We start from the raw sequence: 129,938 nt of genomic DNA on the forward strand, positions 1-129,938 counted from the left end.
CTGCAGGAGAGCTCATTAACTCGCAGCGCCTCGGACTCACAACGCTGCCTGCCAGGTTTTTTGTTTTCTTGTACAAATGAAAAGCTCTGCAGACAGTTTGCAGCAAAGCCAGACAAGTTTAACTACTATAGATTTTGCCTATTCTATTAAGTTCAGCATACCAGCTCCTTACTCAGCACTCAGTTCTGGGGGTGTCCTTGCCAGCTCTACTTTTGATTGTCTGAAGAGGAGAAAAACACACAGAAAAGTATTGAAACTCAGTGCATACACAAGCAACCCAAGAATAACTCAGCACTTTACAGCTGCCCACAAACCAGTCTCTATTTTATCGAGCCCCACCACCTGTCAAGCAGGACTATTTCTGTTGTCCTCATTTCCCCAGTGCTCTCTCCCAGCCACACAAACACGGTGTATTCCCAAGCTAGGACCTGCAGCCCCAGACACCAGTTGCAGGTAGCAGCAGGTTCTGCCCCAAAACAGGACGGGCACACAGCTCTGGAGCATTTTCCCCTGCTGTAAAAACCCCAGGAGCCGCACTCCCACTGCCCCTGCCAGGAGGCTGAGGGGATGCAACACCAGAACACCCCCTCCCCAGCACCCATCCCAAGCTGGGCTCCCCTCAGGAAGCCCCTGTGCCTCTCACCTGCTACTCTAGGGGATCACCCACCCCTCCAGAGCCACAGACACCACCAGAAAGGTCTTCCTCACCCCCCCCTCCCCCCACTGCCCCTTCACGGAGAGGAGAAAGAGGATAGATTTATGCTTTTAATACATTTTATTTATAACCAAAATTTCCAGAAGCCAAATTTGGCAAATTTTTTTTTTCATTTTCCGTAAAGGTTTTCATGCATAACTTGAAACTTGTCAACTGCAACAGTCAAGTGGCAACTTTAGAAGAGACAAACATCCAGAATACAAACAGCTGTATCTGAATTAACAACATTTGTCTATTACTAACCTTATAAAGCAGGACGTGCCTTCCCTCTTATCAAAACCAAGCTGACAGATCTGCCTTTATACACACCCAACAGAATAAACTCTGTTATCGGCAAGGACGTTTTCTTTAAACGTTACGAAAAAAAATAAAACAAAGACAATGGAGTGACTGTCCATAAACCAGTCTGTATTTCAGTTCTCTTTAATCTACTTCTTCGATGGTGGGGCCGCCGGAGCCGCCCGCCCCAGCCCCTCCATCTCCCCGGTACAATTTTGTGACGATCGGATTGCAGAGTTTCTCCAGCTCTTTCTGCTTGTGCTCGTACTCTTCCTTCTCAGCCATCTGGTTGCGGTCGAGCCAAGAGACCACCTCCTTGCACTTGTCGAGCACTTTCTGCTTGTCCTGGTCACTGATCTTTCCCTTCAGTTTATCGTCCTCCACTGTCTGCTTCATGTTGTAAGTGTAGGACTCGAGGGAGTTCTTGGCTGCCACCCGATCGCGGTTAGCTTCATCCTCTGCTTTGTACTTCTCTGCTTCTTGCACCATACGGTCAATGTCGTCCTTGCTGAGGCGACCCTTGTCATTGGTGATGGTGATCTTGTTCTCCTTACCCGTGCTCTTGTCCACGGCACTGACGTTCAGGATACCATTGGCATCGATGTCAAAAGTGACCTCGATCTGGGGGACTCCCCTGGGTGCTGGGGGGATGCCTGTTAGGTCAAACTTGCCCAGCAAGTTGTTATCCCTTGTCATAGCTCTCTCGCCCTCATACACCTGGACCAGGACGCTGCTCTGGTTGTCTGAGTAGGTGGTAAAGGTCTGAGTTTGTTTGGTGGGGATGGTGGTGTTGCGCTTGATGAGAGCAGTCATCACTCCTCCAGCTGTCTCAATGCCGAGGGACAGAGGGGTGACATCCAACAGCAGCAGATCCTGCACGTTCTCAGACTTGTCTCCCATGAGGATAGCAGCTTGTACGGCAGCACCATAAGCCACAGCCTCATCGGGGTTGATGCTCTTGTTAAGCTCTTTGCCATTGAAGAAATCCTGTAGCAGCTTCTGGATCTTGGGGATGCGTGTAGAGCCCCCCACCAGCACAATCTCCTGGATCTGGCCCTTGTCGAGCTTGGCATCACGCAGAGCTTTCTCCACCGGCTCCAGGGTGCCACGGAAGAGGTCGGCATTGAGCTCCTCAAAACGGGCACGGGTAATGGAGGTGTAGAAGTCAATGCCCTCAAAGAGAGAGTCAATCTCAATGCTGGCCTGCGTGGAGGAGCTGAGGGTGCGCTTCGCCCTCTCACAAGCCGTGCGCAGCCGCCTCACCGCTCGCTTGTTGCCACCGATGTCACGCTTGTGCTTGCGCTTGAATTCTTCCACAAAGTGGTTTACCATGCGGTTGTCAAAGTCCTCCCCACCCAAATGGGTGTCACCAGCCGTGGACTTTACCTCAAAAATCCCATCCTCGATGGTAAGGATGGAGACATCAAAAGTGCCCCCTCCCAGGTCGAAGATGAGCACATTCTTCTCTCCAGCCCGGGTTCCCTTCTTGTCCAGGCCGTAGGCGATAGCGGCTGCAGTGGGCTCGTTGATGATACGCATCACATTGAGGCCGGTGATGGTGCCGGCGTCCTTGGTGGCCTGGCGCTGGGAGTCATTGAAGTATGCTGGCACCGTGATGACAGCGTTCTGCACCTTGCACCCTAGATAGGCCTCGGCAATCTCCTTCATCTTGGTGAGCACCATGGAGCTGATCTCCTCTGGGAAGAAGGTCTTCATCTCCCCCTTGTACTCCACCTGCACCTTGGGCTTGCCACCCTCATTCACCACACGGAAAGGCCAATGCTTCATGTCTGACTGCACCGTGGGGTCATCATACTTGCGGCCGATGAGGCGCTTGGCGTCAAAGATGGTGTTGGTGGGGTTCATTGCTACCTGGTTCTTGGCAGCATCCCCGATGAGCCGCTCCGTGTCGGTGAAGGCCACATAGCTGGGTGTGGTGCGGTTACCCTGGTCGTTGGCGATGATCTCTACCTTGCCGTGCTGGAAGACACCCACGCAGGAGTATGTGGTGCCCAGGTCAATGCCGATGGCCGGCCCTTTAGCAGACATGGTGTCGGCTGTCTGTGGTGCTGTTGGCCCGCGTCCACCCCACCCGCTCCCGCTGCCGCCGCGGCGCGATATGCCCAGCTCGCGCCTCCGCCGCCCGTTTTATACCCGCCGCTGCCGCTTCTGGAACCTGCCAGAACCCTGACGGCCAATCCTGGCGCCCCTCGAACAGCCGTTCGGCCAATCGCCCCCGCGAGCCGCCGGAGCGTGCCCGCCCCCAACGCTCCGGCCAATCAGAAGCGCGAGCGCCTACCCGCCAGCCCGCCCCGCGGAGGCCGCGATTCTTCCGGGTTTTTCTCGTGCGCCATCAGGCTCAGCCAATCCGCGCTCGTGCTGTCCGCTAGCCCCGCCCCCGTCGCGAGCCTCAGCGAGAAACTTCCAGCTGACATGACGTTATGCCGGGGATTGACAGCAGCCTTGTCCAATGGCGAGCGGGGACGGACCGGTGGGGTGGGGCTACGGGCCGCCCCCGCGCTCCGCCCGCTCGGACCCGCGGGCTGTGGGGGGTTGCGGGTTCGCAGCCGCTCGCGCTGTGTGCTGTTTGTAATTCCTGAGCGCTCGGCCCGGCACTGGGGAATTTGCCCTTATTTGGTCGCAGGGCGGCAGAAATTTCTTCCTCCTTTCTTGACACAAACACACACACCTCCCTTCAGCCTCCCCCCGACTGTCAGGGCATAACGGCCGCCACTCCTCCCCCGCCGCGGCGACCCCCGAACTGTCATGGCGGAACGGCTCCCCTCACGGAGCTGCGCGCCCTCCCGCTGAGGGAAAGTGCCTGAGGGAAACCCCCGCCGAGCCCGTGTTTAGCTTTATTTCGCCCGAACTCAGCCACCTCCGCCCCGTGTCTGTCCCAGTACCCAAACTCAGGGAGTGGCATCGGGCTGTGCCCTCCTGTCCCCACACCAGAACTCAGGGAATGGCCCCGCTGCAGCTTTGGGGCCCTGTTGCTGCGTGTTGCTGCGTGGTGACCATTCTTGAACCGCCTCCAAATTCTTGTCTGTTGTGCTAATGTGAGATGTCGTCACGCCTACGTTTAGCAAAAGCTATGGAGCTATTAACTCGGAGCTAGGAAAGTGCTTTGATGAAAATATATTAAACATGAAAATCCGCTGTGGTTTCTCCAAATTATGCCTCCTTAGTCTGAGACAAACACTTCAAAATACTCCAGTTCTAGTAGTAAGGAGGACAAAACACCAGCCTGAGATTTTTTTTATATACAGTGAGTCTTAGTGAGTAGCTCCTTTTCAGCTCCTTTAAAAGTGTTGCTAAAAGTTTGCTGTCCAGACTTTAGGGATTATGTGAGAGAAGGATTAATGTCGCTGTATACTCAAATCCTTTCATTAGTTTTGGCCCCAGCCTTCAGCAGTTTGCTATACCTGGCCTCATAGAAAACGTGTTACAGATTTTCCCAGTGATTTGTATTCACACAATTATTACAGGCACTGTAACTCCTGTTCAAAAACATCCTTGTTTCTATTAGTGTGTTTTCAAAGCCTTTTTTACAAGACATGAGAGCTCCACCTCTTCTGTGCATGATGTGTGTAGTTTTGTGATGGAAGTGCCTGGATTTCTGACCATACGTATTGTACAAGTTTAAATAACTACCATTCTTCCACAGATCCTGGTCCTTTTTTTTTTTTTTTCACACGAGTTCTGACCTTGGAGCAATCCAAAAGAAGTCACTGGAAAATAGGAACCATCAGCTGTCCCTGCCTACAGGAGCTGCTCTGTATATCCTGTGTGCATATTTCTTTGATGGGAAGGGTGTCGGTTTCTCTTGTAGTTAGACCAGTGACTGACTCATCACTGAACCATCTCTTCCTGTAATTCACTGCCACTTCATTCAGTTGATTGTATTATGTGGAACAGGGAGAAATGCCAGGGCAATACAAAGAGAGGTGGATAATAAATTCTGTTTCAGCTGAAAAGTTAATGTTGTTTATTATTTGTCTCCTTGTGAGGACTGTCCCTAAGGAACACCAATAATGCACAAGAACCCTGTTTTAATAGCTGCAGTACAAACTCTGACCCTGCTATTCTAGAGTAAAAAGACTCCTGCCTCCTGCCTCAAAACATATATATAGAAACAGTAGATGGAAAGAACAAGTGGAGTAGGAAATAACACAATATCGATTAACACAATAAACAGTCTTGGCAGCAAAATTAATCTGATGTCTCATTTCACTATAGCTGTAATTGAGTAAGGTTAATCCAGTTTAGAAGTGACATTTCATTTATTTGGCCCAAAGCTTTTAACTATTTTTTATCAGTCCAGACACAAAATATATACAACAGCTCCAGACAAAACTTGTTTGGGGTTTCCTTGGCCCAATAACTAGTGTGGCCCTGATATGGTTGTGCTGATACCTACATCTGCTGGTAACCTGCTGAAGAGGTGTTTGCATTGACTGGATTACTGCTCACCCTGAGTCCTATTTATTTCATCATTTGAGATGTTTTGCTGTAGTAAATCTGAGGAAAAGATCTTGGAGGAACACATGAGCACACAATTTTAATGCTGCTGGTGTAAAGAGACATCCTAAGGAGAAATCCAAAGCTCTCTGCACTGAGGCTGTTTAGCTTGTAGCAGAAGGTCATTTAGCCTGTTGCAGAAATATTTCATTACAGCTGGGCACACAGGTGCTGTTTTCTTCTGTACAAAGATATGTCTAGGTCCCAGCTGCTTTTTAAGCTTTCAGTCAGAAGTTCATGTGATATTCTTGCATTCACCTCTTACTGATGTCCTTGGAGAAAGTCCAGTCTAACGAGAGGAAGCAACCTCTAAAACCTCATTAGAGTTTTCTCTCTTCTCAGCAGAGCTATTACCAGCCTGCTTTTTGTCAGCAGTTTGTGAACCAACTCATCCATGCAGTCATCCGCTCATATGGGAAGAGCCACATGATTCCCTTTTATGTTGCTTCATATGCAATCATGGTACAGGTGAGCCAAACCAACTGGTTCAGAAATTAAAGAGCGAGCTTTATGGGGAGGGCTTCAGCACAAGTCTGATTTTCCTTTTAACAAAACATTTGCTGTTATTCCCTCATCCTGAATCTGTAAGCCATATTTTCACAGCAACTTCCAGAGCAGCCATTTGGCACCTCTGGCAGTGGCAGGCCTCTTTCTGATCCGTTTATTTGTGTTTAGGATCAATTATGCACCCATGCCTCCTGTTTGGCAGCATTATGTAATATGCTGTAGGCTATTCTCCATTACACCACCCAGCCAGAAATGAAGATGATATTTAGATTTCTTCAGTGAAGCAAGAGCTCAGTATCTGGATCAGAACTGAGAACTCAACCCTTATCTTTATCTTGATAAAAGGAAGATTTTTCCCCACGTGTTTCATAAGGCAACGTAGTATAAAAATAGGACTGAGCCCAAGCTACAGTCCAATCAGACATCAGGCACTTGGATCATTAAGATAAAGCTGAAATGCAATGAATGATTTTTTTTCAGGTTTGGCAGTCAGAAGACCTTAGACTTAAATTCTGGTATTCATTTCCCTCGTATCCATTTCCCTAATACCCATTTCCCTTGTAAAATTATCCCAAAAATTGCATACATCAGATCGTATCATGAGAATGGATTATTTTATAATACAGCAATCAGCTCAGAAAAGTCTAAGCAACTGTTATTCTAAGATCAAGTAATACTTTATAACAATACTTTTTCATCACTGAAGTTTTTAATCTTGTTTATATTTGTGAACCTATGTCTGGTACTTGGAATTCAGACAAGAACTACCAGTGTATAAAATGACAAGATTCTTCTAACAAGGTTGCATTAAAAATCATAGTGTATGTGGGGGGAACTACTTTGTATTTATATATCTCCAGGTTTTGTGCACAGCTGCTCCTTGTTAATTTAAAGGGCAGCCATAATACATCATCTTACTTAAATAAGTGCTCCTTTGTTTTTGTGAATAACAAATACAGTTCTGCAAATCTGTATAACGTGGTTTTTGGCAAATGACACAAATGCATGATCAGTACTATGGAAATACTCAGAACAGCAGAATATAGGGCACTGTAATTTCATACTGCCAAACCAGAAGTTCAAAACTCATGAGTCAGATCTCCTAAAATTATAAACCTAGTGGCTTTATTCACCTTCTGGCTTTTTCATCTTTACCATATGTTCAGATTACACTTTTAGGATATTCCATGTAATTTGCAGGTCTAATTTTTTTAAATAAATAAATAGCTCATTACACCATCTCACAACTGAAAGCAGGCTGCCTCAGATTGATTAGACTCAATAAAACCATGGAAATTGTCAGCACTGATTAAACTAATGCTTGATGCTTCAAAGAATAATTATTTTAAAATTAAGTGGTTTTTAAGCACGTTTATTTACATAGACTTCTGACAGTTTGCTGAGGCATGATTAAAAGCTGGAGTTAGTATCACTAGTGCTAACTAGATAAACTGGTGTGCTGTGCATTTTAGGCAGTGAGTTCTTTATTCCTTTAACTGCAGCCTCCTTTTCTTGCAGCCAGTACCAGCTCTACTGACAGTCCTAAGCAAGTGACTTTAAAGCAAAACGTTTTCCAGTAATGACAGAACCAGAAAAGGTCATTTAGTCCCATTTTGTGTTCAAACAAGATTTCCTGTTGTGCAAATCTAAGGCAATTATTTTTATTCATATTGACTGTGGATATGAGAAACAGTTGTGTCATTTTTCTTTGCAACCAGATTTTATATATGAAAGTCATTGTATTTTCCCTCTACCATCTCTTCTTGTAAAATGACTTAAAATCACTCAACTTGTGTTCAGAAGCAAAATCTTCTTGGTTTCCAGACATTTACTGCTATCTCCTGGATTCTCTGCATGCACCTTGTATCTTAGTTTTCAAGTGCTATGCTCAAAACTGGAGATGTTACCAGCTCTTGCCTTAATGGTTCTGAAGGAGCAGATGATACTCCAGTTTCTACATTTCAGTTTTTACCTTTCTTTGCAACACCATGATGTTGCAGATTAATTTTCTGAATATGATCCAAAATATTGCATCAATTATTTTCTTTTTGCTTTTTCAAATTTCAACTTTTCAGTTCAAATTGAAAGGGTAGATTTAGTTTAGATATAAGGAAAAAATCCTTTACTGTGAGTGTGGTGAGGCGTGGCACAGGTTGCTCAGAGCAGCTGTGGCTGCCCCATCCCTGGAAATGTTCAAGGCCAGGCTGGATGGGGCTTTGAGCAGCCTGGTCTGGTGGAAGGTGTCCCTGCCCATGACAGGGGGCTGGAACTGGATGATCTTTAAGGTCTCTTCCAACCCAAACCATTCTAGGATTCCATGAAATTAAGTAGCTGTTCCTTCACTTGCACAGCTAATGGTTCCAGCTTGCACTTTTTCCTATTAAATAATGTTTTCAGGTCCCATCTGCACCTTGCCAGGATTATTCTGAATTCTAATCTTATCTGTTAATGTAGCTGAACTCTGCTTGGTCTTGTTTGAAGATATTAAAAGGATATTCTATATGGTCCAGGGAATAAATATATGAAAACAGACAATTTTATCTAGAACTGCTGTGATGGTGTTAAACAATATACTGCAATTATTGGCAGTAACTGTAAAGCTGTAAAATTATGCTAAGTCTTAAACAAGATAAATGGTGTACTGTAAACACAGGCAAAGACCAATACTTCTTACTCAGAGATCAGTATGTGATTAATCTCTCAGATTTACTGATATGCCTAGTGTGAACAATTTTTATACTAATTGAATGGTAGCATACTATGAATTTCTCTTGTTTTCTCATTTCTATGAATATTGCATATTTATTCATCTCTGCTTTCCCTCTTGCCATTAGCAGATGAATGGGAAAAACACAGGAGCTGATGAAGCAGGTGGTAACTTCACCCTGTTGCCAGGACTGTTATCAAGTCAGGTATAAAATGGAATTAAATGAGAATAATAAGCAGATTTTTAAGAGTATTTTATTAAAGATACTGTTGCAAAGCACAGAATAAGCTTTAAAGATAATGATAACTAACCTGGAATGTCTTTACTGATACTCTACATAGACTAGAAGTAATTGCTAAGTTACAGAACAGTCACAGCCTGTTCAAGATGTCCTACACTTTATATACTGTCGAAGGCAATGCTAGAAATGTATTCCCTTCTCTCCTCTGCTTTGTGATGGTCCTGCTCTTAAGGTCCTTCATGTTTTCTATAGAAAGGACATCCCATTTGCTCTTGGATATCTTGTGCCTTCTCCCTGCAGAGTCCCCAGTGGTATCTGGCTTTGCCCAGATATTCACCATCCTCCCCTTGGCTCCATACAGCCACAGGGACTGAAGTGTCAGCACTCCAGTGCTGCACTGGAGGCTTTTAAAATACCTACATTAATGTTTAAGGGTTATGTGTTAATAGAGCTGATACCTTCAACATGTATCTGCTGAAACATTGGGGGGCTACGTAATTAGATTAAGCAACCACATTCAAAGATATCTGAACATCTTTTCTTGCATTTGTATAGTAACTTTATAAACTCAAAAAAGAGTAAAGCAAGCACAGACAACATGCCCTATACAAGCTGCAATACAGACAATATTGTACACACTTTGTAACAACAGTAATGAAAATGATGCCAATTATAAATAAAATTGTAGACAGACTCTTCTTGGGATAACAGTTATAGTGAACAATGAAACATCCTTTTATAAAAATGAGTAGAATTAGTAAGATACGTAACTACAGCAGAATATAATCAGTATGTTAGGTCTGCTTACATGTCTTAATTTTATCCACTGTTGTCTGAGAGAAGCAAAAGAAATTAATATTTTTATAATTCATGCTTTCCCTAATTTAGAGCATTTACTGCCTTATTGCTTTTTTTGGTAAGGGTTCCCCCCTCCCCCTCATTAATTTAGCTGGAAACATTAGCACTCCTAAAATGTTCAAATCTGAACATGAACGCCTGATTCTCTTCTTTGAGCCAGCTTTTGCAAGGCTTAGCTCCAGCACAAGGTGCACTCTGTGCCCTGTGAAGATTATTTCACATTTACTCATCTCCTTGATGGTAAGAAATTTTCAGCATTCTTTTTAAAAGACCAGAGCACCATTTCTTTACTCTCCACATAGAAGCACTGTGCTCCATGGAAGGTCCTCTTCAGCTTGCAAATGATGATCATGGCAGCAGGGGAAATCAAGTCAGCTGGATCTCTCTCACCATCCTGTCCTTCCTCAGGGACCCTCTGTCCTCAGTTTTAAGGGGTTTTTTTTCCACCTCTTACTCTTTTTTTTTTTTTTTTCTTTTTTAACACTTGATAGTTTAGCATTGTGCATGAGTATACTTGTAATGTTTGAACTAAAAAATCTACACAGTTTTTGACAGCAACTCTAAGAAGCCTCATTTCAGAAAAGGAGCACTCCAGCGTGTGAATAGAAATTTTGCAAATTCATTTCAGTGCAGCCCTTAACACCTGGCATCTGCCTCTTTTGGCTGTCTGCTGCATGAAAGACTTCAAATTTGTTTTTTGCAGCTGTAAGAAATAGTCACAAGGAAGTAAGATTTATGATACATAGAAGAGTCCAAAACAACTTTTACTGCATGTTCTAATTTGACTGCTTTGGTGCCTTTTGCGACTGCTGCAGTATGTCAAAAAAGCAAAGGTGGTGCCAATTCAGATCTGGCACACGAGGTTCTGAGTTTTTATGAAATCTTTTGCCGACCAGTTCTTCCTCATGTCTTCTCCAAATCTGGTTCTCTCAGTTGTTCAGAAGCTTAGAAGTCCCTATTTCACTACTGCCATGCAGAAAAGAAATGCAAGAAAAATATTAAAAGTCAGAAGCCCACACTGCAGTACTGTATTTGCTAGCATGATGTGGTCCCTCCCACCTCACCATGTGTGGTTTTGCTCTAAATACCCATCCTTCAGTTATATTCAGAGCACCCACCACAGTCAGGAACTCTTTAAAAAAAGCCATACATTTCCTTCAACCCCTACCCCACCAGAACACGACCTTAAACAATGTTGTCATCTTGTTTCAGAAACTCTTGCTTCTTTTTCTTTGCCTTCCATTTTCAAAACAGCTACAGATTTGCTGAAGAAAAACTTCACTTCCCAAACCTCCCAGAAGTAATTTTTCATACTGTATGTGTTATTTTTCAGCAGTGGTTTATGGCTTGGCTTAGTGGATGCTCAAAAAATTGTATGAGTATTATTTCCCCTCAGCCACCCATGGCTTGGAACGCCCCCACTCTGGAATACTTCTTACTGCTTCATATTTGACTGTATTTTTGGTTGTGGGTTTTTTGATCTTGCCTAACTCAGAGGTAACTGTTATGAATTTACTTGACACACACACCCCCCACACACCCCCCAAAATCTTATTTCAGGCTAAATGCAGATAAATTGTATAAATATCTACAATTTCTGTAAGTCTCTTTCAGCCACACTAGTTCATGACAAATACGAGCAGCTTTGTGTCTGATAGGAACAATCAAGAAACAGGAAACGCATGGAGGACAAAACTGTAACTTGAGGACAATCCTCAGGGTTGTTGGTTTTGGGGTTTTTTTTTCTTTTTTGCACACTGACTTCTTTCTCTGGATCTACGAATCACATTGTATAAAGTGTATGAGTGTGCCACTTCTGGACAACTTACACCTGGTGTTTCTATGAGACTGTGGCAGCCCTGGCTCAGGTGGTTGTGTCTACTCTGCAGAGGCTGCACATGAAGCCAGGTTTGGCAGCTCTTTGCATTACTTACCTGCCAAAGCATCCTCAAGGCCAGCTCAGGGCTGAATTTCCTGGCTCACCTTGGAGAGGAAAGCCTCAAGTGATGCTCCACACCTCAGTGTGCACCGTGGCCAGGCTCTCACTCACTGTATGTGCCAGGCCCAGGTTTGTCTGGTATTTTATCTGCCCTCTGTGCCATGTCAAATACTTAAGGTGGGCAAAAAGGCCAGCTGGGACAAAGGGCTTTTGTTTTGTGCCACAAGGGCGATGTGAATGGTGGAAACAGGTCTTGGGCAAACTGCTACCTTCAAAGTACTGCTGGTTCTGGCAGCAAGGCTGTGTGTCTGCCTGCCACATTCTTAAAATCTTGGAGGGGAATTCACTGGAGTGGTGCTGTTATTGCAAAGTAACTCTTACATGACTAGCTCAGAAGTTTGTTTGTTGTTTTTTTTTTTGTAAACTAACAAAGGAGGAAAAAAAGATGTTCTAACTACAGTATGCATGTGAGCACTGTTTTTCCCCAGGCAACATCAGTGTTTACCATTGCTGTTCATTACCATGCCAGCCTGCACTTTGCAGTCCAAAATCTCTGTCGTTTGCAAATCGCACACAACTCACACACACAGCTCAGCTGCATTCCACCTCCTCCCTCAAACACATGCGGGATCACCTCTGAGCGCGGGAAGGTGGGCTGCCCGTGAATATTAAAAGCCATTTTTCCGATGAGGCAGCAGAACCGCCGCTGCTCAGCGCCAGCTGCGGTGGGGTGGGTGCAGCCCGCAGGAAGGGAGATGAGCGATAAACGCCGCGCCCTCCTCGCAGGCTCTAAACCCGCCCTGAGCGAGTTTCTGTGCGGGGATGCAGAGCCGGGAGGATCCGCTTCACCTCCTCCCCCCGATCCCGAGCGCCGCAGCCCCGGGAACGGGGACGGGCCACGAGATGGCGCCGGAACGCGCATCCTGCATCCCGAGCATCTGCGGCGCTCCAGCCCCGCCAGAGCTCACAGGGGATGCGGCTCCTGCCACTTCATCAAAGTCAGAGGAAGTCTGTGATTAGCTGCATGTTTACAAATAAAAGGAGGATCTGGAGGCAGATCAAAGACGACTCTCCAGATTTGGCCCGAGATCAGGTTCCTGTGCTAACAGCATCTGCATGGATTCCTTTCTTATGTTCAGTGGCTGAACTTGATGCATCTCATCATGCATTAATAATGCTTTTTCAAGGCTTAGTGCATTTATTAGAACTCTGAAGATTCAGCCAGCTAAGGACATGAAGAAACAAACAAAACAACAACAACAAAAAAAAAAACAACACTACTCAGCCAACAAAATCTTCCAGGCTCCATCTAAGAGAAGCACCCACTGGGCTCTTCCTCACCCTGCTTCCTGCAATGTAAAGGGAACAAGAAGCAGAGAAAAGCACTGTTCCAAAATCCAAAGGATGGAGTACTTCAGACTCAGCAAACAGGAGCAGTAACTCCTCTAACAGCCCAAGTAGCTTGGATGGTTCAGTCACTCCAGACATGCTTTTCACTGAGCAGGTCTGTAGTTCACCCAGGATCTCTGACTTTGTCACAGCCCAAGGACCAGGGACAGAAGCAGATGGGGGATAAAAGATGTGGTGTGTGAAATACACTGAGTTAATGTATATCTGCTCTAAGGGACATCTTTGTTTTGACTCTGTGTAACAAGCCAACATAGCTTGTGAGGTCTGGAAGGCCACAGACTATTCCTTCTCTCATAGTAGTGCTCTGTTTGAAGTTGGTATTTCTATTTGGGGTCTAAGCCACACTGAACTTGATCAAATAAACATTCCCCAAAGGAAACTGCCTTTGAACTATTTAACTCTTTGCACAACAAACTAAAGCTGAAAGAACTGTAACCATTACTGTAAAATCTCGTGTCTTGACTGAGTTATTTTCTGGTTTTTAAGTTATTGTACATCGGGACCTCTTGTCTTTTTTGGCAGAACTGACCATGTCAGCAATGGCCAGTAAAATCTAAGTGAAACACAATCCACTGAAAGCAGACTAGGTGGGGCTAACCCTGAGACTTCCAGGCATGCAGAGTATTAAGTGTCATATTTTACAGCATATGTAAGTGTACACAACTTCTATTTAATTCACCTGATAACAATGTTGCTCAGACATCTGAGCTCTCTCCTGGGCTGTGAGAGGTACTAAGACAATTTCTTGATCAGCTCCAAGGGATCCTACCCTGTATTTCCTCTTCCTACAATATTACTGTATCTATCCTTTTCCCAAAGGAGGGATACTTTAGATTTTGTCTCTTAAAACGTTTCTGATTTGTCTTAAGCAATTCAATAACCAATGGCTAGAAACCAGAACCTCAGTAGTTTGGAAGCTGTTACTCTGTACCAATAGGTACCAGTAAGAAACCCAGAGGCAGGGAAGAAACCAGGCTGCCATCTTTAGCATCCTAAATAAAAGCCCTAACTAGGACTTGTGTAAGAAGAGCGTAACCGATACCAGAAGTCTGGTGTGTCTGCTGCCAAAACCAAAAGCAATTTATGGTATTCAGCAAAACTCTATTTTTAGGCAGCTTATCTGCATTTCCACAAACTTTAATGGTCTTTGGGGCTTTTGCCATGGAGAGAAGGACAGTGTGTTATTTTTCCCTTTCATTTTCTGGGGAGTCAGAAGCAGAAGTCGCTCTGGTGACCATCCGCAATGTAGTGGGATGGTTACCTAAAAAGGAGAGAACAGGTATTACTGAGTTGTGTAGGTTCAACTGAACATGGGAGAATTATTAAAAAAGGCAACTTCTCAGCCCTAGTCATTGCTGTAAAACAGGAAGAAAGCAAATCTTCCTTTTCAAAAAACAGAAGGCAAATAAAAGAGCCAAAAGGATGTGTTTTTAAAATAGCAACTCTGTCATCAGAGGAGATGGGGGAAAAGAGAGGGGGAAAGACTGATTTTTGCATTTTTGTGTTGACAGTGCAGCTGCTACAGAGACCTTGGCAACTGCTGATATTAGTAGAACTTTGCCTGACAGACAAGTTGAGAAACTAAGGATATACAACAGTCCTGACTTCCAGTGGATTTCCTACAATCTACACAGCTTCCAGAATTTAGAGATCTGTAAGGGATGCATTCAATCCCTGTGAGGAGTCTTGGGATATCTACAGAATTACAAGACATATTTATCTGAAATCACATCTTACTTGAAGATGAAAAAAAGTACACCCCAAAATCTCATTGATGCAAATGACACCTCAGTTTGAGTGAAAACAATAAATGCAGCAGAACACTCTCAGAGGGAAGTTCTTGAACCATTTCTTTTTTTTTTTCCTCCCACCGGAAATTCTAGATGCAGCATTGTTTTTGTGGTTGTAGCTGCAAGAAGATTTAGTATGGTTTTTAGTATGCCAGAAGGCACAGGAAAGGATTAAACCTTTTCATTTTCTTGCAAGAGAATCAAAGATCCTGACCATGTCTGAAGCTCAGGGCTGCTGGGGTGAGGTATGCCACGCTGGCTACACAAAAGAGACAAAGCCTGGCCTTGGACCATCTGAGGATTCCTCATCTCATAGTTCTGTTATGTTCCCTTTAATATATTAATGTAAAACTTTAAAAATCTATTTCCAACCACTCTTACACAGGGAATCTGCATGAATTACTGGAAACCATTTCTCTAAAAGCATGATGAATGATGTTGTTTTCTTATGTCTTAAATTAATTTTAAAATCCCCACCCTACAAGATATTTGAGGGCAAAAATAACCCAAATAAAGATCTGATAGCATTTCTCCTATGAAGCTGGCACAGGCCATTCAAGTACACGGAAAGAAACATGGGCTGTTTGTTTCAGAGCTGAATATTTATAGTCATGATGAAGTGATTCCTGAGTCATGAGCTATACTGCCCTGTTACAAATTAAGATTTGTCTTTCTGCATTAAAAAATAAAATCACAATTAATTCCAGAATTGTGGAAGTGACTGTAAATCAGCAGAAGATACTTAATTTATAAAACATGTCCTGATTCTGGCATCTTTCCCCTATAAAATCTCAGCCTACTCACACATCTCAAGAATACACTGCACAACAGTATTTTAGGAGTTTTTGGAAGTTGGAAGAAAATACAGAAAAGTGGTTTACAGCTGAGAACTACAGAAATGTCAGCTTTTGAAAACATGTTCCTAATTTCTAGCCTTCAGTAGACTTTATAAAGTCAAATTAGTCATGCTTCATCTTGTAGGTCTGTAAGTCTGCAACAAGCATCAAAGCAGCTGAGAATTAGGGAAGTCAGAAGATTTGATTTTTAACCCTCTGAGATTGAGCAGAACTTAAAAGTCAGAAGCACACAGGGATAGTAACAGATACTGCCAGCATCAGCTTAACTTACACATGGAATTACCCCCAGCTTTCAGCATTAGACCAAAAATGAGGGGACTGTCTCCCCTTGCTGGGAAAAGCACAGGGCAACAGAGCAGCCCCACAGCTGCATCTGGGCCCACAGCTGGAGGGCAGGAAGGCCAGAGGAAGGTGGGAGCCATTCCTGGTGTTTGGCCAGACAAGGGGCCCAGCTCATTCCTGGCCTCGGGCCAGGCCAAGCACACAAACCCAGTGGTGTGGAGCAGGACCCAGTCTGCTGCAAGAAACACCAAGAAAGCTCCAGAGCATATTTGTGGGATGAGCTGAATGCAGGAAGGTTTCCAGTTCTCACGAAGAGGGCAGATAGCAGAGATGTGTCTCACTTGGAAGAGGTTGGGCTGCCTTTTTCCTTATCAGGAAATAGGAGATGAATGTAAGAGCTCAGCTTCCCCGAGGATGCTTGGGGGAGACAGAGACCGAGTTAAATTCAGGATATGTCTGAGTTCTGTACAGCATGTTTAAGCAACCCAGCCACTCATTCCTCCTCTCGTGCCACCCCTTCTATTGTGCTTGCACAAGATCTGACACAGAGATGGAGAGGGAAGCACAGCAGGGAACTGATCCAGCCAAAAACCAGCCCCACAGGGAATAGAAAAACGCCCGTTGTTTGATTCAGTTCATTGTGAAGCTACATAGGTCTGTGCTTTTTGACAATGCAGAGGGTGGCACACGGGGGAGAGGAGAGCTGAAACTCATGGGGAGAAGTAAAGGGCTGCTAGGGCTCAAGGTGGCACAGCCTCCAGGAGCAAAGTCAAATCCTCACCAATAGCTCTGAGATTCTTGATTGTTTACCACTAGAGTATTCAAATACAATCGTGAAGTCAAATTATTCACTTTTATAACAATATATTTTTAATACATTCTCCAGGGCAATATACTTTCTGTCTTCAGCTTTGAATAAAAAATAAGCTGAATTATGTTTTACACCAATTGATAATATTACATAGAGAAGTCCCTAATTAAAGCATAAATTCCTAGAATTCCATTATACTCTATTTATTGAAATCAAGATATCTCCACAGACCTGTTGGCTACAAATACCATTATACACAAATATAAATACTTGAACTAACAAGTCAGCAGGAAGCATTTACGAGTATATATATATATATGTATATAAACATTTTAAACATCTCCTCTGAAACTGTAAAAGAAGCTCAATAGCTATTGTGATATTTTAAAGCTCATATCAAGTCTTCATGAATTCCCTCTTTTTAACTTTCAGTAAATCTTGAAAGCTAAGAGCTAGGCTGGCCACTTATAAATTCTCAGGATCGCAGCCCATAGCACTGCCAAGATGAGAAAAACAACAGAGCAGAGAGAGGTCCTCCAAAAATAAGAATAGCAAATCACTTAAAAATATAACTGATGGCATCCAGCAAATCTATTTCTTTCTGGCTACGCCTTGTGCAATGCTTACACCTCCAGTTTTAAAGATCCTTAAGTGCTTTTACACGCCAATATTCACTAAGAAGATGCAAAGGAACAATGTTATGGCAACAGAAAAGTACAAATTAGAGGAAAAGAATTCTTAAATATATTTGCTTCTCCTTCACAATCTTTCAAGTAACAGCAAAACTTCTAGGATAACTGCTGTGGATTTTTTTCATGTCAGCTTTTGTTCTGTCTCCACACTAAATCATTTTTGTCATGGTAGGAGCACTGAAACACCATCATTTCACCCTCCTGGAGATGTTGTCCCATTCTGGGGAGAGCATTCAGGAGTGGCCAGCCCCAGGCTGCCTCAGCACCCAGAGCTTCTCCCCTTTCACAGCAGCCAAATTCCTCCTGTCACTCCAGGCCTTTTCTCTAACAGTCCCATGCTGCTCCCCTGCACGCTTTTACATGTCATCTGAAATACTCATCTATTTAAACACCCATCTACTTGCAAGCCAGGCTGACTTGTTTATGTTCTCCTATACTCCCCTTGATCACTTCCCAGGCTACTTCAGTCCTTCTGATTTTTTCTGCCTACATGTAAGTAGATCCACTTTTAAGCTTCCCTGCAGTGCAATTCATGCTCTTCGTGAGCCTTAGCATAAACTATCATATATGTGAACTCCAGGGCACTGAGTTTTGTCTCACTAGAACAGGAAAAAACATCAATTCAAGTTCAGTTGGAAAGGTTTAACAAACTTTACTTTGAAAGGCTACTACAACACAGCTTATAATTGAAAAACAGAGCTACTCAGGGTGTTTATGAAGTTAGATAGTACACGTAAATACCATCATTCCCAGTTTCTCCACTTAGCTTCTGTAGTTGGCAGGTCTACTTACACTAGGAATTCGCATTCTTTAAGAAACATTTTTGGGTCAAGTTCAGACCAGCAGGCTGTAAACAAGGGCTCCTGATCCTGAGCAGGAGGCTCTATAAATCACCCTGAGCCCTTCACCGAATGCAGGGCTGATCCCTTACATGGCAGAGGTCACTCCTGCTCCTCAGCAAGGTCTGTTTGGGGCTGAGCCCGCCCGGGCTGCGGGCAGGGCCGGCCGTGCTTGGTACGCGCCCGCGTCTGTCCCTGAGCTCATGGCTCAGCCAGGCTCCCCTGCCAAGCTGAGTCATCCTCGCTCCTCTCCCACAGCCGGGACATTTTATCCACTCCTCCACCACCCCCTCCATGCCACCTTGGGGACTCGCTTCCCACTGCACAGCTCTAATCCTGCTGCCTGCCTCTGCTGCTCCCTCCCACTCAGGATCTCTTTTCCCACTCAGGATCTCTTTTCCCACTCCCCATTGTCACCAGACCCTCCTGCCAGCTCTCTCCAGTTCTCCTTCACTTCCCTTGACTGCTTTTCCCAATCCATCTGATACTGAAGGATAATCTGCATGTCAGGGAATCTCTGTGTGCAGTGTATGAACCCCCAGCTCTGGAGTGCTGGAGTGTATTTATGCCTGTGCTCTTTTGGCCCCAGTGCTATCGAGGACTTGGCTGACTTCAGCATCATACAAGAAAACAAAGGACTGAGCAGTTAAAGCAAAACACTAAAAGCCCACTAAACTGCACCCAAAGCAGCTGTGCCTTGGAGCAGCTGCTGGCTCAGGACCAAGGGCGGGTGGGGAGCCTTCTCCATCACTGCAGCAATGCACACGTGTGCCAACCAAGAGAAATCCTAATGCACATTTAAAACTGAATAAATGCAAGGCGACTCACACTACTTTTCACAGTTAAAGTGGAGATTCTGAATTGTATCCACTCCTCTCAATTGTCTAAAATTAAAACTTGATATCCCTCATAATCCCCAAGAAACCAGGAATGAAATTAACTCTGACAGAAACAAGCACATGAAAGCCCTGGACGAGACCGTCGGCTCCTGGCTCCTGTTCTCAACCCCACCACTGGCACATGAGGTGATAGAACATTTCACTTGGAAGGGACCTGCAATGATCATCTACTCCAACTGCCTTAATTGCTGATCTAAATTACTCCATAGCTCAGTGGGAAATAGCATTACCACCGTCTTTGATAAAGTGAGATCTGCTGGGAGAAAGTACAACTAGGTTTTATTTCTAAATTGTTTTCTCCACAATTACATATTAGGATCCTTTCCTCCACCCCATCACAAATCACACACTTAACAAACGTTTAGACAGCTGGTGCCTAAGAGTCAAAGCCAGTTGCTCTGTCAAAGGCCAAAGTACCTCACTGAATTGATGTCAGCTGGTACTTAGTAGGATTTTTAAAGTCAATTAAATTAAGAGACAAGCTGCATAGACTCTGCTAGAATCAGAAAGGAATCTTAAAAGGCATAAAATATATATACATTTATTAAGCAAACTCTGCAGTCTTGTTATATTCTTGTTGAGAAACAGAACATTCATAAAGTATCATGAAAACAAGAAGCAAAAAAAACCTTAAGGTCCCAAGCAATGGGACTATCTCCACACCCACCCTGCTTTTAACTTTCCAACACAAGCAGCAAGGCACGGTTCACAGCTAGGCTGAAAATGCAGTCTTCAGTACACATGGCCACACTGCATTCCTAGCAACCCACCACAGCCACTCCTCCCTTGTATGTTAGGATAAGCAGGTTAAATATACCCACGGAGGTACAGACAGTCAAAGAAAGGCCAATATTAGTTGAACAGTTCTGCTAGGAATTTCATCTGGAAAATGATCATTGTGCTGGCACCCCTTGGTTATCCCGACAATCATTAACTCCCTTCCCCCTGGTGCACAGCACTGAGCCTGCAAGGGTTAACTGAGCCTGGGAAGCACCTTCCAACAAAACCAAGAAGCAGGAGCCAGGACAGCCAGCTCTGCCCCTGTAGCAGTCAGAGCCCAAAGGATTATTTCTTGGCATTGTTGGTTTGGGTCTGTTTTTCTTTTTTTTTTTTTTTTTTTTTTTTTTCATTTTGAAAATTAATTTGGGGATTATGAACAATTATGCTCTTGCACATTAATCGCTGGGATCTAAAATTTTCACATGAAGAAACAACACATGGAAATATTAAAGCACTCGTCTTACGGAAGATCCGAGAACTGTTTAATAGCAGTCAGTGAAGGGGTAACATTGTGCTTTTAATCTACAGTTTAAAAATAATGATTTGTATATCTACGTAGTAAAACAATAAAATTAAGAACAGAAACTGGTATTAGGAAACAGTGAAAATGTAATAATTAAACACATGATGCTTTTCAAAGCTTTATACTTAATGAGCCTAAACAGACACCTATGGTTAGGAGGGTCTTAAAAAAATAATAAAAAAGAGACTTATTTTCAAATTTTTTTTTCCTTTTCAAATTTTTATACTATACTTATGCTTTGCTTTGGTGTTCTCTCTGCTGCCAACTTAATGCTTTAACAGTATGTTTATGCTTATGTTCTTTTCAAATGCTTGGCATTATAGTGAGATCTCATATCTTTCCTCAAATTAAATTTTGCTCCACATACTCCACATGTATACAGATGAACATCCCTGTGCTGCTCCAGTTGCTCATTATTTGGGAATATCTGAAAGCAGACCTGGCATATAGTCTCTCCAGCTGATAAGTGAGATATCATATGCCGTACATGGTCATGTTTTCGGAAGTTTCCTTGATCACAAATGGAACAGACATACCTGGCCATGCCTTTGTGCATATCATTGTGGAGCCGCAACTGGCGCTCTCTTAAGAACTGCTTCCCACATGTCTGACAAACAAACTGTTTTTCCTTGGTATGAACGGTATAGTGTTCCCGCAAGTGGCAACGCTGATAGAATCCTTTCCCGCAAAGGTTGCAGAAATGCTTACGCCTGTGATCCCTCTCGTTCTCTTCCAGCATGGAGTTCTTGAACAGATCTTGCTCCAGGCAGTTTGTCATATGTTCAACCACTAGGTTTTCAGTATCAAAACGCTGGCCGCAATTAGGGCATCGGAAAGGGCAGGCAGAATGCTTGTACAACTGGTTTTTTTGAAGGCTGTTCATTTGGAAGTGACTGTCCCTGAAGTCCTCTAGCATCTCTGCAAACATCATGTCCCTTATTTCTGACTGCTCCTCGGTGTTTTCTTCCAAGTCCATTTTCTCCTCAGAATTTCTGATCCCGTTCATGGTCAGATCCTGGGGTTCTCCACAGGTCTGTGCATGATCCTGTAGCTGCTTGCCTTTGACCAGTATTTGACCACACTTGCCACAAGCACATATATTTTCTATGTGTTTGGATAAATAATGAGAGGACAAATCTTCCTCAGTGATTGTTAGCCCACAAAGTTCACAGGGAGCATTCTCCACATCTTCCTGCACTGAAGAAGCCTTGCTGTTAAGGTGCCGTGGACTTTTCAAACACTTTCTTTCATCCTCATCCATGGATAAGCGAGGCTTCAGAGTCTTCCGAGCATTTCTCTTCTCTCTCATCTCCTCCTCCACGTAGTATCTGTAAAGTGGCTCTTCCTGTTCATCGTCTAGGTCGTCATTGTCAGAAGACTCATTGCAGTCTTTATCTGCTACCTTGATAATATTAAAATCCTTCAGCTCATCTGTAGGATTGTCCTCTGGCTCCACCTTGATGATAATCCTCTTCCTCTCAGAGGCTCTACTTCCTTCTTCACCTGATGTTTCAGAGGCAACCGTGCTGCTTTTTCTGCTCGTGACATTTGACACAGGAGATGATGAATCATCCACAGCATGGTTCGAGTCCCCCTTGTATTTCTCTGTTTGCGTGGAGATCATTTTAGAAGTAGAGTTCTTTTCACTAAAGTCCATTTTCTCAGCACTGTAGTACCTGGCACTTTGGTAGGAATGCCTGTTGGTGCATGTTAACACGTGCTCATCCAGTAGCTTTTCGCAGCTGAAACTAAACCCGCAGCTGTCGCAGGTGAAGCTCCTTCCAAACCGGCGCGAGTGCGACACGCGCTCCTTCGTGTGAGAGAATTTGGACGTGGTGCTTTTTTTGCAGACATCAAACAGTTGCTCAGGGAAGCTGTTGAGCTGCAAAGTTTCTTCCTCAGGCTCTTTGTTATGGGATGTATTTACCGTTGAACTCGGTGGCTCCATGCCCCACCTGTTTGCTTCGCTGCCATTTCTAGCAAGTGCGTCTTCATACATTCTCACCCCAAATATCATTTTACCAGTCTGGGTGCTAGAAGCAGGAGATGAACATTTTAAACTAGATGAGTCTGTATCCTGTATATCTTCTAGACACTCAGGTACATTATATAGCTGTAAATAGTTCATGGCCACTTTAAATTGCTCAAAATTGGCAGGGGCTGTCATTATTTTTCCTAAATACATGAACTGTAAAATAAGATCAAAGCATTCAGCGCTAATCTTCATGTTGCTTAGATTCAGCTGGGCTGTAGTGTTTTGATGGTTCATAAAAAACATCCTAAAATAGGCGCTGCAGGCAGCAAGGACTGCTTTATGTGCTTGAAAATAAATATCATCGATAGCGATGCAGCAGTCGCACAGAAAGCCCCACTCTCTTTGCTTGTTTAGCTGCTGAAGGACATAGTTGCTATGGCTGGTTTTTGCCATCTTGTACTTCGATTACAGCCCTGCATAAAGAAAAAGGTATCTGTTAAATCATGAGCACAAAACCCAAAGCCTACTTAAACGCAGGGAGGAACTGCCATCTCTTTTCTCTCTAGATCTTCCTATTCTGCCAGTCTGCGGTACAGCTTCCTGTCTGGAGATCTCTGCTGGTAACTACTTATGAATATTGATGCCAGTGAAAACATCCATAATTCCATGTGCTCACCACTAGACTTACAAGACTAGTAAACTAATAAACATAACCAGCACACACGTCAATCAGAGCTGCTAGAATATAAATTAGCAAATCTATCTCAAAGTCCTACAGCCAAGGTTTTCAGATATTAATTCTGAATGCAGAACTTCAAAAAACTTCACAGGGTAGACTTCTGTAAGATGGCCCCAGGACAACACCTATACAAGGTGAGCTGGCTGTCAGAAACCACTCTTCAGTCTCAACTTGCCTTTTTACCTGCCAGTCCAACGGGCACATGATGCAACGCACACTGGAAACCACGCCAGGCTCAAACTGGTCTTTCCCTCCCCATTAAAGGAAATTAAGAGACAACAGAGCACCCACACAAGCTACTCCACACATTTCACTCTTCGTGGCAGCTGAGGGACCATCTCAACCTTCTCTGCAAGGCGTCCTGCAGACCAGGAACTGCAAACTGAAACGCATTCTGAGAAGCAGAGGGCAGCCGGGCTGCGGTGGCACGTCCCACGTTCGAGCCCGCTGCAGATGGTGACCAGGCGAGCTGCGTGACAGCCACAGGGACTGCAGAGGCAGGAAGTGGTGCACGCCGTGCCTCCAACTGCTCTCAAAACCACTCGTTCAGAGAGATGAAATGTAACCAAAACACGTAGATGGGAAACCGGACAAAGAGAAACTCGGCAATGGAGAACTGAGAGAGCCAGAGGTGGAGCCATGTGAAATGAAGCCTCGGCAAAGAGTGGAGAGAAAGGTCTGCCAGTGCTGGGGGCTGCTCTGTGTGAAAGGACTAAGTTGTTCTCAAGAGAAAAAGAGGAAGAAAACATCACGGTTTATGTTAACAAAAAATATCCAGAAGAAATGCGCTGTGTATAGGAGGTGTGTGTTTGATTAAAGACAAACTTCACCGAGTGTGGCCAACGCCTAATCACGACTCACTCTGGAAAACCTTTACTGATACACAAAAGCTGTTCCAACTGCACAGGCTGAGGGGGTGAGGAGGCAGAAAAGGGTATAGAGAACATCCTAATTGAAATGAAAAACATAAAGATGTAATGAGGATTCTTAACATTTTGAAAGGTTATTGCAAACAATGCAAATAACTGTAAGAGGTTTGTACAAATAAAGTACAGGCTAGCAAATAACATATACCAAAGGGCATTTTATGACTCAATGAAATGCATGGTTTGATTTGCAACCACTCTTTCAAGTGTCCAAAATTTAAACACAATACACACACAAATGCTCCATTTTTCTTCTTATTTTCCTAACAGCTTACATCTCCTAGGGGGAAAAAATGGGTAGAGAAATTAAATTCCACAATTAGTGTTGAATTCGCAAGTCCTAGGCGTTGCCTGGCTTGTTAAGCAGCAAACCTAGCATTAAGTCCCCGTTCTTCATTCCACAAAGGACTGCCAGGGCAGCAAGGCTCCCAAGCTCTCCAGAAAAGAACGTGCTCACCCCACCCAGCAATATTCCCTGCTGCCAACTCACACAGCAGCTCCTATGGATCACCACCAGCACAAGATCTTGTCTGGCAACAAGAAGCTTTGGGTTGAACAAGAAGATTTGGGTTGAACTACACTGATGATGAGCATCTGAATGGCAGCTGCTCCTCTCCTCTCAATACAACCCTCCACATCCAGAACTCCAGGCTGGCACCCTGCCATAATAATCTCAGATTGGTTTGGCCCAGTGATGCCCACTGCAGAAATGCAACTCGTTGCATGGAATTCACTTCTCTTTTTCACTGACTTGCAAGGCAGTGGCTTTGAAAGCAGGAGAACCTCTGAAACAACTTCACACCTTTTGTACAAAAACTGATTATTGTCTGTGTCACTGGGTGATTTCAGATGTTTCTGTGAAGAGCAGCAAAGCTCTTCACATCAAGTAATAATAAAAGGGCACTTCATATTCTTCCAAGTGGTAAAGTGTTTTGGATTTGAGGCAATTCATTAGATGCTTAAATGCAACTCAATCTATTGTATTAAGAATGGCAGCTGCATCATGATAAAGAATTAACTTCAGCTTCCACATTCTAAGAGTGAAAACCAATGAGAAAATGAGATTTTGCTGTCTAAGGCATTATTGGCCTCTTGGTGTGAGCTGCCAACTGAGAAAAAGCTCAGGACAGCTCATGTCAACTTCCCCATCCTCATAAAGTGGCAAGTTCTAAATGTTTCATTTAATTGTGGTTTTTTTACATAGATATACTCCACTGTGTCCTCCAATAGAAAAACAGCAATACAAGCAGCAAGCCACTAGAACAGGTGGCCACAAACTATCTGCAGGCACCTGCAGATGGGGTCATTTCCAGATGGTGGGAACAATGAGTGACAGCACACAAAGTCACCTTTTTTCAAATCTTCTTCTTTAAAAATGGTAAAAGGTATTTCTCCTTTTGACACATGAATTCCTGCAAAGCTTTCAGCACATGGATCCTGACATGCAACAATGACCCCCTGGCAGTGTCACCACTCAGGGAAAAGGGTGGAGCACGAGGCTGCTTGAGCAGGATGGCAAAGTTTTGGGTTTGACATGTACTTGGTCTCTACCACAGGTGTTAAAACAGAGTGTATCAGGTTATTTGTGTTAATGAAGTCCTGGCATCCTCCCTCTGGATGCTGTATTAACCTGCTGGATGTCACTTCCCACCACTAGAGCCTGTGTTGGGCTATTTAAAACTTCAGCACATTTCAACCAGCAATGGCAAAACTTTCCTTCTGAAACCTTGGACTGATTACTTTTCCCTCCTCCACAGAAAAGCTCAGCCAAAATGGTTCCAAAAATGAGGCTGAGAAAAATCATTCATGTATGCAGATTATTACTTTTTCATTTAGAAATTAGAAGTTTCTCTTCCAAAATCTTTGAGGAGAGACGTTATGTGGGAGAAAGCATTATGGTTTAGATGCATTGTCACAATATAAAAATCTGCCCAAATTTGGCCAAGCTATATGCTTGAGAGGGAGAAGATACAAATTATCAGTTTATTCACACTGAAGATTCTTATTAGTTGTTAAAACTTCGGATTGCAGCCTCGCTGAGAACATTTTATCCTCTTGCAGCTGCTTAGTACACAGGGGCCTACCTGAGCCATCCACAATGAAATCCCCTTTTGCACAGAGCTCTGCCATGGTTTTAAACTACATTGATTCAGATAGAGGGAAGAAATTTTTTATTATGAGGGTGTTAAGACCCTGGCACAGGTTGCCCAGAGAGGTGGTGGATGCAACATCCCTGGAAACACTCAAGGCCAGGCTGGATTGGGTTCTGAGCAGCCTGATTTTATTGATACCCCTGCTCATTGCAGGGGGGGTGGACTAGGTGGCATTTAAAGATCCCTTCCAACCCAAACCATTCCATGATTCCATGTGCCACCTCCACAATAGCACAGCTGATAGCAAAGCCTCCTGGAGGCTGCTCCACAGCACAGCTCACCACGGGGTCTCAGCTTCCCTGTGCTGATGGAGAAGATGCCCAGTTCTGGCTGAGGGAGAAGAGGGAATGCAGGGAGAACACAGGGAGAATGCCAGAAGGATGTGATGGAAACCCTCTGGAAATCTGGAGAGAAGAAAAGGGCAGATTGGGAATGCAGTGCTGAGCCAAGAGCAGAGCACTGGGAATTAGGAAGCAGCAGTGGGAATTAAAAAGGGGTGCAATGAAGGGTCTAAAGAGTGAAGAAGCCACTTGAGCAAGGGGCTGGGAAGAACCAGGCTGCAGAGCCTAGGGCAGAAGGGGAAAAAATACAGACCAGCTCTTTCTGGGGAATGGGTGGAAAACAATTACAGCATTCACACCCCCAGAGCAGGAACTGCACCCCAAATTCCCAATCCTGCCATCCCTTTGCCATCAACAAGCATGACAGCCTTGCTGACAAACTCCTTCCCAACAAGAACAGGCTCTCAGAAAATGCTAATTTTTCATTATTTTGTTAATTGCTAAAATGGCAGCAATCTGCATTTATCACTCATGTGGGTGGATCAAGTACTGCAAACTATTTTTGAAGTTTGCTTTAGAAAAAAAAGCAGGACTTTTTACAGAAAATTCAAGGTATACACATATATTATGTATATATTATAGTGTATTCTTCCACCCTTCTTACCAAAACCTCCCTTACTCAGCACATCCTCTGGATCAGTCCAGGATCTGAGCAGTACAAGACAAGATCCCAGCTCATCTGGCCAAGCATTTGGTGGACGTGAAGTGAATGAAAGGTGAGGGACTAAAAGGAGCTCTCAGTGCCAGGACAAGTAATTTCAATCTTTCTGTTTTGGTTCTTTTAATAAATCTGGCCTGCATTTTTTGGATGTCCAATTTATTCACACAGGTAAACACTACTGGTGGCAAGTGAGGCCAGTGGGAGCCATCCTCTGTATGTATTAAACAACGATTATCTTGGAAAATTAAAGCTCTATGCAGTTTGTCAATCCAAAGCTTTTAATTATTTCTGATCCTCTTTTTCAAAGAGAGGAGAATCACAAGCCACTTGCCCAATGGACTAGCACACTTGGTGAAGCATCCAAATCCTGGAGGCACCAACCTCACAAGTCCATGTGGAACCCAAGTAACTCCATCTTCAGCAGTGATTGATTTGTGCAGTAAATGCAGCACAGGCCATGTTGTCAGCAATTCTGAATGATGCAGAGGTGTTCTGAGAAATTGTGCTAGAAAAGCATCTGATATGAAAATGAAAACTGAAGGTATCTGACTTGGGTGTTTTCACTCAGATTTTCAAACTCCAAATCTCCATATGCATTTTATTTCCCTAGAAAATATTTATTTTTACACAGCCAAGCTTTGATTCAAGCTACTTGTCTGCCATGAGGCTTTTCTTTTGAAGCACCACTTAGATATTATTCAGATGTGGCCATGAACAAGGTTAAGTTGCACTACTACACTCACCAGTTACGTTGTTTGTAAGTCGGGTAACAAGAAAAAACAGATATTTGCTACAGCTCCATGCCATAATTTCCTCACACTCAAAGTTTTCTGAAATGTTTTAAAACAAAAGAAGTAAAACAAGTCCTCAAGCAAAGAAGTAGTGAAGTTCTTTTGCTAACTTCTCTGTCTTTAAAACAGACATACCACAAGGTTCAGAATTCAGGAGCCTTTCGGCTCCTAAAATTAGTAGGTGGTTTTCAAAACCCAGCATTTCCACTGCTGAGCAGGCAAAAACATAGCACTTACATGCTTAGTTACTGGCTGCTTTTCTTTGGAAACCAAGAACAGGCTGGACAAAAGTGTAATAAATGAGTGGGGAATTTGGTGCTAATAGAAAATGAGACGGGAAAACCTCAAAGCAAACAACGCCCAGTTAGCCAAAAAACAAGCACAGGAGAATCAGAAAGCAAATCCCCCATCACTGTCTGCCTCCATACCCCACCCTGCTGTGGGTTCCCAAGAACTCTTCCCCCTAATTTTGCCATTGTGGGTCAGATCTACAAAAAAAAAAATGGATTCCTAAATGATAGCATTGATATGCTGCAGAAAATCCTACAGAACACGTAGAAATTCTCCACACAATGCCCAAGAATTTAATGTGTTTGGCTACTGCTCTGACCACAGAGCTGTTAAAAGGCTACAACTTCTACCTAGATATACTCAATAAGAAGCCACAGAGATTGCTCTGGGTATCTCAGTTTACACAAACATTGAAAAAACAGCAAAGAACTTGGGGCCAGGTGGTAATTGTTCACCCCAACAGTGAGTAGGGATCAGTTTGCATTGCAAGCATAGTCTTGATCATAAATTAAAACAGCTATGGGAATTCCATGTAGTGGCAGGGAAAATGTAATTAAGTTCCATTATTCAGGCTATGAAGGACTAAAGGTATAATTTATCCTCCTCTCCCAGCCCTTGCAATCACCTGCCTTTCAGGCATGCCAGTTGGGAAGATGATTCCAATGGGGCAGATACTCATCTTCAGACACATCCCAATGGCTGAACCAACTCAAAACAGACTCCTGGACAAAGAGCAAAACCAAGTTTCATGGCATTTGGGCTAGATTTGAACCAGGGGAAGGGAAGATGCTCCAAAGCTTCCAGCAAGAGCTGTCAGAGCTCCTGGATGCCCTTTTCTCCACTGCTCAGCCAGCAGCTCTCTGCTGATTCAGCATCCGTGCCCACAAATGAGAAACAGACGTCAAATTTTAGCAAGTTATGCTTTTCAACTGCTAACTGGAAGTTAGTTATGATACATTACATGGTCTTAAGTCAGAACACTTCTCAAAAGACAAGGAATACAGCTTGACAGGAAAAAATAACTGAATTTGTGCTAAAGCCCCATATCAACTTCAGACAACTTTAGATCAGATTTAGGGAGTAGAAGTCCTAGAGAGACCTTATGCACTCCTTTAAAGTAACTTGCTAGCCACAAAGGTTGACTCTAGAAAGTCACAGTTATCTTTTATCTGGCACCTTTACAGCTGTCAGGCAACATGGTAATGATATGTTTAAAAGAAACAATTAGTGGGGGAAAAAACTATGACACCCAATTTATGTTTTGCAGCAGAAAGATGAGCCTTTTCATCTTGGCTCTCTTGAGTTACACCAACTTTCAACTTCTGGAGGCATCTTGGTGGTTTAACCACGTCTTGAGACCCTCAAATGAAGTCACAGGTGCCTTCCAGGAAAGGATCCTTGGATAAATACAGGTTGCACTTCAGTGTAACAAGTTGCTGGATGCACATGAATGAAGAACAGTAACTTGTGACACACTGATCAGACTAAAAGTTTTCTTGACTCTTCCTGATCTTAAATGTTTCACATTTTACTTTCAGCATACTAAAAATAAAAATAAGGATACTAAGGTCTCCATCCAATGAAATAATTCTTATATGGGGAAGAAAAGGCAACAGCCAGTGAATTCTGGAGTTTTGCAGTGACACTGTGTGCACAAATTCAAAATTACCAGACCAGTGTGAGGATATAAACGGTCCTCATGCAAATTATGTCAGCTGTTGTGCCCACACACTGTGTCCACAGCAGAACTCTTTGGGTGAGGGTGTTAACCATTCCCAAGCAAAGGCAGGGCAGAATAACCCAACTGCTGGAGAACCACTGCCCAAACTGAAAAATTAACACATGGCTTCTCACTCTACATGTGTGTGAGGTCCAGAACAACTCTAGTAAGAGGCCCAGCTGTAACAATTAAGAGAAAAGACACCGGGCTTGCATCAGGAAACTTTCACTATCTCAGTTCTGAGCAGCTATTCTCTTCCCATCCAGAAGGTAAATAGCTACTGTGGCTTTGTCCATCCTGGTTTTTCACAGCTCTCCACTGTCAGCAAGACCAGAATCCTGTGAAAGAAGCAGCCACTCACATTCAAGTAAGAAAGCATCTAAAAACCCAAATCCCTGGTTGGCATGAGCACTCTCAACGTAATCACTGCTAATTCCTGTGCCAGTGACAACAGTGGTTGAGTCTGATGAAGGGAAAGACTTGTGCAAGCAGAGCTGAAGCATCTGTTAAGTCTGTGATCTTATTCCACACAAAACTTTCTGGCTACTAGGAAGAAGTGGCTTCTATTATTTCTCAGAGCTTCCCACGCAGCACCAACCCACATTTTCATTACCTTCATCCGACCCCCCCAGTGGGTGCCTGTTGGTTCCCTGCAACCTCAGACATCAGCAGAGTGCAACTAATACTACTTGTTACTCCTCTAGGTTTTCTGGCCAGTTATCCAAAAATCTCTCCACCATCATATCAACTCACTGTGCTGCTGCTGCTGCTGCTTAGGAAAATCTCTGCAAGCGCTCGCGTTTGGCCGGTTTTCCCCACGGCCATATGGTCCCAACGCCTCTCCCCCGCTCGCCATGAAAGCTTAACTTGTAATTCGGCAAAAACGAGAAGCCCGCATCACCCCGTTCACGGCTGCTCTGTGGGTTTTTCCAAGAGATGTAATGAGGAATGTTAAACAAACACCTTTAATTAAAGGAATGTTTGTTTAGTGTAATTAAATGCCTAAGGAACACCGCACTGTTGCAACCCCGGATAGTTTTGCAGTGCGTGTTGTACCTTGCGATACTCGAGTGCGAGGGAAATAATGCAAGCAAATGACAACCTGGCAGTAAACACCCAAATATTAAGCAGCATCCAAGCCATGCTACCCGTTCACCAACGCCTACACGTCAAGAGGAACCGGCACTCCTGTATCAGCTGAAACAGGGTAAACTTGAGAAACTGAGTTACAAAAAATCCTGAAAAATAGAGAGGAATAAAACCCCAGCCTCAAACTCACAGCGTTTTCACTCCCATTTCCTCTACTCTCTTCAACTACCTTTCTATCCGAGCAGAAAAGAGGCGTCCTTTAAAGAACGAGACTTTCGACACCGCTCCCGGAGCGGCAGAGAGCTTGTTTTTTATGTGACAAAAGTATTCCCCTTCCTCTCCAGCCGCCCCCACGGCGATCCAGCGCACTGCCAGCCCCGAGTGAAACCCAAGTCTCCCGCCTGGCAGGGTGGAGCATTCCCTCCGGGCTGCAGCTCCGCTCCGTTTTTCGCTAAACTACCGCAACTCGCTCGAAGTTTTGGGGCGTTTATTTTGTGCAGACAAAAGGAAGAGAAGCGGCGGGACCCACGGCGGGGGCCGGGGCCAGGCGCGATAGCGGCACTCGAGATGTTTACCGCGACTTCGAGCCACGCGGGCGGCGCGGTGCCCTTCCCTTCCCCGCCTGTCGCCCCTGCACCTCCCTAGGCCGCTTCTCCCTCTCCAGCGCCGCATCCCCCGACCCCCGCCCCGCAGGTGGGGCGCGCCCGCCGCGACCCCCGGAGAGAAGGAGGGAGGGCAGCAGGGGAGGGAAAAGAGCGATCCGGAGCCGGAGCCGCCGCCGCGGCGCCGCCGCTCAGCCCCCGCGCGGTTCCCGCTCCGCTCCGCGCCGTGCCCTGCCCGGCCGCCGGGAGCAAGGTCACCGCGCCGGCCGCCGGCCAGGCACCGGCCGCGGCTGGAAAGCCCCTACCTGGCAGCGCCGCCGCCACTATGGCGGGCCGCGCCGGGCCACGCCGCCGCTCGGCACTTCCCACCTCCCGCCGCCGGCGGAGCTGCGGCCGCCTCCCGCCTCCTCCTCCCCGGGTCCCGGCGGCGGCCCCCGGGCCCCGCTTACCGCGGCGCGGGGAGAGAGGCGGCGGCCGCCGACGGGGAGCTGTGCCCGCGCCGCTCCCGCCGCTGCTGCTGCTGCCGCTGCCGCCGCGGCTGCAACAAAGGACTTCCGCCCCGCCGCGCTGCCGCTGCCGCAGCGCCGGCTCCGCCGCGACCGCACGGAGCCGGACCCCTCCCCTCGGCGGCCGCGGCTCCCGGCGCCGCCGCTGCCAGCGCTGCTGCGCCGCCGCCAATGCCGGGGCCCGGCGGGCGGCTCCCTGCCGCGCTCCGCTCTCCTCCCATGCCGCCGGGGACGCGGCGCGGCGCGGGCTGGCGCTGCCGGAGCCCCCCTGTGCCCGGCTCCTCCCCGTCCTCCGGCGGAGCCCCCCGGCCCCGCGGCGGGGCAGCGCCCACCGGGACCCCGCGGCCGGGCTGTGCCGCTCGCTGCTCTCCCGGGCCCCCCAGTCCGCCCCTTCCCCGCGCACCCCGGCTCGCCGCAGCCAACGGGAAGTCCCTGCTCTACCCCCGAACCAGCCGCGGCCGGTGCTGGCGGGGAGGCTCCGGTCACCCGTGTGGGTGTCCGGCGATGGAGTGCTGCAGCCGCAGCCCCACGGCCCCCGCCTGGGGCAGCTCGGCTGCGAGAAAACCACTGCAAGCTGCGTGAGAAAATATTTCCTTCTCGCTGCTATTTCACACGTTAATACCTCCGCCCTCCCGCCTGGAGCTTCACGGTGATGCAGGAGCACAGGGCTGGCAGCCACCGCCACGCTCTGTCACAGATCCCGAGGACAGCGCTTTTTTTCATCCTTCCAGGAGCTGTCCCAGGCCTTCTTCCCACCAGTGTCTGGACCTCTCCTGTCTGACAGCATCCAGCTTTCTCCGGAACTATCCCATGTGAGTAAGTGGGATTTCCGGCCCCCCTGCTATCTGCCACAGATCTAAGGGAAAACATAAGCCAGGTCAGGCTTTCCTCCAGGTCTTGCCACTTGACTTTTCCACCCCCAAAATGGCATTTGTCCTTCAGCACAAGCATTGTAAGTGTTTAATCCGCACAACTCCATCATTCAGTTTATGGAGATCCCATTGTTTTTATGGTGCTGCAACTGACATCTCTCCAAGTATCTGACAAGCCAAAGGGGAAAATGTAATCATAGCAAAACTGAGAGGTTTTATTACATATTGGAAAATGGCAAAACTAACAAAAAAGGGCAACAAAATAAAATGCCACAATGTTAAAAAATGTACCGGCACCTATCCCTGCTTCAGTGACCCCGAAGGTTTTCGTGAAGCATCCCTCCACTGTGTAAGCAAACAGGACAAACCCAAGTAACACAATCCAAGTTTCCAAATGGAGGATCAGGCTTTCCTTCTGGGTCTGCTGGGGATTTTCTAACCACTACAGAATAAAAGCGGAGCCTTCAAAATAGATCTTTCAGAATGTGTCTAAAAAATCCCCATTTTTCTTCTCACTCTGCTTCAGCCTTGCCTCAGGAGAGCGTAGCAGTGCCAAGGGGAAAAAAAAAAAACCTGTGGCTGTAAGACACCAGCTCCCACAAGGTGGAGGGACCCCCATACTACAGCTACTTTGTAGGTTTTCCTGTTTTATAGGAAGTTAAATAAGTGGCCTCCATAAGCCATCAGTCGTGGTTTTCAAATCACACTGAAAAGCTGCTTCTCTTATGGTTCAAGAGTCTTTTTCTCCCCACCTCAGGAGACACCTCAGGGCAGCACAAGCCAAGAGTGCCCATGAGGGGCTTGTGCAGCCCCTTGCTCTGTCCCTTGCGTGTCACAGCGGCAGCTCCTGCCACCTCCGGTAAGGTGGGGCACGAGGCAGTCCCCCTTTCTCACCACCCCCGTTCCTACTGCCCTCCCACCACACTTACCTTTCCAATTTACTCTTAAAAAAATTATTATTTTCTGACCAAAGAGAAGGAGGGAGCAGAAACACCCATGAAGAGAGTTGTGGCTTATGTCCCGATGAACTCCTGACCCACCAGCATAGACTGTGTCACTTTGTATTGGCTGAGATGAGTGATATCTCCTGTGTTTTACAGCAAAACGCCAAATTTCATTCCTCACCACTGCTTTCATCAGTTTGGCTCTGGTTTCTCTGAAGCTCTTCAAAGTTCTCTTTGGACCAGAGTCAACCTAAATAACGTGTAAATAATTAATCATTTAAATAAATAACATGCCATCTGCAAATAGCGACTCACTCTGTATGCAGGTTAATAAATATGTTAAATAACCCAAAACAGAGTACAAAACCTTGAGCCACCTACTGCCAACCTTCTTTGAGGAAGAAAAGTGGCTACTGATATTTATAGGAGCAGCAGGATTATAGCTCCATGATCTCTCAATTCTGCTGCTGTGCAAACACAGGAGGGAAAGATGGTCCCTGAGTCCTGTGAGCTTTATATTTAAAATAGAAGAAATAAAACGTAAGGCAATGGAAAAGATAAAGCTATGTTGGTCAGTGGGATAAGCAGCAAGCAACACATGGATGAAAATGCTTTGGAGCCTACGCTTTGTCATCTCAGCCCATCTTCATCATCCAGCCAGGCTCAGGCTGCCTGGAAACAGCCCCATAAGCTGATGCATTCTGGTGGCCACAGGCATTACTTGTCTTAAATATTCAAGAATTGCAGTTATGGGGATGCAATAAGAAAATGGACTACAAACTATCAAATGCTGAGAGGAAACCAAGAGGGATGATCTCAGGCACTGAATTTCTTCTGCAGAGGCCCTGAGTCAGTAGAGATGCCACGGAAGAGGTGGGAGTGATACATCTTGGAAACTGCACCAAAATCATGACAAAACCACTCAAATAGTGATTTTCACCGCCTTTTCCAGCTGGAAAAACAACGTGTGAACATCAAACCAAGCCCGTGGCAGCAGGACACTGTACGGACTGGGGGTTTGAACAAGTTCAGGGTGCAGTTTGGTAAGATTCACGGAAGGACCGCTCGGATGCACTGAGCGCCAGGGCGGAGGGTGGGGCTCAGGGACCCCCGGGAGGGGCTGCTGGCGGCCCGGCAATCGCGGCGGGGATGGGAGTGCCGCCAGTGCATCCTCCTCTGCCCGGCACAGCTGCTCTCACCTAAAACAACCCCGGTTCAACATCCCTGCGCGCCTGGAGGAGGCCTGGCACAGCCACGGTGCGTCCTGAGGAGCCGCGGTGCTTAAAGCAGCACAGAGGCCGCAGACACTGGTGAGGAAGCCAGATCCTATCTTCTCATCCATTCTCATGAGCGGCCAGACCGGGGAAGCTCCTTCTAATTTTTTTTTTTTTTTTCCCTGTTTCTGTTTTAAAAAACCCAAAACCCAACCCAGCCCAACAAACACCCCTCACCCACTTTATGCCGAGATCTGAGGCGCTCAGCAGACCACACTCCGCCACTGGGCTATGAAGAAGCCAAGCCCCCAGCCCAGCGCGATGCCTTTGGAAACACGCACCCTCCCCAGAAAATCCCCACAGCGCTGCACCCGCTCTTTCCCTGCCTCCCACAGGCGGGCAGGGGCCGCGCCCACCGCAGCGCAGGGGCCGCGCCGGCGTTTCCCGGGAGAAGCCCATCCCTGCCCATCCCTGCCCATCCCTGCCCATCCCTGCCCACCGCTGCCCGGCCCGGCAGGAAGCGCGGGGGGGCAGCGCCCACCCCATCCGCCGGGCGGGCGGCGGCGGCGCTTCCGCGCGGGTAAGCGGCTGCGCGGGCGCGGGGAGCGCGGGCCGGGAGGGAGCGCAGGGCCCGCGCCTCGGGGAGGCCGCGTTCACCGCCTCCCGCTGCGCGCCGTGTCTCCGTCCCACCCACCCCCCGCAATAATTTTGTGCGGAAACAATAGCAAATATCAGCGTTTATTTGCGCAGGGGCCGCTGGCGGGGCGGGGCGGGGCGAGGGCGGCTCGGCCCTCACAATGGGGGCTTTGTTGGGCGCACAGCGCTGCTCTGTGCCGGGGCCGCCGCGCTCGGCCCCGCTCCCCTGTGCCCCCGGGGCAGCAGAAAGCACCGACAGGTCACAGGGAAAACGCCAGCCAGGTTTAAAGTTAGTGCTGACACCCCACGGAGCATACTAAATCAGCGGGAGAAGCATCTCGGAGTGTAGCTGGCAGATGGAAAAGTCCCCCGGAGGTCTTGGGCTCGTTGATCGTGGGTTTGAGCTCCAGCGGTGTTATCGGAAGGAGAAACTGTTAAATTGGGGTGCAGGCACTATCTGGAGCAGGGAGGAGGCTCCATGCCCGGCGTCCATCCCGTTTCGGTGGTGAGCAGTGAACATTTGGGCCTTTGGGAGCTCTCAGATTTCTTAATGAGATGAACGTCTTGTTCCCTTGCTCCCAGGCACACCATGGATACCACCGGCCACAGCGTCCTCCTCCTCCAGCAGCTGAACATGCAGCGCGAGTTTGGCTTTCTGTGTGACTGCACAGTTGCCATTGGAGATGTTTACTTCAAAGCCCACAGAGCGGTGCTCGCTGCTTTTTCAAACTATTTTAAGATGATATTTATTCATCAGACGAGGTAAGAACACACAGCTCGTGTCCTGCCCTTTTACCACTCTCAAGATTCTGCTTTTTCTTCTTTCTAAAGGTATGAAGTCTGAAAGAGTACAAGTGGGGATGTTAGATGGCCTGAGATTATTTTCCTAATCCAGCACAGGCCTTGGCTCTTTTAACAATCCCAGTCCAGAACATTCTACCCTTTAAAACCACTTTCTTAATCAGCACATGGCGACATCAGACCCTGCATTTTGGAGATGAGACATTTGTGTGACCTGATAAATAAAGCATGTAACTACCACCATCTTCCTGCAGTGACAACCTTGCAGATTTGGAATCCAGGGATATCCTGGTACCTCCTGCCCGTGTGCAATATGTCCAGTACTTTGCCTTAGGCTGTAGTCAAGCTTGCTGGGTGAGACTGTCCTTTCTGGCAGGATCCACAGGCTTGAAACAATCAAGAAGCTGTGGCCTTATCACAGTTCTTTGCTTCAGGCTTTTGCAGATAAGAACTGAGACAGACATCATCAATTCATTTCAGCCTGTTGTTCACATGCTTCGCCTGGCCAGGTCAGGAGTGGTTCTGCAGGTATAACAACAGCAGTGCCAAGGTCTGGCCTCTGACCTGGGGTTGGCTGCTTAAACCCTTCTTCATTCCCCTTCCTTTCTGAGGGTCGTGGCCTCCCAGCAGCTGTGTAAGATAATCTTTAGGATCAGCTGCATTGCCCCCTTGGCTGGAAGTGAGAGGAATTGACTGCTTTTCCCTGTGGATGTTGTTTGTTGACACTCAAGTGCAATGCTCATAAAGATTACACAGTGCTGACAGCTGAATTTATTACTTCAATAAGTGGAGTGGCACACACTGGTGATGCACGGCTTGCATGGCATCGCTGCAGTGCCGTGTGGGTGCAGCTGGCTCTGCATCGGAGGGACAGGGTGGCCAGGGCTGGTCACTTGCACCAGCCTCAGCTGCAGTTGTGCACGTGGTCTTCAGAATCACAGGGATAAACGCAGACTCAGGCACTTGGCTTTGCAAACGGAGCTTCTGCACTTCTGCAGGACTTGGCAGGGAGTGCTGCTTGTAAAAGCGCTCTCACAGCAAATGGGCAGGTAATGGATCAGGATTTGGATGCCTTTATGTACTTAATCATCTGTTTTGTTTCAGCGAGTGCATAAAAATTCAGCCTACAGACATCCAGCCTGACATATTTAGTTACTTGTTACATATCATGTACACTGGGAAAGGGCCAAAGCAGACTGTCAGCCAGAGCCGACTGGAGGAGGGCATCCGCTTTCTGCACGCAGACCACCTGTCCCACATCGCCATCGAGATGAACCAGGCCTTCTCCCCAGAGCCCGTGCAGTCCTCCAACCTGTACGGGATCCAGATCTCTACGGCACACAAGCTGGCAAAGGAGCGCCTGGGGGCGAAGGAGAGCGTGCCCAAGGCGGGGAGCAGGGCGGCGGCGCAGGGCGATCACCCCCAGCTGCAGCTGTCGCTGGCCATCGGCCTGGACGACGGGCCCCTGGAGCAGCAGGCCGCGCGCCCCGCGGCCCAGCCCGCGGCTCTGGCCAAGCCGGCGGAGGAGCGCCCCAAGCTCTCGGTCTCCATCAAGCAGGAGAGGTGCGACTCGGAGCCCGTGGTGTCCCAGAGCTGCACGCCGCCCTCCCCGGAGGTGGCCAGCCCCGTCTTTGCCAAGGGCAGCCTCAGGGCGCACCTGTGCCACTACTGCGGGGAGCGCTTCGAGTTGCGCGAGGGGCTGCGGCAGCACCTGCACACGCACGTCTCGGGCTCGCTGCCCTTCGGCGTGCCCGCCTCCATCCTGGAGAGCGGCGACCTGGGGGAGGTGCAGCCTCTGGCTGAGGACAGGGAGCCTGCCGACGGCCGTCGCCTCGGGGCCTTCCTCCTCAAGGAGGATGAGCATCAGCTGGAGCACCCGAGCTGCAGCGACCTGGAGCCTCTGCAGATCGGGCAGCTCTCCCTCATCTCCAAGGACCACGAGCCGGTGGAGTTGAACTGTAACTTTTCTTTCTCAAGAAAGAGAAAGGTCAGCTGCACCGTGTGCGGCCGCGCGTTTTTCCGGAAGAGCCAGCTGCTGGAGCACATGTACACGCACAGAGGGAAGCAGCACAAGTACGGCCGCTGCCAGCGGCTGGAGAGCCCCGCCAGGTTCCACCCCTACTGCGACAGCGAGAGCCTGCCTAAGAGCTCCAGCCTGTCCCAAGACCACTTAGATGAATGCATACTGGAGTCAGATCTCATCCAAGAAAGCGTTGATACCATCCTGGTAGAGTAATTCTGCCCCTTCAGGTGCTGAAACTGGATGTCTTGGCATTCTCCACCCAGGGAGCTCTGTGCATCTGATTTCTGGAGTCACCATTCCCCTCACCGCTGAGATAACTGTGAAGGACTGTGTACTTTGATTTGTGTACTTGCTTTTTTTTACTTCTCTAACTTTTAAACTTGAGCTAATTCCCGTCTAAGTCCTTCTTGGAAACCTCCGTGTAACTCAGTTATGTTTTTCCTGAATGTGAACTTAGTCCTACTCTGCTTTACTGGAGTTAAGGCTGTATTGCTGGGTGTGAGGTTTAAACATTGTCTAGTACTCTGTATGGTGCCTAGGACTGTTTGTATCCCATAGAATTGCTCTTCTGAAACCAAATGGATGGAAGTGTAGAGGGAAATACGTATTGTGTTTCCCAAACAGTTTGTTTTTAATGAAAATAAGTATCTCAAGGAGATGAATCCTGAAGTTCATGTTGTTCATGTAACTGCAGTTAATAAATCTCTGCATAAATATTTGCAGGAGCCATAAGGCTGCTCTTTTCAAGGGAATTGGCAGTGTTGATGTAGGGGTGGCAACCTTCATTTTGACAAGCCCTGGAGTCCTCATCTGTCTTCTAAATTTACTTTTAAACTCTAGGGATTTGCATGTGTTTTTCCTCCTTCCTACTCCTCCCTCGTTCACCACTACAGCATAAGCAAGGACAGATTTTGATGCCTCTCTAGGACCATGTTGCATTATTGGACTGTTTTCTCTGCAGGGAAGAAGGAAACCTGCAAAGGAGTGTCCTCTCTTCTTTGAGAGGAGACATACCCTAACTTAAGTCTTTACAGGACCAAATTCCACACACGTATTTTCTGAGTGAGAGTGATTTCTGACTTTATAAACAGCTTGGAGTAAACACATTCTTTAATATTACAATCTGTATATTTGCTCAGAGCAAATACACAGCGTGTTATTTTTTCTCTGTTTGCACAGCCACTGTGAAATGGTAGTGTGCAAGTTTTTTTTGCCTTTCATATAATCTTAGAATGGTTTGGGCTAGAAGGGATGTTAAAGATTATCTAATTGCAGCCCCCCTACCATGGGCAGGCACACCTTCCACTAGACCAGGTTGCTCAAAGCCCCATCCAGCTTTTCATTTATGATTTGTAATCTGAAGGGTAATATCCAAGAAGAGGTTGAAACGATGCATATGCCTCTTGAATTCATCGTTTGTCCCTCTCTAGTTTTTCAACTGAAATATGCCAGGCTTCCCACCAGAGGGGCTGCAGATCACCCCTCAGAGATGCTGTTAATCAGAAGGTCCTGAGGAGGCACACTGAGTTCTTGGAGAGCAGAGGTCTCTTCCACACCACAGAGCAAAAGCCTCGTGAGCTGCTCCCACAATCTCAGTTTTTGAGAAACTGGAGGCTTTCTGCCAGTCCTGGTGGAGCCTTTGGAAAGGGGGAGCCTGAACAATGGTGAAACAGTTTGCTGTCAGAACTCCTGCTCCAAAGCTCTTTGAGGTCAGGACTCTTGAACTATCTTTGATATTGTCCTGGAGCAAGAGCTGCAATTAAATCACTGCTGAATTAAAGGACCATCTGAGGTCTTTGTAAGGGCGGCTGCTGCTTCCCCTGGGCAGGGAGCTGCACACTCCAGGGGATGGATTGGCCACTGAGGGCTGCCAAATTGTGTTTCAAGACAAAGGGGCAAAACAACCAGTCCCTGAGCCTGCTGAGAGGGTGTTGCAAAATGCAGGCTGTGGTTTGGGGTGTGCTTCCCCGCAAAGCCCAGTGCTCCTTCTGCTGCGTGTACCCATTAAAGCTGCTCTGGTGTGAGCACATTTGAACTCTGCTTAAAAAGCAGAGTTCTTTAAAACAAGCAAACCAACAGAACCCAGCTGAGACTGGGCCTGTGAATGCTGCATCTGAGCATGGAGCCATTCACACTGAGCATTTCCTAGAAGAGCCTTCTTCCTCTCTCCCAGCCTAGTTGCATCAGCTAAATCACATCCAGCACAGGCTGCTCATAACTGGGCAAATGCCCTCTGGCTTCCATTGACCTCTATTTCTGCATGACAGGTTAAAAAAAAGGGAAAAAAGAGGTATTTTATGGTCATTCCCCATTTGCATGTGACACTTTACTGAGTGGGCTGGCTTCTCCGGGTGCTGCTTGCTTCCCTCAGCTTCCTACATTTAATTTAAAAACAGAGAGAAGCGTTTGCAGGGGTGGCTAGAGCTGTAGAGATGAGCTGTAGAGGGACTGAATATCTGCTATTCAGTCGGTAGATAAGCACCTCAGATCGTCAAATAGGTGCCTAAATTGCCTGAAGTAATTGATATTGAAAATCAAAGGGCTCTTGATGTGCCTGCAGAGGTAACAGGGTAGTGGTAATAGAGCTCAGTATTGGGGACAGCAAGCAGCAGTGCCCAAGGCATCTCTGGGACACGCTGCTCATCCTCAGGTGCGTGGGCTGGACTGTTTTGTTTGCTTCTGGCCCATTAAAAAGGAAGCTTTTATAAAAGCTATGATCTCGGGTAAAAGCCAAATCACTCAGCTGTATGTGCTGTAGGAGTGACTCCATGGCACTGACTGCAAACACACCAGCAAAGCCGAAGTGAGACATAAACCAGGGCTGTGTTCATGACCGGTGTATCCTTGAAAAGATACAACTTAAATGATTGTTTTCTGTTATCCTCAAACCCTGTTTCAAAGGTGCACTTTTGTTAACCTTTGTGGGACTGAACATCTGTGACATCAAACATCTGCCAAAGGCTTCTTTTTTTGCATCATTTGCAATACAAGAAATGCATTTTCAGCAGTTTTCCAGTGCAAGTGTTAAAGCTCTGTTATAATTAAAGCAGCAGGAAAAGCTGGAGACAGAAGTCATCAGCTCCGAGTTATGTTAACATAAAAACATCATTCTCTCCAAGTCTTCTGAATAGAAAATAATTTTACAGGGCAGTTACATTTGCTAAGCAAGGGCAGCAGCTGCTCCTGGATAAATAATGAGAAGTTTTATTACTGCTTGTGGAAGACACTTGAATTACTGAGTGCTTAACCTTTATGCCGGTGCATGCTTGGGAATCTGCCTGACTTGCACAGCTGGATTTGACAAATACTAATTTCTTGTTGAGGTTTGATTTTTTCTTTATAATAAAAACCTAAAAAATTTTGTCACAGTGTACAGAATAATTATACTAGTGATTCCTTATAGATATCTATGATTGGTTAATAGATGCACATGGGCTTAGGCTAATAAAGCCCCAGGGTGGGAATACTGTAAGTCCCAAAGTTTCAGGGGATCCTTGGGGATTTGCATTGTGCTCTGGAGGGGTCCCATCATTAGGGGTACTGTGCTGATGAACCACAGTCATTGAAGTGCCTTGTCTGTGGGCTCTGCAGCTCTTATTTTATGTAAAAATGGGAAGATCTGGGCTCAGACCCCCCCCTGCCAAAGCCCCTGAGCATGAGAAGAGTCCTCAGCCAGCTCAAGTGAACCTCTGAAATGCCACTAGGTGCAGCAGAGGCTGTCATCATGTATCTGGGTGCTGGCCCCAAAATGCTGACTGTACACTAGCTGGCTCAACCAGCAGAGCATGAGGAACAATTTCAAGATAGGTAATTTGAAATATTTTGAAATATATCTAGTGCTCTGATGCTGCTGTGTCCAACAGGGTCTATGTTTCTCAGGCTTCTTAGAGCGCAGTAAAGTGTGTGGAGAAAAGTATATTTATGCCCCTCTGCAGTGTGGGGTCTGTTTTTTTTACTGAGAATCTTGCTTTTGTACACACTGAGAAGGTTGAATAGGGAAATAAAATTTGCTGTTGGAATATAAACCTGAAACAGTGAGCATTATAGTGAAAAATAAGGCCATGAAATACTGCTATCATGACATTTCATTTCTTCAGTGTAATGCTGATACTAAATAGTTTTCTGTATTTTGGAGGCAGAAGGTATTTATCCTGTGTAAGTGAAGCTTTCAGAACTGCAGTGAAAAGCCACCTCAGCATATGGAATTCAGCATCATTGAATGGGACCATGAGCTATCAGTGGCCAAATTTAATGGCTTATGGAAGCCCTCCCACAGCAATCAGCCAAGCAGGTTGTGCCATTCCTCTGCCATGATCTTCAGGGTCTCTATTTAATAAAACTCAGGCTCTTCCTGTCTTGTCCAGGATTGCCAAAAAATACTCCAACAGAGTGGGCTTCCCAGCAGTCCAGCACTAGGAAAATATATTCTGAGCAATAAGAAATCATGAGGGAAAAGATAATGAGGATGGATGTGCCCTAAATTACATGCCAGTTAAATATTTACAACCAGAGCTGTGTCAAGACTCAGTTCCCTGAGATGTAATCTCAGCATCTACAGGATTTGCATGTTTCATTAAGAAAAAGTAATGACACAACTTCAAAAGCAGCCTACGAGAGGAAATGTTCTCCACCAACTATTCTAAACCAGAGGCTGCAACCTCGGAATAAAGGTGTGGCAAAGCTCTCAGCCTTCTCTGCTGCACTGGGTTTCACCCGAGTGAAGATGGGAAGCTTTGGGGATTCCAGGCAGCCCGTGCCTGTGAGGTACCTCCCTGCAGGGCAGTGCAGCGATGTGAATCCTCCTGTTAGTGGCACAAACGCTGCCTAAAGCCCTCTGTCCCTCCTGGCACTCCCTGAGATTTGCACCCGTCTGTTTTAGGACATAAAGCCAGCTATAGGCGGTAGGGCAGGGAAACCGTGGGGGGGTGATGGATGCAGGAGAATCTCGTGGGAGGCAGACAGAGGTGTCAGCCACGGAGACAGGATCCAGCTCCGGCCGGAGCTGCTCGCCCCCGCTTTGCCCGCAGCCGCCCCGGGAGGGAGCCGCTCGGGCAGCGCTGCCGCAGCACCGCCGGAGCCAGCAGGGCAGGGAACCAGCCTGTCATTAGGGCCGAGCATCCCCCACCGGGCTGCTCGGGTGATTCGCTTACTCACGGCGCTAATGAGCGGGCGCGCCGTCCTGCTGTTCCTGTTGCACTCGCCAGCCGGGCCCCCAGCCCGCAGGCTGCCCCAACTCGGCAGGGAGCTTCGGGGCGGGATTCTCCCAGCGCCTCGGCCTCCCCTGCCTTGCTCCAGCTAGGAAATGGAATGCAAATTGGGATTCAGGCTGTCTGGGCTGCGCCGGAGCCCGACGCCTTCGTGCAGCGCAGTCTGGGGTTTGGCAGGCAGGAAGCGGCGGGGGATGCTAAACAGCGGGGCCGCTTCTGCATCCCGGGGGATGCTCAGCAGCACCGGGGCCGTTCCCCTTCCCCGGGGGATGCTCAGCAGCAGCACCGGGGCCGTTCCCCTTCCCGGGGATGCTCAGCAGCACCGGGGCCGTTCCCCTTCCCCGGGGTATGCTAAGCAGCGGGGCCGCTCCTGCATCCCGGGGGATGCTCAGCAGCAGCGGGGCCGCTCCTGCATCCCGGGGGATGCACAGCAGCACTGGGCCCGTTCCCCTTCCCGGGGATGCACAGCAGCACTGGGGCCGCTCCTGCATCCCGGGGATGCTCAGCAGCACTGGGGCCGTTCCCCTTCCTGGGGGATGCTCAGCAGCACCGGGGCCGTTCCCCTTCCTGGGGGATGCTCAGCAGCATTGGGGCCGCTCCTGCATCCCGGGGACGCTCGGCAGCTCCGCAGGAGCCGCATCCTTGCGCTCCCCACCCCGCTGCCATCTCTCCAGGCTCCCGTCACGCCGAGCTGTCACCGCGCTGAGCCCTGACAGCGGCACCGCGGCCTCGAGCCTTCATTAAAATGCCAAATGCTGAGAGCAAACGTGACGCGAGTGACATCCATCCCTCTCCAGATGGAAATCTTCTCTCGGGGACAAGGACAAAGTGATGCTTGGTGTGTCCGTGCAGCGGTGAGTGCCTGGCACTGGAAAGCACCTCCCGAAAGGACAGCGGTACCTGCAGGAGGGACCCTGCTGGAGCACCCATCTTGGCAGGGGGTGTCTCCTCTCCCAGATTAAAGAGGTTTGGAAGGCAGATCTCTGCGAGGTCTAACTTAAGGACTGACAGGGCGACTGCCAGCTTGAGCTGCAGATGATACTTTCATCTTAACAATCTGAATTGCAAAATATGTTTTCTTACCATCTCCCTCCCTTTTTGTATCCAGCCTGTTTGTCAGTTTTTATATAACAAAACCTACTTTAAAATGCTGGGTTTGGGTATTTTTGCTGAAATCCACTTTTTGGCTCAGTGGACTTCCACCCCACAGCAGAAAAATCCCATCATTTGGCACAGAACTGCACTCTTCACAATCCTCTGCAAAAAGAAAGACCTGTGAAAGCTGTACCTCCTAAAACACATTAACCTATATTGTAGCTTAAATAACTCTGTAAGAGATAGCATCATCTGATTAGTTTTTATTTTAAGTCACATTTAATGTTAAGATTTCGTCTGTTTGCAAATGTAAAGTATTTCATTGTTTTAGTACTACCCAACAAGAGCTGACAAGAACCATTTCTCTGGGAAATAAAACTGCAGAGGTAAAATCATATTAAAGCAATTATTTAAATCAATCTGTTTCCTTGGAGCAGTTCATTTTGAGTTACTCATGTTGAAAGGTTCTATCTGTAACACAGGAAACATTAGGGCTTCACTGCCTGTAACATGTGGGTCTGGCTTCCATCCATCCATCCCAAGTGTAAACCAGTGTATTTTATGAATTTACTCCATTTCTTACATACATTGGTGCAAAAAAAAACCCCAACCAACCCAAACCCCCAACAACAACAACAACCATATCTTCACTTTTATATATGTTGCATATGAGAATGTCCATGATTCATGCAAGGATTGCACCTTGGATTCAAACACCAGATTCCTGGCTGCTGTAGAGTCAGTCCTTTTAAGCCTAAGGAGCTGCTGTGACCTTCAGCAGCTGGAGATCTAGCCCTGTGCATTTCCAATCCACTTCTGGTGTGCCAGGGCAGGAAAGAAAACACAATATTTGTTTGTGCCATCATTGTCTACTGGCAGTTTTCACAAGGAACTTTTCAATAGATACACTTGTTTTCTGCTGGGCTCAGTGTTGACTTAACAGAAAAGCTTTTTATCCCCCTGGATGCCTTTCTGGGTATGAGTTGTACTATTTAAACACCCTTTTCTTTGCTGCTAATATAAAAAAGCTGTGGGAGATGAAAATATTCAAAATGACACAGCAAAGCAAGGACAGGGAACTTATTGGATATAGAGCTGAATGTTGTCCCCACTGAGGAGAGCACTGGAAACATCTGGGACAAAAGCAGCAGCACGGGCTGTGGGGTGAGCAGAACCACTTCCATAATTCAGAGGGCAGCAAGCAATGAATGTCTGGGTAAGGAGCCAGGCAGCTAACAAGCAAGCTGAATGGGGCTATCAAAATTATTAGATATCAGGAAAAAAAAACTTCCCTGAGAGGAGTGTCCAGCATTGGAACAGGCTGCCCAGGGCAGTGGTGGAATCACCATCCCTGGAGGGATTTTAAAAATATGCAGATGTGGCACCTGGGGACATGGTTTAGTGGCAGCCTTGGGGGTGCTTGGAGATCTTTTCCAACCTGAATGATCCTGTGATTCTGTGATAATTCCAGATTATTTCAGCTGTTGGTGAGGATGATGGTCCTAAAGTCAGGCCACCCTTTGGTGCTCTGGCACATCCCCACAGGTTCCTTGGCCTGGCAGTCTTTCTCAATAGTATAATTTATCATTCCTTCTATGAATGAATAAATGTTTTATTAATGTTCTACTCCATAATCATAAGGAAGGAGTCAAGAGTCTTAATTAAGTCATTAGTGGCTGTTATGAGCCTATATTTTGTTCTGTAAACCTGAAAGAGAAAATAGTATTAATACTATTAAAAATGTATCACTTCTTTCCCCTGTATTTTGTGTATGTTTTAAAGTGTCTCAAGAAATTACATGAAGGACATTATGCAAAAAAAAACCAGTTAGGGTGTGGGACTGATTAGATCTGTCACAGAAAGTGCCAAAGCACCAGATGTGCTGCTCCCCCTCCCAAAATACCAGCCCCAACCTGAATACTGTCAACACCAAACTGTGCAGGGGCCAGCAGTTTGCAGAGAAAACCAAACCACCTGCATGAAATCAGAGCTGAGCCATTCTATGGGCAGTCAAGGGTCAAACCCTTGTCAGTCTGCAGAACCTCAAACATTTTCCTGTGGTGCCACAGGGTATCTAACAGGGAATTTACCCATGGGGCAGCAGGATGGCTTTTCTTAGCTGCCAGAGATTTGTGATCCTTCACACATTCTTTATAACAGTCCCTGGGCAGCCAGGACCCTCTAGTGGAAGTCACTGACCAGCAACCAAAAGGAAATGTCATAGAAAGGGCAGAGGAGGAGCAAACCTCAAAAGAACTTGGATCTGTCCCCAATATTAAGATTTCTCTCTGCTCACTGTATGGCTGCCTGAAAAAGCTGGACACAACAGAGCACCACTGTGAGTCAATCCTTCCACATATAAAATCCCTCCATATCTGCCCACTCAATCACAAGGCAAGAAAACAACAGGTACATTCAGCTTTAATGAAATAATCATCAGTTCTATGTACAGCTGTAACAGAGGGAAAACCAGCTACAAGAGAGGATGCAAACTCAACCCCCTGACATGAAGCAAGGGCAGGGCTGGACTAAGCATTTCTGCCATTCTCCTCCTATATTTGAAGATGTGTTTTGCCTAAAAGGCAATATTGAAATAACATGAAATCCTCCCAAAACTCAGCTTAGCAGGCTGACAGAGGATGACAGCCTGGCCCTGTGGGGTAATTTTGTGTTTATTTACTAAAGCTTGGACATCCTCCTCTGCAGCTGACTCCAGTGGGATCCTACAGCAATGCTGCAGCCCTTTGCTCAGCACCAGCCTGCCAGAGTGCCCAGAGTAATCCCATGAGCCACTCCCAGAATCAGGATGGCTCTTCCTGGGTGCTGCAGCAGCTCCAAAGGTACACCTAAAAGTCCTTAAAAAGTCCCTTTTCCAGAACTGTGGCAAAATACCTGGAAGGATCATTATAAAGTACAAAGCCATTAAAATTGTACACACTGAATTATCAATAGCTGATAACTTAAACAAATTCACAGGAAATAAAAAGACTTTTTTTTTTCTTTACCACCCTCTGGGTTTTTTTAAGTTTTACTTGCACAGAGATGATCTGTGTCTCTTGCTGCTCACCATCCTCTTGTGACATTGAGGAGATATTTTATCAAGGTTTAAAACAGTGTTGTGCACCAGGTACGAGGGACAGGAGCAGCCCTTGTGTTTTAGCAGGAATCCAAAGTCTGTGCTGGGAAGGGGAATCTCAGTGCATGGTCAGTGAGCAATTGCCAAGTGCAGCTGCTATTTCTGTGCTGGCTGAGGAACACGCAGGAGAATTTTCCCAGAGGAACACACTGCCTTGGCCACAGCTGGATGCAAATCCCAGCCACAGATGCAATCCCATATTATCAAAAGGCCCCTTTCTCCTGGAGATCAGGTAGCTGGGGGCAATGCTCGATGCTCACACACGTTCTAGCCTGTGCAAACCCCCTCAGGCAGGGCAGTTCGGGGGTCTGACAGCAGCAGGCTTGTCCAGGCATTTTCCAGCAATGTCCTCAGGCCCTCATGTCTGCATTTTTTTTTTTCCCTGAGGACTTTGGTAAGATTGCTCCAGCATTCCCCTGCATGTTTCAGAGCGAGCTTCATGGCGTGCCAGAGCCTGGTGGCAGCGAGCCGGGCATAATGCAGGATTCCCAAGGGATGCCTGGGCTGGATGGAGGCAGGAGGGCTTTGGGAGCAGTGTGGGACAGGCTGCTGCCAGCAGCCAGGGATGCCAGCAGCACTCTGAGCAAACCAGAGCCATCCCAGCGTGTGCCGGCAGCGCACTGCAGCCTCCCAAACTCTGCTGACTGCTAACACGCATGCAGCTCACTGCTATTTATATCACACGCCATGTATAAAAGATACATCTGAGGAGAGCTTCACCACCACTGCGGGATGGGGACGGAGGAAGGCAGGGAGGACAGGGGCTGGGCTGCTCCCACGCCAGGGATGCCCGATGCAGGAATTGAGCCCGAGGCAGGGAACTGAGCCCGATGCAGGGAGTTGTGCCCGATGCAGGAATTGAGCTCAATGCAGGAACTGAGCCCGATGCAGGAACTGAGCCCGATGCAGGGAACTGAGCCCGATGCAGGAGTTGTGCCCGATGCAGGAATTGAGCCCGATGCAGGGAGTTGTGCCCGATGCAGGGAGTTGTGCCCGATGCAGGGAGTTGTGCCCGATGCAGGAACTGAGCCCGATGCAGGGAGTTGTGCCCGATGCAGGAACTGAGCCTGATGCAGGAATTGAGCCCGATGCAGGAATTGAGCCCGATGCAGGGAACTGAGCCCGATGCAGGAACTGAGCCTGATGCAGGAATTGAGCCCGATGCAGGAACTGAGCCTGATGCAGGAATTGAGCCCGATGCAGGGAACTGAGCCCGATGCAGGAACTGAGCCTGATGCAGGAATTGAGCCCGATGCAGGAACTGAGCCTGATGCAGGGAGTTGTGCCCGATGCAGGAATTGAGCCCGATGCAGGGAACTGAGCCTGATGCAGGAATTGAGCCCGATGCAGGAACTGAGCCTGATGCAGGAACTGAGCCCGATGCAGGGAACTGAGCCTGATGCAGGAACTGAGCCCGATGCAGGAATTGAGCCCGATGCAGGGAGTTGAGCCCGATGCAGGAACTGAGCCTGATGCAGGGAGTTGTGCCCAATGCAGGAATTGAGCCCGATGCAGGAATTGAGCCCGATGCAGGGAGTTGTGCCCGATGCAGGAATTGAGCCCGATGCAGGAACTGAGCCCGATGCAGGAATTGAGCCCGATGCAGGGAGTTGTGCCCGATGCAGGGAGTTGTGCCCGTCGAGTTCAGTGGTGTGAGAAAGGCTCCCCCAGCAAACGAGGCGCTGTGGCTTTCTCGGCACTGGCGCAGCCGGGTCAGCAAGGCGAGGCTGAGGCTGAGCTGTGAGTGCCTGGAGATGCTCAGGCTGCTCGGGTATCGTGACAGGGAGAGGCCATGAAGGACAGAGCTCCTGGAACCCGCTGGCTTTGTGCAGCACAGTGACCGTGGCTCCTGGCACCTGTGCCCAGCAAGGGCCTGTCCACAGCACAAAGCAACCTGGCACTGATGTTTCCATGTTCACACTGCAGACACTTCCCCCGTTCTCATCTGCAATAAAGCCCCAGCAAGCCTCCAGCTGTATCAGCGTGCCCCCAATCCAGCCTAGCAGCAGGTTGGGCCCTAACTGCCTCTCAGGACCTTTCTTCAAACACAAGGAATGCACAGATCTACAGCATGAACAGCGGGCAAACGGAGCATGGGTGATGGCAGAAATGTGGTCTTGACATAAATGTGCCAATAAGTGAAAATACAGTCACTGTAACACCTTAATTTTTCCGCAGCTGTGGTCAGTGGCGCTGTCTGAAGCCCCAGGGGACACGCTGCACCCAGCAGGGCCTGCCCATGTCCCAGGATCTGTTTCACATAGACACACAACTGAACTGGACTGAACATGCAGAATTAACTCCACCTCGGCCTCGGGAGCTCTCCGACTTCTCCACACACACGCAGGCCAAATGGAGCTTGAAATCACTCCCTCTGCTCCTCTCTGGGGCAAGGCTGCCATCACAGAAAGCTGTTGTGTTTATTCTGTTCCAGGGCCATTTCGTTGACCAGCTGCTCTATGGATGACTGAATGGCTGCCTTCACGAGGGAAGAGGCGGTTTCTACAAGGAGCAACTCGTACTGCTCCCCAGTTCTGTGCCCCTGGTCCCCCAGAGCTTTCTCCTCTGCCTGGGGACCGCCACCAGCCTCGGAGCCATCTTTCTGACCAACATCAGCACTCCTGTTTGATTTTTTGTTCCCTTTTTGCTTTTTTTGGTGCAAAACTGGGGACGGCTCATAGGCCTGGTCAGAGTCGTTGTTGTCAGAGTCCTCAGCTTCGGTGATGGTGATGACGATGCTGACACCAGCACCTGCACTTGCTTCTAACACCTGATGGCTGGAGCATTCCTGCACACTTGCTGCATCTTGCACACTTGCTGCCTCCTGTTCACTTGCTGCATCCTTCACACTTGCTGCATCTTGCACACTTGCTGCCTCCTGTTCACTCACTGAATCCTTCACACTTGCTGCATCCTGTGCACTCACTGCATCCTGCACACTTGCTGCATCCTGTGCACTCACTGCATCTTGCACACTTGTGTCATCTTGCATGCCTGCTGCATCCTTCACATTCACTGCCTCTTGCACACTTGCTGCCTCCTGTTCACTTGCTGCACCCTTCACACTCGCTGCATCCTTCACACTTGCTGCCTCCTGCACGCTTGCTGCATCCTGTGCACTCACTGCATCCTGCACACTTGTGGCATCTTGCATGCCTGCTGCATCCTTCACACTTGCTGCATCCTGCACATTCGCTGCCTCTTGCACACTTGCTGCCTCCTGTTCACTCTCTGCACCCATCACACTCGCAGCCTCCTGTGCACTCACTGTCTCCTGCATGCTTTCTGCATCCTTCACACTCACTGCATCCTGCACACTCACTGCATCCTGCACACTCGCTGCCTCTTGCACACTCGCTGCCTCTTGCACACTTATGGCATCCTGCACACTCACTGCCTCTTGCATGCTTTCTGCATCCTTCACACTCACTGCATCCTGCACACTTTCTTCCTCTTGCACACTCACTGCATCCTGTGTGCTTTCTGCATCCTGCACACTCACAGCACCTTTCACACTTGCTGCATCCTGCACACTCACTGCATCCTGCACACTTGCTGCCTCCTGCACACTTGCTGCATCACCTCCAGATGCCAACTCACTGAAATCAGTTACAGCCTCCTTGGCTTTGCACTCTTTAGGAACATTTATGCTCTTTTCTACTTCATCCCTTTCAGGCATCTCTTTGCAGATATTAGGGATTTCTTGCCATTCTATGATTTCAGGGGCATTGTCAGGTTGATCTTCAGAAACAGGTGCTTCAGGAACAACTTCCCTGCCCTCCACGTCATCAGTGGCTTGGGACAGGCTCCCTTCCTGCAGTTTGTCCTGGGCTGTTTCATCACCTGTCTCTGAATCAGTTATCTCCAACTGAACAGTGCACTCTGAATGTTCCTCTGCATCACGTGAGGGCTCTGTCAGGGGCTCACTCTTCCCAACAGAGGTGTCACTTTCCTTTACTGTATCGTGGTCCTCTTTCACTGTATCCTGGTCCTCCTTCCCTTTATTCTGATCCTCTTTCATTGTATCCTGGTCCTCTTTCATCCTGTGCTGCTCCTGTTTCACAGTATCCTGCTCCTCCTGTGCAGAGACTGGGCTGAAAGATTCAGATTTGTCCGTCGGGGCCAAATCCTCTGGCTCTTCACTAGCCTTATTCACAACACCCATCACTTCATTTGCTTGAACACTGCCCTCTGACTCCTCCACTGCTTCAGAGGGGCTGGGTTTTTTCTTGCCTCTGGAGAACCTCACACAGGGCATCTTCACCCCCGAGCTCGCCCGTTTCTTTGGGAGCTCTTGTGCACAGCTCTCCTCAGCATCCACCTCCAGCCGCACTTGGGAATCAGAGGGCACCTTCTTCCGTGAGCAGGACTTCTGCCTTTTCCGAGGTCTGGCAAGGTTTTTGATGGTTGCCCAGGTTCCTTTGGAGGATTGTGATGGATTGGAAGCTTTTGCCTCCTCTTGGTCAGCGCTGACACATTGGCTTTTCTCCTCTGAGGCTCCTTCGCACGCATCCTTCACAGTCAGCTCCTTCTTACAGGACTTCTTCCGCTTCTTAAAGCAGAGCATGGAGGGTTTTTTCGCTTGTTCCTCTGGCGGGGAGCATGTGGCCCCTGTGCTGGGACTCTCTGCCTCTCTTGGGTTCTCCATTTGAATTTCCTTAGCTGCCTTTACCATATTATCTTCCACTTTGTTGGTGCTGTGCTGCCGATTTTCCTGATCGATGCTTCAGACACAACAACCGCAGAGATGCTCAAAGTGCATTTTTTCCTCAAACAGATTTCCAAATAACATTAGCTGCTTTGTAACGAGCGTATGTGCAGTGAGAAGTTCTGCTGGAGCTGTCGCATCCACTTTGTAACTCCCACTTCGCCTTATTACTCACTTTATCACCTCTCCAAGGAATCCCGGGTAGATGTGGAGTTGAACAGGCTTCTCCTTGGCTCTGCTGGCCTCAGTCACTCTCATCTCCAGAGCAACCCACTTCCAGTTGTGCTTGGTCTAACTGTGTAATGGCCAGTCTGACATACCTTTTTTTTCCCCCAAAGGATGACAAATCAAGCCAAGAGTTAACAATTTTTATTCACCCCACGGACCTGGAAGGAACTTGCACTTTGTGAGCTCTCTGCAATTCCACATTGCTCAGGGAGTTTGATTGAAGCACCAGTGGAACCAGTGGCTGTTTTCTGCCCCCCAGTGACAAGGTCAGATGTTGCTTTGCCTTGACTTTGGTTTCTGCTTCAGTTCCTCTCGCGTGTTACATGAAATTTGCTGCAAAGCATGACTGAGGCTTTCATCTTTTTATCTGGAACACAGTAAATGAGTGATAAGACCCGTAGAGAAATTTTTTTAAAGTACTTTAAAGTTTTTTCTCCCTAAACACTTTATTTTGGGACGCAGAACAAGGCTGCAGGCACCATAGCAGGTTTTTTTCACTAATTAGCATCAATATCCAAAGGCAAAATAAGGCCACAAGATGTCAACCCAGTGATGCTCCATCACAGAAAGTACTGTTTTGTTATTTCATGTGGTAAAAAGGGACTTTTTTTATATAACTGCCCATATTATGGTGAATACTTATTACACAGGCACACACATATTTCCTTCTCCTACGGTTTGCTAAATCCTTTCCCCACTGCTCCATATGCACTTATAGTTCCAGATAGGGAAATTACACCCTGAGACAGCAGATATTTTTATCTTTAATGCACCATATGACAATATGCAAAAACAGAGAATACAAAAAGGAGGCCTGAGGAATACAAAAGAGAAATCACATGGCAAGAAGGGAGCTTATTTATACTACGTGCATGCCTCCCATGGCAACCTCAATTAACACCGTGTGTGCTCATCAAAGACACGATGTTGTAAGATGTGTGTCAACCATAGCAAAAAAAAAAAAAAAAAAGAAAAAAAAGAAAAATCTCTTCGAAATACCATCAGAACCTTTTGGATAGAACGATGCAAAAAGGTGTTATCACAAACACACCAACTTCTGCAGGACGGCTCAGGGGCTCCGGGCAGGGCTTTACACCGCATTTCATGCTCTGCTTTTCGGGAGTAGCGTGTTTAAAGGGGGTTCCGGGGCACGCTTCCCCCGCAGCACATCTGGGGCTTTTTAAAAATTATTATTATTTTAATTAGACTATTTTAAGGGAAGCCGAGCGGAGCTGTCGGAGCCGTGTCGGAGCGCGCACCCGCAGCAGCGGCGCCCCGAGCGCATCCCGCCGCCCCCGCGCCCGGCAAGTTTTGGGGGCGTTCGGGGGCGCGCAGCGCGACCCGCCCGGGCCCGGGGACCCGGGACCCCGTTAGTGTGGCCGCCCCCAGCCCCAGCCCCGCGCCCCCCGCGCCCTCACCTGCAGCCAGCCCCGCTCCGCTCCCTCCGCTCCGCTCCCGCGGCTGCGCTGCCGCCGCCGCCCCCGCCGAGCCGAGCCGCGCCCCCCGGGCCGGCGGGGAGGGATGGCGCTCCGGCAGCCCCCCGCCCCCCAACCCAGCCCCCGGCCCGCCCCCCGCACCCAGCCCGGCACCTGCTCGCCGCCTCCTTCCTCCCGCGGCACCGCATCTCTGCCTGCGCGCCGCTCAGCATCCCTCTCCTCTGCGCCCTACACCGCTCTTGGGCGGGTAGCAGCTCGCAGGGCAGGGCAGGATCCCGAGCCCGCTGGCAGAGTAACCTTCCGTCCCCTCCCGGGCTGTGCAGACCCGAAAACCACGAAGTTCATTTGCCAGAAATGGAGCTGCGGTTTGTAGTTTGGATGCCGGTGGCAGCAGGAGGCACTGCGAGGGAGCGCGGAGCGCACCCCGCAGGGAGGAGGGACCCCCGGGGCTGTCCTGGCTGTGTGGGAAGGGACGGGGGTCCTGCTCTCGGCAGCTGATTTTTCTGTCCCACCTGAAACCTTCCACAGCTTTCAGCACTCACTGCTGGAGGTGCTGCAGGAGCTACACCTTTGCAGGTGGAGATAAGGACAGCCAGCTCCTGGCTCCAAACTAATCCACGCCCAAAACAACAGAGAAAGTGCCTCTTTCATAGGAGCCTTTCTTCTCTCCAAAGCAGCTAAGATCTGACTTTAAAAAAATCACGTCTCCAGCTGTGATGATTGACGGGAGAGCCTCCAGAGAAAGGACTACCCCGTGCAGCTGATGAACTACAGGAAACTGGGGTTGAGATGCCCAAACGTCCCCATTCATCTCCACGGGGAGCTGACGCCCACAAAGGCTTTACAGGCATGAACTGCTTCACAGCACGTTTGCACACGAGAAACTGAGCAAAGCAGCACTCTGAACCTGCAAGTGGCTCTCAGTGTAGGCCAGGCTTAGAAAACCCCCCTTCCTCAGCTCTTCATGGGAAAAAAGGTACAAAATGGGTTAGATGGGCTGAACTGCCAGCCAGGAGGGCGGAAAAAGTGCATTGAGCATCACAAGGAATTGCCTTTTTAAAAGCTCCCCTCTGAGATGTGTTTGCTCGCATTCACTCAGGATAATGAACTTCATTTGGAAACAGCTTCTCTCCTGAGGTGGGTGGTGGGTTCTAATTATGATCCACTGCTTTATTAAAGCCAAATGAGGCCCCACAATGCAAGGAGCTTTTCCCTCCTTGCAGTTGGAGGCAGGAGGGAGGGAAGCAGACAAGGAGGATGGCTAATGTGAGGCTGGGGAATGCAGTGCTGTGATGGAGGCAAGCAGTCATGAATCCCCTTGGGAACACTTTGCATGGAATCCAATTATTCCTGACACTCCAGGGGCAGATGGTAGCACCAATGGCTGTGGTGAAAGGGAAATAAAAGGCAGGGTCAGCAAAGGTCAGAAATTGAGTAAGCTGGACAGAAGATCCTGGCCCAGATGGATCCTCTTTTCTTTCTGTGGGGCTGGTGACATGCAACAAGTCAAGCAAGCAACACCTTCTCCTCTTCCTAGTCACCAGCACTACTTAAAAACATGAATCTGTTATTTCTTGCAGGATGTGATGCAGCACTCTCACAACAGCACAGCACAGCACAGGGGGTGGATGGCCATAACACCAGCTAAGGACCAGGCCCACAAATAGCCCACTGAGAACAAATTTGTACATAATTCGTTTTTTCTCTAAGCAACAGGAGAAGAGAATCACTGAGTACTTAGCTAAAAGAAATTAAGTGTCCTGTGTGTCCTATTTGATAGGACAAGACCTAGCTGGCACCCTTAGCTGTGAAGGAGAATATTAAAAAAATAACCTATTTATGTATCCATCCTGCAAGAGAAGAGAGAGGGTGGAAGTGCAGGTTAGAAAACATTCCCCACTAATCTTTGGAGATGCTTGGGGCTATTTTTTGGCTCTTGTGCTTTGTTGTTGTGCAGCAAACCCTTTAACAGCTCGTGCCTGATCCAGTGCTGTGCCTCACTGCAGGAGGGGGACTAGCAACCTCTTGAACCATCTCTCTCAAGCACATGGCTATGATCTCATGCTAAACTAAAAGGAGGCTAATCTTAGCATAAATTTGCACTTATCCCATCTTTCATAAGCATAAAATGAAGGTGGAACACAGAGCACTCACAGGAAAGCAGTGTAGCAGAAGATTAAATGTAGGAGCTGACAGCAGACTTGGCAGCATCTGCTCGGGCACCCTCTTCCAGGAGAGGCTGGGCCAGGAGCTGCAGGTGAGGAGGCACCTCAGCCAGCTGGGGGCTGGGCAGCAATGGGGGAACTGCCCCTGACCTCCCTGCAAAGGGACAGAGCCTGCTCTCCTGCCTGCCAGGAAATCCTTGGCTGCATAACCTCAAAAGGAGTATTTCAGGAGGCTGTGAATGCATCTCAAATGCTCTTATGGCTCTTTAAAGTGTTCTGTTTGCTTGTGTCACAACCAGGTAACTTGTATGTAATTATTCTCCCCTCCTGAATAATTGAAGAGATAGAGATTTCTTTCTCTCCCCATATATATATATATATATTCACACACAGTATCTGTGTAGTACAGATGCTCTCCTACGTTGGTGCACACCTACATCCTGATCCTCCCAGTTCTCACCAAATTTGGAATGTTTTTAAATTCAGTTCTGATACAGTCAGATGGGCCTCATGACTGTTAATTCAGATATTCTACAAACAGATGCAAGTATCTCACATTCACAGAATAATGCAGGTATTTTATTTCCTACAGATATTTCCATCATCTAGGGAAGGAAACCAGAATAAAACACACACCCTGGTGCATTGCAGGCTACTTACTACTGCAACAATCATCCTACTTGTCAATACAAGGATTGCTGTTGTGTGTAGTTAATCACAGAAATAAATTCTAATTCAGTAATCTCAGTGCATACATTAAAACCCAAAAAGCACTTGAAGTATTTTCCAGTTTATTTGTATTAGTTAAAAAATTGGCAGCAATGCTATCTTCATGTTACAAAATGATTTTTGGCCCGTTGACAAAACCTGCTACAAGTCACTTGATCACTATTCATGTTGTCTCTATTGACCAAAAAGGTACCTTCAGAAACAAGACTTGTCAATGGTGTAACTGCACTTATGGCTGAGCAGAAAATGGTTCAAAGGACACATTTGGTGGAAGCCAGAGACCCAGTCCCTGCAGATCTGATATCCAGAGGTTCCATTCCATTGACAGAAGAATGCAGCAGTTGCAGCTGGGCTTGGGGTATCTGACATGGCTCAGGTGCCTGCAGGAATAACTCACAGCAGAAGGCAGGGTAAGCACTGGGAGAGTGCTGGGAAGTGAAGGGGCTCCTCCTTGCTCCTCTGAAATGCCACTGGTGCAGTGCCAGGGCACAGCAGGCTCTCCAGTAGCACGAGAAGTGGAGCAGACAATTCCACGTGGCAAATGGGAAACTGCAGCCAACTAGACTTTTAAAGATAATATATGCTGCAAAACCCCCTTGGTTAAGACAATTAAGTCCCAAGACTGTTTCAAACAGCTCCAGCTTTAAGATTTTTAATTATTAAAATCATGTCACTGAATCAAAAGAGGTCATTAAAGCCAAGCTTCTGTATTCTGCTTCAGCTATGATTATGAAGCAGGAGGTCTGCAGAGGAAGTATGCTTTATATGCTCCATGTCAACTAGCTTGGAACACAGCAGTTTAAAAATTATTACAGATTAAAAGTTAGTGGTTGATTCTTCAGCACTCCTCCTTCCAGTCACTTCTTCCACTATATTCTCACTGATCTCTTGTTCTGACTCAAAAAAAAAAAAAAAAGATCAGAGCACAGTTCCATTTACATGACTCATCAGGTGTTCTTCTGGGAGCTAAAAACAAAAATAAAACTTAATTACTATTATATAGTACTGCAAGCAACTTTCAGGCTGAATTATCATCAAATGTCATTTGGAAACATATGGCATAATATGGGATTGGCTTAACTCCATTATCTCAAGATATTTGGAAAAATAAAGCCCAAATATTGAAGATCTTCAAGAAGGCACCAACCTGTGGTTAATCATTCCTTTCAGAAGAGCCCATTTACTTCTCCTGACACTGAGTCCAGGTCTATATCATAGAAGCAGGGTCTTGTAGGAAGTCCTGGCATAGTGCTCATCTGGATAACAAGAGATAGACTGTTAAAACAGCAGCAGCATTCTGTGCACAAGATCCAGTAATGAAGACTTGGATGGCAACAGCTCCCTGAACACCAACAGACCAGAGAATGATGGTCATGGACTGTTTTGAAGCATCCCATAAGAACCAGGAACTCTTGGCTCAGTAGACAGATAAAAAGTTTTTGCTTTTTATGATAGAATTAAGTTTGGTTTCTGCAGCTGCAAGTACTGAGCCCAAGATTTGGCAAAGTACTTGGCTGTGCAGCTGACCAGTTGGAGGAGTGCTCATGAACTTTGCTATGAGACAATTACTTCTGGCAGTTTTCTGGGTACTAAAGTGAAGATACAAATTTTAATACAACTTTGCCAGCTGTAAAGTCTTAGTTGATTACAATGCTTTGAGAATCTAGAACTAGACATGTTAAGCAATTAGGAATAATTACTGTTGAGAAGACATTTTAAACAGTTTGGGGTTTGTTTTGTCTTTTGTAAACTGGGATAAAGCAGAGATGAAGAAGTCAGTTCTGAGTGGAACATGCTCAGAAGGGCTGTGCAGGGGCAGAACTGAAGCTCACAAAGCAGCTGCCAGCCCTAGTGCCCCAGGCCAGCCCTCTGCACTTGTCCCACTGCCGAGTACTCAGTTCCAGGGATGCACAAGGCTGGCAGGAGCTACACTTGGCCTGATTTATTCTTGCAGCTGACAGCATTTCCCCTCCCTTAACTCAGCATTTAGCCCAGCAGCACACACAGGCTGAACACAGACTCTACACGGGTGGACAACTTGTGACCATGTTTGGTAGTTTGCATCACTGGTCATTAAGTGCTTCTATAAAAAGGGAGAACTTGAAAGGTCTCATTTTCTATCTGCATCACCCTGCCTCAGTTTTCACAGTCAGTATTGTTATGCCTGTCTCCATTAGATTAAAGATCTCTTTGGCAACCTGGTATTTTCTCCCTGAGCAAGTATTTTGCACGCTAATCAAATTACCTCCCCATCTTCCTTTTGATAATAAGCTAAGCAGCAAGAAGGCAAAGCTCTGTTGGTCTTCTGAGGTCTTCTCTGCAGTTCTCAGAACTGTTCAGGGAGCTTTTGAAGTCCCAGCCCATTTTCAAGTGCTAACACCAATCCTACATGCACTGTACCACTGCAAGTCTTTCATGGGTTATACAGAGGTAAAAATCACTTGAAGTCCCCTCTTTGTAATGAATTCTAGGGCTGCATTAGATTTGTATGAGCCACTGCCTTCTCAGACAGAGAATAGGGGGTCCACAGAGAGGGCCCCCATTCCTTGACTTTATGCTCAGCTGTACAAATATTTTACTCTCAAGGACATCTCAAGAAAGTATTAAGAGGTTCAAAGTATCCAGAGGGGTTCTTCTGTTCTCAGCTCCCAGTCTCTGGCCACGAAGAGCAAGAAACTTCCTATTTATTTATGTGCCACTGGAGAGTCATGGAGCTTTGCAGATCTCCACCTCCAGATTCCAAGGGCCACAGCAGGAGCTGAGAGAGTGACATTCAATAGAGTAGGAGGTGCTGAAAATGTGCCTGACTTTGCCATTTCTTGCACCTTCTATTCTGAAATGAACAGTCAATTTTTCCTCCTTTCCTATCCAGAGGGCAGCCCACAGTGGCTACTCTGCTATCTATTACTTCAAGGCAGTCTGCTTAAACCCCAAATTTCCATGCAGTGCAGAATAATTTCCACCCAGGCTACTAATTTTCTGTACAAGTGTCTACAATGCTTCATGCACTCAGTTATTTTCAGAGCTAAAGGAATGAACTTTTTCTCATTTATCCTCCTCCCCTTTAATACCACATGTTCTCAAAAAGAACACAGGCCAATTCACACTATTTACTTACAAGAAAAACTTAGACCACATGGATATAATCAAACCCCTTGCAAGATTTCAAATAAAATTAATACGAACCAAACATATTATTTGTTGTTTTTGTGGATCTTTCAAAATTAATGCCATTTAGGATCTAAAAAACCAGAGCTGAATAACAGAATTGTTTTCAATTCAGCAGCAGCACCAGAAAAAAAACCAAATCAGAGTCCAGTGATTTATTTCACTTTAAATCTAGACAACCTTTCCTTTAAAATCTCACATTTCATGGAGGTACAACAACTTCGAGCCAGAAAGGAAAATTCCAAAACTCAGAAGCTGAGAAAAAAAATAAAGTGTGAAGTGCCTTTGTGATTAACTTCAGATAAGAAGAATAAGGCACACATTGGTGATTAATTTCACCTCACATTTATCCTAAAAGCTTCTGCATAGAGCTATGTATTTGGTGCATTTTCAGCTCACAGTTCAATGGCTGCTGCCAAAATTTTTTTCTGAGGCTAACACATCCCCTGCTGAATGGGTTTAAAATAGTGATCTGATTCAAAATGTCCCAGATTGCTTCTCCAAAGGACATCCATTCCCTGGGTTTTAGACACCACAGAAGAGTGATCACATCCCAGCCAGAAGACTTATTGTTAACTCTGGCAGAATTAACACCATGATTTGCTACATGGCCAAGAAAACATTAGGAAATGGGTGCAGGAGCAGAAAGGAAAAAGTCCAACTCCATAGAAACTAAAGACATCAGAAAAAGAGCCAAAATGTTAGTTTTAATGTCTGAAAACATCTCTCTCTTGTTTACTCATTGATGCAGTGTACCCTTTCCTTCTCCAATGCTTACAAAATAAATAATAAAATAAATCATTGTTTGGACTAAATCTTGGCTTGCAAAAAATGCCATTTATAACAGGAACAGGCATGCTATCTTTCATTCTATCCCAAAACACACATTAGTCTTTAGAACATGGATGAGCCAGACTTTAATCAGGATGTGGTTACCTTATTTATGCTGGATAATCTGGGAACCTTAACTACCTTTTATTTTTTAAAGAATTAAAAGAAAAAGGCAGCCAATATTTGGCTCTAGGATCCAACTATTAAATCAGCAAACTCCATCAACTGAGTCATGGACCCCTAATGCTTCTGAAACTTTATTATAACAAACATGTTGCCATGAAGACCTCAGAAAAAGATTCAGCCTAGTAAACAAGAAAAAGAGCTGCTTACTCTAACTGCCTCATGCCCTAAAGTAATCTAACTAGATACTCAACATTTGCCCAGAAAAGATTCCCCAGGTAAGATTTCCAGTGGATCCTTTCATCTTAGTGCTGTTTCTATAGATGCAAACCCAAATGTGGGTTCATTTTGCAGATAGCTCCTCTTTCTGCCAGGCAATTCATATCAAAGCTGTTCCAGGATCCTGTTTCCATTGTTGCTACTCTCTTCCCTCTCAGCTGAAATTATGCCAATCATATCAAAGAACAGAAACTAAAAACTCAAGGGCACACTGAAATGAGTTGTTGGAATTGTTGCAGGCTGAACAGCAAACAGATGGTCAGCAAAACCATGAGAACTGAAGTGGAGGGGAGCCTGATAAATGATTGATAGCACAGCTCAGCTTTGCTTTGTCTCATCCAGAGGCATCTGCTCTGTAAGCTTAGGAGGGGTTGCTTTGCTCTGCCCTGACCCACAGGTGTACACAGAGGTCACCTGCAAAGGGCTTTCACCAGGAATGCAAAGTCACAACAGCAATCAGTGGGCCAAGGATTTCTGCCTCTACCAGACTGCTCTTCCTACAATTCACTAACTACAGAGCTCACCCTTTTCTCAAAATTAAGGAAAAGAGAAATGTGGGACCTGAGGGATACAGCAGGGGCTGCTAATTATTCAAATGTCAGATGGTCTATTTCAGCCTTCCTCTTCCCCCTGAGAAAAACACCTATTGAAGAATCTACACTGGACTGTTAAAACACCAACTGTAAATGACAAGGACCCTCCTAATTTAAGATACTTAACAGGAAGTGATCCCTGGGATGCACATGAAGGTTTTTCCTCACCCCACAGCTCTCACATACCGTCCCCACTAGTGGATACAAGAATCCAGCCCCAACGCTGGCCCGAATGTCTCGGATTGGCAGAACAAAACCTGTGGGTGCTCCTTTTTGTTCAGGGTCATGAGACAATGACAAGTGAGTTTTAGCCATGCAGATTGGTAGGTTTCCAAATCCCTGGGAAAAGAGAAAGAAAAGGAATGACATAAGTGGAAAAAACAGTAATTTTTCCAGTACAAAAATGTAATTGCTCTATTGTGCCATTCTCTGCAGACATCAGGCATTTTATTCCCAACAAGTGCTTCATCCACAGCCTGTCAGATCCACAGATCATTCTACATCCCCATTCCTTCTCTCTCAAATTCTCTCACCACTCCCCATTCAGTACTAAAGAAAGAAGCACCATGTCCCTTGGCACATCCAGCAGAGGAAAAAATTAATGGTATGGAAGTGCAGGATATACAACCTTGACAGACAACTTCCTACTCGCTTTCCAAAATGTTAAACAGCTCAGAGTCAAATTTTTGTTCAGATGAAGTCAGTTAATTAAAAATGTCTGATCAATACAATTGCAGATGTGAGGAAGTGGCAATTGCATACCTTTGGGATTTTGATGGACTTTTAAAGGAATATATAAGAAGCATGAAATTGAGAAGCTATATATGCCAGTAGTAAATGGACTGCAAAAGGAAAATTGGTTACAGCACCCTGCAACCAATGAATTGACACTCCTCACTGCTTTTCTCTTCAAAGACCTTTGATAATGCAGAAGCAGGTAAATTCACAACAGTGTCATGCTGGAGAAAAGCAAAAGCAACCAGAAAACATTGAATTCAATCAGATGGCAGGTTCCACAGTTAAAAAACTTTCCACATCAAGTCTTGTATAACCCACAGAACTCTTTCCCCAATATAATTGTGACTGACAAAAATCCACATGGAGTCAAAAACTGATTAGTGGAACTTGATCTCAATGGAACAAGACGAAAAAATAATCAGAGACTATTTAAAACCAGCATAATGATTTGTAATTCCCTAATTCTCTAAATGCTGAAAGACTGGAGAGTATAGTAAGGGAAGATCACTAAATTTTCCTACTTTTTCTCACCAAAACCATCACAGATGGGTACTGGATGGTACTGGGCCACATGAGTGAGCTCTGTCTTCCTCACTAGAAGACAAAGTCAGTTCCTCCTTTCCCACATCCTTTTCTTCCTCTGCCATAGCAGCATTTAATGAAGTCTTGGATAAGGACACAATTTGAATAAGGATTCCCTTCAAACACAGCTTGAACACCACCAACCACTATGATAATTTTGACTGAAAAGCACCACTGCTACCAGGTAATGTGGAAAACTCACCTGCTTGGTGTACAGGGCAACTTTCTCCTGTGCTTCTGGAAGTAGCTCAATGTCTCTTGCCCCATAGACCTGCTGGGCAATAAGCCTGATCTTATCCACAACAGGCAGCTAGAAAAACAAAAAAGACAGGCAAGTCAGTGTGGCCAAAGTGCAAAGACTTGCAGCATCACAGCAGTTTCAGATCCTCCCCACATGCTGTCAAGTCCACATCTATAGACATAAGGTTTAATTCCATTTGCTGTAGAACAAAATATAGAGCAATTTGAGGATTCTCAAAATGTGTTTCAATATTTCAGTGGGTATCCAAAACAGTAAGAACAGATTAACTATGTCTTTGAGACTCCTAGAATCAAAGTTTATATTTTAACACCTCATTTCTTCTCAATTTCTCAGGCAGCCTTTTAGACAGCACTAAGCAACTTAAGTTAGTGAAATCAACTGATATAAACAAAGCATCTCTGTAGTAGTGCAAGCTCCTACCTCCACATTATAGAGGAACCTGAAGTTGCTAGGTGCCTGGGATGCTCTCTGAACAGCTTGGGCCAGGGCCAGGGCTCCTTTTCCTCCCTCTGCCCAGTGAGTGCACTCCACAGCATCAAATGCTCCTGCCTCCTTTGCATGCTGTACCACAAGGGCCAGCTCAGCCTTTGTATCTGTCCTGCCAGGAGAAAGTCTGCATGTTAGTACCAGAAGGCACACACAGTAAACTAATGCTTGTTCTTGCCAAGATCCAAAACATGTCCAAAGAAATCAGGAGTCATCCATCACAGCCTCCTCCTTGGCTGGCATCAGCTTTAACACCACAGTTCAAAGTACTTCTGTGCATAAAAATACTACACAGTGGTTGGTTGCTGTGCAGTACAACACATAGAGCCCAATTCATGCATTTTCCAACAATGCAAAATTGTGGCCTTCCAGTATCTGAAGAGAGACAAGAAAGCTGGAGAAAAAACTTCTTCCAAGAGCATGTAGTGACAGGACAAGGGGGAATGGTTTCAAACTGACAGAGTAGGCTTAGATTGGATACTAGGAACATCTTCTTTACTGTGAGGGTGCTGAGACACTGGAACAGGCTGCCCAGCAGGTGGAAGTGCTCCTGAAAGTGCAAGCCCAGGCTGGATGGGGCTCTGAGCAACCTGATCTAGTGAAAGGTGTCCCTACTCATGGAAGGGGAGTGGAACTGGATGATCTTTAAGGCTCCTTCCAACTCAGGCCATCCTATGGTTTTATGACTCTATGGAAATGCTGCCAACAACACATCAAGAGCCCTGAAAACAAGAGTTTGTGTTAAACACAGTACATGAAGTGCCACAGTGTCACAGCCCTGCATCACCTCCCCATCCCAGCTCACTCACTTGAAAGCATTGACAGCCACGACCACGGGGACACCGAACATCCGCGCGTTCTGGATTTGCTTCTTCAGGTTGCTGCACCCGTTTGCCACCAGCTGAAGATTCTGTAGTGGAGGCAGCAAACAGGAAGCATACTTTATCAGGGGCAGGGAAACTTTTGTTCCAAACCTACTAAATCCAGAAGCTAATGGGAATGAAACCACAAAGGCAAATACCCAGTGCTGCTTTCGGAACAGCCCAGACCACTGCAAGCTCTGGACAGGAGATAGAAAGAGTGACTACTTCTAATGATCACTGGTTTCAGCTCTCAAATCAAGGAAAGAGAAACCATTTCTTAGCACTTTTTGTTATGCTTAAAAAGTTAATACCTGTTTTCATTAACTGCCCTCAGTAAAGCCTCAGTTTCTTCTCTGACACATTTCTCTTCATATATTAAATATCACCAGCAGTGAATTTCATGACATCCATTTGAAGTCTGTGGCAACAGCTTTCAGTTTACATATATTTACATTTTGCAGCATCAGAGACTATTCCTGGAAATTCAGACATTTCATTTCTTCCTTTGCAAAGGATAATATATACAGAAGCTCCACAGTGAAAGAGCCACAGCAGTGCAAAGAGCCTGATCAATTATCCAGGGTACACAACCATTCAAGGCATAAGGATGGAAGGTGAGACTTCTGTTCACTTTCCTCGCTTGCAAACGAGGGGGATAAAAACAAAAATGGTTGCTAAGAAGACAGTAATTAGACAGGCATTCTGGATATTTTCAGACATTATTTCAGCTAAGCAATTACTCCACATTGAGAGGGTTGGGGAAACAGAGTAGATATTACTATGAAAAAACTGAGCACACAGACAACTGCGTGAGTTAAGGAGAAGAAAAAGGCTCTGAACACTGGCTAGGTCAGGGACAACAAGTGTTTGAAAGAGCAGAGCCAAAGTAACATCACTAAAAAGAAAAGAACACTACAGCTTGTATGGCAAGTGGCATAAAAGTGGCTGTGGCAGCTAAGTGACATACTAATAATCCAGGTATGCACTGCAGGACACCATCATGTCATGACCACAGCTGGTCACTGTTGGTCTACTGTCACAATAGCTTAAAAATTACCTCTTCTGTGTATTCCTTTGGCAAAGGTACCCCAGCAGTGACCTGTGGAAAAAGGGAAAGAAATGGAGCCCCATAGGACTTTTATTCATGACAGCAATCCCTGCTTGAGTCTCATTAAATGGTATCAAGATACAACATTCTACTACATGCTCATCCTTTTTATTTCTAAGACAAAAATAAAAGGGAAAAAAAAAAGTGACAGTATAATAAACTACATGACTCACTCTGGGACTGTTACAAGGGGCCCAGCATGCAGGCACTTCACCAGGACAATAAAATGAGCAGGTATGACCCTGTAACATTCTACAATTAAGCTGTTGACAAACAGGGAAATATAAATTCCTTTTACAGCTCTGAATTTCAAGCTGATCAAAAGCTACAGGGCTTTAAGTGACTGGAACAGAACCACAGGAATAGCCCCTCAGGCCTACTGAAAACCTTCCCAGTACTTACTGCAGGTCCTCCCCCATGCATTTTCAGAGCTCTGACAGTAGCAACCAACACCACCACATGAGGCCGGAGACCAGAATAGCGGCACTTAATGTTAAAGAATTTCTCCATGCCTATGTCTGCACCAAATCCTGCTTCTGTAACTGGAGTAGGAAATAAAAACAAGTTTGTAAAAGATTTCTGGGTGGACAAATCATACTCTGATTATATAAATCAGAAACTTCTTCCAAGGGAAAAAAAAATAAAAAAGCTAAGGACAGTAACGATAAAAAAGGGCAAATAAAAATACCCCACACTTCACACACTTACCAACAAAACCATCTTTACCCACAAGCTTCAATGCTATTTTGTCTGCCAACACTGAGGAATTTCCATGTGCAATATTGGCAAAAGGTCCAGCATGAACAAACACTGGTGTTCCCTATAACAAGGAGAATGCAGGAAAGAGAGAAAATTAGAATGTGCAATTTTGCAAATATGCAGCATGTTAGTAGCTAAGTACTGTGGTATCTGAAAGTAAAGAAAAACACTTTTAGAAGGCAGATCTAAAGCCTTCTGATCAGACATTTCTTATCAGCAGTAAGGACTACAGGGCAAACAGGATTATTCTAATCTCCACAAGTGGAGGTATTAATCCGCTTAGGAAAAGGATGGCTAAATCCCAGCAACTCTTTGTCATTCTCCTTCATCCACACCATTTAAATTCCCAAAACACTTCTTGACATTAAAGACAACAGACCAAAGACGCAGCAAAGTTTAATGCACTTCCTCAGGGTCATCCCATATGCCAGTGGCAGACCTAGAAGGAATCCAGCCCTCTCCCCTAGCCCTGAGCATGAATCCACAATAAACCCCCAACTCTGAGCTGAGCAGACCCCACTGACTGTGATGAATGAACTAAACCAGTGCCTTCTCAGAGCCATGAAACAAATCATCTGTGCTCACCTCCAGTGTCTGCATGAGGTTTGGCTTTACAGCATCTTTCATCAAGACGGCCAGAGCTCCAGTTACTCCCTAAAAGAAAAAAGGACAATCAGTTTCCAGACATACCAAGACCTTGAGATGGTTCCTATGCAGTGTAAAGGCTCTGATTTTCAAAAGCCTGGTGGGCTTTTGAACCAGAAGTTGCTCAACAAAGAACTAACTCTAGTCAGGGCAAAGCAGAAAAATGACCTTTAAATTCCTGTAAGAGCATCTGTGATTTCTGGTGGGAGCAGCCTCTTGGTTGTGACCTTGCTGGGCCATCACTTTGTAGCAAAGGCATAAAGAACAATTAATTAATGTTTCAATGCTATGGCAAGGTTAGCAGGTAAGAGCAGCAAGGGAGTATTTTTTAGGTGCATTTGTCTTGGATTTTCTGCTTTCTTTTCAGCAACTTCGTCTACATGCTGGCCTTAAAATGTCATAACAACCTGCTACATCCTACTCAAGTCTCTTGTGCAGAAATAACTTTTAAAGTGAACCTCTGTGCTGATGAGAACAGCCAAGCTGACATGAAAGGCAAACACTGGAGCCCATACTTCCTCCCAGGTGTAGACATGTACCCTGCTGAATTCTGCTTCCTGTGTAACAAAAGCTTGTGATTTCATCCCCATGTGCTTTGGGAAGAAAAGATGTGAGTTTGGTAATTTTTGTGACTGACAGTCCAGTGGAAACCAAATCAGCTGTTATCCAGCACTCGAAAAAGTAACTGAAATTGCTGTCATGAGTCCTGAGCCAAATGCTCACAGCAGTTATGAAAACCTCGACCCATAATCTCTTTTTCTTCCCTTTCAATTTCAACTGAATTGCAGCACTCAAAGATATGAAAGACTATTTCTTTATAAGACATTCACTGCTTTGTTTCATTAGTTTCAATCTTGCCACATGAAAGCTTATTTAACATTTAATGGATAAGCTTTAAACTCCAGTCATCTCCACAATAATGAAAACAGCAGAGCAAGATTTCCATGGTGACATTTCAGACCCGTGTGACTCGGGGACACTTCGATACATCCCATCTCTGTAGCCAGTTTTTGATTCCATGTTTCTTGAATTTTTTTTTTTTTTTTTTTTGCACTTCCTGGTAGCACACTCATGACACTGGTTGCATCACAGCAGCAGGACCCAGCCTGGTCTCTGCAATCACATTTCTGCCTGCATGAGGAGTGGGGAACATGGTCCTACCAATATGAGCCACTGGCTACCATCAAGTGCAAACATATAACAGACAAGAGAACCTGTTGGATGTCTGGTATCATCCTCCTGCAGGTGGAACGGACAGAATTAAATATAAATAGAGCTTTTAAAAAGTAAGAAAAAAATTTGAGATGAAAGACTTCTACCACCTGGACTCTACAGTAAAGTTGAAGTAATTCCCAAGCCAAGCACCATGTGCCTACATAGCTGATGGGCAGTAAGAAACACTCCTGTTTTCCAGAAAAAGGGTATAACTCAGTTACTTTAAGTTAAACTGGCAGCATGCTAGGTGTAGGAATTAAAATCTCAAAGCTGCCTACAGAACTTTGGCACACGTTCTTTCTCATTCCCAACAAATGTATCACATAGGGATTTACAGATAAATTGTTCCAGGCTGGCCCTTTTCCTGCAAGGCCAGAGTCAGGCCATCAACCTCCTGTTTCTTAGCCTTGTCCTGGGAGGAAGTAAAAAAAACAGACAACACTCCCACATCCCCCAAAACATAAGGAAACAAAAAGCTTGCAGCAAGATAGCAAGAGCTGGGTAAGCCTTAATGCCCTGTCCCACCTAGCTGGAAACACAGGTCAGGAAGGAGTGCCTGGGACACAGGGCATTGCCCTGAAACCATGCTAAAGCACCATTTTGAAAAATGCTATTTGACACACTCCACAGACCTGCTAAGAACTAACAATTATTGGAGAGAGAGCAGCAAAACAGTGCTAGAGCCTGCAACTGCTGCCTAGGGCTGCTCTACACACTGGTAACAGGCATCACCAGTGCTGTGACATCCAGAATTTCATGAAGAGAAATTATATATTTGTGTCCCTCAAAGGCTGCCTTACAGAGAATGCACACTTTTTGCAAATGCTTTGGCTTTTACAGCATTCACAGACTCCCAGAAGAAGATATTTCACTGTCTGTAATTGAATTTGCACAATGCTTTGTTCCTGCTCAATGTTTTCCTCACTCCAGGGAGCCTAAGAAGCAGGATGGCCAGCAGGATGCATTTTGAGTTGTTCTGATTCATAAACACAAGTTTTATGTAGAAGCCACCACTTATTTCCCCCATAACTTCTCTGGTGCCAGTTTCAACTTGACACACAGCACATCACACAGGACCCTTGTCCCTGCCCAGCTCACCCACAGCCTCTCTGGATAAGGTGGCAGCCACACTGAAGGAAAAAAACCTTCATTAACTGCAGGGGTGGGGATTTTATCTTTCATCTTCTAGACGTTAATTTTTTTTTTTCCTCACAGAACTGTCTCTCTGCCTTTTAATCCAAGGATGTTTAGAAATAAGAGGAAAGAGGATTTAATGGCAATGACTCTTACAAGGTCATCTGCAGTAACTGGTTGTCCTTTTTTGCTGGAAGCTACCACCATTCTGCCAAATCGCTTTTTCATATCATCCAACCCATCAGCCAGGGCCAGGACTGCCATGATTTCACTGCTCACTGTGATGTCAAACTGAGCCTGCAAGAGATGAATGAAGGATATGAACTCATTAAGATTCCCTCCCAGCAATTCTTACCTCTGCTCAATTCTTGAAACAAGGCAAATCATCACCATTGTAATAAAAAAAGAAAGAAAAAAACCCACAGATATATAATACACAAGAAATCCAAAGCATTGCTTTCAGAACATTTCATTTAATTTGGCCATTTTAAACTGGCTTCTTTTTTTCTGCAAAATTAAATAAAACCTACTCATTCTGTCACTATTACGTGTCTCTCCTGGCACGTACATTAGTGATTCATGGAAGAACACATAACACTAACAAATTATATTTTTGAAGACTGAGCTCACTAACTCATCTGATCATTGCTGAACAATACAGTAAAAGATAAAAAGCCCACCAACAGAAAAAACAGATTATATAGGAAATGAAGGATAGAATTCATCTGACATAATGCAGATACTTCTACCTTAGGGAAGCTAAGCACCCTAAGGACATTTCAAGTCAAAAGAAAGAGGCTTTTCTGAGCACAATTCATTAGAACTATAAATTTGACAGTTGCTTAAGGGATGAGGGGAGTCACAGCCCAATTGCTTTTTTTACTCTATTGATTATACAATGAATTTCGACAAGCTCAGATACTGTGTCCAGTTTTGGCCAGATAAACCCCACCCAAAACACCTGCAGTACTGAAGATGAACCACTCTCATGATCACCTTCAGAAAGGACACTCATGCACCACTGTTATGCCACAGTCATCCCAGTTTGGGAAGCCAATATTCAGGAGACAACAGGGAAGGAGAGAAGAGACAATAAAACTAAACACAGCATTGGTATGACATTTAACTGTTTGGTTGAGAAGACTCTCTGCTTTCTCTTTAACAAGATAATGGTAAAAGATGAAAAAATAGCTGGAGTTACAGAAGCTTCCTTCAGGAACACCTTTTTCAGAGTCCTTTTTAAAACAGGTGAGAAAAGGGAACAATTACCGTCCGAGTGAAGCCTTTCTCTGTCACAGACTGTCCAATTGTGATTTTCCTAAGGAATCTGTCATTTGTATCCAGTACTGCAAGGAATGCAGAGAGGTAAGATGTCACATTGCCAAGTCATAAATTCACATCTTTGTCCTGTGACAAACACCCAGCCAGGTCACCAATGAATGGAAGATGGCAGTTTGAGAAACCATCCTCTTCTAAAGAATGGCAAGTGCTTCCCAACATGATTCTTACACAAAAACTGCAATGAAATTAAGTATCTTAAGATACACCAGAGCCTGCACTGCATTCAGAGGGAGTCTGCATCCCTTTGTGTGCATTAACCACCAGACCAAAGCTTCTCTGAAAAGCAGAACTGATAATATTATTCCAATTGATTTTTCACCATCCTTAACTGATATGAATCCAGGAAATTATTGCAGTCAAAAAGAAATAAAATTAACACTTTATCACTTAAGTGATAAAACAGATACTATCATTTAGTGAGAATTGTTTCACGTAGATCCATTAAGTGAAATTACCTTGGTAACACAAACTATGAAATACTGGCTTAAATTTGCTGTTTCTTTCTATATGCTTGAAATATTCCAAGTGTTTTATGAAGTATTTCCCATGAGGCAGACTACTTAAGTCTCATTACAGGTTATGAAGCAAATTCTGGAGAATACATTTCATACTGTATTTTAAAAGAAAGAAGAAAAAGCAATACTCTTGGAGCCTAACTCAGGAAAAAAGCCAGCTTTTAAAATTCTTTTGATAGTGAAATATTAAATCTGCCAGACCAGAGAATAATTTTACCTTCAACTATCCTTTTAAAAAACCTGGTCTTCATTTGCTGTTAGACCCCCCACAGAGCAAGTGGGTAGATTAAAACTGAGTTTAATCCTAGGGCAGAATCCTCTCCTTACTCACAGAGCAGTAAGGTAAAAAGGCTGTTGGCTACAGTTACCAAATTCAACTCTTTCAGTGACTGACAAATTCAGAAACACAAACTTGCACCCATTAACAAACTCTTAATGTTTGTGAATTCAGAGGAGATTCAAGCCCCTGTGTTAGACCCTTTAGAAATGGAATCCCAGCTGCTATCCCACCAAAATTAAGGAAGGAAGAACCAGCTCTGCCCTCTTTCCCACTTCTCCAGGAAACACGGTGTCAGCTGCAACTGCAAATATCTCTTTTGACACATTTTCATTGATTTAATGTCTCTAGTACCTCTTTGCCATGTTATGGTGCCTGGGTCAATGTCCAATCTCACAAATGCATTTACTTCTTCCTTTGTCAAAGCCATAGGATCTGTTTTGTTAATGCCCAGTTTCTATGGGAAGAAAAGACAAATAAGAGGTATAGTGAAAAGATCCACAGCAATTAACCTTTTACTGCAGCATTGAGGCTGCTGCAGCAGCTACAAAGTCAGGAAAAAGGAGGGGCTGCCTTTTTGGGACTCTTTCTTCCAGCCTAAGATGATCCATATCAGCACACACTGGACAGAGCTTGCTGCTGTCCAGCTTGGAAAGGGCAAGGCAGACAATGGAACTCATTAGGGCAGGTTGTCACCAAGCTTTGTGCAAGGCACCTACAAAAAGAGTAAGAGACAGCTCTGCAGTTCCTTGCACGCCTTGTTCTTGTCATTAGTCTCACATGCTTACATCCATTTCTCATTAGTTTGCCTGGGGTCACTGCACACAGCCACACATATTTAAAGCCACTGCTTGCAGCATGCTGGTTAAAGCAGCACAAAGGAGGAATTAAACAATTCAGTCACAAGGCTGTCAGCATCCCAGAAAGCTGATCTTGAACACACTGAGAGGATGGGCAGCTTGCCAAGTTGCTTAATTGAGAGAAGAATTATCTCAAGAAGCCTGATACAAGCACAAGCTTAGGCATGAGGGAAACGATTCACTTGATTTATGAACGAGCAAGGTTTTTTTAATTAACTAGACAGTTAAATTGTATTTTTCTCCTGAAGAACAGCAGGGAAGAAGAAAGTCTGTTCTCTTCCTCTTCAAGCATATAATTTAGAAACAGAAATAAACAACAACAATGACAGAGAGATCATCTTTCCAAAGTATTAGCCTCCTGTTCACATCTTGACATGTAATAACCAGAAGAGTGGTTAGGGTAGAGTTCCCTCAGCAGTCCATCAGGAACACCAAGCTGTATGACATCATTTCTTGCTCAGCAGTGGAAGCAAACCACGAATTCTCTAATGGTTAAGACATTATAGCCAATTAATATGTCAGAGTTTTACCTTCCTAAGTAGTCTGACTATTGCTCCTGACTTCTAAATGGGCAATTGATCCAGCCTGAATACTCTACAGAACAGGCTTGTACCTTGAAGGAGCTCAGCAGGGCTCAGTCTGTCCTCCCAGCTGCAAGGTTTGAGCCCAGCACAAAACTGTTCATCTGCTAATCCTCATTTTTGCAGGAGCCAATGTGAACTTGCACAAGTCCTTAAGTTTTAAGGATCAGAGGAGCTATGGACTGCTCAGTGGCTGCCATTCAATGACAGAGCTACTTATCTAACCAGGAATTTTATTTTTTTCTTTTGCAGAGGACAAATTGGCCATGTAGGGAACAGGTTGTTTTTTTTCATTTTTCTTTTTTTCTCAATCTGGGTAAGACAAAAATATATGTTCTCTTTTTGCTGAATTTTACAAATTGCTTTTTTCTGTGCTGCATTATCTACACAGCTGTCACATGGGAACCACTAATCTCTAGCTGTAACTGTGTGTTAAGTACAGAGACTGATTCTGGGTTTTTCATAAACTGCATTAAGGACACTGAACTGACACCACTAATAAAGGACACTAATCTCTGTCTCTTCCCACTGTGTTAATCACAGAGTATTTGACAGAGTTATATCAATGATTCCTCCCCTTGGGGGTGCATGTGTTTGCTGTGCTGTATGAAGGATTACCACACTTTTGCACACTTTATGTAAAAAATGAATGCCAGAAAAATGACCTAAGGGACAACACAGGTGTTTCTGTGACACAGCTCTGCCTACTTAAAGGATAAGTAAATGGAACAGAACCAGAAAGCAATGAGGAAGCAGGGAGCTCACCTGTAGTCTTCGGATCTGAATGTCTGAGAACTTCCTGACACCATTGACAGATGGCACCAAACGGTTGTAGAGAGCCTTGCAAAATGAAACAAGCAGTTAAACAGCACTGCTGGAACACCCAAAACAGCCTGGCCAAAGTGGGCTGGGATCAAATGCAGGGTAAGCAAGGATTGTACCTGGTCAGACTGAGTCAGCTCGTGGAATATACGGGCATCAATAGCAGCAGCGACCAGGTTGTTGGCTGCAGTGATGGCATGGATGTCACCAGTGAGGTGAAGGTTAAACTGGAGGACATAAAACATATCAGTTACCTCATCCTGCTGCAATTTTCATTTATTCCAACTCACCGTAGACAGATGGAAAGAGGAGTATTAATAGTAATGTTAAAGTGGGTGAGGGTGGAGGGGGAGAGATTGCTCAGCGCAGTATGTGGAAGAGAGGAAAGAATTTCTCTAAAACATAAAAATGCCTCCCCCACATTCATGTCATTTCACAAACTTCTAAAACAAAGCTCCCAAATAAAAAGTTGTTTGTTTTTTTCTGTTCCCCTCCACCAGAACAGTTCTCACAGGCTCCCTGGCACTTAGAAGACTCAGCACACTGTGCTCTGCATTGCTCCTCCTTCACCTTCCTACTGCTCCCCTCATTTGCACAGCAGGTTTCACACATACATTAGCTGAAGTGGCTGCTGCTCCCACAAGGCAATCTGAGCTATACTGGAACTAGAAACCTTGTGCAGCACTAGCAGTGGAGCTGTGGCTGCACAGAGCTCTGCTTAAGGTAACCACCCAAACACAGAATCACAGGCAGAACTTGTAGACCACATACTACACAGTGACACTGCTAATAGTTTTCTTAGTTCTATCTCATTAAAACATAGTTTGAGTGGGTTTGCCTACATGAGTTATCTGGCTGCACTGTAACTGTGAAGCTGGTGAAAGATCTAGATTGGGTACAAGGGAAAATTTCTTCATGGAAAGGGGTGTCAAGCACAGGAACAGGCTGGCCAGGGAAGTGGTGGGGTCACCACCCCTGGTGATATTTCAGAAACATGCAGTGGCATCTGGGAACACAGTTTACTGATAAGCTTGGCAGTGCTACAGGAATGGCTGGACTTGGTCTTAAAGGTCTTTTCCAACCTAAATGGTCCTATGACTATGGCAAGTGAGTAAAAGGTGTGGTTAAAACAATCCTCTTCATCTCTAGCAAAGCAGCAAAGGAAGAAGATAAAAAGGGGATATTAGAAAAGGTGATATGACAAGAATGCCTTACAACATCATTTTCTAGAAGCCTTTTTACTGTGGTCTCAAAAACCCAAAAAGCTAAAACAGAATGCAGCTAGTCACACACCAATTATAAATCCTAATTATGTTGCCTCATTCTGCATACAAGCAACAAGAAGCAATTATTACCACCTTTGTTCTGCAGTATGAACTCAAAAATTTTTCACTTGCAATTTTTTTTTTCATAGGATGAAAGCTGCATGCAGAATTATTAAATGATGTATCAAGGTCATTATTATAACTAGTAACTCCAGATATTTTAATTTTACCAGACATACATTGACTAAAACACCCCCATAAACTATGTGTATTTGTACCACGTGGGTCATACTTAAAAAAAGTCATTCCAGCCAGTTTGGTACCTAGAGTGGAGCTGTTTCCCACTGCAGCACATAGTAAGGTATTTTGGCTTATCTTATTAACACTCCCAAAGAGGAGGAGGTTATTCTTCCTGTCACATCTATCCTTCACACATGTTCTTGGCACAAGACTTAATCAATATTCTGCCTCCTGAATATCTTTTTTGGACTTCCTGCATCAATTACAGCAAACAGCCCTTTTGATTGTTTCTGCTTTTCTTCCTGAAATTGTCCTTGTCAATCTACAAGGCATGAGACAAAGGTAGAATTCTACAGGCAATTACTCTGAGAGCTGAGAGAGGCAGAGAGCACATGCTACACGTGCTTTTTAATTCCCTTCCTCCAGACACAGAATTTTACTTGCTGCCAAGTCACACCAGAAATATGCTCCAGTGCCAGCACCCAGAGGTTGAGGTCTTGGCATTGCTGATTCCCAATTCCCTCTTCCCAGTTCATGTTAGTAATATAAAACAAAAGTACACCAAAATAGATCATGGAAAGAGTCAGTGGCCACCACAGCTGACAGAACTATGCCATATTCTTCCAAAATGCATTAAGCCATTATCATCTTCATTTCAGCACTGGGAAAATGAGGCACAAGATGTACTTTGCTACAGGGTACACAGCAACTCGAGGCAGAGAAGGGGAAGGAAGAGAGGAACTGGGAATTCCTAGCTCTGTGAAGCTCCCTGACCACAAAAGCACACTTCTGAAACAATACAAGGATGGTTGTTTGCTAAAAAACAAAGCTTTGCTGAAATCAAGCACCCAGTTCTTTCAAGTGCTATACTAGGTCATAAACCCATACATTTTCTAAGTTATCTGACTGCAGTATCTCTTCAAGGTCTGTGAGCTGTGATTGCAATGAGGCTTGGTATAAAGAATTACCTCTTCCATGGGAACAACTTGACAATAGCCACCACCTGCAGCTCCACCTGCAGAGAGACAACAGTCAGACCACACCAATCCAGGTGTCTCCAGCCCAGAGTGCTATTCCATCTGTTTGCTTAATGGCTTCAAGAGGGCAGCTACCACTGAGCAGCTGAGTTTAAATCCCAACACAGTACCTTGAAGTCAAGAATTCAGCCAAAGCTCTTTCTTCCTAAAATAAATGCACTTGTAATGAGAAATAATGTAAAGCTACAGTGCAACAGAATTTCTGGATGCCATTTTTGTCCATTTAGACCAACAGCAAGCAACAGAACAATCATACCTTTTATGCCAAAAGTTGGCCCCTGAGAAGGCTGTCGAACACAGGCAAAGACATTCTGGTGAAGGTGTGCTCCTAAGGCTTGGACAAGGCCAACAGTGGTGGTGCTCTTCCCCTCTCCCAGAGGAGTGGGAGTTATTCTGGAACAAACAAAGCAGAAGAGACAATTACAACCATGTACTGTGAGAATCAAGTCCCAGGGATAAAACAGTCACCCAGTGATTGCAGATAATGAGAATTCAAATTCTGAACTGGCTCATACTTCAGCTATCTTCACCAATTCAAAACTGGAAAGAGATTGGCAAATTATCATGTAACTGCTGACCACTTTCCTCTGAAACAATTTGCTAGTTTCTACTGAAGGCAAGCCACTAGACCAGGAATAGGTCTAGCTAGGAACCAGTCTACTCTTCATAACCCTGATCTGTAGACCAAAACAAATCATCTGCTGGAGAGCAATGTTAAGCTGTGCTCCCTCCCACTGGTTGTCACAAGTGATCAATCTACTTCCCAAACCATTTGATTTTCACAGTGTGATTTACTAAAAACACAGAGCACCCCATACAGTCTCCCTACCAAAAGACAACTCAACAAAAAGCCATGCTAATAAAATTTCTTTTCATCTTGTAAGTGATGTCTCAGTTCAGGAAGCACCTACCCAGTCACAACGACGTATTTTCCATCTGGCTGGTTCTGCAGACGTTTCAGAACTGAGAGCTGAACCTTGGCTTTAGTTTGGCCATACAGCTCCACCTCATCAGGAAAAAGGCCAACTTCTTTTGCAACTTGTTCAATGGGTTTGGGCATGCAACCCTTTGAAATTTCAATATCACTTAAGGAAAAAGAGCAAGATGAGTTTACAAGTCAAAGATTTCTCACAAATTCCCCATTTCTGGATGGAATAAACTATAAACACCTAATCTATATTTTAGAAGTCAATTTTTAAATCCTCTTGTTAAAGGAATCAATTCCACCAGTAACAGGTACATTAGAACATACATCCTCAGAGCTGCCTTTTGAAAAATGAAAAAAAATGCCAAACCCAAAACAAACAACAAACCCACTCCCCAACCTCCCAGTTTTCCCAAATGGCTTTTGTAGGCAATGTGTTATGACCCCATAAGGTATTTTGCATATTTTTAGCTGCTCCTTAGGGACTTGACACCAGCAACTCCTATTTGAACATGCGAGGGTTTTGGCATGCCAGACTGAAAATTTTCCAAAATTATTACAAGTTATTCTCTAGCTCTTGAATCAGCAACCATCTAGCTAGCCTGAAGTCTGTCAAAGTCCAAGGAGATCACACTTAAGAGATATTACAGCATCACTGCAGCTTAGCTCTGCTTCCTCAGGAAGACTAACTGAGAGTGCCTTCACTTGAAAGCATTACCTTGGAACAGGCCTCTGTAGGGTAAGCTGGTTGTATTGGATGGTCCATTTTCCAGGCTGGAACTTCTCCAGAAAACGCTGTGCACTCTCCACAGTGCTCTAAAATGAGCAAATTAATGCATTAAAGCAACCACCACTGCATGAACTGCACTGGTTAACAAAGAGACCAGAAAGTTTTGCTCCCCCTATCTGTCTCAGTTTGGGATTAAACCAAAGTGCTTTTACTAAAGCATTTGCTAATAATCCAAAATGAGATTCTGCTTGTTGTTTTCTTAAAAAGAAAAAAATCCCACCATATCTATCTCTGCTGATATTCCAGCAGATTGGATTTTTTTGGGTGTTCCTTCTTAAGGAAGGTTCCTTAAGCAAAGCATGGAAACAGGGAGCTGATTTATACTGCTACTCTCTTTTTTATCCAATCACCCTAAGGATAGTTTCAGAATTACAGCCAGAGCATTGTAAGACAAGCCCATTTCTTATGGTTTTGACTGACCATACTCAAATATCCCTATAAAAAGCCTCAAAACTGACCAACCAGAAACCTCTGTTCTAACATTTCCTCAGAGTCCATCTTCTTCCTCAGTTAACTGAACCCAGATTATCTGGACTAGAAGTTCCAAATCCTAACTAGACCTTTGCAAGATCAAAAAGGGAGCACCAGCTGCTTTGGCAGTGTGCTGATGGTCAGCAGCAACACCCCCCAAAGCAAACTCAGAGGAGATGACCACAGTGTGCTCAGTACCTGCATTAACATGGCCACAGTCATAGGCCCAACACCACCAGGAACTGGGGTGATGAAGGAAGCTTTTTCCTTTGCTGAACTGTATGCCACATCTCCCACAACTCTTTTTCCACTGGCCTTTGTGCTGTCTGGGGATTTAAGGAGAAAAGCAAGTTACACATCACATTTCACCACAGCAACAGAGACAGCACTCACTGAAGCTGAAGTCTTTAATTCTGCTGGAGCAAACAAAATTGAAGTTGAGTACCCAGAAAGCTGCAAAGAAAGATAAAGCTAGACAACATCACAAGATGAAGCTGTTATCATACTTCACTAGCAGAATGTCAACAGCTCATGCAACACATCCTCCCATTAAGCACAATTTATCCTCAGCCAGACAAATCTCCCTGTCCTGGAAGATGCAAGTCTTTTCTCAGTGGCTCATGGCCCACAGGGCAGTTTGAATGAGATCTAAAGCAACAGTCAGGAAGAAGTGAGAGATGAAACATGGCTGACTTGTTCCAAACCCCCAGGTTTACATTTGCTCTGTTCCATTTTGGAAGGCATCTGGGCCTTAATATTAAATAAAATCACCTGCTTTTACAGAAACTAAAGGCAGAAAGTTCTGAGCTTTTCAATTACCACTGCTAGTTTAATGATGGACCAGTAAATACTGCAGTTCACAGAGCTCAGTCTTGTCAAAACAAACTTCACAGGTGGCTTAAGAAAGTGTCAGTAGGATAATCTTTCCCTCAGGCAATGTATTTTGCTACATCCTGCTGCACTACCTGACCTGACAATTCAGAAGTAGACACAATCCTTTTTTCCAGTGCTGACCTTTAAATTCACCCATAAAGAGAGGAAGAGACAAAATGAATTAGGAAACTAGCACAGGCATCTAAGGAAGTCACTGATTACAGCACATAATATCAGAAAATTTAAGTTGCTCCTGGAATGGTAGATTGTCACTTCAGATAAAGGACTCTGAGGAGCTTCTAACCAGCATGAAAATCTGAAAATAGATTTTAATGTTGTTATATTGAAATATTATGTTGCATACAATAACTGTATGTTTGAACAGAACACAATCAATAACTTTCATATACATCTGGTGAGGGGGAAGAGTGGAAGAGAAATCAAACTCCTCAACAGCTAATTATGCTAAAACCAAAGACAGAAAAAAAGCAGCTCCTGCCAACATTATTTTTTAGCTGCATTGTTACTGACAATTAGCAGCTTGGATGCTTTACTGTGTGTTTTAAGCAACACTACTTCTCCCTAAAGCTCAAAGCTTGAACAACATCACAGCTGGTAACCAATGTTTCTGCAGCCACTGTCAGCTTGCTGCCTGAACTGCAGACCAGTCTGGCCTTCCCCCCCTAGAGACCAATTTAATTAAGGCTGAAAACGATAAATAATGTCATTTTATTTTCTTCCAAGGATGCCAAGCAGGCTCATCAGCCATCCTGGCCCAAGAAGGAGGAAAACAAGCTGGCACTCCCAACTGCCTCATCTGTTCCACAGACAGAGAGAGGAGCACATGCCAAACAATCCTCCAGTCCCTGCATCTGCACCTCATGCCAAGCACTGCTGAGCACAACCTAGGAGCTATTCAATTACCTGCAAAATATTCTTTTGAAAGAAAGCTCACACACAATACTTGCCATCTCTCCCAATAATTTCACCTTCTCAATATTCATCATCCCACTCTTAAAATATACAAACTAGTTACAGGGAGTATCAGTGACACTATAACCATTTTGCAAAAAATCTGCTCTTTGCTTTCTCCATCAGGACTCAGAAAGGGTCATTCCAGAGACTGCCATCTCTGGAATATCCTCTATCCACACTGTTTTCCCTTCCTGTAGCAAAGCCTGGAATAAGGTGTCCAGAGTATTTGCTGGACCAGCCCTCCAACTGCAGCAGTGGGGAGAGACAAATACAGCACAGTTTGGAGAGAGGCACTTGTCTGTTGTAGTAGAGGTTTCAGGAGATTGTTTTTCCTCTCTGTCTACCTGGAGGGAATGCTGTTCATTGCAGTGCACAAAGCTAGATGTGGCTGAGGTGTCTCTTCCAGGCCCCAACTGGCACCTTTGGAGCATTCACAGCATCCTCCACTCAAAAGCACAACATTTGTATGGTGCTACATGGTTATAAGTAATCCTAACCCTAGCTTGGCAAGACTGCATGAGGTTAGGTCCTGATATATCAAATTAGCTGGGTGCACTTTCACCTGTGGTAAGATATATATGCTCTCACCCTATCACATTCAAAGCACCACCACAGCTAGCAGCAATATCTTATTTGTCCAGTGACTTAGCTGGAGAAGCCAGCAAGCTGGCTGCTGTTCTTTCTGTAGCACTGCAATTCCCACAGTTCTGGTACTCATTTCCCAAAAGATTAATCTGAAAACTTTTTTGCAACATATCAAAGGGGAAAAAGAGTCAGAAAAACTCAGCAGCTTCAGAAAAACCACAGGAAATAAAAAAAAAACGAGTCTGTAGCATCCATCATTTCAAAATGTGATAGTTTCCATGATACTCTAGCAAGTCTCAATTATCAAATGTCAATGCCATTAAGTGTATTCCACGTGACACTGACTGGGTTGGGTGCACAAGAAACTCAGATGTCAATGCACTGCTCAAGGCAGGCAAATTGCAAAGGAACAAGATGTGTCCTCAGAGATGCTGTTCATGCAAGCCTGAAAGAAAGGTCATACCACCATATATCATAAACACAATGGAGGTTTTATTTGCAACATGTCAGCTGGGGAGACTCCAGCCCATTCTGCTTCATGCACATCAGCAGTGACCCTGTGGGTTTTGGCAAATGGCCTAAGTTTGGGTAGCCTGGAACAAAAACATCAAGCAACAAACAGCAACAGCAAATGACTTTTTAATTTTAATTAGATAGAGGACTAATGTTTTTAAAAGCAGCCTAATGTCAACTTTGAGTAACCGAACCACTGAACAGAAATTTCTTTACATTCTGTTAAATAATGGCAACAAAATGACTGATTAATTATGAAAACTACCTTTTAAAAGCCTTGTGGGTGTAGCACAGAAAGTATGACTAATTTTCCATATCATTCAATATCTGTAATTTGGATTTAAAATGAGATGAAAACAGAAATTGCCAGACTGTCTGTAGCATCTTTATAAGGAAGGAGCAGCTAAGTGAAACCTTACCCTAAAATCCATTATGTTAAAGCACTTTATTCTATGCCTCAGCCATTGTCACCAATACTCTTGCACAATCTGCTTTGTTTCAAGACAACAGCCATTCAAGGCTAAGAAGTTAATGCTGTGATTCAACAAATCCACAGCTACTTTAAGAGACTTCTTGTCATTTCTGTACTTCAAAGGGAACAGCTTCATCAGATCCAACCACGAAGTAATGACAGCAAAGCTCTCAAAGCTCTGTGCTCTGAAGTGACAACAGCGACAAGACTTCACTATGTAGCTGGGGCAAATTAAATGGATATTCTGTTGCAATATTTCATGAGCCTCCTCTTTCTTCTATTAATCATCAGCCTCATGGAAGGCAGACTCAAAACTGCCACTGATCTGATTTAGCAGAGTACTTCAGGCCAGTGCTTCCTTTACTTTGGCATTGTCAGAGGTTGCCATCACTGTTTAAAGACAGACTTACAGGAAAAAGAAGTCCAAGTGGACCAGAGACACCAAGGAAACAGTATTCATGAACTTAGCAAATGAATTTATATACAACCAAACACACCCCCACGTGTTATACATTGTGCACGCACCTGGCACATGGTTAATTCCACAGTCTATCACGATTGCACCAGGCTTGATCCATTCACCTTTTACCATTTCAGCTTTACCAGCTGCAACCACCAGGATGTCAGCTTTGCCAACCTATAAAAAAAAAAATTAAATACAACAAACAACTGTATCTCACTAGCAATGGAAAAATGCAGAGTTGCTTCTGCAGCAAGTTAGATCAGCTTCAGCTGCAGTGAAACTGTGCTCACCCATTGCCATTGGAGGCATGGAAGGGCACTCTCAGCAATTAAAGGTAGTTGCCAGCTCCTTGGCAAGGACAAATTCCTGCAGCTAGAAATAATGGCCTATTTTCACACTCCTACCCCAAACTATTGCTAGTCAACACTTCACAACCTCCTCTGAACTCCTCCATGATTCCCAAGTGGATCATACAGGCTACATTTAGATAAAATTAAAGCCTTCTGAATATTCTCTTCCTTCAAATATCCCTGCACATTCAGTGCTAGAAATATACCCAGCACTCATCAGACAGCAAGAACTCATCTTGTTCAGCCAAGAACAACCCCTGCACAGAACTAAGCAGCACTTCACTTGTGACAGCACTGTCTTGTGCTTTTCATGTCCAGGACTACATAACACACAACTGCAGGGGAAGCTGACTGAATTCCACCACTAATATCCAGTCAGAGACTGCTCACTAAATTTGATAGATCCAGTAATGAAGCTGGTGTTAAAGACTCTGACTAAAGCTTGTTGTCAGTTCTTACACTGCTTCATTCACATTTTCTTAGGAAGCTGCTATCCCTTGGAATTTTCTTCTTTTAATCTTCAAGAGAGATAAACTATTTTTAAGATATCATTAAGTATTAGCACTTCAATTTTTAATCAATGTACTGATGGTCTTACTGAACAGCAACTTAACAGCGTGAAGCATTGCAGTGTTTCTGATCTACTTTGCAAGTTACATTCAAACACTCCTACTCCCTTTTCAGCTTTAATACTTGCCTACAGAGCCTGGCAGTGCTGATGGCTCTACGAAATCCAAGTAGGTGGCAGCACAGCAAAACACTATTTCTGTCACTCTCACTGCTGAAGAGGAAAATGGTACCAACTCCCTGTCACAGAACATCGACTGAATAAAATAAACCAACTGAGAAATCATTTGGCCTAACATTTCTCAGCCATTAGAGAAGACGACCAACTGGTCCTTTTGGTTAAAAAAAAAAAAAACAAAATAACAAAAACATATGCTGTTTTGCCAACCCCTACATGGAGATTAGGAAGGGATGATTAAATTCGCAGCACTTGCTCAAAGACAACAAAAATAGTAATTTTATTGTTCTAATTAAGTGCCAAAAATAACCAAACTCCTATTCCAGTGGAAGCATTTACACAACCATGCAATGAACAGAACTGGGAAACCAATTCAGATTAAAGACACCCCAGACCTAATGACTCACAGCAGCAACACACTGAGCAGCAATGTGTATGGAGCAGCAGTGGCCTGGAACAAGTAACTACAGCCTGTCCTTACCTCCTCAGCCAGGGTGGAGGTCTTGGAATGGCATGTGGTGACTGTTGCATTGTTCCAGAGCAGCAGGTCGTGCATGGGAGCCCCCACGATCTTACTGCGACCGATCACCACGGCTCTCTTCCCTGCCACCTGCACACCTGCAGCACAGAGACAGGAGAGAGCAGAGAGGAGTCACTGTGCAGCCTGGCACACACTAACTCAAACTGCTCTGGAGTCCTGGTCAGTTTAAGTCTGGCCCTGGTACTTCAGAATAATATGCTTTGCTGTGTGTGGTAGGGAGGAAGGAAAGACCATTTTAATTTAGTTCTTTTACTAAGGCAGCAGAGATGAAATGTGGTACCTCAGCAGAAGTTGTGAAGCAGAGCCTTGCAACGTGTGTAATTTCTACTCTTATTGAAGACTATGCAGTCATGAATAATGCATGAAACCTCCTCACCTGTCTGCCTGATGAGTTCCATGCATCCCTTTGGTGTACATGGAATAAAGCAGTCTCCAAGGTCCCCTCTAGAGAGTTTCCCAGCATTGATGCTACTTAAGCTGCATTTTGAAAGAATAAAGGCCAAGTAAGATACCCAGCCTCACTGTTCAAAAGAAAATAAAGAAAAAAAGTTTCTTTCTGGAGTAGCTGCCATGCTCTCCAGGGATGAAGTCAGTTTACCCATCCACGTCCTTCTCAGGTGCAACAGCATTGGTTATTTTTTCTGTGTTGATGGGTTTATTGGAGTCAAGTGGCAGCTGCACTATAAAGCCATGAACAGCTGGGTCTGCATTCAGAGAGGCAATGCACTTGAGCACCTACAACAGCAAACACCAAAAAACTAATGGCTGATGAACTGAAATACAAATGATATAAAGGAAAAAACATAATCCTATCTGGATTAAAAGACACAAACTTGCATTTCTTTTTTCCACCCAAAAGTATAAACCACTTGCCTTTTTATTTAAAAAAAATAGATCCTAAAGTCTCTAAACCTTACATTGTAGTGTTTTCATTTTCCTCAAAAAAAACCCCCCACAAAAACATCTCAGCAGATTCAAATTCTTTTTTCATTAATTAGTATAAATAGGCAAGTAGTCTTTTTCTATACAATTACAGGGCAAAGATATCTTAAGCTCAACACCAAAGTGATGTATTTTTTCATCACTGGCTATATTACTTACATCAGCTTCTGTTGCTGTGTTTGGCAATTTTATGTGGTTGGCACTGATCCCAATCTGCAAATGAGAATAACAACAAATCATCTAATTTATGAATTGACATCCAATTGACCTGGCTAATCTCTATATCCAGCTAAATCACAACTGAATTCTGTCACATTTCCCAAGTCTATCTCCTGTTACTAGAGCTTCAGGCCCTACAATTTAAAAATAACATCAAAGAAAGATCAGTGCTTTGCCTACTCAGTCTGTCCTATTCACCCTTTGACATTAACACCATCAGCTTTGCTTGACAGCACACTGCCTTCAAATGCCAGGTATCACCTAGGGAAAAATGCATTCATCTGTGTTCCTGCCCTGCTGAAGCATGTAATGTTCTACCTGTGACAAGCACAAGGCAACTGCAGGTACAAGACACTCAGGGAAGATAAGGACAAGGCCACAGATCAGGAAAGACATAACACTTCAGACAAGTGTAATCTATGATGATCACAGAAAAAGTGCCACCAACCCACACTGCTATGACTAGAGAACCCCACTTGACTCAAGTTACACACCTACACTAGATTCTTGCAACTGAGAACTCAGGCCAATGCTGCTTTCTCCAATACTAGCAAAACTGTTGACTTGCATCTGATTTTTCATATTCAGATCTGACCAACTGTAGGAGGGTAAAAAGTAGTCCTAAAAGCCCAGACATTACCTCAGCAGCAGCCTTCAGCTTCATGTTAATGTAGAGGTTTGAATCATCCCGATTCCCAACCTAAGGATGAAAGGACAGTTGAATCACAGCACACAATAGAGACCCAGACATAGGCTGAGATGGGCTTAACCCTCAACTTCCTTGGATCTACATCAAGGAGACAGAGGTATTCCTGAAATACTGTAGAACACACTGATAGAGGATATAAGCAGCTGGAGCTAACAGAAAAGTTCTTTCAAGTACAAGGCAGCTAAAGACAAGTTGTCTGATCTCCTGCACAAACACCATTTGCATCTGTTGAAAAACGTTAAAAACACAGTGGTCTCCAAAGCCGAAAATACTGCTTGCCTTCTGATCTGAGAAAGTTCAATCCTTAGCTAATTAACATGATCAGCAGGTGCTGATAATATTCAATTATCTAATTAAGGCTTTCAGAAACATTGGGCATCTTTGATACCCAGGAATCTTAATTTTATGTACACGTGTGCTTTGATGGAGATATTTCTTCCACTGCTGTTTTGAACCTTGAGAATTTTCCTGCCAAACAAAAAAACAAAACAAAGACAAAGTGATGCACAAACAGAAGGCAGCAAGTGGAATAAATGGCTGCAGGTTTTGGCAGTACTGGGTGTTTACAGTACAACTGCAGCCCAGGAGACCACTTGCATCATCCAGTATGTTTTGTTAAAGGTAATACTCCTTCCAACCTTAAGAAAATAGGTGTCAAATAAGGAAAAGCTGATAAGCAAGCTCTTGAAATCCTGTTCCCTGGTACTTGGGAGCCATCCCTGGTTCTCACATAGGCTACAAGCTGCAGAGGTGACTGCATTACCTGGTCACCCAGAATACAATGGTTCTTCCTCCCTAGGTAGAGATAAAGGTGCTGTCTCCCCTGTAAAGTCTGCTGTGACTTTAGGAAAACATTTGCTTCATACAGGGCAGAGAAGGAGGAGATGTCAGTAGTTTTGTGAATAAGGAATTACTGACTACAGGACAAAAAAAATAAAGATTAACTTATTTATTCTTTGAGCTCAGAGGACACCAGATGCCTCCCAAGAACAGAGCACATAACCTATGGTGTGCTACAAATAAGAAACTGCTCATTGTCACTGAAAACCAGACAGCTGCAAATATCAGTATTAGGAGATGAACTCCAAGCCCAGACTGTTTGGCAGCTCACAGAAGTGTCAGAGAGCCAAAGTGCAAACAGGTTGTAAAGGACTCTGAGACAATCCAGTACCAAATACAGACCCACCATGAAAACAATCCAGTAATTCCACAAGACAGCAATTTTTGAAGACAGTTTATGAGGTCAACATTACAGCAGCTTTCATCAAAGCACTACTAAATTTTTAGACCCTCTTTCCCTCCTTCTAAGCATCTGCAGATAAATTTTCAGTAGAGACAACCAACTTAAAGCTAACAGCACAAGCACAGATTTGTTCCTGTCATCTAAGAGGAGCATGGCCTTTGTGGGGCATGGTGGTATTAGCACTGGAATCCACAGACAGGCACCAAAGGCTCTGCATGAGCCCAAAATACTGAATAAGGACTGCTCTAAACAGCCACTTACATTCCCTCAATCCTTTGTGGACACACAGTTCCTTCCTATTGCATGACTTGATACTGCTAGTCACCTTCTGACCTAAGCACAAAGAGTTTCCATTTTTTATAGCTGCAAAGGAAAAAAGATTCTGCCAAACAGGTCAAACCCCCCTACTTGACATGTGCTTTTCACCTCTGCAAGCCTTTCTGTGCAGGCCAACACTTGCTCACTTCTGAGATTTATCCAATTCAGGACAGGATGTTGTTCCATCCCTTGCACTCAAAGTCATTTTGGTCAAAGGTAGTTTTAGTTTTGTCTGGGTTCCCTCCCCTTCTCTGCCCCCCTTTTGTCCCCATGTTTTGACATAACAGCAGACCAAATCACTTAATAAAATCCCGTGGAGGATTTCTGGTACAAACACATCTCTGAAAGCTGCCAAACTTCAGGGCTCACTCAAGAGCAGAGATTTGGAATAGACTCTACAAGGACTTCTTGCTCTTAATAGGCAAACAGCTTGATTTCACTATTTCACAAACACAACACTCCAACAGAGAACAGGGTCTGAAAAAAGAAATAAAACAACTGAAAAAATAATAAAAAAAATTGGGTCCTGATACTTGGCAAAAAGACCTAACAGGACTGTGTTACCATCCCACAGAGAACACTGTTCCTAATAAAATGCTACCAATTACAAGGCAGCTCTGATGAAGCTCATCAGCTGTGCCCTTACCACTGGAAGCAACTCATATTTTCTGTAGTTGTCATTAGAGAAAACAATACCTGCAAAATGGCAAGTCCTGGTCTGAAGCCTGGAAATTTCTCAGTCATCTCAACAACTTGCTGCTTTAGTCTGTCTCTCACTTGTCTGAAGAGGGAAAAAAAAAAAAAGAAAACAAATACAAGGTAGAAGTTAGTAATAGGGCTGAATTCTAATAGAGTGATGCAGTTGTTTTGATACAGTCAGGAGTTGTAAAGGTGACAGATGGACAGAATGGCAAACATGTATTTATGCCTCCAGTACACAGCTCTCAGCAATCTCCAGATGAGACTGATGTCCATAAATCACTAAGACACTCTGGAAACAGGTTAATTCAAATTTATTTAAATAATTTTTTTTTTAAAGTCCACACTGTGCTTCTTCATGGTCTCATAGGATACAAGGGTCAAAAAAAAAAGTTCAAAATTTGGCATGGAAACTCCTGGGATTTCAAACTCCTTTCTCAAAAGGAAATTCTCTTTCTACCTATTTTGTAACTAAAATTACCCAAATCTCAGAGGCACCAGTCATCACTGTCACACAAGCTGTCCTGGTAAAGGATTATGAATCCACAATGGTAAAATTCTGGGAAATAACTAAACAAGCAGGAGGTATCCAAAGATAAAGCAGGGATGAGAATGGGAGGTGGACAGGTGCAAGGAAAAGTCACCAAAGCCTGGTACACACCTCAGGTCAACTCTTCAGTAAAGGCAAGTTTTAGGATAAAACTGTAAAAAACCACAACTTTGAAGCAGAGCACTGATTAGTTTTTCTAGTTCAGATGTGAACTCACACCCAGTTTACCATGGAATGTTTTAATAACAAGTATTCAGCACTGAAATTAGCCACTGGCAGCTCAAAAGCCACTGTTACCACCTTGGCCCAGCCTTGCACTCCTCTCTAATTTGTCAACCACTCTGGCCCCACACACAGTCCTTAACCAGGGAAGCTGCCAAGCCCAACTGCTCCATCTCCTCACAACAGGCAGTCAGGATTCTGAAAGAACTGACCAGTTCTGTCCATCTCACAGCACTGGAAGGAGGCTGTGGCACTGCATTGCAAATGTAGGAGACACTCAGAACCAAAAGCCAGGCAAGCAAAACCTCACAGGACATGAGGGGCTTGACAGGCATGTTCTTCATGTCATCTCCATCCTGGGAATGTGTCACATTCCCATTCTCAGAGATAAGAAGGTGCTACCACCACACTCAGCAAATCTACCCTGCACCAAACATCCTTTTGTTTAAAACACACATCTCCTTGTGCTCATCTACCTTCAGATCAGCATCACCAGGACTTCCCAAGTGGGACCAGACTCCCCAGACTGGAGCAGGTGCCAGTTCATTAAAAATGTGAACAGCAAGGGTACAGGAATGGGGTACATAGCTGATGCCAGCTGGGAGCTTGTGATTGCTGCACAGAGGGAAACTTCAGGAAAACAGACAGCCAGTGAAGCAACTCTACCCTGCATCTATGAGCTCCAAATTAGAACTGCCAGGGGCAGGAAGACAGGGAAATGGGAGCAGCACACAGCTCTCTCGAGGCAGCAGCACTGATCCCAGGGGACAGCTGCAGCTGGCCCAGCTAGAAGCAGCCCTAAGGCTGTTTTCAGTCTCATCTCAGAAGGAGTCACAGCCTCTAGCTACATCCCAAATCATGCCCCTCTCCTGCTGCATCCTGAATCACATGGTCAGAGCTCTGCTGCACCTGAGGAGTGGGATCAGGGTATTTATAGGTGTTTGCATCCAATCAAGTGGTTCAAAGTCTCTTAACAAGCCTCAATGGAAGCAACTATTTTCAGCCTTACTTAACAGTGGTTCTGAGCCTTCCTTTGGCTGTCACCTATGTAGAAAACTTGATATCAAGACTAGCTGATGAGCTCAGAAAACAGTCTCATAGCAAACCTTACCACAGCAATTCTTTGTGCTTAAGCAACAAAAATTCATCTGCTGGGAAGCAAAATCCCCAAGTGCCTCTCCTTACACCCCAGCTGTAAACCCCTAGGGAGGCACCTGAGCTGGCTCATGAGCAGCCTCTAACAACAGCACAACGATCTCAAGGAGCATCAGAAACCCCCTAAAAGTGGCCTGTGAATGGGGGATGTGGGCAACTTGCCAAAGGAACTCTTTCTGAGGTCTCTGGTGTTGTAGTAAGGAAAGGCCAGCACTGGCTTGTGGCCAGCAAACAAAAAGAAAGGCAAAGAAACATGAAATATGAGAAAGGGTCCCAGGTTTAGGTATTAATTATATTCTAGTCTTCTCAGCTGAAGTGAAATGAGCCCCCCCCAGTTTCCTCCATCCTGTGAAGCAGGGCTGTGGTGTGCTTTCACCCCCAGCAGCCACAACTATTCACACACTACATTGCTGTCATTTTCTGTAATTAGACACTAGGTCACTTCCCCTTCAGCTCCAGAAGAAAGGTAACACCCACAAACATACAAACGTGGTGCTGTCAGTGCAGTTTTCTTTAGGAGCCTTGAATCAAGAAATCACTTGCTAGACAGCCACCTAGCGTTGGGTACCACTGCTCTCCAGTGCTCACAAAAACCACAGGGGCAAAGGTTTGAGAGAAAATTCAAGGAAAAAAAGAAGAAATCACAGACTTACAAAAGCCATAAAAAAAATCTTTGCAAACCAGCAGCCATTTAGTTATATTGTCTGCAAAATTCTATTGTGGACCTCAGGACTTCCCAAAGATAAAAGTTCTTATTGATAAATCAATACCACTTTTTACTAGCTGAATGAAAACTCTTTTAACTCTTCAAACAAAAAATTTGCAATTCTATGTGACTGCTTCCCCAAAAGCCTTCTCTCTGGCTCCAAGCCCCCTCCTGTGCCCACGTGCCCTTCCACAAACAAACTCATGCAGCAAACAAAAGTCCAGGGTCCACACAGGTTAAGGACAGCACACAGTTCTAAGCATACAATGCCAGCTCCAAAGATTAAAGAACTTGTTAGGATTTCTTTCTGTAGACTGCAACAGTGAGCTGAATTTAAATTTATTAAGTGAATGTCCCAGAAATTTAAACAAAGGACAAACCACACTCCTTCAGCTCTGTTGGAAATGGAGAGAACAAGGCTCCCATGTCAGCAGAACCCCACTGAGGGATTATGGACACAGCATCGTACTGGAAATGACATCAGGCTGTGTTTCTGTCCCTTCTGTGAGTAACAGGGTCCAGGGTCTATGCAAATAATGCCAAACACAGGACCTGGCAAACACCTCCTCAGAGACAGTGATGCTCCAGTCCCCAAAGGGGAGGGTGTGGCTTTACTGCCTGGATCACAGATTCCCCGAGGGCTCCATAAACATGCAGCAGAAATGCTCCTGCTGCAGCCCTTCAGAAACAGCTGCATGAGGCTGATGGTCCTGCAGGTCCATTCTGCTCAGAGCTGCTGTCCCTGCAGCCATTCCTCCTTACAGCCTGCAGCACTGACACTGCTCATCTCCTGTTCCTCCCATGGGAGCATATTTTTCCAACATAATGTAGAAAAACAAGCTTTCCCATCTCCAAACCACCATGGCACCACATCCTAGCTCAGCACAACTGCATTATCTTAAAATGCTGGGAGGGGGCTGCAAAGAAGAATGTCACAGTGAACCCAAAGGAGGCACAGAGGAGTGTCTTCTGGCTCAGTGAGTGGCACTGGGATAGGAAATACCTTGGGAAAGACCATCTGAACACTGCTGGTACTTCAACAGATGGCTCCAGTTGCAGGAAGACATCATTTAGAGCTGGAATAATTTCATATGTCTCCCACTCTCTTATTTCATGCTCCACTGCTGCATGCTCCTGGCACACTGTCATTATCTCCTAGGAAAAATGCCTGCTACTTTCTACCATTTCCACATTCACAAGGTTTTTTAAACACTTTTTAGTTGTGTTGATGGCTGGAAAGGCTGACCTGGAACATAGACTAGAGTAAAAGGAATAAAATAGGTATTTATTGAAAGGATACAGCTTGGGCAGTGCAAGAGCCTGGCCAAGGCTACACCCATTTGTCAGCACAAATACATGCATGAGCTCTCTCCAGACCAGATAAACACAAAAAGCCACTTCTGGTTTTTTAGATGCTTTTTCATCATGTCCAGAATTTCAATCCAATGTGGGTCTGAGAGAGGCAGCAATTGAGGCACTTTGCAAATGTGGATGACTGACAACAGAAGAGCTTAACACAAAGCTGAGTCTTTAAAACTCAGAAGAACTTGCCCCAAAAAAGAGTTATGATACCACATTCCCATGCTGCAATACCTATGACACTAACCAGGCTGGCTTCCCCAAATGGATACTGTATATAATACCCTACCAGCAGGTGATTTCATCAGAGGAAAACACAAGAGCAACAGGTAAGGACTCAATCCACCTTTGGGTGGCTGCAAGCACTCCAGACAATATTCTAGGCCCTATCTACAAAGGTTTGCCTTCTGAAGGAATGATACTGAGATTTTCCTCATTCCATGAAGGGGACATGGCAATCCCTGCAAATTCTTTGCCTTCCCTGTAGGCTGGGGCAGATGTGCACAGATCACAGATCTGTGGCCTTGCTGTCCATCAGACAATATTTTCTTCTCTCTTATCAGTTCTTTAGAGCAGGGTCCCATTTTTTTAAATTGTATCTGCACAGCACTGAGCACAAGGGGTTCTTGCTCACATTTGGGCCCACCCAATAGCACTGGCAGTTCACTTTAACTCAGCACATCCAGAGCATAGTGCAAGCCTGACCCATTGTGGGTAGGATCTGGTAAAAGAGAGCTCAGAGATCAGGGAACTTTTTCCACTTCAGACTAGAGTTACCTGGAGTTACAATAGAACTCAAAAAAAAAAAAAATTAAGGCTGAGGATTTGTTTACTACACTGTTACCTCCAGTTTTAAGTTCAGCCTGATCACCACTTTCTTGAACACTCTAAACCCAAAGCACTACCTGGCCCATCCCTAGGGGCTGTGAGGGGTGCTAAGTCTTCCCTGCCATCACAATTCATCAGCCACTCTCCCAGAGCAGAAATATTGGTCCACTCCTGGTCCTACCAACCAATCTGGGCCAAGCCAGAGGTTTCCAAACCTGGGCTCTTTCAGATGGTAAAGCCTGAACACAAAGCTCATCACGATGGACAAACTGTAAAGAAGAGCCACTACCATATTTTGCTCTGATTATCTCTTTAGAAACAGAAACAGAGATTGATTTTTCTTCAGGGAATACCAGCAATAAAAGGTGGAGAATACAGTACTTTTATTACCTAAAACCCACGATATCTTGAATATTTAAAGCACCGCTTCTCTTCCTCCCGTGAGTCATTTGTTTACTGTACTGTTATACAGTAACTCATCTTTTGTAACTCATTTGCCAATGAGGCAAATTTAACTTGGAGCAAAATCTAAGGCAGAATTACTAAACAGCCACTCAGAGAAGTAGAGGAAAGCCACCCTCAGCCAACTCAGCCAGCTCAAATTGATGCAGAACCCATCCAATATTTGATATATTTCACAAACTGTGCAGGCTTGTTTGTACTGACAGAAGCAGACTTAGATGCATTTTGATGTTGATGCATTAACATCAACACCAAAATCCCACAGAGAAAACAATGTCTGCTGTGTTCTCCTTCCTATGCCCAGCCTAACCACATTTTCCATCCTTACAGGTAATACTCAAAGCCACTGAAAATGTCCATTTTCCTTTGTACCTCTTCTGAGCTTTCCAAAGGTGTGAACTAGCTTTCTAACCTCATCAAATTTTCCTTATTTATAGAGGCAAGGAAACTCTCTCAAAGTATTTATTCTCTTTACATGTTTCACAAGAATAACAGTGCCAGTATCTACCTGAGTTTTGTTTAAATAGCTGACATGATTGTGAATTAGGTACTTTTTCATCTGTTTTGAGGAAGGGGTGCTTGGTGGTTGGAGGTTGATTCAATTCATTTGTCAATATTTGACTGACTTACAAACAAACATTTTTCTTGATTAAAGGGTAAAGTAACAAAATCCACCCCCTACAAGATAGTAACTGAAAAGGGCTTGCAGTTGATGTAAAATCAGGGACGTTCCCTTTCTACAACAGGCAGTTCAGTTGAAAATTCCTAGAAAAACCACATGCCTATCACTTCTGCTGCTGCCAGACTCTTGGCATGGAGGTGAACTCTGGACAAGGAGAATCCTTTGGAGCAGCACTTCTCTAGGGGTCTGGAAGAAAGGGACAGCTGTCTTCAGCTTCAGTCCTCATGATTCCTTCAATTACTTTACCAGAAAAAGACAGAACTACCTAAGGCCCATGGAGAGCAGGTGATGCTTTTGCTAAATTGAACATAAATACAGCACAAATAAAGGAACTGAAGGACAGTTCAAACTGAACTGAACAAACTGCACTTATTTTTTCATTTTGTGGTGTCTTCAGGCCAAGATTTGATGACTCTGGAAGACAGAGATCAGCCAGACACCCTAAGAGGTATGCTGGAAGTTAACCAAACCTTTCTCTTGTATGAGCCTATTAAATGCTCACACTTCTTCTCAGGTATTTGCACATCATGAATGTCCTCTGAGAACTGCTAGTTTATAGCTGCTATTATAGTACAGAAAACAAACAAACAAACAAAAAATTCACTTTTATATATTTAAAATTAAGTAAGTAATGTAACATGCCATGCCAAGGAAGCTAGAAGTTTTAATGTGAATTAGCATTGTACCCAAACTAGAATCTTTCCAGGACCTACTGCACTTCAGGGTGACTTTCTGTGACAGGAAAGAAACCCCACAACAGGCAAATCATGAAATCCCACCAGCAGCAAGCACAGGCATTGCAGTGTGCTGGCCCCAACACTGCCAAAAGGATCAGGTGGAATGAAGCATGTAAGACTGAGACTGCAATACACAGGTGGTACTGGATCCAAAATTACCAGGTAGAAAACATGTAAGCATCCTTTCCTCACAGATATCCAGATTCAAGGTACATCAGGCCTACTTTTCAGAACTGCTCCACTGCTGGTTAGATGTAGATGTGGCATACACAGAAACACTCAAGAGAAAGACTGACTGCTTTGCTGATATTACCTTATACCTTTCCAAATGTAATCTGTCTTAATTCCCTGGCTATAACAACAGGAGATACCCAATGAACCCACCAAACCAAACCCTGTTTCCACAGGGTATAACAGAACCATTACACTGCATTTTCCCCCAGACTAGGGAAATTTATTTGGCTTTCTTATCAAATGTGTATGTTGAGTGGCATAAGGAAAAACAAGCAAATTAAAAGACACAATGCAGGCTCATCTATACCCAGGGCTTGCCAGCTAAGTAAATGCTGAAAACTACAAGAACACACCTTTTTCCTTCAAGGTCTCCCAAATCTTTTCAATAGCTTTGGCAGGACACCTGTGAACATTCAGCTATGTGTAATCCAACATGCAGATAAACTTTTGCTTGTGAAGTATGAAAAGAGAGCCCATACCTAAAGCACATGTTCCCAACTCCTGCTCATAAAGCATCCCAGCAGCCCAGCTTACACTCACAGCAGCTGTAGGTCAAACCAGAGGCTCTCATCTCACCCATGCTCAGCAGCCACCAGCTGCTTTCTGGGGAAAGAGACCCCACCAGACACACTGCTGGTTTCTGGGGAGCACTGACAGCACTTTGCATTCTCCTTCAGACCTTTCATATTGTACTTCATCTAGTAACTCCCAGTTTGCAGCCAGGAAGGAGCGAGCTTTGGCTGCAAGGTAGTGAAAAAGCTTTAGGGTGTCTCCAAAACCTGCCTCGTCCATAGAGCCAGAGTGAAAGCTCGCCACAACCCATCCTGTTGCCAGCACACCCGGGGACCGCCGGGCACCGCTCAGCTCCCGGCCACACCGGCACTGCCGGGGCACCGCTCAGCTCCCGGCCACACCGGCACTGCCGGGCACCGCTCAGCTCCCGGCCACACCGGCACTGCCGGGGCACCGCTCAGCTCCCGGCCACACCGGCACTGCGGAGCACCGTTCAGCTCCCGGCCACACCGGCACTGCGGAGCACCGCTCAGCTCCCGGCCACACCGGCACTGCCGGGGCACCGCTCAGCTCCCGGCCACACCGGCACTGCGGAGCACCGCTCAGCTCCCCGGCCACACCGCTTCCTTCCCGAAGTCAAAAGCCCCGCGGCTCCCAACCTTTCCTGCCCGAGGGAACCCGGCCGAGCGCTGCGGGCAGGGCGGCCCCGCTACGTACCCGGAGACAACCTTTCCGCTGAGGATCTCGGCGGGGGCCATGGCTGGGGCTGGAGAGCGGGCGAGCAGCGGGCGAGCAGAGGTGATCGCGGCGGGGCTCCCGGAGCTCTGCGGGACGCGCTGTGCCCGCTCCTGCCCCACTCCCGCCCCACGTGGCCCCGAACTTTCGGCGGCCCCGGCCCCGCCGCGCAAGCGCTGCCCCCGCCCCGCCTCGACCCGCCCCGGGGCTCCCTCAGCGCGGCCGCCGCTCCTGCTGCCTCCCGCGGCTCGGCCGCAGCGAAATGGCCGCCAAAGCGGCCTCCAAAACACCCTCCAAACACCCTCCAAAACGCTTCCGAGGCCGCGCTGCCGGGCCTGCCCGGCCCCTGCTCCACGCAGAGCGGGGCCGGCGGGAGGGAGAGGGCAGCCCCGGGGGGAGCTGGGGCTGAGGGGTGCTGATGCTGGGCTGTGCACGGCGAATGTGTAGGAAAATCTCACATCAGTGTGAGAATAGGCTGTGTTTCTTGTCCTGTGGTTGTCATAACTGGTTGTAGCAAGAGGAGATTCATAGATTGACAGAATGGTTTGGGTTGGGAGGGACTTAAAAGATTATTTAGTTTCACTCCTCAGCCATGGGCAGCGGCACCTTCCAGGCTGCTCAGAGCCCCATCCAGCCTGGCCTTGGGCACTGCCAGGGATGGGGCAGCCACAGCTGCTCTGAGCAACCTGTGCCAGGCCTCGCCACCCTCACAGCAAAGAATTTCTATCCATTATCTAAATCTACCCACTTTTCGGTTTGAAGCCATTCCCCCTTGTCCTATTGTTACATGCCCTTGTAAAGCATCCCTCATTCTTACTTGCATATAAATAAATAATTGTAGTTTGTAGGATTTCAACTCATTTGTCCAACATAAAGTCACCAAACCAGTGGCTGACCAGAAAGAGGGCAATGAAAAGGAGGGAGGGATTGTGGCCCAAATTCATAGGAGTTTTTCAAGAGTGAGAAACAGTTCCCTAACAGTGGCACTAAATAATCCCATTAAAACAGGTGAAGGCATTAGTTTCCTGTCAGATCCATGCAGTTGTCCACATGTACTGTTATTTGCATAACCAATACTTTCCTTACTCTGCAGACCAGTGCTGGTGTTTTAGGACCTTTCTTAGAGAGCTGGATGTCAGTAGTTTTCTCACACATATGGCACATGAGTGATGAACATCCAGCCAGAGCTGGGGATGGAAAAAGCAGATAAATATCACTGAGACAGACTTGCCCAGGCAAGATACTGCTGTGACCCAGAGAACTGTTAAGGAACTCATCAGTGTTCCCTGCACACGGTTAGGGACCAGGTCCGTGACTCAAGAAACTGGTGATAAAGTTCTGGGGCAGAGAACTGGCAGATGGGGATTGATGCTGGGCTGACCCCACAGTGTTGGATTGCTGTTGGGGAATAGCAGCACATTCCTCCAGTAAATCGGTGCTCTTACTGTTTTTTGGGACCTAGCAACATCTGCCAAGTGTTGTCAGTACAGCAAAGAAATGGGATAATCTCACTGCAAACTATCAAGCTATGGAGAATCAGGACTGGATGTTAGAACAGCAGTGTTCCTGCTGAGAGTTTGAGGCTGAAAATGCCTTTGTGAAGTGCTTTCACATAGACTTTTGCTTTACATAGAATGCATAGGTCTGGAAAAATTAAGTATCTGTTCCAAAGAGTTTGCTGAGAAAGTTTTCAATTCTGCTACTATGAAAGATCACAAAGGGATTTGGTGATTTTGAGAAGAGAGAAATGCAGGTCTTGCAGCTTCCACCTGGAGTATAGAACTGTGAGGATAGAAATATACAGGCCCTTCTTTTTCAGAAGGTCACAGGTTTTAAGGCTGCCTCTTTGGCATTCTAGTAGGGAAATATAAACCATACATAGTTCAAAACTCATCTGAGTTTCATTCACTAAAAAGTGACATCTTTTCTGCTTTTATTTCTGCTTTTTTTTTTTTGTTGAAGTTAGAGATTGCTACCTGGAGTGATTAAATTACCTTAAGTTGACAACGTGTTGTAATTGCAGGATAAAAGGTCAGAAATTTTTCTTTAGGAGTGACTTGGAAAAGAGAGAAAACATTGTAGTTTAAGTCTTTTATATGTTAAATAAGAAAAGCCATAGGAATAAATACAAAAAAGCTAGAAAAAAGCTTATTTTCACCCTTCATTATGTATTCCCTGTATTTCCTGGAATGCAGCAACAGGCACTTGCAATATTATACAATCAAAACTAAGATTATGCAATTGGTCAAGAGGAGAGATTTGTCTAGTCTGCTTAAAATTCTGTACCTTAGTTCTTTCTTCTGTTGCCTTTATCTGAGGCCTGAATGAACTCTTGGAGGGGGAAATGCCCCAGTGTTAAGAAAAAAAAAACCAAACAAAACAACAAACCACAAAAGATGAACTCCTTCAGATAAGGAGTTAAAACTACGGATAAGCTCACAAAAACAACTTTTGCCAAAAATAGACCTAACTCTCAGGATTACAGTGTGAAAATATCAGGCAGGAAAAGAAAAAAAAAAAAAAAGAAAACTCTTTTGTTTAAAATATCCAGGTGACTTAACTTGCAGAGTGGGCTGAAGATACTGTTGCCATCAGGGGCTGGAGATTCCTACACAGAATTGCTAACTTGCATGATTTACATGAGTGTGAGCAATAAATCTCCCTTCTTGCTTTTCTTAATGCCTCAGCTTTTGAATAATACATATGTCATGATGACAGATAAAACTTCGAATATTACCCAAATTTATTGCAGGAAAGGAACTAAGAATACTTCCAAACAACTTCTATTACTTCTTTAGTTTTGCTCCAGATTCTAATTTTCAGGGAGGGACACACTCATGAATTTTAAATATACTTATGCCAGAAAATCAGACTAACCTTTTTTCTCAGAGCAGGAAGTCCTTTTGTATTTCTAACTTGTCTGATGTGGCAGTCAAGCTGGAAATTTTCCTCAGCAGTTTGTGTACATCATGTCTCTAAGTAAGAACATGCTCTTTAACATTTATTCTTAATTTTCATTCTGAGATCAAAATGCTGGAAAAGGTGATGGAAAGGAACAGAAAAGGGATTATGTGATGAGAAATGGCTGAACAGACCGTTCTGCCCAGCTCAGAGTCATATCCAGCCTTGAAATGTAAAAAAAAAAAAAATTAAAAAAAGTAAAAGAATTAAAGTTTCTATTCATGTGTAGGAATTCTCAGAGAAACACAGTGTAAAGAAGACAAACATTGTGAAAATATTTACAAAGTTGACAGCAAAATCTTTTTTTTTTTTTTGCATTCAGTATCAAAGCATGCTTACTACTTAGTGGTTATTAGGATAAAGAGAGATAAAAACAGTTACTTTGGGATAGGCTGAAGCCTCCATATAAGAGAGTTCTCTCTGCTCTGAATATTGCTCCAGCACAGCCATTCTCCCTCCCTCACCTCCCTGCCAGGATCCCTGGGTTTGATTTGGCAGCTCCCACAGTGTGACTGTTTACCTTTGCATCCACCCCCTCTTACCCAACATGTCAAAAGTTATGAAGCTTGCTCTTTAAAAAAACCCTGAAGGCTGCAAAATACATGCCAGAAAGAGCAGAAAGTTACTGGTGAGCTAACAGCTGTGCTCTGATCACACAGGGCCCCAGAACCTGTGATTTGTCATAAGAAATTGATCCCAAACCATCAAAGTAGGAAGAACTTTTAGCTTTGCTTTACCCATTGGGTGGGATGCATAGGGTAGGACATTGTCTATATTAAATGGGAGGAACAGATAAGTTAGATTAGTTTTATAAACCTTGATCAGAAAAGGGATTTTGAGAAAACCTGTTTTCAGGAGCACACCAGAAAACCAGTGTTAGACTTTGATACTTCAAATGCTTATGGGGAATCTTTGGTGCTTAAAGATGGCCCACTGAACAATGAATAACATTACCTAAGAATGTACCTTTATTTTTTTGTAAAACCTGTGAAGGGTACTTTCAGTGTAGGTGTTTCTGGCAGGGAGGTAAAGCTGGTTGTGCCCCACAAAGTCACAGTAGCAAAAAGACCTCTTAAATGCTATCCTGGCCCTGTCTCCAGCTTGCTGATCACTTGCCTGCCATGCAGGGATTTTGTATTGACCATTGTTTATCTGTTACTCTAAAGACAGCAATAACAGTTCAGATTATCTCTGAATTTCCACTTGTGTTACTATGCCAATGACACAAATTTTTACATAGTTGAGTGAATTTTCCATTGGCTGTTTTTCTTGTTCTTCCAGCTAGCCTCCTTTAGCTACATCATCTTACCTTCACACACAAATCCAACCGTTCCCATTGACCTCCTAGGGATGCTGCATAAGGTCTTGGTAACAGTTTGAAGAATTTTGTGTCACACTTGATTCCACTGAGAACAGTGCCAGAGTGCTTGATAAATGTCAGCCCTGGGTTGTCCCAACTCTATGATGTTAAGAGAGAATTCAGATCAAAGAGACCATTTTCTAAGTAGCTCCCTCTCTTACATGGTAACCATACCTGATACTTCTACAGCATGTTGGGACACTCCATGCAGTAAACAAAAATGAATTCACTGTCCCAACCTGCCTGTGAGTCATGCATTACCACATTTTTCAGATAAGGTAGCTGAGAAAGAAGGGAATATTGATTGCCTAAAGCAGAATACAAACTGAAGCAATGGAGCTGTGATTAACTACCTTGACATTTCCACCTCCTCCTAATTCTCTTTGGCTAAAAATTTTTAGTTAACAGTGTGTGCCTACAGAGGACTTCTCCCTTCTTTGCCTAAGAGCTGAGTAATTTGGTAGTTGCACCAAGAACTGCTCCATTAATAGATGAGGCAGAGCCTGGTGAGGCACGTTGTTCAGAGACACATTGCTAATGTTCACCCTGAGGCTGTGGAGTGTGTCCCTTCCCTCATGCTCGGCTGCATCAGGGAAGAAAAGCAGTGACTCCAGTGATTTAATCTCACAAGTCTGCAGAAATCTAGTGCCTGTCTTGCACACCTCTGGGAGAAAGATTTCTCAAAAGAACAGTAAGGCTTGCTCATGTCTGCTACTGTGAGCTCTCTCTGAGCTTTCTGATTCATAAACCAGATGGAGATCTTGTTAGAAAGTCTGTGCCATGAAATGGTCCATCCTTTATTCCTGTTTCTAAGACCTTTAAATAATCCAGCAAGGCAGTGGTAATATTTTGTCCTGTGTCAGCCATGGCTGGCAGGAAGCTCAATAAAGACCTTTCTGGTCCTCTCTGTTGTTTTGAAGCTTTGGATATTGGACATCTGTAGCCTGAGCACCCTGGTGCAGATGCTTGTATATGTAGTAATTCTGTTTTGCAGATAAAATGAGCCTGTGAGTGATGAGCTGTGCTCCAAACTGTTCCTGAGACAGAGACAGTGGCTGGTGCTGCCTGGAAGCAGGAAGCAGCAGAGCCTGTAGACTTGCAGTAGAATGGAAATATGGTGAGCTCAGCAGGGAAAAGACTGCTTGGCCTGTGATTCCTCTTTATGGCCTAAAAGCCAGAAGAAGAAAGTGAATAATCCTTCCAAGAGGAGCTGTGCCAAGCTGGGATGTTGCTGATGTCCCTTGTGCCTGCCAGACAGAGCAGTGTAGGACTGGCAGGCAGATTCTGGAGGATCATACAGGATCAGCAATGACATGATTGTAGCAACGAGTCAACAGGGCAATGAGATTGTGCCCTGAGACCTCTCCTGCAGTGTAACATCAACACCAGTGCAGGCATTGATGCTGTGGACATTCATGATGGGATGGGAGAATAGGAAGAGATGAGCAGTATGGTCTGAGTTGCTGCCATGGTTTAGAGCAGTTTAATTTGAAATGTGCTTACCAGCTGATGTTTCTGGATGGTAAGGGGCACAAAACATGCTGAGACTTAGGACTGTGAAGAAAATTTCTTATTTCTTTTTCTCAGCTTTGGAAAAATATTAAGCCTACAGCCTGCACCCACAGTCATGAGAGCCCAAAAGTGGCTTTGACTTCAAAGGATCAGGCCTTGAGGATGGAGTGGAAGAAAGACCTTTACTTCTACAGCCATGTGTTATCCGTAGTCTTCTGTGGGGTGGTTTGTGCCCCCATGTCACCTTCCTAGGTGGATGCAGTACTGTTCCATCTCCTGCTTCCCATGGAGATCCACAGCTCTGTGAGAAGAAGGGGAACATCCCAGAATTTGTAGGATGGAACATCCAAGGGTCCTTCTGTTTTAGTTGTTTGCAGGAATACCTTTCTGTTTTGGGAAAGCACTTTGTAATGTGTTTTTGTCCAAGGTCCCTCTCAGGCAATTCTGGCTTAGCTGGACCAAAGTGCTGTTGAAATCAGTGAGGGTGATTCTGTGCCTGTTGGTTCAGGAAATTTGTGTCATCATGTCTTCACCTCCTTATGAGTGGATTTCTCTTGAGGTGTGATGTTATTGTTCATCATTATTGATGTTAGCTACATTAATGGCATTTTAAGAGTGAAAAGTACAAAACATAATAATTGGTTATCCTATAAAGAGAAACACCATCCTGATCCAGGCCTTAGATTTTGTTGAAAAAGAGTCTGTCGATGGCATTATTAACATAAATATTTCAATTAATTTTATATAGATAACTTTTTATTTGCACCAGTAGCAGAATTAAGCTCTTTAAACTCATCATATTCAGCCATGCTGCTGCTGTACATCAGGGCTGGATTACTGGGATTTTGGGGAAGCCTTTCCAGTCCTATGACATTGACAGCTCTCACAGTTGCAGCTGAAGAATGATAAATTCAAGCTAAAATAACTCTAGGCTGGAATTGAATCAACCAATCTGTCAATCACCTGAGGTGTTTATCACACAGGAAAGGATTCACGTGGGGTGCTTTCTCTTGTTGCCTATGGGGAAGCCTTAGGGTGGAGTAGGGGTGTGTATCCTGAGAGGTCAGGGGTTTGTGTGGTTGCAGGCAAGAGTCTGGGCATAAGGAGCTGTTTGTGCATCTTCACTACCCTCAGCTTGTGTCTCAGCAGCTACAACTCCTTCCCCACCTCACTGCACCCAGTGGGAAGTATTCCACAATTATCTTTTAAATGTAAGAACTGAAGCTGGTAGCTCTCACTGTGAGGTTTATTATCTTTTATTTAAGTGTGGTTATTATGAGGGGAAAACATCCATGCTAGAGCTAAAATTGCTTACAAATGCTAACATACACTCACACTTCCCTTTAGTCTCCATGATTTACCATTTTCAATTGCCCCAGTGCTGTTCAATCAGCTGGAAAAAGAGTTGGGATATGGTGCTTGGCTTTTATCCTGGCTGTTTTTCACCAGTACCCATCTTACAGATGATGCAGGCTTAGACTTAGAAGATTTGTATCATGTTATTGAAGAGGGCTTCTGTGAAGGAGAATTGGCCAATTTGTCTGCTTGCCATTGGCCAAATGACATCTCCTGAAAGCCCTGGGAGGTAGGGAATGGAGGAGTCTGGTGGGTTGCTGGTGTCCTGCCAAACTGCACTGCAGGGTACGTGTGGCAGAGCCTGTGCTGAGCATCTGGATGAGCTCAGGCTTTCTTTCTAAATGTCCCAAATATCACCATGACATAAACACGTGCTTCTGAGCTTGGGCTGGAAACCAGGCAGCTTGATTACAAGATGAATTTGGGCTTAAAGCTGAACAGACTGTCTTAGAGTGGGTAAATAACATTACACATATAGGTATAGTGGATGACCCTATCTGGGTGCCAGACACCCACCAAATCCTCTCTCACTCCTTTCTGCACCTGGACAGAGGAGAGAAAATACAATAGTGAAGATTCCTGAGTTGAGATAAGGACAGAGAGAGATCACTCACCAAATACCGTCACAGACAAACTGGATTCCAGTTAGAGATATTAATTGAATTTATTGCTGACAAAATCAGAGCAGAATAATGAGATGTAGTATAAGACCTTAAAGGCACCTTCCCCCCCACCTTTTTTTTCCTTCCCAGCTCTACCTCTTCCCCACCAGTGGTGCAGATAGGTGGGAATGGGGTTATGGTCAGTTCATCACACGTTTTCTCTGCCACTGCTCAGGGAGAGGAGTCCTTCCCCTGCTCCAGGGGAGACAGTTCTCCATGAACTTCTCCAATGTGAGATTATCCCATGGGCAACACTTCTCTCCAGACTGCTCCAGAGTGGGTCACCCTTCCAGGTTGCTGTCATGAAGGAAAGAGGCTAAAATTCAAGTCAGGCTGTTTACTTTTCAATCTAGAGTTTACTGAAGGCTTTGTATACTCATGTTAAGTGCCCAGTGAGAGCTGATGTTTCTTATGGGAGGAAGAGGAATTTTCCTGAAGATACAGACAGCAAATACTGCTCATGACAATGCTGAAGTAAAAAAAAATTTGTGCCATGCCCCAGTATTAGCAGATCTCAAATACTTTCTTGTGGCAGGTTAAGAAATGAACAAATTGAGTGATGTGAAGAGTACCCACAACAAACCCCATCCTTGGGCCAACCATTCAAGCTTTGACCAAGATAACAGGTTAAAAAATGTTAAAAAGTCTCTTGTTTTGTTTTAGGTGTCCCTGTGCTGTGGCAGGATCCTAGGATAGTGCTGTTCCTGCTGTGGTGTTGTGATGGAACACGCTGTGACATCCCAGCCCACTGAAGTGGGTGGGAATCTTGCAATTTGTTCTGTGACAGTCAGTGACTTTTGTTTTCACAGGTGAAGCAATGTCTGTGGTACAATGATACAAACGTCACAATATAGGTGCTTGACCCAGTGGGAAAAAAAAGCAAACAGTAACAGTAGCTGCCAGCCAAGGCAAATAAAGCTTGGAGAAAGGTAAGTTGTTTAGGATTTTTTTTTAACTTTTATGAAGTATTCTGCATGGACACAGAATTTCTATTCTTGTTAAATGGCTCTGAACAAGAATTAGTCATCTTTTCTTAAATAGTGAGAAACATTTTGGTTATACCACAAGTTTGAAGTAAATGCTCCTCACCCAGCAAGGGCAAGAATCAGTGCTTCTTTCCTGGAGAAATATAAATTTCACAAAGAACTTCTTTAATTTTACTCTGTGAGGTCGAGATGGGGTTACCTGTCAACTATGTCCATAGGCTATTCCCTGTGGGCTGAGCCCTCTGAAAGTCGAGAGGCCGGCTGAAAGAAATCACTTCAAATGTGGTTTTAGACTTTCTGAATGTGTCCCTGACTGCACAGGTATGGCAGATACTGCACTTGGTAATGGTTAAGGTCAACACAAGCTGAAAATCTGCATGGAGCAGAAAGGACATTTAAAGGTGTATAACAAATGTCACAAGCTCACAGTCTCTGTGCTTTTACACAAAACCCCAACAGCTGTGTTTAAACAATCCTGAAGGACACTCTTGGTAAAAGGCAGTGCTGTCGCTTCCAGTTCCGAGGGAGTGATGGATATGAAGGGAACCTTTCCCCACCTCCCATGACAAGTGGCAGTGGCAGCACATGCTGAACACATTCAGACAGTGGCAGTATTCCCAGTGAAGCACATGCTCCCCTGAGCTTCAGGAGCAGAACTGGGCAGACAGCATTTTGCCCAAGGCCTTTCTATGCTTCCAGTTCTACCTGGAGGGAGCCAGTTATTTATAGAAAAGCATGTGAATTCTCCTTTTTCAGTCTCTTCCTTGCAAACCATTGCTCTTCAAAAAATATTTTGATAGTGCCATGTCCTGCAAGTAGTGATATTGCCAGGACTCTCTCTTGAAAGAGTTATTTGGAGAGTCCTCTACACCATTCAAAAAAAAGGGGAACATGTTAGACTGAATTTAACAGCCTGTGAGTTAAGCACAACCTGCCACTCAAACCTGCATTATGATATTAGTTTCCATTAACTTGAACAAGAACTTTGTGGATCTAAATGTTTATTCTGCCACTTGCCCTAGTACCAAAACCATTTGTGGAATTAACCTGGTAAAATCTAAATGTTAAAAGGCAAAGCAGTTTCCCAATGCCTGGTGTAAGATCTTTAGACTGAAAATTGACAATAGAGTGTTTTTTCTTGCCAGGTGACCTGCCTTTAGTTTTCTCCTGAGAACCTCTACTATAGCTGTGAAAATAGATTACACACTTTTCTATCAGAGTGTTTCAGTACTGTGTTTACACTCTAACATGCAATTAATATGCTCCACTGTACACTGAGTTTAGTGACCACATGGCCCTTGCATGCCAGAACCGAGAGACTGGACCCGAGGTAGATGCTTAGTAAATTGTGAACTAAAGCTGTTATTCAGATGTTCAACACAAAGGGGAGCTCTGGTAACAGAGAAGAGCAGCTTGGCCTGCATCATCTGCAGATACTGAGCGGGAAAGGATGGTGTAAGGCTGCTCCCAGCATTAGTCTGGTCCTACGGCTTTATTTACAAAACCTAAGTGTATTTATCGCATTTGCTAATAAAGAGCTCTTTTTGTGCAGGCAGTTAAAGCCTCTACAGCTGGTGAGATAATCGCCTGTGTCTGTGTGATACAGAACTCCTGCCTGTGTGGCTGAAGACAAAAGATTTCTTTCTCATTGTTTAGGTTTCAGCCTCAGTTCTACTGACTACAGATTAGTTCAGTCCCTATGACTCCTTGGTTTGTGCTGTCTGGAAAACAGGGTACATACTTTATCAAGGTCCTGTTATAAGATGATCTCATATGTATTGCCCTGTTGTTCTTAACAAGGGAAACAAAATAGTATCATTTAATTAATTATTTTCTGGTTTTCTATAGGCAGAATAAAGGCAGAAGGAAAGTTTAAAATTGCATAAATTTTTTGGCATTGCAAAATAGTTGTCAGGGAGCAGCAAGGGCTAGTTGCTCCATAAGGGAAGGTGAGCCAGGAGCAGAGGGTGATTCCAGCCTGGTCAGTGTCCTCACTGATGGCTGAACTTAGAACCACAGAATGGTTTGGAGAGGAGAGACAAAGACAATCTTGTTCCAAACCCCCTGCCATGGGCAGGGACACATTTCTCTAGACCTGATTTCTCAAAGCCCCACCCAACATTTGAATCCAGGAATACGGCATCCACAGCTTCTCTGGGCAACCTGTTCCAGTGCTTCACCACCCTCTGAGTAAAGAATTCCTTCCTAACACCTAATCTAAATCTCTTTTCTTTTAAAGTCATTGCTCTTTATCCTATGACTATCTGCCTGTGTAAAAGATCACCCTTCCTTATTTTATTACACCCTTTAGGTACTGGAATGTGCTCTTAAGTTCACCCTGGAGCCTTCTCTTCTCCAGGCTGGACAATCCCAGGTCTCTCAGCCTGTCTTCATAGGAAGAATATCTTCATGTCTTCATGTCCTGTCTGAATGTGGTGGACAGAGATGGATGATGTTAACAGAGTTCATCAGCAGCAAATCCAGGGTCTAAACTCAGATCCTGAGCAAATGGAGACAGGGCTAGTACATGGGTCCAAAGTCCATCCAGGATTCAGGGATGGGGACAAGTTAAATGTGCATTCTTGGGGTCCATCCACCTATGGCACATCTCCATGGCCTGTCCAGGACACCAGCCTGAGACTGGACTGGGAAGATGTTTGAGTGTAACTCAGTTGGGCAGGGGCTGCAGCCCCTGATGAGGCTGGTCAGGACTGTTCAGGTGTGGTGCAGGGCCAGCAGCCTCCCCTTCCCTCAGAGCTGCCATGGGGAGGCTCTGCCCACGCTGTGGGACACACCAGCACAGCCTGTAAGGAACAGCCTGTCTGGCTGCTGAGAGCACACTGCCTTCAGAGGGAGATCTATAAAATAAATATTGATATGCTGCTTTAGGGATTACAGATTCTTCAGAGACTTGGTGGAGTGGGGGGAAAAAATCATCATTTGGGCCGTCTGTAAGATTAGTTTTAGTCATGATAGTGAAAAATTATTATTAATCATGGCTCTTCTGGATTTTTGTCATTGGGCTTTTAAAGCATTGCAATCTGCATTGCAGGCTTTCCCTAGCAGCAGCCTGAATGCCAGAAATTGTTTCCTCATTTACAACCAAATGATAACTTGCTTAATATTTCTCATTTGCTATTCACCCAAAGAGCACAATGCATGAGAAACAAATTCTTAAGCTTTTGGAAGGAGTAGGACTTAGTTCTTTTACAGAAGGCAGTTTGTTCTAACTTCATGCTTCTTGCAGCATCTGGAGAGGTTTGGGCAAGATATTAAGCAGTTACCTCTTGGTATGGCAGATCATTTATTATCTTGTTATCTTATATATTTTGTACCTCAGTTAGCTCAGTAGGACTTGTCTCCTCTGACTGTCCACATTGGTTAAGGAAGATAGTGCTCAGTGTAAGGGTCTCACCAAAAGCTTTTATCTGTGGAAGACATTTCTAGAGCCTGTAATCAACAAGATGTGATGGTTTCTTGTTTAGCTAGTACTGTCTTCATCACATCCAGGAGGTCTCTGACATTTTCCTGTGAGTCTCACAATCCTCACATTTTTTCAGGTGGAACTGTGTGATTGGGCAGGTAGCAGGTAGGGAGATAATGGTGGCTGCATGAAAACCTGGTTAGTTCTTCTGGCAAATAGGAATTTTACCTATGAATTAGGTTGCTTGTGTCCTCCCTGTTTTAGATATCCTGCATTTCCAGTAACACACCTCTTATTTCTGATACTAAGCCATGATTGCTTGCTCCTGTTATATGGATTGCACCTGTCCAGTTAGTAATTCAGATACTTCATTTCACCTTATGATTTTGGGTTTTCTGGAATTTAATAATTCTTTTCATAGGTATGTTGCTACATTAAGATTAGATAGACAATTTCACACCCACAGTCTTCCAGATTAAACTTGTATATCATCTCAGAAGTGAGAATTTCACTGTTTTTCTTTCTGGCTATCTGCTAGATCAGCTTATTGAAAAAGATCCCACAGAGAAGCACATTTATTTTTGAAACTGGGACCAGTATTGCCTTTTGGACCAAAAAAGTCCTGGATCATCTGCAACTGCTCTTCTTTCCTCTGGCCAGTGGATATTACCAGACTGGCCAAGGCTGGTAGGACCCAGCCAGACCTGATCCAAAAGAAAAGTGACTTTTGGATACTCAGCAAGTGAGGAAAGCCAATCTATTGTGGTATGACACTGGTCTTACTTCATCAAAAAGGCAGCCAGGAAATAACTAGGAGCGACTGATTGGATTTGGGGCTCAGTAATGTGCTAAAATAGATCAGAATTTCAAAAGAACTGCAGTAGCTCTAGCAGATTCATACTACATCAATTATACAGAGATATGATAAGGAGTGGTAATTTGCTACCTGGAGGCTGTACCAAGCACCTCACACATGCATGGATTGAAACTCATTACTCCAATGAGTGCACCCAAGGTATAGCAAATAATCAGTGGAGGGAAAACAACACCTATCAAATATTGTATTTAAAAAGTAGAAGAGGGAGGACACTCGCACACAAGCACTGTTTCTCGGTTTTTTTTACACAAAACTGTGATTAGTTTAAAAGTACCTACTTCTGACACCTGTTTCCATGACAACAGGAGCAGCAGCTAGAAATGGCATCCTTGGAGTTCTTGTTGGTTGTACTGGCCCAGGAAACCAGAAATATTGTATACAGGCATTGGGACCATGCAGCAGACTGTTGTCAAGAGATAAGGAAGGTTTCATGGTGTGTTAAAATCTCTTAGCACACTTACAGGAACTGCCTACAGCTAATATTATTGTTATTCTTAAAAAAAATTAAAGGCAATTTTCAATTTAAAGCTAAAATTATCAGTGAGAAGGACATTTTGCCTGGAAAAACTGCACCTCTCAAACAGCTAATAATATGAGCCTTGGAAAGGAAACACTTAGTGTAACAACATTATTGTATTGTCCTGTGCTTCTAAAACTGCCTGATAGACACTTACTTGCCTTTTATCACATCCTTTCCTTAATGGTATTGCTTTACAACTAATTTCAATATGTGCTGGCAAAACATCTTTTTATGTGTTTTGTTGTTTTTGTTGTGTTGTGTGTTGTTTACTTGGAGTTTGTTACAATGAGCAGTCTTATTTTTCTATGTGCTTTGCCTAAATATTTTCTTGGACCAGAAGTGTTTTACAATGGAAAGCTTAGGCATGAATTCCTGTTTAGTTGGGTAATACTGTAAAATCTGGAAAGGACTATCACCAGTATGATAGAGTGTTCTACTTCTGTGGAAGTTGTTGTTCAGATGTTTTCCATGTAAAATGGAGCTGTGGGCCATTTGTACAAAATTTCTGAATATTTGCAGAGTATCAGATCTGAGCAGTCTTGAATTAAGCATGACAGCTTCCTGCTTCTTTCACAAATTCTCTCTGTCTCCTAAGAAACATAGACCATTCCTTCATCCAGAAAGTGTATTAAAAGCATAACTTATGAGTCACAACACCTATGACTTAATACATAGTTCAGAATAAAGTTCTACTTAGAAAAATATCTTGGTTTTATTGTTGATCAATAATTGATGTAGAACAAAACGTGTGAGGAAGGGTTCCTGTGTGGAGTGATCCTTCCTTGTTATGACTACTTCTGGCAATCAGTAAACTAAGTTTAGTTTTTGTGTGAAGTATAAACCCCTTTTTTCCTGTATCTGGTTACAGGTACTTATTTGTGCAATCTCTTTTCCTAAGCTCATTCTTCAATAAGTTGCTGTATGTCACATTTAACAGGATTGAGTTAATTGGCAACTAACTTTTTTATCCTTTTTTTTTTTTTTTTCTGCAAAGGGAAAGAAAGGAACAAAGCCTTGAGGTTGCAAGTAACTCATGTGCATGCTGCTGTTTTGCTTTTAATTAATTATTGGAATCCTGAAGCCTGGGATTTTTGAACTTTCTGTGATTTCTGACACTGACCCCCAAGGGAGCACTGCTTTTGACTTGAGGCCTTGGAAAAGGCTTCCAAAATTGAGTGATGGAGTTAGAATCTCTGGTGTGTAGCTTGAATAGAACTATGTAATATCACATGGGGACGAGTTTGAAATTTGGAGTTTTAGAATGTAGTAATGGGCATAGGACAAGATGGACATTCTTGGGTGTTGGCTTCTTCTTCCTTCTTCTTCTTCTTGATTTCAGGTAATAATTTTTGGTTAGATAGAAAATCCCACACTATGGATCACAGGTGTTTGGTCATTGGGATAAAAGTATAAATAATATAGATGTTAGTTTTAATTAGATAGGCCTTATAAGATCTTGTAATGAACACAATACAGCTCCATTCCCTTCCCCTGGAGTGGTACATCAACACAAATAGTGCTGGCAAGCCCTAAGGGCAGGACACAAGAAGAGACAATGTGACAGGATGCAACTTGTTAGATCCAGGCTACACCATGGAAAGCAGCACAGGAGGTATATGAAAATACTCTCTCAAACATTTGCAGAGCATGGATATCTCATAATTTGATATTGAGTGCATTTTACATTTAAGAACTCTTGCGCTACCAAAATATGGAGGGATTGCCTCTGACTAATAGAAGTGACTGTGAGAACAGAATGTGAACAGTTTAATTTGCTGTTTCTTCTTAGGAGATGAAATTTGAACAATGTTAAACTCTCAACACTAACCAAAGCAATATCTTAACATGCATTTTCAAATATTTTAATTCAGAATAACTGTTATGGACTGCTATGTATAGTCTTAGACCCAATATATAAGAATATTCATTATCTTTGGGAAGATCTAGGCTACAAAGATATTTTAGCCCTCACATACAGGCTATGCTGAAGCTCATTGGAAACAAAAGTAATTATTCCTTGAAAAGTTTTCCCAATTTAAATCAGCTTTCTTAACCCTGAGAAGCCAAATATCCAAGAGATGTGCCATTTTTTTTCTTGATATTTGCTTATCCCCAGATGTCATTTGCAGCCAATTTTGTTCTGACGAGTGCTCATTCATATTTTATTCTTGATATCCCTGTAGAGGGAGGAAAAGAAGAGCAGCAACAGCCTTAGAAGAATCTGAGAAGCCAAAGGCAGGTTATCCTCTTACATGACGTTAATGACAAGAGGATCTGCTGGGATTTCTGCTAATAAAGGTGAGGGTATTCAAGTCCCTCTTTATTTGCAGAGATTACAAGGAGAAGCATTATAGTGACTTGCTGTGGTAGTTTTCATGGCTGTGCTTTTCTGTACTACCAAAGGAAAGTTTTTTTCCATTAAACAACTCTGTCCAGAGGGGACATGCTTTTGTTGTTGTCTCTGGTCAGATTCTTCATTTTATAGATAATCAGGGAACTTTTGTGTCCAGCTGAGAAACTCCAGCAGATGTGGAACTTATTTCTATCATTAGATGCAATTGACTTTCAGCTGAAATAATGATCCTTCAGGGTGACAAGGACTGAACTCCCTGCTGTGGGGTTTTGAAGTCTGGAGGCTTGGCTATTGAGGGGTGAGTTGTGATAGCCAACTGTGAGTGACATACAAGTACAGTCACAGGTGAATTTAAAGCCTCATGCTCCAGCTTTGCAGTGGCAGTAAACACACCCATAGGCAGTAACAGCTGAATGGAAATGTGAAAACATGCTCCTCATCATCTCTCAGCTGTTAGTGCCAACTCCCACCTGAGGCCAGTGCTTCCTGAGAGTGCACAAATGGATTTAGCTGTGGGTTAGCATTCCAAATCTTCCTGTACCTGCAGACTCTGGAACCAAGACCTCAGTAGGTGTGATGGGAATCAACAGCTCCTCCAAGAAACCAGCAGTATCTCCTCTATAAATTTGAAGCAATATGTCTCACCTCCTGCCTGAGGTGAGCTCTAGGTGAAAAAAATTACAATGCTGGTAAGGCATCCATGGTACACATTTTTTTTGGTGCTGAAATAAAAGGTTCTAGGAAAACCTTTTGAAGCATTATGTGCATGGATTCCTTACTGCAACTGACATGTTCCTATACAGTAATTTCCAGCTGGTGAAATGTTCCTAGAAAATACATTCTCCCCAGCTGCTACAGGTCAGAGTAATCAATGGCATCTCAGAGGTACAAAATAACTCCTTTGTTGACTTGCCACTCACTTTTTATACCCAAAAGTCCATTAAAGCTTTTTGTAAATAATGAAAGGAGTTTACTGTTGAGTGACAATGGTGTTCCCATATTGCATTATATCCTGTTCATTTCTTTTATTCCTCGACTTGAGCCATAAGTAGGACAGCAAAATGTGTCACTTTCCCTGCACATCTGCCTTTTCTAGCTCTGTGATTCACAATACCTTGAAAGAACATTGTCTGGGGAAGAGCAGCATTGCACTCTTTAAAAGGCATTGACTATTCAGGAAATTAAACTGTAAGTTAGTAGAGAAGCTAAAGTGCAGCTTTAGAAGAGAAATAAAGTGAACAAGCAACAGTAGCTGGCTTCATTGAACAAGTGATACAATGAAAAAGTAGCAAATTCTTCTTATTGATCTCACCTGATTGCTGTCAGTTGGCTACATCATTGTGTTATTTAGCAATGAAAGGAAAGCATGATGCCCTTTTTCCCTTGTGAGAAAAATAACATTAATTTATGACTCCTTGGACTCCTACCAGTTGATGTTCAAGGAAGTGCTTATCAAGGGCAAAGTACCCCCTTTTCTCAAGTTTAAAAGTAGGTCACTTTCCACTGTTGTTGGGTTTTAGTGCTCAAATACTTCCTGGTTAAAAAGTTATTGGGATACTGGATGATGCAGGAGCTGAAACCAATTCTTCAGGAAGGAACACAAAGAACAGGTATCAGCCTTGCCACAGACAGGAGCAAACTGTTCTGGTTTTCTCAAATAAAACAAACAAACCAAAATGAAACAAACATAAATATCAAAATATTGTGAAATGTAAAAGGGTTTTTATCCTCTTTGAAGATGTGTGACCTGCAGGAAAACAGTACCTTTATGAAAATTGCATTGTGGGAATACTGGTGTATTTAGGAGTCATAAAAAGATTGAGCAAAAATGTACAAAGTCACAATCTTTCCCTGAGAAAACACAAGTAATATGCAGTATTTAATAGGCAGGATAAATAATTGCTGTTTTTCTGAGTGAAACTGGTAGTTGGTGTTAGTTGATCATGACCACCTTCACAGCCTGAGAAGCAATGCCTGATGTAGTTTTGTCCTGCTGACAGACATGAGGCTGTACTGACCATGCAAAATACTGAATGGAACAGTAATATTTTTACAGAGATAGGTAAAATGTTTCCCAAGGTTTAATTCCACAAAATTTAGATAAAGAGGAAAAGGAAAAAAGCAAAAACCCTAACTTAAAATTCTAATCTTACTTTGATTTGCTACATTTATGAGCCACAGATTATTGCCAAATTGAGACCAAAAATGCCAAGAAAACTGATACAATAGTTCTGTGGCAGTGAATATTCCAGAAATCTGCAAGATGGATCTGTCCAATTTAAATTGCAATTTCCCTTAGGATTCATAGTAAGTTCTCAAACACAGTCTTTTAATATTCCATTTGAACTGTGGATATGTAACTCTTCTGGCATTTTACTGTATGAATAATTTCCAATAGTATTTTAACTGCTGCAGTTACATGAGTTTGAAAAATAGAGCACTTTTTCTAAAAAATCAGATTTTCTCTGTCATTCTTAATCATAGTTTTGGGAAAAGCTGGTCATTCCCAGAACCTGCCCCCAGGAAGGACTTCTAGGGAGCAGGAGCAGCTAGTCCTGCAGTGAAGGCATGTACAAAGAATTTTCAGAAGCAAACAAACCAGGAGATGACCAGCTGAGCTATCAACTGATGTGAGCACAAGCCAGTCATAAAATCATAGAATCCTTAAGGTTGGAAAAGACCTCCAAGATCATCAAAACCAGCCTTAAGCCAAATACCATTATGCCCATTAAACCATTCTGTGAAGTGCCATGTCTACTCATTCTTTGAATACTTCCAAGGATGGTGATTCAGCCATTTCCCTGGAGTAACTGTTTCAGTGTGTAACTACTCTTTCAAGTGAAAAAAATTGTTTGTAATACTTCACTCCCCTGGAACAGTTTCACTGTACTCAAAATATTCTAAAATTATATATATATATATTTATATATATATATAAAAACAACAAACAAACAAACAAAACCAAAACATGGCAGCCTTGAATATGTATCACTGAAGATCAGCAGCACAAGGTTTGGACACCCAGCATAAGGAAGGAGCAGAGACGTTGCTGTCTCATGACACACAGGCTGTTTTCTCCTGTTTGTAGCACAAAATCTGGTGTTTGCTGTGAGGAGAATGCTGGGGGCTCCCCTTGCCAGCATAATCTTTCTGCCTCTTTTTAATTAAGCTTGAAAGGCTGAGTGTATGTGAGGAATGAGAAAATGAACTAATCAGGTTTGAATGAATAATTTTTTCCTCTTCTAAATTTGCATATGACAGCAAAGCTGGGAGCCCTGGCATGGGCAGTGGCTTTTTGAGGGATTAGAGCTTCTCCTACCCTTGTCCTGTCCACACAAGGCATCACTGTGGCTCCCATGGCAGGCTGCAAACTGACAGGCCTGCCAGAGTTCATATTTTCCTTTTTTCCCCAAAGCACCTCACCTTGTAGCCATAGCAACTTGCTGCCAGGAACAGGCAGCATCCCTTCATGAGCCACAGCATTCCTTTGTGGTCCACAGCATCCTTTCCTGGGCCACAGCATCCCTTCCTGGGTCACAGCATCCTTCCATGGGCTGCAGCATCCCCTCCTGGGTCACAGCATCCTTACATGGCTGCAGCATCCCTTCCTGGGTCACAGTATCCTTCCATGGGCTGCAGCATCCGCTCCTGGGTCACAGCATCCTTCCATGGGCTGCAACATCCCTTCCTGGGTCACAGCATCCTTCCATGGCTGCAGCATCCGCTCCTGGGTCACAGCATCCTTCCATGGCTGCAGCATCCCTTCCTGGGTCACAGCATCCTTCCATGGCTGCAGCATCCCTTCCTGGGTCACAGCATCCTTCCATGGCTGCAGCATCCCTTCCTGGGTCACAGCATCCTTCCATGGCTGCAGCATCCCTTCCTGGGTCACAGCATCCTTCCATGGCTGCAGCATCCCTTCCTGGGTCACAGTATCCTTCCATGGGCTGCAGCATCCCTTCCTGGGTCACAGCACCCATCATGGGTTGCTCTCACATCTGTACCAGGGCTATGGAGCTAGAGATGCTGGACAAGACTCCACATTAAATCTGAGCAGGGAAATTGATCTGCTCTCTTTGGAATGGCTGTTGCCAACAATTGAGTTTGCCGCTGTCACAAACAGCCCCGTACCCACAGTGCACATTCTGTCTCAAAAATAAAAAATCTCAGTTGAGATGTATTCTGGGCTGAAAAAGGAATCCGATCCTTTTCCAGCAGCAATGTTAAATGTGTTAAAGGGATGGAGTAACACAGCTTGGGATTTTTGCCTAGGTTTCTTGCTGTTTGCTATTGTAGACATTTGTTATAGCCTGCACTAGTAGGGTTGTACCTGACTAGTAAAGTATCTTTTCATTACAGCAGCACTCTCCCTCAGAGAAAATTTCTTCATGAAGACTTCTTCATGAAGATTTCTTCATGATGAAAACCCTTGCTTCAGGTTCCCAGTAGGTTGCTCTTTATTTACACAGCAGCCCAAACCCTTTCCTTTCATCGTCTCGAAGCATCATCCTGCTTCTGAGGGCCTAAGGAAAAAGAGGAGGTAAGAGAAGAGCAAACCCCCACACCCTTGATTCTGGCAGCACCTTTTTAGGGCTGGAAGAAGAGGTGGGGGCAGCTCCCTTGAGGCACCATTCTGAAGTGATGGATGGAAACCTCACTGGGCACATCCTGACCTGAGCCAGCATGAGAGCAGCCCGATGTGTGGTGTGGCTCCATCCCTGCTGACACCTCCTGCAGTTCATCTCCTGCTGCCCAAAAGCACCATGTAACCAGGAGCTGCTGCTCCACAGGTCTCCACATTGATCCCTGTGGAATCATTCTGGCTTTGCTGCAAGTGGCAACGCTGTGCTTGCAGAGCAGTGTGCCAAAAGCCAGCAAAAAGGCTGCACTGGAGTCCCAGATCTGCACTGCTCATAGTCTGCAATGCTGATACTTCTGTGTGCCCAAGTACCCACCCCTGGGTTTCACAACAAGTGTTGTTTCTCATATAATGATATCCCTAGAAAAGTGCAAATCTCCAGGTTCACACAAGCATTATGACAGCAGAAACAGGGAGACTGGACTGGCTGGAAAGAAATGACACTGTGATGACACTTGTAAAAATAGAGGAATCCAGAGGGTTGTATTGTTCCAAAGAGAGGAGTCTGTTGGTAGATTGCTGCTGCCACCACATAGAAACTTGTGCCTTCTGGCTCTGCACAGATGTATTTAACTTTGTGAAGGTGCAAAAATGCTTCAAAGAACATGGACTAGGGACCTTTGACAACATATTCTTGCTTCCAGCTCCTGGAATCGTTTTGCTCGCCAAATATCAGCTTGATTTCAAACTCAGAGACATCCCGTGGGAGACCAAAACAGCGGGCTGTGATGAGTTGAGGAGGCTCATGAAGCACCTCTGGCCTGGCTGGCCAGAGCAGCAGAGTGACCAGGACCAGGGCTGCTAGAGCTGTCCAAAACAGACACTGCCAGTGCAGTGTGGAAAGGAGCGTGTCCTCTGCCGTGCTCTCCTCAATCTCCTGGAGCAGGCGAATCATCTCCTCACGCAGATACACCTCACGCTCCAGCATCTTTCTGGCTATGTCCAGGTCACTTGGCTTATCCTTCAGGACGGGCTGGACAGCCAGCAGAAGCAGAAACAGGGTTGTTATCCAGGACATGGCCTGAAGGAGGTGAGAGGAAAGGGAGCTCATCAGGGTGGGAGAGAGTAGGGAGCTGAGGGCACCCAGCACATCCTCAAAGTCTCTCTGGGCACTCAGCTCTCCCTCTGGGTTAGAAGCACCCCTGGGCATCACCCTGGTCCCCCATCCAGCCCAGCCCTTCCCCTGCATGACAACTTGCCAGTTGCCCAAGTCCAGCTGCCGTGGGGCTGAGGCTGCCTGTGGGTACTCCTGGTGACAGGTCCCATCGTGCTGCATCCTGAATGATGTCACAACCAACAGAGCCTCATTTCCTGGCTGACAAGAGGATGATGTCCCTGCTGGAATCTCCCATTGTGAGCCATTCCCTGTGATGTCACAGCCATCAGAGTGACATCACCCTGCTGGAAGCCCCAGCCTTTGTCCTGCCCAGGACAGTGGGTCCAGGGCATCACCACCCCAAGTGCAAACCCTCCTGAGGAATGAGTGCCAGGGGCTCTCTGCACAAAGTGGGCAGACCCCCCAAAGCTGTAAATGAAACAAAATGCCAGTTGTGTCCCTGGTGCAAGTGTAAAAGAGCCACCACTATACTATGTCCCTAAGTGCCATATGTCTTTTAAGTTCCTCTGGGGATACTGTCTCCGTCACTTCCCTGGACAGCCTATTCTTCAGTGCTTGATAACCCTTCTGGGGAAGAAATTTTTCCTTGTATCCAGCTTAAACCTCTCCTGGTGCAACTTTAGGGCTGTTTATTTGTCCTATCACTCGCTACCTAGGAGGATGTAGGATGCTACCTGCATCCCTGCTGCTCTTCAGCCTTTCTGATAAATCCTAAAGCAATATATCCTGCATGATACATGGTTCTGCTGAAAAATGCTTAGTCTCCAAATGTCTGCCCTACTAGTTTTTGGAATGACCCTGAGTGACAACAGGCTAAATTCATCTACAGTAATTTATAGTCTATAGTATACTCATGTATAGAAATTTCACAGATTATGAAGAAAGTGTATAATGGTTATTTTTCCTGAAAACCCTTGATAAAGATATTACAATAAATTAGTTCCTTTCATAGAAAATCATTCAGTCTTCTTGTTTTTCCCTAGAATTCAGGAAATTTCCTTTTTTTCCCTTCCCTTCCCTCCATCAGTTTTTACCCCGTTCTGTTGCTTTCCCATAGTGTCCTCAAAAAAAGACTTTATTCCCTTTCCTTGTAGCTTTTGGATTAAAAACATTTTATAGAATACAATCATTAGGTCAGTTCAGATACTTTTTTCTCTCAAATTACATATTTCTTACATTAGGGAAGGGATAGACATAAGCATGGAATGGAATCACTTTGCCTTAAATTAAGAATGTCTCTTTAAAAATATTTTGTGAGTCTAGAATAACAATGTTCCCAGTTGGTGAAATGTCACTGATTTTATTTTAGCTCTATCAGAGTGCAGAAAGATCCCTTAACTAATTATATTTTTCCTGAAAGTACTTAAATAACATTTTTCTCAATGATTTGAGTCCTTTGTCTCCTCTTCCACACTGCATTATAAAACAAACAGATGAGTAATTGTGTAATATAATTTTGATGAAACCATGCTAGAAATAAGACATTTAGAAATTTTTTTGCCATTTAATCTACTGCATTTGCTGTTGTTCTCAAAAGTTTCATATTAAAAACAACTCATGGCCACTTTTCTGTGAAATTGATGAATAAAATGCACTCCTACACAAATTAACATAATGTCTGCTGTCCCTTAATTAAAAATAATTATCTTCAGAATGCACAACGTAAGTTTCTGGTAACCAGAAATATGCTGCCTATAGTGTTTAATATTGGACAGCCAGTCTGAAACATTGTGAATGGTTTTATTTTCCTTGGGGTGTGTCTGAACTGCACATGAGAGATCCTACAGACCTACTGGAAACCAACTGGCTGTGGCATCAGAGAGGTTGGAGCTTCTTGGTGGTGAGGGTTATGTGAAGTACCAGGTTGTCACAATTACATGCCCCTGGAACTTTGACTTATTAAAGCTATTTTGGATATATAGTACAGACAAACAATTTGATAAACAATTTGAGGCAGAATAAATGAAATAATGGGTCATTGATTTTCCTTAATACAGCAGCCCACTGTTCCTGAACCCCTTGACTTCTGGAGCAATGCAAGAGTACTTTGGATATTCTCTAGCCCATCTTGTAAATGCAGATTAATAAAGGCAGAGCCCACCAAATGTCACCAAGATGATTAAAAGGATGGAGCAAATGATCAGAGAAATTTTGGAATGAGTTGGGTTGGAAGGAGCCTTAAAAATCATCTAATTCCAGTGATGGACAGAGACACCTTCCACTAGACCAGGCTGCTCAGAGCCTCATCCAGCCTGGTCTTGGTGCATGAGGAAAAGCCAAGTGGTCAGGAATTGGTCAGCCTGGAGAAAGGAATGATCTTTTCAATTCAAATGCATCTATGAACACCCACTAGAAAACAGCCAGACTCTCCATTCATGTGAACATAGAAAGGACAAGAAGCAACAGAAAAAATTACAGCAAGACAAACTCCAATCAGATATAAAAAGAAAAATTCATCATGAGACCCAACCAGCACTGTTACAAGTATCCCAGAGGGGTTCTTGGACCTCTTTGGAGATACACAGAATTTGATTGTGCTGAGGAACCTAATGTAACTGCTTTAAACAGTGTGGTTGGACCAGGTGACCCACATTATTTAGTTTTTCTAAAAAAAAAATCCATCACTAACTGATACCTATGGTAGCAGTGACATCATTACCACAGAGCTCTGAGAACAACTTGTAAAGTCACAGATATACTACAAAAATATGAAACGCTGGGAAAAGGAAGCTTGAAGAAGAAAATTTGCTTATAAGAACAGACTAAAATGAGAGAACAAGATTGAAAGGAAAAAATAGTGGGCCATGTTAAAGGCACTGTCTAATTCTGGCAATAGCAGCCCTGACACCTCGCTGACTAATTTAAACTTTATTTAGCATTGATGAGGCAGTGACACTGAGAATAAAGCAGGAAGGGACCAGCTCTTAAGGCTCTGGCAGCTCTCAGATTTCCTAGGGCTTTAAAAACACTCAACACTTCCAGGGAGAAGTGACAGATTGTAACAAGGCAGAAGAAGAGCCCAGTGAGCAAATAACTTGGAAAGTTACTCTTTCCTTTCATTATGTTCTTTCCCTTAGTGCTTCTTTTAATTATTAGTCATGACTCTTCTAATTTATCTTGTCTATTAATTTTTCCAATTCTTCCTCCAATCACATACATCCATTTCTTATTATATGTTACACATGGTCTGTAAGAAGACAAGAAATAAATACACGTGGTACTTATGTTGATTTCAGGATTCTTCTGGCAGTATCCATCTTCTCTGTTAGCTTTGCTGCTGTACAGAGTACAAAGAAACATCTGATTATATTCTTTATGCCTAGGTACAGCTCTTAATTTAACTGAATAATCAAATAGAATTGAGATATTTCTGTTTCTTGCGTGATGTTTTGGGATTAGAGCTGTGATGACATTCCTTATAGATACAGAAGACACCATCTTTGTACATGGAATCTGAGATAATGTGCCTTAAAGGGGATTCTAAACAGATTTCTAAAAGATAGATTCTTTTAAAAAGGTAGATTCTAAACAGTTTTCAAAAGATTGCTGATTTCTTAGTAACCTTGGCTACAACAAGGGAAAGATTATGCTGTTTACTCTTACAATTTCTGCACAACACAAAGTAGAAGAAATGTGGTGGAGGCTGAAGATAAGGAAGTTGAGTTTATCAGTGCTCTGAGTTTTCTGGTGTTCTTGGAAAAAGGGGAACACCTTAATAAACAAAACCATACTCTGCTTGCCACTACTAATTGCATTTCTAACCTACAGGGAAAGTTAGTGTAAATTTTCAAGTTGACATGCAAAATTCAGTGTGATTGATTCCTCCTGTTTTAGGATGATGCATTACTGTTATCAGGAGGCTGCAATCTTGTCTCCATTGCTGTGATTTCATGGAGTGCCATTCAATAACTGCATGAGCAGAAACATAACCCATTGAGATGAATACTCATTAGTTAACATTAAAAATACTAACATCTATCCCCCTTTCCACTACAGACTTTTCCTACAGGGTACAGAAATCTGTGCATTTAATCTGCATGTACTTCAGATACAATATTGGGCCACAAAGCATAGTAAAGGCAACAATATGTTCCATATATTAATGCAAGTTTCCTTGAAGCAAACTTCAGATGAAAAATCTGGTGAGTAGAGTTGGAATGAGTACCAGTGGAAATTTAATCAGCCTAAGAGAGGCAAAGGGAAACAAATTTGTTTCAATGCTGAAAGTTTCTCAGAACCTCAAAACTCTCCATGGTTCTGAGAAACTTCAGGAGGAGCTCAGTGAAAAGATGGTGTCAAATCCACAGCTACAGCCTCAATTTACAATCTGAACATTAAGTACAGCAATCCTATTTTACTGATCAGGTAGAAGATATTGCTGCAGATTGCTAGCACAGTGGCACCAAGGCAATTTTTTACAGTTCTTTTCAAGTCAGATGACTGAGCACAATGTTACCCAAGTTAGAGCAGTGCATGAAAGTTATCTGCTGGTGCAGTTTTAACATTTTAACCCAAATCTGTATTAGCTGGAACAAGATGTTTCCATTTGACCACAGCAAATCAGTAGGTACAGCTATTTCTTCCAGCACCCACATATTTCACAAAATTTAGATAATAATTTCCAGATTTGCCCCATCCAATTCTTTCCACAATAAACAGCTTATTGGATTAATTACACCTAAGTCTGTCTGACAATACCACTAGCTTGGAGAACTTAGCTCCTTGTTCACAATTTGAATGTTTGAATGCAATTTCTGATTTATTTCCATTATTTAATGAAATGTATTTTGCAGAAAAACAATCACAGCAGAACCCTAAGTGTTTTGGAAGGATTTTAAAGGGCTAGAGAAAAAGAAGTATCTGGAAAGGTGGTCAGTTTGAAAACAGATCAAGGCTCCATAGGCTATGAAATAGGAAAAGATGAAGACAGCATATGCTGGAAGCAGTCACTGATGAGCTGCACTTGGCCAAAAGAGCACTTGAAGAAATAGCAAGATGAGGAAAAAAATGAGCCAGGTACTTTTTTCCTCAGCATTGCTATTACAGTGAATCATTAAGGTCTCTTAAGACCCTCTTTAAAACCTTATTAAACAGGTTTTGGGTGCTCTAGTTAATGCAAGTTGGCTCTCTGTTCGAATGATGGAAGCTTAAGGAGTTTTTAAGAGACTTCTTCTGCAATCTGAAAAAATGAGTTTTGTCACAGAAAGAGATAGAATACATTGCAGGAAATGAACAAAAGAATTGTTTGCAAGAGAGGAGTCACAAGAACTGTCTTGTTCCTTTAAAAAGCAATCAGCAGTTGGTTTACCGAGAGTTTAAAAAATGAACAAAGAACAATTTTACAAATTTAATTAAAAACAACTTTGATCTTTTATTAAAAATTATTTTAGTAACAGTCTCACTGCTTTCATACACTGCTATTACTATTGCTGGGGAAGAAATCATGTTCAGTGGTTCACTACAGCATGCTGGCTTCACAGAATATGTTATGAAGAAAATGTGCTTTATTAGTAATGCACTAATCATCTAATACATCTGGTATCAGATGCAAGCATTAGATGCATAGAGTAATACAGAGTTGCAGTTACTTGAAGAATTAATTACAGCTTGAACTGTTGGGCTCTTTAGCATCAGAGCAACTAGGAAATACATTCAGTAAAATCAGAGTTGTGATGGCAAGGACAAGTTTCAAGAGATCCAAATAGGAGTCCATATTCTATGTATGGCTCTGCTCTTATTTGCAATACACAGAGTAGCTCTCATATGTAAAAGCTGCCAGGTGGACTTCTTTTGTTTTGTTCTGCAGAACTATATTTTTAAATATATCTAGAAGCAAGTAAAAAGATGCATATAGATGTGTGTGTACATATATATTAATTGTATGTTTCAAGCAGCCTTTTTCTTAAGATGGTGGCTGCTGTTAAGATGATGATCTTCAGGTTCAGTTGGATAATGATGATGCAAAGGTGCTTCCCAAGAGAGAAACCTGGGGATTACAAACTATGTGGAATAATTTAGGATCACCTATAAAGCAGCAAGGAAAGGCTCACAGTTTAGAAAGTTGCTTAAATAAACTTGTATATTGATTAACATCTCATTTCCATTACATGGAAAATATTTACAGTGTACTTTTCCCATTAATGGTTGTACAAACTGTCTTATCTACTTTTCACAGTATGGGAAATTGGAAGGAACTAAAATGAAATAAAAACAAAAATGAGTGCAAGATATAGTCAGGAGATAATGAGGTCTATTACATGTAGGTCTAATACATGTAGTTTTTCTTCCCAAAAATGTAACTGAAGAAGTGGGAGGCAAGCCCAGCCCTACTGCATGCTGTATCATGGTATAACAGTCTTTTTCCACAGAGCCATGTGTTGTGACTTGTAGGGAAAATTAGCTACCTTTGGATCACCTTTCAGTTGATAAACTTTAGGTTATATATGTTAGCAGTGCATCCCAGGAAAATGTGTTTAACCAAGGCTGTTTCACTAATGAGAGTGGAGCTTGGCATAAGAGTGCTCTGGAGGTCCTCAGCCCGTGACTCAAGTGGATCTTGGGAAGTGGGTGCAGTCAAAGGAAAAAATGTTTGTCACTTCTGGGGCTGCTCTTGGAAGCCCTCTGGCACCCCTGGGGTGGGTTTAGTTTCCCTGAAGCACAGAATCTGTCAGAATCTGATTCTGTAAAATCAAAAGCTCAAGTGTTTCAGTGAGCTCAAACTGGCTTGAGGACATTTAGATTCTGGGGACCTGAGTTTGCTGTTTGTCTTTGCTCTTCTTTGGTTAATTTTGGCACAGAATGCAAGAAAAGCTTAGTCAATGGAGTCTTGGGATGATTCTGGATTTTGACTGCTGGTTTTCCTTCATTTTCATCCCATATGGAAGTAGTGATCCCAGCCCTGGTGAATACAAATAACAAGAATTCCACTGACTTCAGCAAGGACACAACTTCTCAGAGAGACCATGCCCTTCTACCAGTAACAGCTTCATGCAGCTAAGAATTTAGAGGCAGGTCATAAAAATATATAGAAAGGAGGTCACATTCCTGGAAAAGAATCACTGAAATAGTTTTGAAAATGATTTTTCCAACGCTAATAAAGAAAATGTAATAGACCATTTTATGCTCCTGTCCTTAGGCTATGCCTTATACCATGATCAATATAAAAGAAAATTATATTTCCTTGATTACTCATTCAAGTAGAAAATGAGTTCTGTTACCTGAAAATTTAGAAGTTTCCCAAGTAATTGGATAGCCTTTGTACATCTTCAATTTTTGATGTTATTGGGTAGTTCATGTTATTTACTAAGATGTTTTAGTCTAATCTCTTTTTTTTTGACAGGTTAAAATATCACTATTACAGTTGGAACATTCTCCTGACAGTGGAAACCATTTAACAAATTAGATGCTGAAGGCAATTTTCTGGCCAGCGATGCAGAATATACAATGCATGTGCAAGAAATAGTTTAAATATCAACTAGAAACTAACTATGTAAATTACACAAAAGGATCCTGCATTGTGCTGGCGCTTTCTCCTTCTTCCAAGAGTGCAGAAGACACTGGCAGGAGTAATTTGAGCAAATAAATTGTATAGAAATCCATCTGCTCCAGAATTACAGGCTCTTCTTTCAGTGCTGAGCACACTTAAAAAAATAGAGTTTAGGACTTGAAGGAGAGTGGATTAACCAGGAGTATTCATCAATTCTCTTTGATACTCATACAATAGTCATCAGTCTTGAGGGGTGTCTGCCAAAGACAGGCTGGTCCCCTTGGAAGTTTTGTAGGGAAGATCTGCCACCTTGGCTTGCAAGAGTGTCCCTGAGGCTACTGAGCCCTGGTGTGGCTCCTGTTTGGATTTGTGATTAGTGCACAGCAACAACAGCAAGTCAGCTGTGACAGAGATCTCCCAGTTCCTGCACCTGCTGAAATTTCAGCAGAACTGAGGTTTAACTTCAGCCCAGAACATCCCCACTCGCTCACTCTTTCTTCCCCCCAGCTGGTGGGAAGGGGAAAGAATCAGAAAAGTAGTAGTGAAAAAAACCTGTGGGTTCAGATAAAGACAGTTTGGTAGGGAAAGCAAGAGACACCTACACAAGCAAAGCAAAATGAGGAATTAGTTCACTGCTTCCCATAGTCTGGCAGGTGTTCAGCCATCCCCAGGGGAGCAGGGCCCCATCACATGTAACAGTGAGTTAGGAAAACAGAGTTTTGTTTTCTAGTTCATACACAGAATCACCAAAAAGAAAATCTGTGCCTTTCATCCTCATGTTTCTCCCCTAATCTATTTCTGATGTCATCAGGCTCTGGTGGTGTCTTCTTGGCAATTTCCCCACTAGCCCTAGACTGCATGTATCTTATCTTGGTTTTTTTGACTGTGTTTTTGTATCTACACAACTCTGGGGTTATTTTCCCCTCTAAATTTCTCAAAAGAGGTGTATTAGCCAGATGGTTTTAGTTTGCATATTACAAAGATTTCATCTGTATAGAATAATCAAGTAGAGTCATTATTTTGTGTGTAAAATTTGTTGAGGCATGGACCTCTCTTGAGAGGCCTATTCTATTCTTTCCTAATTTCTACCATCACTATTACTACATCTCTTCACAATGCTGCCCAGGCAGGGATTGACAAAACAGGAAAATAATTAGTGAGATGTCTCTAATGTTTTTTTTTTTTTTTTAAATCAATATATAATAACTTTGAGAGATAGGTAGGAATGCTGTTTGCATTCAACTGCACCCACCATTTCTAGTTTTTGACACCTTTTTTATTACATTTGTGACTGGTGCAGCAGAAGTGAGTGACTGCAGCTTCTGCTGTGTTCAGTATTCACAATCCTGTGAATTCTGTGGATAATCTTTCCTGACTTTCTTCCTGCCTCCTTGCTTCGTGTGAGGATCCCTCAGAGCTTTGCTCTTCATCCTGTACATGAGGAAAGTGTCAGAAAGAGACTAAGGTTAAAATGTCAGGTTTCTCTCATTTTTAGGTGTTGATTTTATGTGTCCAGGCCCCAATCCTTTCAAGTGCACTCTACATTATTGGACTCTCAGATAGAAGCTGCCCTTTGAAAACCAGCCATTGTTGCTTCTTGCTTTCTACAATCTTCTTGTTAAAAATCTCTTTAAGCTGATGGGTGAGCTGGTAGCTTTCCATTCTAGCAGAAAGTGGGAACAATGGTGAGCCCCTTTGTTTAACAATAATTGGAATATGGGAAGCTACTTCAGAGATCACTCTGAATGCCAGTAAAACCTGGAGCTGTTGATCTCCTTGTGGGTGGATGTGTGATCAAAATAAGCAAGGAAAGAGTAAACTAAATAGAGGAGTGCTTCTAGTATGAACTTGAGAGAAGAACAAAAATTGCTTGGAGCTTTTTGTAAAACATATTTCTGGAAGAATAAAATTAATTTCCAAATGGTTATTTCCCTGATCAGAGAACAAATGGTTTACATGCATTCTGCAAATAAATATCCAGAGAGAGACGACTGCAAACCCCACACAGTATAGAAGCATGGGCTTAAAACAGAGCCAGATCATAAACACTCACCAAAAAATGGTTTAATGAGTACTCAGATTAAAACCATGGTAGATTGGAACTGAGCTCATCCAGGACAGTCTTCCTTTACATGCTGTGCATCTTCTGTTTCCTTTAGCAAAGTCATAGGTGACATGTTCTCTGCTAATTCATTGGCAGCATATTTGCTCTAATGTTCTATTGCATTTAAAGTCTATTTGCATTGAAGACTTTGCCTAAATTCCTTGTGGTTCTGGAGAAAACCCACCCCTCTCTCCCTCCCTCTCCTTTTGCAGGGACAGCCTGCTGTGAAGTTCCCCAGCTGAAGTGGCTTCTCCTGGATCAGGGGAGCTCCGGGCCAGCATCAGGGACAAGGAAGGACAGTGTGGTCCTGAGAAGGCAAGAGGGGACACTGCTGATGCTGCAGCAAGCTGTCAGACAGGAGAGGTGTCCAAGCCAACCTCTGCCAGCAGCTGCTGCCATTGAGGACATGGATTTTGAGGGAAAATTAAACTAAACTTGCTGCAAAATGATATCTGATTAAGAAAACTGTACATTAAAAAGATATGTGGTTAGAGCTACCAAGTATCTTTATCTACCTCTTTGTGGTGACATTGAAAAGAGAAACAGCAGTTCACCACTGTGATCGTTGAGGTAGCAAGCTCTTAAGTACCTGCAAAGATCAAAAAATGAAGTCCAGTTGCTTCAATTGCTGTAAAAACTTTGGGAACCTCTCAGCCATTTCAGGTATCTTTGTAACTCTCTGCTTTTGTTCTGTGGCATCATCTTCTGTGTTTGAACTTTGCTTTGCTAGTTAGGCTTGGGTTATCTGCTGCAGACAGAAAACGTATTTCAGCTTACTTGAGTATATTTGTTGCCTCGTAAAGAGAGACTGAATTCAGAGTTCTTGTTCTGGATGTCTGTTGAAGAACTGTTGAAGAGCAGTGGGTGTGACCAATTTCACTCCCACACCAAAGCCACTTCATTAGTGGCTGCTTTAAGCCAACAGGTCTTATCTGTCTTGCCCAAATATTCTCTCCCCTCCCATTTCCTAATGTTTTGGTAAACTCATTGCAAACAGAGGAGGCAGCAATGATTTGCAAGTTTAAGTGGAGCAGATCTCATAAACAGGTGTATGACATAAGCTGTTATCTTCTGGAATTGCATGGTTCACATTTTGTATTGCCTGTCAGCTGCCTGTGAGGTTGTTAATTCTCTCTGCTGATTTTTTGTGGCTTTATGGAAAGAGCAGCCTTCTCCAAGGACTCCTATGCTCTAATGTACGTTTTT

General features: G+C 44.4%; 5 protein-coding genes and 1 long non-coding RNA gene across 17 annotated transcripts; 1 reads left to right on the top strand and 5 right to left on the bottom strand.

Annotated features, from left to right (window-relative positions):
• Positions 1 to 756: 756 nt before the first annotated feature.
• HSPA2 (heat shock protein family A (Hsp70) member 2) lies at positions 757 to 3,303 on the bottom strand. The gene has a single exon (XM_079308258.1). It carries the CDS (start codon positions 3,041 to 3,043, stop codon positions 1,139 to 1,141), a length of 1,905 nt encoding a protein of 634 aa, XP_079164384.1. The 5' UTR covers positions 3,044 to 3,303; the 3' UTR covers positions 757 to 1,138.
• A 1,952-nt stretch (positions 3,304 to 5,255) lies between these two features.
• On the bottom strand, positions 5,256 to 33,201 carry ZBTB1 (zinc finger and BTB domain containing 1). Of its 7 annotated transcripts, none has more exons than XM_079308256.1 (3): positions 33,064 to 33,201; positions 21,184 to 23,095; positions 5,256 to 10,791 (listed from the first exon to the last, which is right to left on the bottom strand). In XM_079308256.1, the coding sequence occupies exons 2-3, from the start codon at positions 23,073 to 23,075 to the stop codon at positions 10,755 to 10,757; spliced, it is 1,929 nt and encodes a 642-aa protein (XP_079164382.1). In that variant the 5' UTR covers positions 23,076 to 23,095; positions 33,064 to 33,201; the 3' UTR covers positions 5,256 to 10,754. The 7 variants fall into 7 exon arrangements, with proteins under 7 accessions (XP_079164382.1, XP_079164380.1, XP_079164381.1 ...); XM_079308254.1 differs by lacking the exon at positions 33,064 to 33,201 and adding an exon at positions 32,385 to 32,630; XM_079308255.1 differs by lacking the exon at positions 33,064 to 33,201 and adding an exon at positions 32,241 to 32,375.
• A 35-nt stretch (positions 33,202 to 33,236) lies between these two features.
• Positions 33,237 to 40,053, top strand: ZBTB25 (zinc finger and BTB domain containing 25). Of its 6 annotated transcripts, none has more exons than XM_079308279.1 (4): positions 33,237 to 33,253; positions 36,690 to 36,869; positions 37,343 to 37,417; positions 38,013 to 40,053. In XM_079308279.1, coding segments are annotated over exons 1-4 (1,389 nt in total). In that variant the 5' UTR covers positions 33,237 to 33,251; the 3' UTR covers positions 39,145 to 40,053. The 6 variants fall into 6 exon arrangements, with proteins under 6 accessions (XP_079164405.1, XP_079164407.1, XP_079164406.1 ...); XM_079308281.1 differs by lacking the exon at positions 33,237 to 33,253 and adding an exon at positions 34,642 to 35,300; XM_079308280.1 differs by lacking the exon at positions 33,237 to 33,253 and adding an exon at positions 35,866 to 36,051.
• A 9,890-nt stretch (positions 40,054 to 49,943) lies between these two features.
• Positions 49,944 to 55,184, bottom strand: AKAP5 (A-kinase anchoring protein 5). The gene is made up of 2 exons (XM_079309503.1): positions 54,895 to 55,184; positions 49,944 to 53,672 (listed from the first exon to the last, which is right to left on the bottom strand). Exon 2 carries the CDS (start codon positions 53,042 to 53,044, stop codon positions 50,771 to 50,773), a length of 2,274 nt encoding a protein of 757 aa, XP_079165629.1. The 5' UTR covers positions 53,045 to 53,672; positions 54,895 to 55,184; the 3' UTR covers positions 49,944 to 50,770.
• Positions 55,185 to 57,680: 2,496 nt separating this feature from the next.
• On the bottom strand, positions 57,681 to 97,549 carry MTHFD1 (methylenetetrahydrofolate dehydrogenase, cyclohydrolase and formyltetrahydrofolate synthetase 1). Its single transcript, XM_079308249.1, has 28 exons — positions 97,358 to 97,549; positions 89,190 to 89,274; positions 86,864 to 86,923; positions 86,164 to 86,217; positions 85,661 to 85,797; positions 85,439 to 85,539; positions 85,003 to 85,139; positions 83,489 to 83,600; positions 79,744 to 79,871; positions 79,003 to 79,100; positions 78,271 to 78,444; positions 77,616 to 77,752; positions 77,291 to 77,337; positions 74,937 to 75,044; positions 74,761 to 74,835; positions 72,909 to 73,011; positions 71,691 to 71,767; positions 70,578 to 70,718; positions 68,013 to 68,081; positions 67,377 to 67,488; positions 67,071 to 67,210; positions 66,618 to 66,659; positions 65,507 to 65,607; positions 64,632 to 64,809; positions 64,152 to 64,259; positions 62,816 to 62,968; positions 58,783 to 58,891; positions 57,681 to 58,601 (listed from the first exon to the last, which is right to left on the bottom strand). Exons 1-27 carry the CDS (start codon positions 97,396 to 97,398, stop codon positions 58,802 to 58,804), a joined length of 2,808 nt encoding a protein of 935 aa, XP_079164375.1. The 5' UTR covers positions 97,399 to 97,549; the 3' UTR covers positions 57,681 to 58,601; positions 58,783 to 58,801.
• Positions 97,550 to 105,209: 7,660 nt separating this feature from the next.
• On the bottom strand, positions 105,210 to 105,917 carry LOC306803861. The gene is made up of 2 exons (XR_013774728.1): positions 105,803 to 105,917; positions 105,210 to 105,695 (listed from the first exon to the last, which is right to left on the bottom strand). It is a non-coding gene; the product is annotated as an uncharacterized lncRNA (long non-coding RNA).
• Positions 105,918 to 129,938: the final 24,021 nt, after the last annotated feature.

Source organism: Erithacus rubecula, assembly GCF_903797595.1.
Source record: "Erithacus rubecula genome assembly, chromosome: 6".
Lineage (NCBI taxonomy): Eukaryota > Metazoa > Chordata > Aves > Passeriformes > Muscicapidae > Erithacus > Erithacus rubecula.

What these genes read in the sequence shown, in the direction of transcription:
- HSPA2 (XM_079308258.1), bottom strand. Translation starts at nt 3,043, where the DNA reads ATGTCTGCTAAAGGGCCGGCCATCGGCATTGACCTGGGCACCACATAC.
- ZBTB1 (XM_079308252.1), bottom strand. Translation starts at nt 23,075, where the DNA reads ATGGCAAAAACCAGCCATAGCAACTATGTCCTTCAGCAGCTAAACAAG.
- ZBTB25 (XM_079308277.1), top strand. Translation starts at nt 36,269, where the DNA reads ATGGGGGCTTTGTTGGGCGCACAGCGCTGCTCTGTGCCGGGGCCGCCG. An exon ending in ATATTTATTCATCAGACGAG is followed by an intron (nt 36,870 to 37,342) that starts GTAAGAACACAC and finishes TCTTTGCTTCAG; the next exon opens with GCTTTTGCAGATAAGAACTG. An exon ending in CACATGCTTCGCCTGGCCAG is followed by an intron (nt 37,418 to 38,012) that starts GTCAGGAGTGGT and finishes GTTTTGTTTCAG; the next exon opens with CGAGTGCATAAAAATTCAGC.
- AKAP5 (XM_079309503.1), bottom strand. Translation starts at nt 53,044, where the DNA reads ATGGTAAAGGCAGCTAAGGAAATTCAAATGGAGAACCCAAGAGAGGCA.
- MTHFD1 (XM_079308249.1), bottom strand. Translation starts at nt 97,398, where the DNA reads ATGGCCCCCGCCGAGATCCTCAGCGGAAAGGTTGTCTCCGG. An exon ending in ACACAGCAACAGAAGCTGAT is followed by an intron (nt 85,798 to 86,163) that starts GTAAGTAATATA and finishes TTGCTGTTGTAG; the next exon opens with GTGCTCAAGTGCATTGCCTC. An exon ending in GGGTAAAGATGGTTTTGTTG is followed by an intron (nt 67,211 to 67,376) that starts GTAAGTGTGTGA and finishes TTCCTACTCCAG; the next exon opens with TTACAGAAGCAGGATTTGGT.